The 104,650-nt window shown below is 51.9% G+C and overlaps 2 protein-coding genes and 2 long non-coding RNA genes across 4 annotated transcripts; 3 read left to right on the forward strand and 1 right to left on the reverse strand.

Moving 5' to 3' along the window:
* Positions 1 to 6,355: 6,355 nt before the first annotated feature.
* Positions 6,356 to 8,437, forward strand: LOC125179880 (uncharacterized). Its single transcript, XR_007157900.2, has 2 exons — positions 6,356 to 7,856; positions 8,239 to 8,437. It is a non-coding gene; the product is annotated as an uncharacterized lncRNA (long non-coding RNA).
* A 9,847-nt stretch (positions 8,438 to 18,284) lies between these two features.
* On the forward strand, positions 18,285 to 20,507 carry LOC136791053 (uncharacterized). The gene is made up of 2 exons (XR_010832212.1): positions 18,285 to 19,430; positions 20,299 to 20,507. It is a non-coding gene; the product is annotated as an uncharacterized lncRNA (long non-coding RNA).
* A 1,819-nt stretch (positions 20,508 to 22,326) lies between these two features.
* IGFBP2 (insulin like growth factor binding protein 2) lies at positions 22,327 to 77,205 on the forward strand. The gene is made up of 4 exons (XM_067000074.1): positions 22,327 to 22,859; positions 72,831 to 73,054; positions 74,202 to 74,342; positions 75,900 to 77,205. Exons 1-4 carry the CDS (start codon positions 22,433 to 22,435, stop codon positions 76,065 to 76,067), a joined length of 960 nt encoding a protein of 319 aa, XP_066856175.1. The 5' UTR covers positions 22,327 to 22,432; the 3' UTR covers positions 76,068 to 77,205.
* Positions 77,206 to 84,021: 6,816 nt separating this feature from the next.
* Positions 84,022 to 103,027, reverse strand: IGFBP5 (insulin like growth factor binding protein 5). The gene is made up of 4 exons (XM_048046987.2): positions 102,372 to 103,027; positions 85,352 to 85,578; positions 85,095 to 85,214; positions 84,022 to 84,731 (listed from the first exon to the last, which is right to left on the reverse strand). Exons 1-4 carry the CDS (start codon positions 102,700 to 102,702, stop codon positions 84,600 to 84,602), a joined length of 810 nt encoding a protein of 269 aa, XP_047902944.1. The 5' UTR covers positions 102,703 to 103,027; the 3' UTR covers positions 84,022 to 84,599.
* Between the last annotated feature and the right edge of the window lie 1,623 nt (positions 103,028 to 104,650).

The raw sequence follows: 104,650 nt of genomic DNA on the forward strand, positions 1-104,650 counted from the left end.
CCTCCCTCCACCCTTCTTGTTAGGCCTCTGTCATTCTTCTCCTGGGTTATCAGCTTGGCTTGGAAAATCTGGGGTCGTTTTTCTTTGCAATTAAGTCCATCTCCTGGCCACCTGTGCCTACCCCCTTGAAGATGAGCTGGCTGCAAGTTTTCTCATTCTTACACTTGTCCTTGAGCCTCCTTTTGCCCTGGGCCATCTGTTACCAGTGAACCTAAAGGGAAGGATGCAACCAAAGGCTCCCAAGCCTCTGTCAGTGTCAGGGCTGGCCAATGCCATGGGTTAAACCTTGCAGAAAATGAGGGCTGCAGCAACTCTGGGTGCACCAGCATTGTCTTGGAACTCATCTCTCCGAAGCATCAAAGACCCTAGACTTACCTCTTGGGATGTGCATGCCAGGAAGATATGTCGTGGCTCAAGCCTCATGGGAAGCAGCCGCTCCCTGTTGGGAAAACATCTGATATAGATGGCTAAGGATTTATCCTGAATTGGGGTGAAAATTTATTTACAAATCCCAAACAATGTCTCTAGCAGAGCTATGGGAATGTTGCTATAAAAGGCACGAAAGGCCCAGCTGTCTACGATTATTGTATTGTTGTTAATTTTTAACAATGAGGGTAATTACCCATTGGAACAGATTCCCCCTGGGATGTTTGCTGGTCTTGGGTATTTAAACTATGAGATCCTCAGAGCAGAGACGTGTCTAGGGCAAAGTGTACGTTCAACACCGAAAACCGCAGCGCCTTCAGCCATGGCTTGTGCAAATCTACTTTCAATTGCGCGGCAGCAGTCTGGGAGGGCGCGTGTGGCCAGACACGCTGTCTCAGTGGAGGGGTGTCAACTCCCGCTGGGGTGGCAGTAAGTCTTGGGAAAACCTGGAGAGCTGGGTAGCCCTGAGCGCCTGAAGTCTTTCTCAATTTCGTCAGGCTGGTATTTTACAGCAGCACGTCTTCAGACTGTTTCTAGCGAAGAACAATTAGTGTTTGTTTTAACAGAGATTGAGACTCTTAGGAAAGAGTTTCAACAGCTGAAGGATCAGCCCCTGGTCACCGAGGGCATTTTTCTTCCCCTCTCCCCTCCCCAATAGGCTGTGCAAGTACCTTCTCTTTCAGGAATTGGTTCGGAAGCAAACGGAGACATGCCACTAAATTATATCTCTGGGCAGAAAAGCAACACCAATCTGGTTAATTGATTTTGTAATGCAGGGGACGGACCCCCCCTTGCCCTGCGTGCAGTCACGCACAGACTCCCTGGCATCTAATTAATAACTTGCAGTTAAGCAGTGGCTACTTCCTTGCATCATTTCAACGCGGTTGCCAAGTGGAAAATTGAAAACCGAGAGAGAGCCAAAGAAACGACGACGACAACAACAACAACAACAAAGGTTTAAAGTTCTAGGAAATTTCACTATGTGAGGTCAAAATTCCTTGCGCGTTCAAGGGCTGTGCTGTTCGCTGGCAGGAGACTCTGGTTAAAACGGCAAGACCCTTTCTATGCAAAGCCCTGCTCTCCCAAAGCTGCTTCTCTTTGACTGGAGTTTCTCAGCCCTAAAATGCAAGTGTATTTGGGGAAGGGGAGGACGTGGAGAGAATGTGGGACTGGGTTCAAAGAGAAGTCCAAGGAGGGTTTTTCTCTTGCTTGAGGCTGTACGTGCTCTGCAGGATGGGGCAAGCAGGGAGGGATGGCAAAGCAGAGCTCCTAGAGCAGAGCCAGGAGGAGTGTGGGGTGACACAGCTAAGGGATTTGCAGAGCAGAGGGTATTCAAACATGGGCCTACAGCCAAGGGTGGCCTGGTCCTAATTTTTCTGGATATCGAGGAAAGCATTGGTCCATGAGCCTCTCTTCCCCATTTGCCTGTCAGCAGCTGGAGGCAAGGGGTGTGCTTGGCCTGTTCATGGCACAGAAGGGCTTTCCTCTGGGCTGAGGGTTTTTAGCACGGCCCTGTTAGAAAACAATAACAAGAATGTCTCGTGAGTTAGGTTTTCCACTCTTTTATGCTGCTAGCCCTGGGGAAGAAATGGGGCGTGCAGCGTTGTTGGCACAGCCAGAAGTACCGCAGCTATCAACAGCTGAACTGAGGACTTGGATTTTTATGTGTCTTTGTGCTTGAGGTTATGGGAGACGTGAGGGGAAGGGGCCCAAGGGAAGGCTGGTGTTCGGAGCATATGATGAGCTATTTCTGCTTTGCTTGCCTTTCCTCTGCCTTCTTTTCTCCATGGAGGAAGCCTGTGGAGGCTCGTGCTTCTAACTTTTCCCAGTAGTCTTTATGAGGTTGGCAGTTCCAGGATCTGTGTGGCTGGAGACTTGCAATTGTTTGAGGGATATAAGGCATATAAGGCATATAAGATCAGCAGTCTCAAAAACATGACCTATGAGCAAAGTCTGAAGGATCTGGAGAAGGAAGGGCGGTTTTTTTAAATATGCAAGAGGTTGCTGTAAGGAGAAGGGGTCTCATCAATTCCCTGTATCCAAGGCAGACTCGACACGATGTGATGGTTGAAACTGCAGCAAGGGAGATACAACTTAGGTGTTGGTTGGCCATACTTTGAGTCGGGGTTGGAGCAGACACCTGCAGAGGTCCTTTCCGGCTTCGGTTATTCTACAGTTCTGTGTTAGGAAACAACTTCCCAGCAGTGAGGATGGCCATGTAGTGGAGAAGTGAGGTGCTCAAATTGTCAGCTCTGGAAGTTTTTAAGCTGGAGGTGAGGCGAGCACTTGTCAGAAGTGGCTCTGGTAGAGCTGATGCTGTTTGGAGGTATGAAAGCGGACTGTCCTCCTGAGGTCTCTTCTGGTTTTGAAGAACAGCAGGTCCTACTTCTCTGCACTGAGCCCTGAGGGCATCAGGCTATGCATACTCCATTCCTGCTTGGAGGAACTTGAGATATACAGACACCTGACATCAGATAAGATAGGGAAACCTGTGAGGCTGAATGTTTTCATCAAGAAAAATGCCATTCCCCATGTTCACCCTCCTGGCTTGTGGATTTTCCAGAGAGGGAAGGAAGAAATTCTGTGGGTGACTCATGGCCTCCATCTAAAAGCCCCAATAACGCTGTGTTGAATCACTGAGCAAACACAGACAGAGCTGCAAACAATACCCAGAAATACCGGCCTCCTTCCTCTGCTCCCATTTCAGGGGCTTATTACTAAATCTAAACCAGGGGCTCTCAGCTCTTTTTAGGGAGGTATGTTTAACAGCATGCACATATCACCAGCCAGATCTCTTCCTCTTTGCCCTGAGTCTTTTCTATGTGAAGCGGTGATGGGGGGCCTGTAGCTTCTTGCAACTTCTTGCTTCTGTGGGATTCCCGTGGGCTGAGCGTGACTGAATGGCTGCAGTCCTGGGGATGAGAAATGCCTCACACCCCGCTGGCATCAAAAAGGGATTACTGCTCCCCTGCCTAATGCGTTTGTTTAGTGCCCATTCCATGAGGCTGCTTCTTGCGCTGTTTTCCTTGCAGGATATGACTCTGTGTGTGTAATTAGCCAAGAGACGTTAGCTTAATGACTTGTGCGTGTCTGAATTAGGCCCAGCCCCATCTCAGACTGCTGCCTTCTCCCTCACCTTTCTCCTGTCTGGAGATTTCTAATTCTCTCAGAGCCGCACAAACTGCTCTCTCATCCTCATCCCAAGGGGCTGGATGCAGACAGTGCCTCTTGCTGGTCCCCAGCCAAAGAAACCCTGCTATCACACATAATTATCTCCTTGACTCATCACGACTTTTATTGCCGCCACCTCCCCCCCCCCCCCCCCCCCTTTATTTTTACAAGTTTGATTTGCTCTTTCAAAGCTATTGTTTCCAGCCCTGTATTCCCAGTGGCTCCGGAGGACTGCAGTGTATCCATGCAGGCATTACTGGGGCGGGCTCTGTGGTCTGTTTTGTGCAAGAGTTCAGACTGAACGATCGTTTTGGTCTTTTCTGGCTGGTTTCTGAGCTGTGGGGTTAGGATGAGGGAGAGAAGTATCTGGCCAGTGGGCTGCACTGGTTGGGAAGCAGTGCTGGAGCAGTCCTTCACTGAAATGTAGGCCTCACTTTGAGGCCAAGGTCTTGATCACCTCAAGTTGTCCACAGCTGCTAGCTGAGGGGTGGCTCAGGTAAGGTGACATAGACACTGATCATTTGGTCTCCTGAGCAGTCCCGGTGCTAAGAGTTTTCAGGAGAGCAAGAGCAGATCTCACAGGGGAATGCCCATCCACTGTTCTTGACCACCGCTGAAGGAGAAACCAGCACATCTGTTGGTGAGTTGTGCTGACAGGTGATTCCTTCTGCTAAGCTGATTTCTAGGCTGAATTTGGCCATTTTCAGCTGCTATACCAGGGACTGCATTATGTCTCTCTCAGGAAGGCTCAAGATCTCCCTGTTTTTACCAGCTCTCTTCTCCACGAGCACACGTTGCCTCAGCCAAGTGACCCTGGGGTTGTGTCACTGACAGGCTGAGAGTCTCCCACACACCCTCAGACTTGAAGTTACATCTCTGAACCTGTCCTCCCTCCGTCTTTTGTTCTTAGTCATTTTCTTTCCTGTACACTCCAGCACCAGTTCCAAAACTCAGCCCCACAAACGTGTCTGCAAAGGGCGCTGATAAAAGCCAGGCTCCCCTTTCCCCATTCCTGGCTGGACTGGAGCTTGTGCTGACTCAGCTACTCAGCTTCGCCCCTGAGCACAAATGGATCAAGCTTCTAGAGCCATCAGCGTGGAAATGTTTGCAGTGGCCAGACCAGCACGACAACAGCTATGGAAAGAAAGGCAAGAAAATCCAGGTGTTTTGTGGGCTTGCCTGTGTAAAAGCATGGTCAGACAGCTCATCTGAGCTAGCCATTGTCTGCCTAATGCCACCTCTGGCCCTTCCCTTAAATGCGGGGGTAAGAAGGGTGATGAGTATTTTGGACGCCAATAAATCACTTTACCTTCATCACCTTTATCTGAGGTTTTGCAAAGTTCTGGCCTCGTGAGAGGTGTCACTGGGCCTACAGAAGTGGCAACACCCTCCACAGTTCCTCTTTCCATGCCCCTCTTCCCAAAGTTAAGGACACTGAAGTCACCATCTGCAGTTCAGTGAGGAGAGACCTGTACTTGCTCCCTTGAAGGGAGCAGAGGAAAGAAGGGCCATGGGGGAAGACTTGCTTCAAGGCTTTCTCTTTGGGCAGTTTGGGTATGCCAAGGAGCCAGCTGTGTTTCAGAAGGTGGTCTGAGATCCAGTCCGAAGCAACAGAAAGATAAATGACAAGTTCATATCTTTTATTTCCTCACCGATTTTCACTTCTAAGGTAGATTTGGTAAAGCAGCAGCTTCAGGCTTGACACCAGGAGGAACAATCTGAATTAATTTACCTATTCCTCTTTTAAAATCTCTAAGATCTACCAGTTTATTGTCATCCTGGGAAGCACTGTGACATTTCTCTTATTGCTGACTATATTGTTCCTATTAAAGAGTGTCAATCATTCAATGCAGCTAGATATAAATCAAATGCATTCCTTTCATTGATATAATTAGTGAACAGAAGGCGTGGGGGAATTGTAAAGCTGTTGAATTCTGCAAATTAAGGCCTTCAACAGCAGCAACAAATCCCTGACTATAACGAAAAGAGCAAAGACGTGTCAATCTTGTTTAGTCACCTGGTTAGAGGATGCAGGTTCCCTTACTGACAGTTTCAGAGTGTGACAGGGTAAGAATTTGAGATCCAGTAGCTCCTGTGGAACTGAACCCATATGAACTATCTCAACTGACATCCTTCTAAATTTCTCACAGGAATTGTTTATCTAAGATGAAAAAACCAGTTCTTTTTGTGAAATTGAGCATTTCAGCAAGGCACGTCTCTTTCTGATTATTTTTTTTCCTAGATTTTTTCATGGGAAAATGACAAAAAAAAAAAGAAACTCAAACAACAACACAAAAACAACCCACGGTTATTTATTTATTTATTTATTTATTTATTTTAACATAAATTTATAGGTCTTTGCTGAAAACTGTGGATGATTTGTTTCTTTATCCTAAACCTGAGAAATATATTCAAAGTAGGTCAATGAAAATAACATTTGTTTTATCAGGAAGAGCAACAACATTTTAATAATAATTCTTCCTGGCCAGCTTGGCTAATTGCTCATTAACCCCCTGTTAAAAGCCCTAGAGAGGAACATCATCTCTGCACTTAGGTGGCACCGAAGCCAGCTGCTTGGAAGGTCCCACTTGTATAGCTGGGTGATGGTGCCACAGCCGAGCTGGCCGGACTCCTTTAGCTGCACGCTCCGGTGATCGAGTCTTGGGGTTTTGGCCCCCGGGGGATTCCATTGCACCGTGTGCGACCCCAGTTTGTGCAAAGGCCCCGGTCCTTCTACAGCTCTAAGGGAAAGGAGGTGGGGAGGGCTGTCCTGGGAGACAGGCAGGGAAGCTGCCAGGAGCACGTGGAGCAAGGACTGGACTCTGGTCCTCAGCTGCTCCGTGCATCTTCCTCGCCCAGAGGGCATCAAGGGTCACCTCTGGGCACACCTCGCAGGGCCTGGTTTTCCCCAGGCACGTGGGCTTGGGTTCACTGCTGTTGGCTTTACTTGTGGGCTCTCCCTGACCCGTGGAGTGAACTATTCCCAATAAAAAAAAATGTAAACAAATCCCATGACAAGCACCTTTATGTCTTTTCCCCTTCCTGACCTTGAGGACAAAACTCCATTTGAGCCTATAGCCATCTTCAAATGGTTAAGACTGTGTCAAAAGCAGGGTTTATCCTTTTTGTTTGTTTGTTTTAATGGACAAAGCAGCCCAATCTCTCTGCCCTGAGAGCCTTACACTAAAGCTTCACAGGTGTCAGACAGGGCTGGCCGAGCCCTCGTTGTGCCTGGCCTCAGTGCTGCGACGGTGTTTTGGGCTGCCAGCGAAGGAGTGAGAAGGTCAGATGAACACAAATGCATCCGTTCACATGTAATTCCTCATCCCACAGACACCGGGGCCAGGTCACCCTGCTGCTGGTGGGTGTTCTCCACGGGGTTCAGTGGGATGGAAAGGGTAAAAGGGGTGCCCGGGCTGCACTGAGCCAGGGATAGAGGCCAGGCTGTCACATACACAGGTCTCCAGGGCTTTAACCTCCAGACCACAGCTCTCAGCTCCTTCTGAAAAAGGACAAAGCTGCTCAGCAAAACTGTGGAACTGGGAGGCTTGTGGGCTGAAATGAGTCCAAAAGACATATTAACAAGCATGAGAGGCCTGTGATGAAATAGCTAAGGTATTAATGCAGCCAGAGGCTGGTAATGAATACAAGAAATGCCCACGTTTACCCAAGAGGTCCCAAAGGTCTCTTTGCCCAGAACATTGTGATCCTTAAAGGAATATTTTAAAGTTACACTGCAGGATTAGGGCTCTAGGAACAAAATCTGAGCTGGTGTGGTCTCTTGGCTGCTCTGACCTCTTGGCTGATGAGACCCCATTATGAGCCTTGTGCTGTTTATTATCCTCTGAGGTTTATCACCCAGGGGCCACTCTGAGCCTTGTCAGATGTAGGTGCCCCCTGGCCCCTGTGGACTACATGAGTCTCTCACTGTGCCCTATGGATGTGATGGAGGTACCAAAGCACGATTCTCTTTTTTTCAGATGCGACTGTCATCTGGTGGGAGAGAGGATCAGATATAACTTGGTGATGTACAAAATGCCTTCCAGTACTCCCGTCTCTCCCCATCTCTCAGCTGCTGGATGAAATCCATGCATGCAAAGCATGGGCCAGCACAGGCTGAACTACGACCATCGTGTTTCACCTGCACTGCTTTTCCTTGGTGCTTTTCCATTATTTCTCTAGTGCTCAGCAGCCATGGAAATGACCCGTTGGTGCTGAGCAGAGCTGGGCTGCAAGGGGAAGATGTGAGCTGGAGGATGGTGAGTGCAGACGCTTGTTGAATGGCTGAGCACCCCTGGTTTCGGCTATGATACAAACACCATGGTGGTGAGAAAACCAAAACAGGCTTGATGGATCTTCCTCTAAAGTTAATTCCAAACTAGTGCCCATCTGGCCTGTTTTTTGGAGAGCCGAACCCAGCTTTTAGGAGTAACTCAATGAAGTCTTGCACTTTTTTGACCCATACAAGGGAAACAGTCCCATTCTTGGTGTGGGAAGGTCCTGTCTGCCCCTGAGGCTGCACCCACACTGCTCAACCCAGGGCTGGGTCTCCTTTAGCCTTTCTGTTCCTGAGTAATTGCTCTTTATTTATTTATTTATTTATTATTATTATTTTTAATATATCTCCTTTTTCCCATTCAGGTTGCCCCAATGAAGAAGAGTTGGTGAGAGGAGGCCTCACCTGGTACTGGACTGCTTGGCATGAAAACAACAATACACTGTTGTTATTTAGTGCACCTGATGTGATAGTCCTTAGAGCCGTTCTTTGCTTCAATCATTTACAAGCCCTGATTTTAGTCCAAAACAAGCTTCCTTGAAATAAAATAATCATTTTCCAGTCTTCCTGTAGAAGCCAAAAGTATTTTAAGTTGGCCTGGTCTGGCCTAAATACAAGGTGGGGAGGGGGTCGGTATGTTGGGGACATTTTAGTAATGAGAGGAAGAATGTGAAAGGAAGGATTAAACCCGGTGTTTTATGTGTATTCATTGAGTCAATTTATAAGGTGCCTTTTGCAAAATATCTTGAGCCCTGCATGAAAAACCACAAAGCAAAATATTTTAAAAATCTGGACGCAAAGCCAACATGTCCCAAAGTACAGCCAGGCAGCGGAGGAGAACCTGGCACCAGGCGAAGTTCTCTAACCACTGGGCACCAGCAGAAAGACATCCGTGGCTGTGGGGCAAGGTGAGCCACAAAGGGAAGGATCTGCTCCTGAAAGCCGGCCAGGAGGGTCTCTGTGGGCAGCCAGGTGGCAAGAGCAGGGCCCTATGTGAAGGACGGGGCGGCTCAGGCTGTCGTTTCTCCTCCAAGCTGTGCTGGGGTGAAGGACTCGCTGGAGATGGGATGACCCTGGCTGGGCTGGGAGGCCTGGAGGTGACCCGCTGCAAGCCCAGATGGTTCACAAGTGGTCTCCCGGGCAGGAGCTGCCCTGATGGAGGATGTGCCAGGGAGGACAACCGATGCCCCCTCTGCGCTGCATCTTACCCAGCACCGCTGCCTCTGGCCCGGTTTCAGCGAGAGGCCAATTAGCAGCCTGTTACAGTAATTTCACCTGGCCACGGCGCAGGCACAGCTGTTCGTGGCAAGGCGTGCGTTACGGGATTTTCTTGCTCGTAGTTGAAGGTCAGGGTTAGTGTTGACTCTGGCAGGCCGCGGCCCTGACGGCCTCTTCCAGCTGGATGCGCGGAGCCTCCCCCCGTGGCTCAGGGCTCGGGGCTCTGCTCAGCCCTGCCACAGGGCTGCCACGCAGCCTGGCCACGCTCCCCGACCCTTCGGGAAGCACACGGGACCCCGGCACGGCGAGGAGCACAGGCAGGACTGCGGTTAGGGAAAGCACTTGGCAGTCACAGGTGGCTGGGTGAACTCCGAAATGGCCTTCGGGTCAGGCACGTGACAAATATTCTGCTGAGGATTTGGCTGAGGTAAAGGCCTCAGGGCAAAGTTGCAGGGCCTTAATTACGTCCCTTTCTCGATGTTTTTTAAGGGTGACAAGGAACCGAAGAGGAGTAGGGAAGAAAAATGGCCGTGCTGAGAGCTTTAAACAACACGAGCCACATTTTTTAGCATCTGTAGCATAGTTAATTTCCTGATGCAGCATTTCTTCTGAAAACAGTTTGCTGTAATAAAAGTGAAGGAACACCTTGCCCGGGGGGACAGTGATAAATCTGCTGTACGCAAGGACATTAATCTGCTGTACCAGGGACCTGCTGTGGCTCAGCCTGGGGGACATGAGTGAGATCAAGCAGACATCGTGAACGGGGTGGGCTTCATCACTCCCTTCCCTACAGTCAACCGCTTGCCTCTCTTCCAACAAGGAGGAGAGCGAAATGCTTAGAAAACAAGAAAAACAGCTTGTAAAACTACAGCTGTTTGCAGTGAGGCCCCAGATAGGACCAGAGTCTGTTTTTAGCTCTTGTTTTTGTCAACCGACTGGAGCTCAAGCTGACAAAGTATCCACTTGGTTCTTTAGGACAATTGCTAAAAACAGCAAGGCTTCAGGCAATCTCTGCTGGGGAAAGGGGTTTGGGATAGGTGTCCCTTGGGAATGGTCCAGGCTCTTTTAGGTTGCCTTCCCAGTGGGAAGAAGATCTCTTTGAAGCCAGAGATACTCTACATGTGATCCATTTTACTGATGCATGATCTGCTTGTCCATCCATCTGTCCCAGTCTTGGAAGAGAGGTGGTGATAAGAATTATGAATCCCTGTCTTCGCTGGGATCCTGACTGAGAAGCACGGGGCAGTGGCACCCACATGGTGTGAGAAAGGCAGCACCACCTGGCTTTCTGTCGCCTGGCTTTCAGGTAATATTTAGAGACTGTCCTTGCCTTGAGGACTTTATTAGCCAAGAGCAGAGCTGATTTACAGCCTGATTTCTTTAGAAGCATTTGTGTGCCCAGAGCAGGGCGATACTTGTGTGGAAGATGTTAGACTAGGGGCTGATACTTGGCACTGCTGCAAAGCATTGCCGCAGGAGCTGGTTTGCATGCAGGAGGATTTGACCTTGAACTTTCTCCTGCAGTTCAAGCCAACATCCTCTACCCCCTAGGCCTGAAAAATGTTCCTCCCCCTTGTTTTAAAAATACATTTGTTATGTCTAATATCTCTGGCCAGAGCAGTGCTACAGACTTTTACCCGCAGAGCTATGTGGGTCAGGGGTGGGGGGTGATGTGATTTCTGAGTGGCTCTAGCTGGGCTCACTGAAGTCCCCAGTGCAGTTACACCAGCAGAGCTGTACTTCTCTGGGGACAGCTTACTGCGGTCACAGGGACGGTGGCTTTACTGTCCCAGTGTGCAGCACAGCCCTGAGAGGCTTCCTGGGCTCACACTAGGCTGTGGCAGCCTCAGGCTAGCTGTGACATCCACACTGCTTGTTTAAGAGTGGGTTTGAAAACTGGCTGAGATACCCAGAGCTTGGACCTGCTCTGGTTCAAAGGACCTGCCAAGGAGCTCAGGCTCTGGCTGTCTGTCCAGCACCGGAGCAGTGCCTCGGATCCACCCAGAGCATGTGAACCAAGCCTTGTATTTGAGCTGCGGGGCTCCAGACTTCATGCAGGGCACGTGTTCATGCCTGGCTGACATGGCTAGCAGATGATCCCATTTTGGGTACAAGCTTGGATCATGACCTCTGTGATCCTACGAGCTGGGGGTACAACCGGGCACTGAAGCCATGAGAGGGGATTTTGTGCACTTGTGCTCTCTGAGCTGGGTGCTGGGGCTGGAGTGTCTGGTCACCAGCTGGAGCATCTCAGCACCCAGCTCCTGCAGCTCCCTGCCCGTGGGATCAAGCGCCCAACCTCCTCCACCCTGCTGTCAGGTTTCACAGGGTGTGCCAGGTCCCTGCCAGGTGCCTGACTGAGCCATGGCACGCATCCCCATGCCAGTCTCAAGTGCCCCATCTCACCCGCTCCCTCCGTGGAGGATGATCTCTTGCAGCTCTTCCCAGTTCAAACCAATGCGGTAAACTGGTTTACCAAGTACTTCATGACATTCACCGTGCTTTTGCCCTTTTTTGAGTAATTACTGTGTCTGTTGGCAAAATGAGTGTTATGGCACCCTTTGTCCTCATGTGAGAGGTTACTGTCACACTGGAAGGGGAGCATCTACTTGCTTTTCAGGGAGAAAAGTAGGTGTAGGGGGCAACTGTGGCAATTTTGCAAGCAGCAATGTTGGGTATAGGAAGCCACATGGTCATGTCCTTTCTCAGCCACTCCAGGGTGGGTTTTCCAAAGAATTCCCAGCAGTGGGGGAATCTGCGAGGTGTCCTGAGAAAGAGAAAAGCTCCACCTGCCTGGGAGGGGGCAGGTGAAAGAGCAGGTGTCACAGTGCCACGTGAATCTTGCCATCAAACCTCTCCAGGTGCTTCTCATCACTGCTGGTTTTGCTGTGTCTGGAGAAGCTGATGTTTTCCCACAGGCCATCATTTAAACCTCGTGGGAGCTCTCGTGCGGGCTGCTGCTGTTGTGCGTGCACAGGAATCCTTGCTGGCTCCTGCGCAGCCCCATGCCCTGGCCTGTCCTGTGAAATTAAGAGATGCAGAAGCTATTCCTAGGAGATCTTTCGTGTCCCTGTTCTTCTGGGTAGGGCTGGCCCACGAAAACCATTGGGATGGGGGGTTGTTTCTGCAGTGGCTAAGTGGCTGGAAGAGTTTGAAAGCTGCATTATCTTCCCATCGCACCAGCAGTGCCCTTGTCGCTCCTCTGTTCGCCTTCCCCAGCAAAGGCATGTCCCCAGGGCACGGTACAGCATGGGACAGGCACCTGGGCAAGGCCAAACGCCCTGATGAAGGCGAGAGCTAGCTGAGAGCTGCTGCCCGTCTCTCCCTATGGCACTGTACTGAGCCACTGCAACGTGCCCTTAGTAGTGCTGCTCCAGTCAAACCCACCGTGGCTGGGAGCTCCACTGGCCCCATACTGATGCTGGGCTTCCCATCCTCTCTGGCACCTCCTGGTTATTCTGGTGTGAACACTGCCCTGCCTGCTGGAAGGCTGGCTTCTTGCTGGGCACCGTAGGAGGAAGCGGGGAGTACATGGCTGGGCTTTGCTAAGACGGCACTTTCATGCCCCTTCCACTGAGCCTCTCTCTGCTGGCATTGCCTGGCTTACATGGCATTAGAAAGCAGCCCTAAACTCCTTTAGGAAGATAGATCCCCAAATCTTGAGAACCTTGACTAGAAAAATCTTGTCTCATTTTGATGCTGTTGCATTCAGAGGGTTACAAGTGGCAAGACAAAGACGTTTCTTTTTTTTTTTTTTTTTTTTAACTTACCCTCCACAGCTTTCTACATCCATCGGAGTTTCTAGCTTCGCCATACCTTATGTGTTCAATTTTTCCCTACACCCTCGCCTTGCAGCTACCAGTGCATTGCAGCCCTGCAGAAAAGTGGTGCTGCGCGGTCCAGGAGCCGGCTTTAACCCGGGTGCTCTGGATGTTGGACCCGGCTCGCCGAGCCCCTGGCATCCGGCAGAGGGCAAGCGAGCTAAGAGAGCGATCCCGTCCCTGCAGCCCCTCCGGCGCTGCTCGCATCAGGCCCGCACCAGCAAACCCAGCAAACTGCCGGGAAACGTCCTTTGGGACCGTTTTGGGCTTCCAGCAGATGAGATCTGCTTATCCAAACTCTTTTTTTTCCCCCTCTCTACCCAGCTGCATCTTGTCATTTCTCCGGCCCAGTAACACCAGCGTTTATTCTTTGCTGTATTGCTGTACTGGCACAGTTTTATATTCAAACTTTTCGCTATTATCCACCCTTACAAGTGCGGTTAGATGCAGGAAGTATGTTTTTGTGTTATTTTTGTTTCTGATGAAGCATCTCTTTCTTGCCTCGTCCACTTTGGAGCACGAGGGCTTGGATCTTGAAGGCAGATTCCCTGGAAAAGCTGCAATTTCCCCAGGCTGCCAGCTATAAGAAGGAGCAGATCCACCCAAGGTGTGCACAAACATTGCTCAAACTGTTCCTGCTGCTCTTTTATAGCTGTAGTGCATCCCTACATGCAACTGTTACCTGTTACTGCTCCAGCTGGCAGGTATACGGTCCCATGTGCTGCAGGACAGGGGCCTAGCCCTGTGCCCTGCTTTCTGAGGATGTGCATTGCTCACTCTCATACCTGGCTGTGGGGATTCATCAGATTAACTAAATTAAACCAAACAAACAAACAAAAACCTGCAAGTTTGAAATAAAGCAGATATTTCTGGCTTTTGGGGAGGGGAGTGGTCTCTTTTTGTTCTCAGGACAAATTACTGGTGTGCATCTTCAAAGTGATTTAAAGCGTGGTTCAACTCTCAAAAGATGCTGTGGAAGAAGAGCACCGGTTGTTATGCATTTGCTTTCTCTAAAGGGTCAGAATTGGGCTGTACGTGCTGCAGGCTGGGAGAGTCGACAATGCCAGAGGAAACCGTGTACTCATCTGCTATTACATGCCTGTCGTGTCCAGACTCCTGGCTCTCTTAGGGGTTTTTGCAAAATCCCAATGCCTGCAATGAAGGTAAGTAGGTTTTACTCCATCTCACAGCTGTTCTAGTAGGTACAAAGAGAGTAACCCATCTATTGCCTAAGCTAAAGGCCACATTTGCTCTTGGCTGTTCCCATAGTCCTGTGCAGCCCCAGCACAGTGCTGCAAGGACAGACTGACCCACGGGACAGACAGACACCGGAGGAGGATGGAGCCAGCACAGAGCAAGAAAGCTGATTAGCTGGTTCTGGCTAGGTGGGTATCCCAAAAGCCAGGGTATTGCACAGGGTCTGGGGAGGTGGACTTGGAGCCTTTGTTTCAGAGCTGTGGGTGAAGGAGGAGAACCTGCATTTGCAGATGGCTCTTTACAAAAGGTCTCTTTTTAGTGGAATGGGTTTCATTTGGAGCCTGCGAGAGACAATAAACAGGAAGTCCCGCAATGACATTTTTATAGAGCTGCTTTGCAGAGCGGGGCTGCACTTAAAATCCAAATTTAGTTTATTTGAGTGGGAGCAGCCTCATTTTTAATGTCCGATCGCTTTCAAAGCAACGTGATGGAACTTGGCTCAGGCAGCTCTGATGTCCATGCAAACCCATGTTCGGGATCCTTCCTGGTATCTCCTCAAGAGCCCTTTAACCTTGCAATGGGCTACACCAGTGCGCGTCCTTTAGGACCTAAGCTGAGATGTTTTTGTGAAGGGTTAATTAGTGGGCTGTATTCTGCAGCAGAGATGACTTCATTTTAAGGTTTAAGTAGCTTTTGTACATCAGGCTAGTAAAATTTCCTTGGAAATAAACACAGAGCTATAAACCTAAAATTGTGCTCTACTGTGGAGTGAGACACCAGAATCTGAAATGAAAGGATACAAATTTTTCAGTTAATTACTAACATGTGACAGCAAGTGATGAGGAGAGGCTGAGGGCTGGATTTGTTCAACCTGAAGAAGACAGAGCCAGAGCTGATTGCTGTACTTGGGTCTCTCAAGGGAGGGTTCAGAGGGGATGGAGCAGGTTCCTTCTCAGAGAGGCACCACGAAAGGATGAGAAGCAACAGACACGGGCTGCTGCAAGGGAAGTTCTGACTAGGTATAAAGGGCATAATTCACAGGGAGAGTGGTTAATCCCACAGAGGCTGTGGGATCTCCATCCCCGGAGATACTCAAAACTGGACTGGACAAGGCTGTGGGCAACATTTTCCAGCTCTGAAGGGAACCTCTCTGGTGGTCTCCAGCGCAGCCCTCTACTTTGTACAGCACCTGCTTGGTTGTGGTGGGAGGCCTCAGGAGGTGCTGGTCGCAGGGCCACCAGGGGACCTCTCCTTGGTGTGGAAGGAGTCCACAGCCTTGGGCAGAGGGGACCCACCCTTGTTATTTCTGTCGTCACATTTTCTTTGGCAGGCTGGCAAGGAAGAGGCAAGCTCGTTAGCCCGGCTCCATGTGTGGAAGAGGAACCAGCAAGGTCCAGAGCTACGAGCCAGGAACAAGCAGAGGTGCTTGGGCAGAAGATCCCAGCAGGGGTCCTGCCTGTGGGCTGCATACTGCTGCTCGTGTATAAATGTATAAACGTGCCAAAGAAACGCAGAGACTGGCTGCCACAGGAGTGTCCTGCTGGGGGAACCCACCAGCCGGGCTCCAGGTCTCAGCAGGGCCGCACCAGCACGGGAGGTCTCACAGCTTTACCTCAGTGTGAGACCATCCAGCTCACCTCCTCCCACAGGTGGTGTGCTTTGAAGCACACCATCGAATCCCCTCAGCTGAGGTCCTGCGTCTCTGTGCCAGGGTCTTAGCTGAGCACCGTTATCAGTCGAGTGGCCGTGATGCTCACCAGGGGACGTTCATCCTTCCTGAGGAGCTCCCAGGCAGCTAACAGAAGCGCTTTCGCACAGGCCTGGTCCCTGCCTTTCTGCTGTGCTGTTGCTGAGGAGGGCCAGGGCTGTGTCTGGAGGCAGAAGGGCAGAGCTGGCGCTGCTCCAAGGTGCCCCATGAGTGGGAGCTGCCCCCGTCCCTGAGCAGAGGTGGGACAGGGCCTGCCTGAGGCCAGGGGAGCTGGGGGCCTGCAAGCGCTGCGTCCCCTGCTCCTGGCTGCATCTCCCCGTGTGCCAGCCCCGTCTCCAGAAGAGATTCAGACCTGAGAGAGGTGTGAACGCACTACCAGGGCACTGGGGAAGTTCTTGCTTTAGAAACAGATACGGGGCCGAAGGCAGCACGGCCCCGTGTGTTTCCTGGTCCAGGAACAGCTGCTGCTTCCCAACAGCCAGCAGACTGCAAGGGCGTGGGGTTTCCTTTGTGTTAGGGGTGAATTTTGGTGCACCTTCAAATATTTCCCTTGCCCTCGGAGAGCTCTGTGCTCTGGGTTGAGATCTGAATGGTCTGTCTTGTCCCCTGCCAATATGAGACTGTTCCCTGTATTTTTTCCAGTGCTTGTTTTATTCGTCCCATGAGGCAAATAAAATTACTTCCCCTAGGAGGCTTTGACACAGGCAGCTAGAGACCAGCAGCTGGAGTCTTTTCTTGCTACGTACTCGCACCACTCTTTCCTTTGCCTTCATCCTGTTCCATTGTAGCACTTTCCGTGGGCTTGTGTCAGCAATCCTGGCTCCTCACGGGGCTGCAGCCCCTTTCTGCTCCGCTCCCGCGTGCAGTGTTGTTACACAAAGCAGCATCGCAGCATGGTGCCGAGGAAAGAGCTGTTTTCTCTCCTGAGTAGATTCTCCAGAGTTGTTATTACTTTTCCAACAGCAAATACAAAGCAAGTGGAAATGTTGGCTGATGCTGCTAATAACATTCTTGAGCATCTACGTGTGCTTTGAAATGCTTTCACCCCACTGCCCTGCTCGAGGGGTACCAGACACAGGGGAAAGCCTGTCGACATAAACGTCAAAGGGATCTTTGGATTCTCAGATTCGTCAGATTTGATCTAAATCCTCATGGAGGAGAAGGAGCAGGCCGGGAGGCTCTGTGGCTGGCAGGTGTAAGCAATGTGGTGGCTCTCACACCACCGCAGGGTCCTTTAGCCACCCACTTCAGATAGAGATTTGATTAAAGTAGGAATATTTCTGCAGAGATGTGCTGCTACCTCTCATTGAGCTGAAAGATATTCCTTCCCCTCCCTCAGCTTCATCTCCTTCATCCTCACCAGGTCCTCTTTCAACAGCAATTAACCCAGTACCGGCTGAAGTCGGGGACACTGCCCACACAAATCCTTTCTGCTCTTGTTTTGTTGTCCCTGTAACCCGAGTCACGGTGCCTGACTGCCCTAGGTCAGTATTTAATCCTTTCTGCATCACCTCCTCCTGGCCAGCTGCTTGGTTTCAAGCTGCTTTTTACCCTTGAGACTAATGCTGGCATCTTGGAGGGATGCTTAGGGATGAGCGAGAGGTTCGGCTACTGGGGAACACCACGGCTTGGAGCCACCACCATGGCTCCATGCCCTCCCACGAACTTTAAGCCTGCTGATCTCTAATCAGTGCTACAGAAACCTAAACAAACGAGCCCAGGCCAAAGCATTCATAATTACTGGCTCAGGCTCACAGATAATGAGTTTAGGGCTGCTCTAAAGACATCTTAGATAGGCTCCATGTAAAGGGACTGGCCGATAATTGACCCTTCTGCTGACATCTGAACTCTGCCCAGGATGAGGCACCAGGGGAGAGCAGTTTGGGGAAGGGGGGGCCGTGGGGCCGACAGGACGCAGATGGGCTGCGCTTTGCTGTGGGCGTGTGGTGAACCCCAGCCCACGGTGCTCTGCAAACCTCTTCCCCTTCGCTCATGGCCAGTTTGCCAAATCTCTGGGGAGAAAGCGAGAGGCTGACCACTGAGCACCAGAGCACATCCCCGCAGCCTTCCTCCTCACCGCCTTCCCTTCCTCATCACCTGCCCCTCTCCTGGGCAGCTCTGGGAGGCAGGAGGCTTTTTGCAGCACTCGACAGAAAGTGCTTTGTGTCAGCCTCTTGAACGGGAGGCCTCCAAAAATACCAAGACTCTTTTTTTCTATTTTCCTCTTCTTATTTTTTTTTTCCTTACCCCTAGAGCTAAAAATGAGGGAGAGAAAAATGCAGGAGGACACATTGTTTTCTTTTTTCCCCCACCCAGCGCTGTAAAATACTTCTTAATGGTTGGGAGCAAGAGGATCTCCGGGCTGGGCCTCCACTTTGTGTTTGCGAGTTTATTTTTCTTAATTCATCCTTGACAAAGGACAGAGCCATAAAAGACCCGACCAGCACGTCTGTGGGAAAAAACTGCCCTGAAAAGGGTCGGAGGAATACTGTAGCATTTACAAACAATCCCGAGGGCTAAAGCCTCTGTGAGATGCGGCTTCAGTTATAACTTGCCTTTCTAGGAACAAGCCTACATCTGTTTGGCAATGCCATATTTTGTAGGGTAAAATAAACCCTTGAGAACAAACAGGCCAGCTTATGCACAGGGGTAGATGCCTGGGAACAGAGCTCACTTGTTAATCCTAAAACTGTCAGCAAAGACCCACTGGAGAAATTATAGCCGGCCATGGGCACTCAAGCTGTTTTCTCCTCGCCTCCCCCCACAAGCACAACAGCTGTAAAATCTTCTTTATTGTTCTCCTCCGGCTGAGGAGCTCGGAGGAGCTGTGAGGAGAGGTCTGTGGTGGGAGAACACGGGCAGCCTCTGCCCCGCCGCGCTTGCACCGGCGCCGCTGCACAAAGAAAGCGGCGGCGATAAAAAACCACGGGGCGGCCTCGGCACCTACGATGGAGGCTACGAAGAGGGAAGGCCGGCTGGTTCCCTCGTCGGAGCTGCGCGTTTCTTTCCCCGCAGGATTCTTACGTGCAAGGTCCTGCTGCAATTCGGGAAGCCCCTTCCCTCCCCCTCGGCTCTCTCCCTGCCCTTCCCTCGCCGGCTCCAAGCTCTCCCTGGGGAAAACCCATCTGTGCACCAGCAGCCGACAGCAGGGTGCTTATCGGGCATCTGCCCCTGCCAGGAGTTATTAATGGCACGCCAGCAAGCGCCCCAGCGAAACGGGCCTCGCAAGCATCAAGCGCCTGCTGAAGAAGCGGGTTTCAATCCTCCCTTGGGGAATGACCTGCCGGCCACCTAAAAAATGCAGGATCGGTTCACTTTATAATTAAGTTCAGGCCATCTCTTGTGCTTACACACACAGAAACCCAGATGTCAGCCTGGTACGAGGCAAAGTGCCGGGCTGCTTTTACAGCCCCAGCAGCACAGAGAGCACGAGGGCACAGCGCTTGCCACTGGAAGAAACCTACTTTGAATACTTGGAATATTTAACTGGCTGCAACAGATAATTAGCCAAACCCTCTTACGCCTCCAAATATAGATTCATTAGTCATATGAAAATATCTCATTGGAACCAAATGTGAGTCATTAGTGAAGTCAACGGCAGATCATAAAAAAGGTACGGAGAGCCCCCCCCCCCCCCCCCCCCCCCCCCCCGCGAGAAGTCGTGAGTGTGCAGCGAGAATAACTCGCTCCCTTGTCTATGGAACATCTGCTCTCAAATCCGTGCTAAAGGGAGGCTTTGAGGGGCTGCTGTGTGCTGTGCGTCCCATTTTCCCACCCTGAGATTTGTAGGAGTAACAAATGCAAAGTCTGTGCTGGTCTTTTCCTTTCTTTTCTTTTTTCTTTTCCTTTCTTTTCTTTTCTTTTCTTTTCTTTTCTTTTCTTTTCTTTTCTTTTCTTTTCTTTTCTTTTCTTTTCTTTTCTTTTCTTTTCTTTTCTTTTCTTTTCTTTTCTTTTCTTTTCTTTTCTTTTCTTTTCTTTTCTTTTCTTTTCTTTTCTTTTCTTTTCTTTTCTTTTCTTTTCTTTTCTTTTCTTTTCTTTTTTCTTTTCTTTTATTCTGTTCTCTCTTCTCTTCTCTTCTCTTCTCTTCTCTTCTCTTCTCTTCTCTTCTCTTCTCTTCTCTTCTCTTCTCTTCTCTTCTCTTCTCTTCTCTTCTCTTCTCTTCTCTTCTCTTCTCTTCTCTTCTCTTCTCTTCTCTTCTCTTCTCTCTTCTCTTCTCTTCTCTTTTCTCTTCTCTTCTCTTCTCTTCTCTTCTCTTCTCTTCTCTTCTCTTCTCTTCTCTTCTCTTCTCTTCTCTTCTCTTCTCTTCTCTTCTCTTCTCTTCTCTTCTCTTCTCTTCCTGTCTTTCTTTTTTCTTGGCTTTTAAAGGGACTTTCTTGAGTCACTCAGGCGAAAATTCTGGTTCTGTCATGCAAAAGGGGATTTTGTAACACGAAGTGATGAAGCAAAACAAAAATATCTTCATTATTTGCTTCTAATTTCAGGGCAATGTTTTTGTTGGCTTGGAGTTTTGGAGTCCCTTGCATTCCGAGCAGCGAGTGCTGCAACCAGATGCTGCTGCCGCGGGGACCCCAAAAGTGACCAGGTTCCTCCAGAAGTGACACCAGGATGGCTAAAATCACCACGAGGTGCAAAGATGCTGCTGTAGGATTTAACAAATAAAGCGAGCTGGCAGCTCTTTCATAACAACATAGCAGAAGCGTGATGGGTGGTCAGAGAAAGGGACCCTGCCTGATTAAACCCTTGTAAAACCTGAGTTATTTCTTGGGGAGTGGGATGGGAACGTGTGCTAGGTGCCGGGACGCACACCGTGGGTTTCGCAGCGTGCCAGATGCCGCAGACCGCCGTTCCTCTCTGGGCTCATGGCTCCCGCAAACAAATGTGTTATAAAACTCCAAGGCCATGAGTAATCCCGTGCCGAGCGTTGTGTTGCATGAGAGGCATCAGCAGCTGCACTTTGCGTTCTCCTTGATTTGAAAAGAAAAACCCAAACACCAGCAAACCTGCAGCAGAAAATGCTAACGCTAAGTGCCACAAAGCCGGCATTCCCGCGGGTGAGGGAGCTCCATCGCTCAGCGCCCGACTTTAACCATATAATCCCACGACGACGTTAACAGAGGTTTCCAGCTTCATTAGCCCGGTTGCGCTCCCTTGGCTTTGCTATTAACATTTTTAACTAATGAAGAAGTCAGTCACATCTGCGTGATACCCCGTGTACTGAAAAAGCTCTGGGTGTACCGAGCAATGGGGGCAGCAAGGAGGGGAGCGTGCTGGGGTTCAACGTGGGGATTTCACACCAAAACCCCAAACATAGGCAGCATCCTTTGCGCATCCCCAGGGAAGCACTGGGGAGGACAGCACGTAGGTGCAGGTTTTATCCCCATGGTGGGGCTTGGCCTGAAACACGTAGCTGGGTGCACGATGCGGCTGGGGGGCAGCGGGCTGAGGGTGAGCCCCTTTCCCATCTCTCTGGGGACAATTTCCAGCGGGATAACGCCCTTGATGCCTTCAGTGGGGGGGTGATCATCCCAGTTTGGGGGTGAGCATCCCAGTTTGGGGGTCTGCATCCCAGTTTGGGAGTGAGCATCCCAGTTTGGGGGCCAGCATCCCAGTCTCAGGGTGAGCATCCCAGTTTGGGGTGAGCATCCCAGTCTGGGGGTTGACATCCCAGTTTGGGAGTGAGCATCCCAATTTGGGGGTGAGCATCCCAGTTTGGGGGTCTGCATCCCAGTTTGGGGGTTAGCACATCAGTGGGGGGGGGGCAGCATTCCAGTCTGGGGATAAGCATCCCAGTTTGGGGTTGAGCATCCCAGTTTGGGGTTGAGCATCCCAGTCTGGGAGTCAGCATCCAAGTCTGGGGGTTAGCATCCCACTCTGGGGGCCAGCATCCCAGTCTGGGGTCAGCATGCCAGTCTGAGGGTCAGCATGCCAGTTTGGGGGTCAGCATGCCAGTTTGGGGGTGAGCATCCCAGTCTGGGGGCCAGCATCCCAGTCTGGGGGTCAGCATCTCAGTTTGGGGGTGACATCCCAACCTGAGGGTCAGCATCCCAGTCTGGGGATAAGCATCCCAGTTTGGGGTGAGCATCCCTATCTGGGGGTCGGCATCCCGGTTTGGGGGCGAGCACCTCAGCGGGGGGGTCAGCATCCCAGTTTGGGGGTCAGCATCCCAGTTTGGGGGGTGAGCATCCCACTCTGGGAGCCAGCATCCCAGTTTGGAGCCAGCATCCCAGTTTGGGGCCATCACCCCAGCCTGGAGGCCAGCACCCCACTCTGGGCTCCAGCACCCCATTCTGGGGCCAGCACCCCAGTCCGGGGCCCAGCTCCCCACTCCGCCTGCCCTCACCCCACGGGGGCTCCAGCCCCCCCCCCCTTCCCCCCAGCACCCCCCCCCCGCCCCCCAAAAGCCGTGCGCGCGGCTCCGCGGGCCGGCTCTAGGACCCTGCGCGTCCCCGCCGGCGCCCGGCCCCGCTCGGCCCCGCTCGGCTCCCCTCTCCTCCTCTCCCCTCTCTCCCCTCTCCCCTCGCCGCGCCGCGCCGGGCCGTGCCGAGCCGCGCCGCCGGGGGGCCGAGCGGCGTGCGTCCGTCCACCTGCCGGCCCCGCCGCGCCCTCAGTCCCGCCATGGCGCTCGGCGGGCTCGGTGGTGGCGGCGGCGGCGGCGGCGGCGGCGGCGGCGCGGCTCGGGCCCCGTGGCCGCGGCTGCTGCTGGCGGCGGCGGCGGCGGCGCTGGCGCTGGCGGGGCCGGCGCTGCCCGAGGTGCTGTTCCGCTGCCCGCCCTGCACGGCCGAGCGCCTGGCCGCCTGCCCCCCGGCTTCCCGGCCGCCCTGCCCGGAGCTGGTGAGGGAACCGGGTTGCGGCTGCTGCCCGGTGTGCGCCCGCTTGGAGGCCGAGGCGTGCGGCGTTTACACGCCGCGCTGCGCCGCCGGCTTGCGCTGCTACCCGGACCCCGGCGCCGAGCTGCCCCTGCAAGCCCTGGTGCAAGGGCAGGGCACCTGCGCCCGCCGCAGGGACGCCGCCGAGTACGGGGCCAGCGCCGAGCGGCCCGCAGGTGAGCCCCCGGAGCACCCCCCCCGGGACCTGGTGGGGCCGGGAAGGGCAAGGGGGGGGCCCCGCCGGGGAGAGGGGAGCCGGGGGAGGGCGGAGGGGTGAGGGGAAGGAGCCGGAGGGCATCCCCTGGAAGGGGGGGGGGGGTTGGGGTCGTAGCTAGCCCTGGGGGTGCAGAAAGGGGGGTGCGGGGGGGGTTCTTCTGTGTGGGGAGCCCGAGGGTGGTGGTGGTGGGGGGTAATAAAGCGGGGGGACCCGCTGGCAGCCAGGGCTGTGGGGGATGCCTAGGGGCCGGGGCGGAGGTTGGGGTTTCTATGGAGAAAAAAAGCCACCGTGGCGGATTTAGGGGGAAGCGTGGGGAGGCGCAGCTGAGGGGGAGCCCTTCGGGGAGCAGCGGGAGGTGGAGGTGCGCGTCTGGGCTTGGTGGGGGACTGAAGGCACCCCGAAGGGCGACCGATGCCCCCGAGGGACCGGACCACGCGCTGCCCGGTGCTGGGGGGGCTGCGTTGTGGGGACCCCCGGCCCCATGGCCGGCTGCCCAGCGGAGCCCACGGCAGAGGTTGGGGCCCTCTTTGCCCCCCCCCCAAGCCCGGGCACTGGGTGCCGGGGAGAAGCGGAGCATCCCGGAGGACGGGACGCTACAGGCTCCTGACCTGTTGCTGCGATTGCTGCGGGAGGCAGCTCTCCCGGGGATGCCGATGCACGGGTTGGGGAGCGCCTCGGCTCTCGCTGATCGAGGGGGAGAGACAGAGGGAGAAAGAAAAACCGGCGGCGCAGGGAGCTTTGCACGTCGCAAGCCGCTGCTTGGCTGCAGTGAGGGCGGCCGCCGCGGTCCCCGCTGCTGTCCCCCTCCTCTGCCCGGCTGCAGCGAGCCGGGAGCCCGGAGGACACGCGGATGTGAAGCCCTGCTCGGCTACAGAAATGGGGGTGTCAAGGGAGTGAATTTTACGCTCTCCAGAAGAAGCCAAGGGCATTTAGATTTAAGGAATCTGGCGCTGACTTCAGGCTTGTGCTTTTGGAAGAGGCTGGGGGGGGGGGGGGGGGAGTGGGGAGCACTGCAGAGATGGGTTAAGAGGTGATTTTCTGAGTTAACGCTGCTTTTTTGCTTTTATAGTCTTTTTTTTTTTTCCAGATTTTTTACATTACTTCACTGGATGTTTTGCTTGATTTTACTACCCTTACTCCTTTACAATGCATGTGATTTATTTGACCATATCTCTGTGTGTATGTAACGCGCACACACTCATATATAAATAGCGCAGTTTAAGAACACTTTAATGTATGTGGTGCTCTGTAATGTCCATAGGGGGTGAATAATAAAAATACTGGCACATCTTTAGCCAGCGTGATGTGAAACATGCAGCTGGAATATTCACAGTCGAGCACGTCTTGGCAGAGGAGCTTGGACATCCAGAAAAGGGTTTGCTCTCTTCAGATTACAAAACTTTTAACAGGTTGTTGTAGCCATTACAAAAGAAAAAGAAAAAAAAAAAAAAAGAAAACAACCCACAACAAAAACAAAACCCCGATCCGCCAGCTTCACTTGATGCTCTTCTGTTCAGGCTCACATCTCTGCTTCCATCTGCAGCATGCCTGCAAAATATATACCAGGGAGAGTTTGCTTTTCGTTCAAAGCAGTGACAGGGAAAGCAGTCTGGCACCCGAAGCGCAGGGATTGGAATTCCCTTTCAAATGCTGATGTCAAGCTTGTTTCACGAGTGCCCCGAGAGCAGGTTTTTGCCTGCAAAAGGCAGGTGTTGAGCCTTTTTTTTTTTTTTTTCCAAATGTGCTTAAAGGTATTTGCCCTTTTTCCCCTTTCCAGCTTGAAAAGGCTCCTTTGGCTGATTGAGGACTGGAATGCAGAGCTCGTGCTATTCCTAAATTAAGAGGTTGGCAAGTTTTTTTGTCCCTGATGAGAGGCAGAAGGATTGCCCAAATGAAACAAGGAATAAAACTCTGCAAATTCTCCTGCTGTGGCTCCAGCATTGTTTAGTCTTCCACTTAGGTCTGTAAAGCCAATCCTGAAATGGTTGTAGGCGGAAAGTAACATAAACCACCATGTAGCTAGGAAGCAGGGGATGTTGCTCATTGCACAAGAGGCTTTGGGTATTTTGAAGATGTTGGGAATGTTGGAACAAAATAGCAGCAGTCTGTGGAAATCAGGCTGAGAACCTCTACCTCCTCGGGGAGCCGGGGGCACGAACTCCCGCTGATGGAGGCAGCGAGATGGAGGCTCAGCACCTCCAGGGATCAGGGCCTCTGAAATAGTTTTGATGCCACTGGACCACACTGTTTTACAGTTTATTTCAGGTCATCGTGTAACAAACTTTACATGCTGCTGACTGAAGCCGCCTGCACACAGGACAGAGGGTTGTTATTGTGCGCGGAGCTCCCATGCCAGTCTCCAGTGTATTTATTTATTCCTTCAGCACGGCAGGGAGGTCTGAGCACCATTTTAAGGCTGAGTAACGGACTGGGCACGTGGAGCAGAGTGAGGACGGCCTGTACGTCATGTTAGCCCTCGTGTCCCTGTCCCCGATAGTCATCTTCTGGCTAAGCAGGTCTGGGGTGGCCCAAGACCCAAGAGGAGCTGGACACAGAGCCAGCTTTGAGAGGCGTTTCGGGTACCACGGGATACCCAGTCTCATGCTGCCGGCCCTGCAGAGAGCCAGCCCCAAGAAACAAGTCGGTGATTTTTCTGTCGGATCAGCGAGCTGACCTGGCCGAAGGCTCAGCGGGGTGCTGGTGCTGCTCCGGGGCAAACAGCGGGAGCTGTGCTGGGAGGTGGAGCAGGGCAGAGCTTTGCAGTGTCAGCGGATGGCCCAAAGTGTCTTGCCCGAGTTAGAGGATAGCTGAAGAACATCGGTTTTCTCCTAATGGAGACAATGTCCTAGGATTAAAACTCGTCTCTCAAAGAGTTTTGCAAAAGTGACCAGTTAAGGGATTTTTTACCCCTTTGGCAGTGTGGTTCAGGTGGCTTTGTAGTACTGTTTTACTGTGTTGTTGGGATATTTGTACTAATCGAGTGAGATGCCCCTCTGAACCCACTGCTGGCTACTAAGTTCTGCTTCAGAATCCCACTTTTTATCAAAACAAATGTGTTCTTCAGCCCGTGCTACTCAAGGCAACCTTTCCAAATGGAAGGAGAGCTGGGCGAAGACCATGGCCGCGGGCAAACTTGAATTTGCACGGCTGGTGCTGTCTCCTTCACCTGGTCAGGGACTGCCATGGAACAAAAACAGCGTCAAAACAGTTAACTGTTAGAAGAGCAGCTCGGTTTAACATCCAGCTAAAATCCTTATTTGGGTAGCCCCAAATGCCACACATCCTTCCTTATGGGTCAAATGTCAAAACCTCCATTTCCCCTTGGCAGGCAGCTGCTAAAAGACAGTTTAATGTATTGCTCCAAAACACAGAAGACTCTGAGGCTGGAGGTAGCATAATATAAGTGGAATTTTAACAGCAACTCGAAAACCATGCCAGCAATGCTATGACTACATTTTTCACATCCACTGAATTGCCAGGAAGACTTCTGCTTCTCTCCAGCTTTTCTAGGGAAACGAAGCATTTGTCATCATCTGCACGTGCGTGTGTGTGTGTCTGCCCTCCTGCCCCCACAGCTTCTGCCCCCTCAGTTGGTGTGACCAGGTCTGGCAGAGCCTCAGAGGCTGTGAATTTGCTGTGTTGCTAAAAGCAGGTGAGATGCAGAGGAGAGCCCTTCTGGGAGCATCCCCCTTGCTCCGCGCCAGGCGCCTTTTGGGGTGGAAGCGCACGGGCATGGGAGAAGTTCATGACGAGCGCTGCAACCAGGCGTTCAGCCTGGCTTGTGCAAGCTTGGGCGTTACGGGACATCAGAGAAAAGAGCTGCAAGAAGCCAGTCTGCTGTGTTAATATCCCCGCAGCCGCTGCTGCAGCTCTGCCCCGGCTAAACTGAAGGGCTGCGGAGCTCTTTGTTGTGGAAGAAGTTATTACAAGTGAAACGCAATTAATAACAGCTCTGAGGATGATAGGTGAATGAAAAAGCATACAGCTCGTCTGTCCTTGTTGCCTCTGGGGCTTTGCCAGTAGATGGACCAGGTTTCCAAGCTCTTCTGCAGCAGCTGTGTCTGGTCAAGGACTAACCCCATCAGGTCCTGGGCCGGTTGTCATCTTTAAGTATGAAGATAATAAATAACACCTTGTGGAGCAGCTTCTTGAAAATGATGCTCCCCCAAGGCCCAGGCCCACTGGCGTTTGCTGTGGTGGGGGTGATAGTGGTGTGAAAATGGGCTGGAGGGAAGGGGGAGTCTGGGAGGATTTCAAGGCTCTGGCCCAAAGGAGAAATGTGTTTTCATGCTGTCCCTTGGCAAATGATCTGTTTCCTTCTTGCCCTTTGCAGTTGTTTCCTTTCCTCTGGGTTTCAGGCTCATGCTCGCTGAGCGTGGTATTTGTCAAGGGAAGAGCGAGAAGCCCCGTCTGTGAGAAAGTCCATGCCGTTTGTTTTATCCACATCCAGGAATTGAGCCGAGATAAACAATTCAGGAGGCAAAGCAGCAAAAACTGGAATGCGAGAGGTGTATTTGTGTTTGGCTCTGGGCTAGACCTGGCTGCAGCATTAGCTGGGGTTGATGTGTCCGACCGATGAGCTGGTGGCATCGTTGCCCACAGACACAACCGGGTTTGGGAGGACAAGGTTTTGTCCAGTGGCCGGCAGCACTTCTGTGCCTGTTCTTCCAGGGCACGTGTTCAACACAAAGGGGCTAAGAGGAGCAGTAGTTGCCCTGAGGCCTGTGTGCATTTCTGCATGGTTTGGGCTACTCCAGCTTTTTGGGCATGGTTACAGCCCAGATCCCTACTGGGTCTCCGATTCCTTTGGGGAAGGTCTTTTGTTTGAGGCCAGCAGAGTAAGATGAAGGGCACGGTAACACGTGAAGATGCTTTTAAAGCATTTCTGTTAAACGAGGAGGACTGAGCTCAGGCGTGTACTGAGTTTCCAGATGTTCCTCCCTCTTCCACGGGAAGGTGCTGCCCAAATCAGCATGCGTGTAGCCGCTTTGGAAGGTGTCCTTTAACAGCACATATTGAACACATTGGGCTCTGCTTTCCATCATGGTGTTGCTGACTGTTTGCATCTGCCAGAGAGGCATGTGTGTCCTTAGTGGAAGACTGAGGCTTTACCAGATGGCATTAGTCTCGCTGAGAAAGCCACCTTAGTCCCTCGTGCCTGTTCCTTTGTGATGTGGCATGCAACACCATGATGGCTCACATGTGCAGAGAGGGCCAGGGGATTTGGAGGATAAAAATGGTGCATGTTCTGGGAGTGCACCTGGAAGAGAAGAGAGACCCAGGCTTTGGGTCTTGGCATGCCGTGCAGGTTTTTCTTGGCTGCCTTTCATCCCCGCCGAGCTGCTCTCACAGCAGTCATGCCCCGCTCCTTCCCTGTCCCAGGGCACATCCCTGTGCGCTGTCATGTGGGTCTTGGTCCTTGTCTGCTCCCTGAGCGGGCCGTGATGAGGCATTAACCAACAAAATCTTCACTTTTCTGGCAGGATGAGTATTCTGCTGGTTTAGCTCCCTGAATCCTTTCTGTATGGGATCAGCTGAGTACTGATGCAAGGGACATGGTAGGAGCCCAAGCTCTGGCCCTGGGGTACAGGAAAAGGGGGAGCAGGGCAACCCTTGGGGTCAGGATGTCCGCAGCTCCTCTAACTTGTGCTTGGAGTCTGTGTCCGTCCTGCTGGAGCTGTCCCACTGGGCACGGGGCAGCTTTGTGTAGGTGCTCGCTGGGGGGATGGCACCAGTGTGCCTGTGTGGGGCACCCGGCCGGTCCCCTTCTGGGCAGAGGGCATTCGAGCCCACATTTCCCTGCTGGCCCACAGCCATCCCGAGCTGAGGAGCTGTGGGGTTGGAGGGCAGAATGACGGCTGCAGGCGCTTAGTGAATCTAGCCCCACTTGTTTTCCTCCAGCCAAAAATCTAGATTGAACGTTCCATCCTCTCAAGGTTACCGCAAAGATAAACTGCCTTCAGCAGACCGAACCTCTGGCTGAAACATCTCTGCCCACCTTCAGCAGCCGCCACCAGCAAGCTGGGAGGCGTTTGACATTCGTGAGCTGGCCAAGTGTGCCCTCATTAAACACGCGAGCTGACATCTCATTACACGCGAGCGTGGCGCGGTGCTTATCCGGGGTGAGGGCTGAAGGGAAAAAGGGGTTAGAGCGTGCTTATTGCAGCCTTACAGCAGCTCAGCGTTTGACAGCCTGGGCTGCGTTGTTCTAACTGCAGAACTGTGTTGTAGCTGGTGTTCTGCCCTCCACGTATTTAGCTAGATAGCAGTGGGAAGATAAAAATCTCTTGCTGCGTCAGCTTGCGACAGAAAGAAATTGTTTTAGAAAGGAAAGGGTCAGTAATCACATGCCTTTCTTATGGTCTGGAATACGGAAAAACATCAGGTCACTTTTATAAGCCTTAATCTATCTTTTGACATTGCAGCTTTTATTCTGAAGAAAGCCGCACTGTGCCTCTTGGCTGGTAAGGGAACAAGTTCACTGCCTGGTGCTCTCTGTAGTCAAAGATCCCATTAATTCTGCCGGCCGCGAGGAACGATTTCTTGGTATTTCATTCTGGGCTGTAATTGAGAGTGACACAAAGCGCTGGTGGGAATTGGACTGTGTTGAAATCCGTGCTTTTCCTTACAATTTTCTGCAGATAGAACAGCTCAGGTGGTATGAGGGGATTTTTAATGCTCTGCCCTTGAAATTAATAATATCTCCACCACCTTACTGTCTGGAGGCGATTTTTGAGAGGAGTTGCTGTGCCTCCTTGCATCTTGTCCTTGTAGCCAGGTGATGCAGTGCACCTACAGCAGTGAAGTGCTGTTGCAATCACTTGCGTGACATCTTCTGTGGGAGAGTCCCAAAGCCCTACAATGCAGGGAAAATTCATTAAGCAATGCCTAGTACTTCTGATCGAGACCACAGCAAATTTCCCTGGAAGATCTTGGTTTTCAGACTTCAGTCAGGGCAGTATGTTCTCAGCTCCTCTGGTTAGTACTGAAAGACCCAGTCCACGCTAGTGGGCTTTTCTTGGCTTGGTGATCAGGTTTTCTGATAACCTTCCCATGTTTTCCCCTTGCTGTTTTAAAACTAGGAAGGGGTGGGCATCTGATGTCTGCGTCCCAGGAATGTTTGCTTTTCGGTCTTGGGGGGACTGGTGGGTGAAGTGAGTTGTGGAAAGAATTTTTGTGGTTTTTGGTGTCCTTTTCGGTGCCTCCAGTGAGGATGTGTGTGTCCTCCAGTGTGGCCTGTCTCCTGGAGGCAGAGCTCTGTATTTCAGAATTCCCAAATTTTGTTCTGAAGGGGAGCAGTACAGACCCTAAGTGGTCCCAGTGAAGGCAGAAGAGCAAAAGCAGAAAAACTGGCTGGAATTTGACTTTTTTTTTTTTAATCTTTTTTCTTTTTTTTTTTTTCATCTGGAAAATTGCTCGGGGGTGATTTTCTGTTTGAATTCGCGAGGGTTTGTCTGCGGCGCTGGGGGCGAGGTGCGCGGTTCAGCTGTGAGCTGAGCTGGAGGGAGGCGCGGGGTTTGCAGCCAGAGCAATGGCAGGCCTCCCACGCAGCCCATGTGGAAACGCTCGTCTCTCGGTGCGTTCGGCGAGCGGGCTGCTCGCCTCCATCTGCTGCCGTTTCATCTGGCACTTCAAAAGCAAGCAGAAACGGGGAGAGGAACTCAGGTTTCGCATGAGGAGGAGGAGCAGGAGGGGTGGCCGGAGTGGGGCCCTCGTCTTCCCTGCGCTGTTGGGCTCGTGGTGGGGCTGTGGCCCGTATCTGTGGACAGGCTGTGGAGCTGATGATATTGCGGTCAATCCGGCTCGGCAGCTGGGAGATGAACCTCGGTGGCTGGGTTGGGAGCTCCCTGAAGTGCCTTGGTTTGTGTCCTCTGGGTCTCGGCCACCAGAAGGGTAGGCCGTGTGGGTTGTAAGGTCAGGGTGGTTGGCCACAGTGGCATTTCTGTTGGCGGTGAGGCTAACCCAACAGCCCTGTGGCTTTCCACGGTGCTTTTCTGTTCCTTCTGGTCCTCCTCACTCGCCTTGCAGAGCCTTTGCCAAAGGTAAATTCCAGTTACCTGGGTGAATCGTGTCTTGTTTCTTGGGGACACTCGTCAGGGGTGCTGCAATTCGCCTTCCGCACAGCAGCTGCTTTGCTCTTCTAGCTTTGCAGTTGAACTAGTGAGAAGGAAATGCTGAGCGGTAACACTGCAATGAGTCTCACCACTGCTTTCTGAAGGTTGGAACAACTGCTCCAGCATCCATCTGAGGCTCTGGCAAGGCACCTCGTAGTCAGACTGGTCAAGGACAACGGTCCTGTGGTAGAACCTTCTCCCTGTCTGCCCTATGGAGCTCCAAGAGCCTTTTATTTCTGGCACAGTACTTACCACTAAGGGCCATGAGTTTAATACAGTCCTTGATGTGTAGAGGGTCCTCTCCCTTCATCTGAACATAATACGAACCAGATTGACGAAATGGCAGGGAAATCAGTGCTGTACCATCTTGATCCAACTGTGGTGTGAATGGTAAATCATCTGCCATGGTGGACACTGGGATCAGGAGGCCTGAAGCAACGCATTGACATAGTAGGGGACCTTCTCCTTTATCCATGGTGAGCAAACCTGCCTCCATGTCTTGTGCAGAGGTTGTTTGGGGAGGATTTTGTTTAAACTGTTAGAAATCCCACCAGTCTGTTATACAGGACATTTGAGGCAGAAAATCTGGGTTCCTGGTGGTGTTCAGGGAGCCTGGCCATTCTTGGGACTGGATGGTGGGACAACACCAGAGGTATTATTTGAGGCTAACCCTCTAACCCATCACTAAATTTAAAGAGCAGTCCAGAATTTTTGGGGAAAAAAAAGAGGCTATGGCAAAATGGTGCCTTCTTACACAATAGATTGGCTCCCTGTGGGTATACTGAGTCATTTTGTTGTTGTTGTTGATTTTAGTGACTGAAATAAGTTTATTCCATGCTTTTTTTCCTTGCCAGACCCCACAGACCCTGTCACCCCCAGCTCACAGGGAGCAAGACAGATTCCATTAATTCTTGTGCATTATTGAGGGATTTCGGTCGATGGGATTCTTGCCTGAAATTTCTCTGTGGAGGAGCCTGGCTTCCCACTGACTGCAGATGGGACCCAAAAACCTCAGGCTCCTAGCAGGCCCAGTGGAGCTGTAGGAATACATTTTTTAGTTTGTCCAGGAGAAATTCGGTACCCTGCTCCCTTCAGGGCACCTGTCATTGAGAGCATGACCAGGGCTGGGTGGGTGGAAGTGGTTGGTCTGCAGGGCTTTTAATGCCGTCAAACTGCTTGATTTTGGAGGTCTGGCAGGTCTCGACCTTTGTGCACATGACTGAGGCATGTCTGGTCTGGGGGCACCGGGAGGAATTTGGCACGGAGCCCTGTAAGGCAATGGTCCTATTTAGTAAAGCTCGGGCTGTGGGAGTCGGTGCGAGGAAATCACAACATCCGCTTGGGTTTCTGCAGTCTCTGTCCTGGGGGCCAGTCGAGTGTTGAAGGAGGCCACAGGAATCCTGCTCGTGACCACAGCCAGATTAATGGCTATTTTGGCAGCTTTTCAGGAGTGAGGAATTTGGCCACTTTCATAATAATGGCTAGAAATTCCACATGAATTAATTAGTTTTATTACAGGACATGTCCTTCCTGCTCCTCCAGGGCTGCCTGAAACACTGAACTCATTACTTGAAGAAATGAAAATAGTACTAAAAATAAGAACTGGTATCCCAAGCCTTTGTCAGGAAACGTGCAGAGTACACCGACATCCTCCACCAGACGTGCTTCTGAAGCTGTGGCTTTTGGCCAGATGAGATCTGAACCCAAGTTTTAGATCAATTGCAGCCACTAAAATGCCCCAGCCTGCTCTACAAGGGTGTCTTCTCTCAGCCTCTTGGCCCCTGCTCAGCTTACGCCATTCAAATAGGTTTTTTAATTACTCCTGCAGTTTCAGTTTTATGTAGCGTTCACATCTGACCCTTGGATTTTTACGGTGGAGGCCGTGCACCTTCAGCTGTCTCCCACCTCTGTGATGAGTTTCCATAGTGCTGTTCCTGCCTTGCAAGGACCCTATTTGTGTCTGTGGTAGGAAAGTGCTTGGAAACACCCATGGGAAAGGGTCCTCTGCGGCTGAGTTTTGGTCAAGGGAATGCCATCAAAATGACAGCACGTGACTTTGGAAAGAGCTACTCAAGAGTAGCCAGAATAACTGTGAACTAAGTAAATATTTTGGGAGCCCAGAGCTGATAACTTTCCCTTGCTTACGTTTGTGGGGAGTCTGTCTGTAAATACTTACCGCGTTTCACGTAGCTTTTTAAACAAATGTACTCAGTGGACTCAGTGTGCTCAGTTTTATTTGAACCTCTTTTTTAGAAGCACTGATGTCCTGAGATTTGCCTGTTGGTAAGGGGCAGGTGTGCAAAGTGAGCCCTGCTTGCCGGTCATTCCAGTGTTTGCTTTATGAATATTGCTTCAGATACTTGTGTATGGACAGGGGGTTCTCCATTTGAATCTAAAGGTGGAGCTGAGCAGCTCCACCTTTGTGGACCGGGGCTTGACTTGCTTGCTTTTTTTTTCTCCTGTTTTGGAGCTGAACATGGCAAAACTGACCAGGGAGGTGATCAGGTTCCGGCAGGTCCCACCGCACAGAAAGTGGCTTGGTTTGTGCTCAGGCCTCTTGGGAACTACGACTCTCATCCTACAGGGACTAAGGCCAGCTGAGCTGACAACGGGTTAATCACAAATCTTTCAGCTTTAACAAAATTTGCCTGTTAGAAAAGAGTAAAAAAATGATAATGCAGAGAGCTTTCTTCTAATCTCAGCTGGTTGGACAGCTTCCGACTTTCTAGTAATGATTGTTATTGATTTCAGTCCTTGCTTACCTCTGTTTTGTGTTTATTCTGTCTTTTTATCAGTCTGATTTCAAGGATTTGTTACCTTAACCCCTGGCCGTTGGGCTGGCCCTTCGTGTCCTGAAACAGACCTTTGCGAATTCAGACCGTGCTGAAAATGTTTGGGCAGTGCGGATATGACCTGGCAGCACACCAGGCTGGCCAAAAGTCCATCAGACCCATAATCCTGCCTTAGGTGGTGGCCAGTAAATTGGGAATTCATGGAAAGGGTGAGTATGGGGTGAGCCTTGCCTTGAGTTACCCTCCTGACTTCCAGCAGCGGGGCTTCAAGTGCTGGGGAAGCGAGCCAACCCTCAGCCGTGTACGTGACTGCTGTGTCTTGAGGCGTTGGGTAGGAAGATCTCCATGCATAAGACCAATCTGGAGTTGCTCTTACAAATCCAGTTTGCTACCTGCTGTCATCTCTCATCGCTTCGTGTGTCTGGGAGCAGCAGCCGCGGTGAGAAGGGAGGTCCCATCCAGGAGGTGTCCTTTCCCCTGGCGGTGATCTGCCCAGGCAGAGCCAAAATCTTCCAGCTGACATAAAATCTGTTCCCCTCTGAAATGCAGAGGCCCCCTATAAATATTTAACTGACTCTGCCTTTTTTTTTTCCCCTTTTTTTTCCCCAGTTCTTTTATTTTTTTTTTCCCTGCCCATGTGGGGATAGTTGCCTGAATGCATAACCTGTTCATGGCATCCCATGCTGAGGCTGCATTTTAGGCAGCTGAATTATGCATCTTGCTTGTGTCCCGTCATCACTACCCATGTTCAGGTCTGACATTGAGCTATGTGTTGAGTGTGTGAATGCTCCTGTGGGAGAATTTACAATCCACTCTGGACTGTCCACTGCCATAAAAAATTATATTTTCTGCAGTGAGCTCTTGCAGCTTTTCTCTCGAAGCAGTCCATTGTGGGTGCCATCAGATTTAGGAGATATTTTTAATGGGAGGAATTCCCCAGATTTCTCCATGAAAAAGCCGTTAATGATCTGCATGGCGGAAAGCATCTGCAATCGGCGGGGGCGAGGAAGGCGTCCCTGTGAGCGGGCAGCAGACTGGGCTGTGCCTTGGAAATCCCTGCAGCCGTGGGCTGAGCAGTGTCAGCAGCAGGAGCGGGGCAGGGCTGGGTTGGGCTGGGCTGGCCGCCTGACGCCGGGACCTGGGCTTGTTGTGCAAGGCTCGGAGCTTGCAGTTTGCCCTGCACGGGAGTTACCTCAAGCCGGTTGCACCCTTTTTCTCTCCAACCCTGCAGGCATGCACGGTGCCTGGAGGGCAAACAGCCACAGCCTGTGCCTCCAGGCAGTGCAAGAGGGATGGGGACATCAGGGACGAGGTGGTGTCCTGATCGGAGAGCTGGAATTTGGGCTGGGGGTGTTGGTTTTGTTGCAAGAGCATTGCCACGATAGCATGCGCAGTAGGATCACGGGCTGTCGCAGCCAAAAATGGAGCAAATGCGGGTTTTCCCATGGCGGCGGTGGTGAACGGCTGCACTTCAGAGCAGGGGAGCACTGGTCTCCTCATTGCTGAACCTGCACTAATGCGGTGCGGTGCTGCTGTCGTGCCCCGGCTTGTGGCGTGGCTGGGTTTGCTGTTTTGGGCTGGTGAGTCAGACCCCGGGCAGCCCTAGGCCAGAGCTGCAGGTTCGCCCTTTTTCCATGCATCTGTTCAGAGGCAGCCTGCTTTGCCCGGGCACCGAGCTGAGGAGCCTGACCTCCCCCCAAAACCCTGCCCTCACGCAGGGACCTCGGTGTGGGTTTAGACACCGAAGTTTGGGCAAACGCATTTTGTGGGGCCGCCTGGAGGACTCCTGTCTCTCCTGTGTAGAGGGATGTACCCGGGAAGCAGAAATAGCAAGTGACTAAATGTCACGGCTACGTTCCTGCTGTCGGAACAGAACTCCCTATTTTCTTTTGACGGCAAAAATTAACTTCCCCTTTCCCCTCCTGGAGCGGGCGAGCTGGCTGCCCGTGGCCGTGCCCTCGCTGCGGGTATGCAGGACGGCTCGGGTCAGCCTGAAAGGAAAATGCTCCCGCTGCGGGCTTTTCACTGCCTGGCTTCTTTCTGAAAAAAAAACGTGCAGGGCTTTTGCTGGCCCTAGTGCAGGGCTGTAGCTGGAATAGGGTACGGCGGCCTCGTTTTGGAGCTCGTCTCAGTTTTGGGCTGCTCTCATCCCTTCTGCATCCGCATTTCTTAGACTAAAACAGCCTGCGAGGTGCTCCGCTGCTGAACACTACAGAAACCACGGTGGTGCCACACATGGCATGTGCTGCCTAGTTTGAACATGCCGGGGTGAAGAAACCTCCGAAAACCTCCAATGCAAAATCCCCGGGGATTTTTTGGAATTTATTTTGATGATCTTTCCAACAGCAGAAACCTGGTCTTCTCTGGGTTGAGAGCCTGGTGGGTGAGCCAAAAACTTGGTCCCTGTTTGCAGAAGGCTTCTGGGGGCCCTCGGGGATCTCCTTGGTGCTGAGAGAGAAACACACCGTTATACCCATGCTGATCAACGTGTTCACCCCAATCCCCCCTTGCCTTCGTTGTTAGCTGCTGTTTTTGTCCCTACAGCCTTGTACATTCTTCCCATTGCATCTTTTTTTGGTCAGCAAGTTTATTTTCTTTCTGCTATAAAGTACTGTGCTCTCTTCTTCTCTCTGTGTTTCTGCCAGCCTCACGTTCTCCCCCTGCGCCCACTCTCGGGTTCACTTTGCATATTTTCACCCAGGTGCTGGCAGGCTCATTTGGACCCGTCTGGCTCGGTGGAGACCTGCTCAGACCTGCAGAGAGCACAGAGAGCAGCCGGCAGGGTCCGTCCCGGCAGGGTGGGAGGGTTGGGAGCAGAGAGCTGCGGCCGCACGCTTGGGAGCTGGGGAGGCGACAGCTCCGGGTCTGCAGTGTGGTGGGGTCCATGCGTTGGGTCCTGCCTTGGTGTGTGGTGGCTGGGGCTGATCATTTTAGTTTGGCTGACATAAAAGAAAAAAAAAAAACAAAAAAAAACACAAAAAACCACAAAGCTAGAAAAATAAGCTAAATCTCAGTTTTTATTCAAGTAACTTTGAGATATTGAGGTTACTCTTTGGGAGCCCAAAGGAACATTAAAAGCTTGCAAAGATGTCGAGGGAGACCAGAAGCAAAAAAAAAAAAAAAAAAAAAAGAGCTCCCATCTGAGCATTTTTAAAGAAAGGGAAGATCCTCCATACTTTCAAAAATGGCCCTAAATAGCCAACCACCAGCTTTCCCTTTGCCCGAGATGTAAACGCCGCCTGTCTTAGGTCCCCCATTCAAACTCTGTGGTCTTTCCAAATGATGATACTTGAGGTCATGGAAGTCCACCAAATCCAGTCTCCAGACCATGCACCTGAATGCTGTAGCCATTTGGTAGCTTTTATTTGTATTGTTTCTCCAGTTTTTGCTGAAATTGTGCCACAAGTGTACCTCCTCGGTGGAACTGCTGGTACTTAGGCTCCCTCCATCCCACCAGCCCTGATACTGACCATGGTCTTCTATTTCTTTTCCTTCTGAAAACACCAAAAAGAAGCCTCGTGTTTGACCTTAAGCAGACCTTTTTGACCTACCAAACAAAACAAAAGCCCAGAACGTTTTCTGTATGTCCAGTTTTATTTCCACTTTTCTTTCTTCCAGGTCATCAGCCAAGCCAAAAGACCCCATACAGATGCCACATATTTGCACAGTCCTGGTTTCTGTGCAAACTCAGAGTTGCTTTATAAAAATGTGTGCAAGCATTTTAACTACCTTGATTTTTTTTCTACTTGCATTTGGAGAGAGCATCTCCTTTTGTTGCAGCTGTACTGAGATGAGATGTTTTAGTCCTGGCTCTCCCCCTCCAAGAGCAGGGTAAGGAGAAGGCCATCAAAAGCTATGGAGAGGGCAGCATGATGGTGAACACCAGTGGGACTTGAACGTCATGTTCAAGCTGTGTGAGAAGGTTTTCCTGGGGCTGTCGTTGCCCCTCCGGATGGGTACACCTGTAGTCATCTCTTTTCTCTCCCTCCTACCAACTAAATGAGGGATTCCTGAAAGCCCATCCCAAAGCTGGGGCGGGTGGCTTGGCGCCACGTGCAAATCCTGCACCCGGGCTGCTCTTGCACCTCTGCCCATCCCCTTCCAGAGGCTGGGGGGCAACCCTGCACGGGAGCTGCCCCGGTTTGGGTTGGCAGGAGGGCCGCCGAGGCAGCGGCCCTGCATCTCCTCGCTCTTTATTCCTGTTACCTGGGGCACTGTCTGTCTCCTCAGCATGCAAATTACCCTCTGCTTTGCATCGCCTGTAATTCAAACCGGTGCAAATTGCTTTCCTCTGCTGCCGATATCCGTTTTCTGACCTAGCGTTTCTGCTGTCGTTGAGTTTTGGCCTTCACCCTTTCGGGGCTGGCACCCACTGAACCCGGCTGAGAAAGTGGCCCTTTGTGCCGAGCTCTTTGGAGGAACCGGGGAGCTTTGCCTTCCCCGCTGCGAGCCTTTTTGGCCGGCGAACGCCTGCCCTGTTCTGGTGGGGAGGGATTTCGGGGTGAGGGGGAGGTGAGAGCGCTCCTTGTGCTCGAAGAAAAATGATGAATGACTCTCTTGTGCTTCTGAACAAAACCAGGAAATCAGAGGGGGGGGGAGGGAGAAAAAAAAGCAAAAAAAAAGGAGGAAATGAGAAACAGTAAAGAGGCCTCCCCCGCCTTCATATAAGCAATCACTCCACAGCATCTGGAGCCCAGTAAAAGAGCCATTCCCAGGAGCTCAGGCACTCGCCAGCCACGCAGATCTCCTCTATGGGTCTTGCTCCGCTGCCTGCCCCGCGCCCACCGCCGCGGGCAGACCTGAGCTGCGTCTCTGTGGCCATCGGCACCGGGGATGCACGTGTCTGCCGGGGCTGGATCCGGCCCCAGGACACGGTTGCATTGCTGTCGGCGCAGCCAGAGCACCCGATACGGTGTTTATGCTGGCGGGCTGCCCTACGCCGGCGTCGCGTTACAGCGGTGCGGGCAATACGATACTCGATCCAGCCTGAAATCTGCTGGAGCCGAGTCGTCCCTCCCGCCCTCTGCCTCCAAAATGTTTTGGACACAGTGGATGTAGCAGGGGCGAGACCAGAGCGGGTCACCGTCCCATCACGCTTTGGATCTGGTTTAAGCATCCTCAAGCTGGAGTTAGCTCAGGTTGGGTTTCTCAGCGTGCTACCTGGTTAAATTGAGGTGGGCATATGCAACTGCAGTGCGGCTGGAGGTGGTGGTGTTCTGGCGTGAGCTGTCCCTGCCGCCTTGTGTGGCTGAGGAGAGTCATCGAATATACAGAATCGTCGAATATCCTGAGTTGGAAGGGACCCACAGGGATCATCGAGTTCAATTCCTGGTCTCCCTGCAGCGAGTGGTCCAGCAGAGCTCTGCAGCAGCTTGCCGAGAGGTAGCCCCGTGCGCTGAAGCACGCTGCCTTTCCGTGAGTCCCTTTGGAAGGAGACCCTTTGCTGTTTGTTAAAGCAGAAATGTGGTAGGGACCTCAGCAGATGAAACTTCTGCTTGGTGTAACCTCGCTGGTGCTGCAGGTGACTGGTTGTGGAACGGGCTGCCATGGGACAGCTGTCCCTGAGGGCGGCTTTAAAACGGCAGCGGCAGTTCCAGAAATAGAGACCCCACCAGGGAAGCTGCTCTCACCCCTTTCCAGCTGGAGACAATCTCGGCTGAAGCAGCTGAGCATCCTCACCATCCGGGCACAAGCACCAGCTGCTAATTTGGGTGTAGTTTTTATCCTTCTGTTGTCTCCATCAAGTCCCACCTGAATTTAAGCGTTAAATAGGGGGGTCAGAGGGTGTTAGCTTGTTTCTTTGTGGTGTGGAGGCTGCAGAAGAGCTCTTCCTTCCTTCTCTCCATGTGCAAGTCCGCTGGGTGTGTTTTACCGACTGTCATCCTCAGGTCTGGGGATTTTCGGTATTTGGGGCTCTGTTGGAGGTTTCTTTGCAGCAGCAGCAATGCAGGTGTTGTGGACGCTGTGCTGATGAACGCTTTCATTTCTGAAGCCCAATGTTTGTGTTTTCTGCCGGGATACAGCACAGCGCTTGCTCACCTGTTTGCGTGACCCCGTGTTCATTCTTACAAGCCTGGAGGGTACCGTGCACGTCTGAAAAATGTACTTGCTGTCCTGTGAGGGCATGGGGAGGGAAGGCTGCCTCTTGTGAAAAGGTCAGGCTGAATCACCACCCTGTGTATCTGCAGCTGCTTTCGAGGTCCCCTCTTAGCACCTCGTGAACCAGAAGGGATCCTGGTTCTGTTTCAGTCAGTGGGGCTTGGGCAGTGACCCCTGGGTCAGTTTTGGAGCAGCTCCGGAGCTGCACAAGTCTGGGGGCAGCAACCGAAGAGGCACCATCTGCAAGGTCTGAGCCGTGGGCCCCTTCCTCAGTGGGGTCCGTGGGCAGCCTGCGGGGGGACGGAGCCGCCCCAGCGCTTGTTGTGGCCTCTTTACCTGAGCTGGGCCGCGAAGATTTGGCAGCCACCCCTGGGTGAAGGGGCCTTGCACTCCGGCTGGTCCTGCAGGAACCGGCGTCATCTCAGCCTGGTGAGTTTACCTTCTCTGGACGTTGCTTAAGCAGAAACCCTGGGCTCGTTGGCGAGGTGATGGCCGTATTTTGGGCCTGAGCCCTTCAAATTAGCTGTGTCCTCTCAAAGGGAGAGAAATCCCCAGCCCTGTCTCCCTCAGGGAAAGCTCCTGAGGGATGCCTGCCTCCTCTGTGGTTTCCATAACACCACGTGGAGGCGTCTGCATCTCCTGATGTCTTACTAATTTACCAGTAATGACTTTTTGGAGTTATTTTTAACAGGTGCGTTGTGCAATTAATGGGCTTTTTATTGGTGGTAAACAAGCTGTGCGAGGCAGGGATGCTGCTGGGGCTTGACCAGCAGACTTGCTGCTGCTCCATGCTCTAGAAATGTTTTCTTTTTTTTTAACTCTGCACCTCCTAGCCCGATGTATGGAGAGCCCCAACCCATCTGTATGGGATCTGTTGCAGGACTGGGTCTTGCCCAATGCTGCCAGTTGCTGATGGGCTCTCCTGCGTCCCCACGGATCTCGCAGTGCTCTGTGTGTGCCTCCACCATCCAGGCTAACGCTGAGTGAAAAGTATCAAACTTCAGTGGCCAAGAAAAGAGTGCTGACCTATTTTGGACACTTATTTATATTCAAGTTGCTTCTCGCTGTCTCTGTGAAAAAGCTGTTGTGACTCCAGCGCTTTAAGTCTCCCCCTCCCATAGCTTTTGTTTCTCACAGGATATAATCTAGGACTAACATCTGTATTTTCCAGTAGTCAGAATAAATACCTTTTTAAATCTTTATTAAGTTTTCTGGATGAAGCAACACTTTTGCAAAGCTAACTTTGTTGTGTTGTTTCTCAAGCTTTACAGATTCTCTTAAAGTTTTTGCTGTAACCTAAAGCTTTCAGACCAAATTGGGGAAAAAGTTGAAAATGTCATTATTGGCTCTGGTAATGAGCCACACAGGAAAGTCATCTAATGTAGGGTCAACAGAAAAACTGTGGAAAGCTGTTTTTAGTTTTGTTCAACTAAGGTTTCCTTTAACTACACTTATTGTGTATCGTTTTGCTGAAATCTTGAAATCTTCTCTTGAAAGATCTTATTGATGAAAATGGTTTCTCCTGTCTCATTTTGACAGCTAAGCTATTCTCTAGCTTTTTATATGCTGTGGTTCGCAGTTAATTTCTGGTGCCTTTTAAATTGAAACTGTAGGGTTTGTCAAAACTGTATCACTGGAGTAATCGTGGAACTTGAACGGCTTGGTCAGTGCAGCTGTGTGCACTAACTGTGGCTGGATACTCGTCCTGCATATTTTGACCTAATTCCTTCTGTGAACTGTAGGAATATAGGTTAGACAACCAGCAAAAAAAAAAAAAAATGCTGCAGATGTCATCCATATGAATGATGGTTGTTTTAGTCCCTTGTATTTCATTATTTTCTATTTCAGTGTAGGAACTTAATGTATGTTTTTTCTTTAAGACCTGAAAGAGCAATGGTGAAAAATAAATAAATCTGGAAGTAGCTTGATTTATGGAAACTGCAAGCCCTTTGGCTTCACTAGCCAAGCTTGCAGTTTCACTGAACATACCAGCCTTACAGTTAACTAGCTGTGCCCTGAGTGCATCTACATGATGACCAACTCCAAAAAAGTCAATGGAAGCCTTTCCATCATCTGTGTCTGCAGTTGAATTTCACCCAAAGTGCATCTGTGAAAGATTAGCGAAGTTTCTTCATTATACAGTCATGGTACGTGGCTTTAATGTATGTGTTCCTGTTTCTGGAGTGTATGTTGTGAAATTAGTGAGATCACATGGACAGACAGACATGTATCTGTACACACATGCCAACTGAAGTGTCTCCCTGTATTGATGTGGCTGGGTTTGGGGTAGTCCCCTTGTGCCCTTGCAGGAGGGCTGGTGCCTTAGCAGTGGCTCCGTCAGCTCCCGAGGCTGATGGCTCTGTGGTTCCCATCAAATGGAGCTGCTCCTTGAGTGTGGCCAGGCTGCCAGTGTCCCTGCTCAGGTTTCCTTTGCGTCATTTATCAGGTCTGAGGCCGCAATTTTTCTATACTGGAAGCTCTTGAAGGTGTGATTTGTCTGTTTTTTCTTTGCTTGAGCCCACCAATTCAATCCTTTGTACTTCTGCTCAGTGGTCATCCTGGTGCTGATGGTGTTGCTTACATGCGTGTTGGCTCCACACTTTACCCTGATGACATCTTGGCTTGCAGGATTTACCAAAAGCCGCTAGCGAAAAGATCCGGAAATTCCAAATTATCAATTCCTTTGATTCAGGCTTGGACAGAAATCTGAGTGTTGGATGTTCTTCCCCTGTACTGCTGCCACCATATTTGTCTCCGAGCAGGAAGAATCTGATTAAATCACAGCACACCTCCACTAATGTGCAAGCGTGGCAGCTCCCTGAAGTTTCACATTAGCTGTATTTTTCATGTGGTGTGAGTAATCATGCTCACACATCCAGAGGGTTGAAGAAAGCAACGTGCAGGAATTGCTGTATATGCATTTCAAAACTCCCTGTGGAAGGCTGTTTAATTAGCTTTAATGAGCTGGCTGGTGTGCGTACACGTGTGTGTGTGTGTGCTTTCACCACTTCTGGCTAACAGGATCAGAGGCGCTTGTGTGCGTCGCAGGCGAACGGGATGAGTACGTGGGAGAGGTGTTTGTGCACTTGCAGACAGCAGGTCTGAGGCGGGCTTTACCTGTGTTCAACAAGTCTGTGCTGTAACAGACCTCCGTCGTGGAGGCGAAGCACCTGGAAGCCAGGTTTACTGTGGTTTCAGCCGCCTCGGTGCGGCGGGAGGGGAGCAGAGTCTCCTTGCTTGTCCCAAGAGCCGTCGGTGGCAGAGTTGCAGTAGGTCGCAGGTGACGTGTGCCACCGAGGTTTTAATTAGAGGGAAGATGAGCAGTCAGTGAGGCTGGGAGCTCGGTGCATGGGGCAGGTAACCACCACTGGCTTTGCACCTTGCTGCACCTCAGGTCTGCTCCCCCGCCTGATTTCCATTGCCGGAGTCAGCCCCGAGCTGGCTGCGTGCAATTTGGCTTCCTTGCAGGGGTGATGGCCGCGGGTCGGTGCTCAGCTTCCAGGAAGGACCAGGCTGGGTAGAGAGCCATGCCGAGAGGGTGGCCATTTTAATGAGGGATTTCTTTGTGCTTTTTTTTAATTAACCTTTGTTTTCTGTCAAGAAAGCTGTCCCGAGGCACGACTTAGCAAGGCAAACATGCCTGGACAAAGGGAGCATTAAGCCTGCACAGAGGGAGGGGAGAGGGTTACACCTCTAATTACTTTGTGTGCCTGTAATTTTTTTCCCCTCTGGTGACTGATGGGTCATGAAAGGACTTGCCGGGGCTGGTGTGTGATTCACTGGGGCAGAGCACGTTCCCGGCTGATGCTGAGGGCTGTCTGGGTGCCCAGGGCAGGCAATGCCATCGCGCGGGTGTTGCTCACGCCTGAGTCAGCGCTTGTGCTGGGGATTGGGCTGTGGGAAGGAGATGGTCCTGAGCTGCCTTCAGGTGTCCCTTCCCCTAAACAGGGACACAAGCGGGGACAGTGAGTTTGGGGCTCCCCCACCTTCCCAATGGGCAGCAGTCTCCAAACTGCTTGACCTGCCATCCCGTCCCATCTTCTGGTCCTCACATCTACTCGTGGAGCTCAGGGTAGGCATCTGTGCCCTCCTGAACCAAATGGGGTCAGAGGTTGGCCAGGAGGGGAGTTAGGGCTCATGGTGTTCATGTGGGGAAGCAAGAAAAAGGAGGAAGGGGAACTGGGGCAGGAGTGGAGGTAGGTAGAAAATAACCGGTTGTGGGGTCGGAGTCCTGGGGCAAGGAGGAGAAGCTGGGGCTGCCCAGGAGAGGGGAAGGACCTGCAGAGTAGTCTGCGGACCTGGCCTCGAGGCCACCGGGTTCGGAGGGCTTGGCAGGGAGCTGGGGATCTGCATTTTAGGCAAACGGTGTGATGTGGAATTCAAGGAGCTCCAAACTCAGTGGGGTTGGCTCCTAAAGAGCCCACTGAAGGGAATAACATTTTGTCAGCCTGATTTCGGCAAAGCTTTTGAATCCATTGACCTGCTCTGGGCCAGTGGGGTGGTGCTGAGGTCTGATCCCTTCCTCCCGGAAAGTTTGGTGGAAATCCCTGGTCAGGTAGAGGAGGGAGGCCCTGTTAGTGCCTGCTTGGAGGGACAGGCTGCAGTGTGGGCTCAACTACCCTGTGAGACATCAGAACATCCACAGGGGTGCTAGTGACCAGGATGAGTTGTGCTATTTCTGCCGTGGCTGGCTATCCTTTTGGGAAACAACACACTTGCTGCACCAGAAAAAGTTCAGGGGTGGCCTCCACCCCCTTCCTCTCACACCTGATTTCCTTCTCAAACCAGGTAAAATGCTCAGGCTCCCCCTGTGCCCCCCTGGGGATTTGCTGCCCTTAAGGAGGTTTTTTTCCTTTTTTTGTCTGTTGCTGGGAGGATGCTGTCAGCATTTTGGCAAGGTTTGGGGTGGCTGCTGGTACTGCACGGTGTTGGGACCCTCCTGTGCGCTGATGTTCCAGGTTTCCTTCCTATAACTTGAGGCTTCCACAGGTTTTGTGGATGCCACTCTGTAACTTGAGTCGATCCTGCTGCTGTGACTCTCTCCCCTGCTTTTCGCTTCATTTCACCAATTTTTCTTTCTTGCTGGGAGATGATCCCACATTCTAATAAATCTCACTTCATGTTTTAGAGAAAATATTTGTCAGCAGATTTTCCCTCCTCCCCTATGAATATCTTGCATTGTTTTCATTAATTTGTCTCCAGCAGAAGGGAATGAGTGTCTCTTGCCGTTTTGAACAAATTCCTCGCCCAGCCAGTGTGGGGAAATCTGTCTCCAGTGTCACCCGTTTGGCAGGGGAGAGCTGTGGGAACCGAAGTATGGAAGCTCAGTTGCATCCTACAGATTGCAACAGGGCTATAGGGAGGTCTTTTTTAAGGAGAGGGGAAAAAAAAATCCAACCAAACCTGTCTGGGGGTCCTTTCATTAAGCAGAGCCGAGGGACTGCAGCAAACTACCTCTTTTACAGGAATCCCTTTTGGCTTGAAAGGAATTATTCAGGCAGTTACGCAATCCATGTTGCATTTTCAATTTGTCACAGTTTTTTCCCCTACCCCCACTTTGTCCACCGGCCCAAGCAGGCTCCTGCTGGGTCCCTCCACTGACCGATGTGCGTTAAAAAAAGCCCTGACACGTATGTACAGTCCCGATCCGGCAGCCCTCGTGCACTGGGATCTCTGCTTGGAGCAAGTGTCTGCGGCACGGATGCAGGTCGAGAGTCCCTCCCAGTGTAAGGTTACCCCCGCCAGGAGGGAGAGCCATCATTTTTCAGCACGAATTCTTTCCTGAAAGGCTGCGGTTGCCTGGTGTCTCGGCTTCCCTCTGTGGATCCGTGTGGGAAAGCCGCTAGCATTTCTCAGCTGTTTGCATTCCTTGCAGGAGGAAACCTCAGAGGCTGAGGTCTGTGGTCCTTTGGAGTCGTAACCTGAACGTGGCCGCAGAGCAAAGGTACTGGGGAAAGCTCAGGACCTTTGCTGCAGTAACGCTGGCTCCGATGGGCGATGGCTGAGCTTGGTGTTTTATCTTACTCGAACGGTTTCAGACGCCGGATGGAGTGGTTTACTTGCACTGCTGTAGCACTGTCCTGGAAAAAATGATTTCTCCTGGCCACGCTGCGCTGCTGGGGGAGCACCTGATGGCCATTGTCCCTCCTCGTGCTCCTCCAAGAGGAGAGCAGGGTTTGAGCTGCAGGCGATGCCTGTCAGCATGGGCAGTGCCCGCACGCATGCAGGCTGATTCATGGCGGTGATGCAAAACAGCTGAACTGCCAGGGGATGGGGCAACAGGGATTTTTCGTCCTGCTCCTCCCATTCAGTACTTTGCAAGGATCGGTGGAGGGAATGGTAGGTAATAAAGCTAGCTGTTGCCATTCATGGAAGTGTTTTCCTCTCCCTCCCTAAAAGCTCAAGGAGGGAAAATAATAAAATTTGGTTTGTCCTTTTTGTTTTCAGGGTGTTCCATCTTTGGAGATGCACCAAGGTGGTGGCACATGGAGGCCTCAGAGGGGTGCACGCTTCCTGGGGCTGTGGTCGGGAGTCAGAACTAAAAAGAAAACAGAAGAAAGCCAACTAAACCTTTCCCCAGACTGCTTTTGCTTCTCTCTTTGTAGCAGCTTGGGCCTTGAATACGACACCCCCCACCTTTCCCCATGCCTCTTACTAATTCCTCCTGCTGCAACAAGTGCTTGAGCCCCAGCTGCTGAGCAGCAGCCCTGGGCTGTGGTTCAGCCCCCGCCCCTCCCTGGGGCTGTGGACGTGCTGGTGCCTGCATCCCTGTGCTGTGTCCTCCAGCCTGACGCAGCTTTTTCCTTTCTTGCTCGTTTTTGAGGGGGTTTGGGCTGGGGATGGGATGTGTTTTTCTTAGGTATGTGAGCCTTGACAATGTTCCTTAAATTGTTCTGACCCGAGGAGAACAAATCTTGCAAGAGTACTTGAGTTGTGAACTAGTTTGGTCTCTTGGGTGACACATTACGGGGACAAATATTGCTCCTTGCAAACAAGGTTAGTAGGAGTCAGGCGGTGTCTCACCTGGAGAAGGTGCACCTGAATTCCTCCTTTGTGCTGAGCTAGCCCATACCCCAGCCAGTGGCAGGGTCTCACTGACCTGCTGTATTTAAATTGGGTCCTAAAGCTTTTTTTTTCCAAAAGTCAGTTCAACCTTACTTCTTCCTGCTCGATCCAGCCTTATCCCTGGAATTCCTGCACGAGAGGTGCTGGGGTCCTGGAGAGGTGGGAACAGCCCCTGGATGGTGTTTTTGGTTTAAAAAAAAAAACAAAAAAAAAAAAAAAAAACATTTGTGTGCTGGGCTGTTGATCTTTGCCCCTTCCTCAGGATGCTGCCCCATCAGCATCTGCCTGTGCTGGGACAACATCTCCTTGCTATCGCTGCGGCTGGCTGCAGGCAGTGAGCAAGCCTTGTCCCCAGGCTTTGTGAGGTGAGCAGCCGCCTTTCTGCTTCCCCAGGGCAGTACTTGTGGTTGCCCTGCTTGTGTGTGCATGAGGTTTTGCAGAGCTGGGCGCGCTGTGCCTGTTCTTTGCCTCTCCCCCACCCCTTAAAACCCCCAAGTTTCATGTTTTTGATCCCATGCTGTCTGCTCGCCGTCACGTGCATGCACGCTTTGTGCATCCTGAGCACTCAGTGTCTGATTACAGTTGAAGAGCAAATCCTTCCCTGTGAATGTCTCTGTTCTGCCGTGCCATTTTAAATCTATAAGGAGGGCATGTGAGCAACGAAGTGCAAACGTGATCATGGTTTAGCTCTTGTACTCAGCAAAGACTTCTATTTCTTGTTTTAAAGCAGCGTACTGGCTGTCCCATTTTGAGCCTGGCTTTCTTCCAAATGAGCCTTGTGTGCGGGCACGTGTGGATTATCCTCGTCTCTATGGCTACCCTGAAAACTTTTGAACCAGAACATTCACTGGAGGGATTGAGCTCCAAGATACTGGTTTCCTACAGCTTTTGGGAAAACAGTTGCTGGGTGGTGGGACTGCACCTTGTACGTGTCTCCTGATGGGCTGTAGCCAAAACTTAGCCGGTATCAGGTATTGGAGAACCAACAATCTCTTGAGCACAGTCTCAGGAAAGAGCTACAGTAGGAAAGACAAAACAGAAAACCCTAAAAAGTCAAGCTTTGTTAGATCAGTCACTCTGGTGTATTAATGTTAATTAGGTCATTTTACTAATTACCTGTTCATCTGTATATAAGGGGCAATCGATGGCTTGCTGATGTTTCCCAGCTGGAAACTGTAGAGCATGAGAAATGTAGACCTTATAAGTCACATGTGGGCAAGAGGGGTTTGATTATCACCTCCAAGAGCTCTTGTTTGCTGAGATTTTAAATCATTTTGGCAATCCCTAAGGTTTCATGTGGGATGGAAAAGTGTTCTTTCAGGGTTAAATATGTGCTTTTTAAGAGAGAATTAGTGTGTGTAAGCTATTCACTGGTGTATGCTTGCTAAGAGCTGCTGTCAACATCTTGAGAAGATAACAAGTAACAGCAGTTACAAATATCATCATCATTATTAGTATTATGTTTTGGCTTTTTTCAGGCATCTCCCCAGTTGGGGATTTAAAGATGTTTCTAATTAGTCAGCATTTCTAACTGTGAGAGATGACTTGCTGAGACTCCCGTTGCAGGGATCTCTGCCTTCAGGGTGCTCTGGAGCTCGTTCCTGGGTGAGCACCATCTCTGCTCCCCTCCTGAAGGCCATGCCCTCAACGGTGAGGGCGAGGAGCTGAAGTGGGGGACTGGAAGTGGAGTTATGTTATTTGTGGTCCACACAAATGGGATAACACAAATCCCATTTCCTGTGGATGTCAGGTCTCTTAGATGGGAGACCTTCATTGGAGACTCACTGGCTTGTCTCATGCTATTGGATGGACTTGGAAAATAGTTTTTATTTCTCTGCCTTGTCCAGCCACAGTGGCACGTGGATGCTGCTCAGAAACAGGAGTTTTTCCAGCCCCACCTTGACTCTAAGCTCCTCTGTGCCAGGTTGGATAATGCTCGGGAATGAAAGATTTGGTGGTAAGTCAATGTACAGCTTCTTATCAGTCTTTCTAGACTGACTGTGGGAGTCAGGTCTTCTAAAAAACAGAAATAGCCATGTTTTTTCAGCCTGGTTTTTAAACAAACAAGTGGTGACATTCCCCATGTTTCAGTCATTCCATTGCATGCCCGGTGTAATAATCTTTGAAGCCAGTTGAACTATTTGTTGTTCATTTTGTGAAAATTGGCAGAGATGAGACCCTTTTTAATACTTTGAATTTGACGTCAAAGGACTGCATGGGAAGCATTCCTCTGTGCCAGCCCCCTGGACTGCTGGCCTCCTTGGTTCTGCTCTCTGGAGGACACACCAGTACATTGTCATTTTGGGCAGGGGAGCTGCCAAAACTGGCTTTGTTTTTTTTTTACCCCCCGTGAGTATTCTGGGAAAGATCTGGATATTTTAATGCAATTGTTCCTTTCTGCCTTCTCAAACCTTTTCTTTCCTCTTCTGAGAGCTGTTGCTGCTGCCTGAGTCCAGTTCCCTTTCTTAAGGCACTTGTTGATCATGCAGCTCAGCACAACCCTCGTCTTCAGAGTAAGGTGTTAAAGAAACTTCTCTGGCTCCTGGAGGGTCTTCCAGGTGGGAATCATCAGTACGCAATGGGTTTGGGAGGCTGCTTATTTGTCACAAGAGCAGAAGGAAGGACAAGGTCACAAATTAACCTTGTTCCTGGAAAAGGGAATGTGAAGGCTTGTTCCCAGATGTGAAAACCTGGGGGGAATCAAAGAAAACAGGGAAGAGGGGAAAGAGTGTCCTTAGCTGAAATGAGAGCTGCTGTTGCTCAAAACAGGGGGTGAAATAAGTTTAGATATAATTGAAGTTGCAGCTTAAGCGGTGGAGACAAGGCAACAGAAACGTAGAGGTAGCTGCCTTTGGACATCTATCTGTACGTGAACAAACAGCTGTCCCAGGAAGAAATTCATTTGCCCTGGGAAGAAATTAGGCTGGATGAGAACTGGTCAGGACAGGTTTACTTAAGTTCAAGGGATTGCATCATGTGGTTGCAACCTCTTTTTTTTCCCTCCCCGTAGGCCATCTGGGGATTTCCTGGCTGATCCTGTTCATGCTCTTTTCCCTGGGCACTTGAGATCTCTGATAGGTGCTTGTGAACAGCTGTGGTGGAATAGCATAGACCTAGCCGAGCTCATTAAAGGAAAAGGAGTTCAGAGCAACTAAGGTGATTTGGAGGCATTAATCAGTGCCTTCAGTGGAAGATGGGGGTTGTTTTTCATTGTGGTGGCCTCTTGAAGGCATGATGGATCTAGTGAGGTAGGTGGATGGCTGCTATCTTCATGGAAGCAATGAAATAAGATTCTCCATTGCCCTTGGCAAGAGTCCTTTGCCCTGCTGCATTGCTTCAGCAAGACACTCATCTTCCAGTCATTAGTCATCTTTGTGTTATTTCATTTTGTGGAAGAGATTGTAACCAGCTGAGGAGGTGGGGCAACAAGAGCGATCAGGCTGCCTTTCCGTACCACTGTATTGTTCCTTCGTCTCTGCCTTGTCCTCCTTCCAAACCCGTGGCCATCGAGACCGTACAATGGAGAGCAGGCAAGAGCATTCCTTATGGTGAGAGGAGCAGCCAGTCCGGGCTTGCGCAAGTTGAGTTGCCTCACCCAGGGATTACGCTATCCATTGTGGAAAAAACAAGGGCTGGAGTCGGGAGCACGGGACTCGATTCCTAGCGCAGCCACCGACGCCTGCATGATCTTGAACAGATGACCCTCGGTTGCTCCAGCTTGCCTGTCTGCTCTATTGTAAGCCCCGAGACAGCACAGTGTTGTTTTCGGCGTGCTTCAAAGTCTTGGTGCATTCGAGGAGAGCGAAGGCTCTGGGCTTGGAGGCCTTTTCCATAACACGGCCCTTGAGTCAGCCGGGCCCCTGGGGGTTTGGCAGGAGCAGGTGGACTTGAGGAGGCCAGTTTCAGGACGTGAACCTGAAGGATCCTTATTAGCTAATCCAGCCATGAGGCAATGAGATAAGGGAAGAGCTGAGTATCCCTAGAGGCCTGGCTGTTTTTCTTCTTTGATGAAGAAGGCTTTGGGAGACAAGATTATCTCTAAATGGGTTTGTTCAGCAAATTATACGCTGGGACCCCGTTGTCCTGAGGGGACCTCAGGTCAAAGTGGTCATCTTCAGTGATGATAACAGTATTTGACTGGCTCACCTGACTCAGAGGTAGAATGAGATTTATCGCTTCTAGGAGGTGGAGTCTGACCTTCACTCCTAGGGTCTTAAGGTTCTTGCAGGATCAAACCTCGGTCTCTGAAGCTGCTCACCACCTGGGAGCAACTTTCTCCCCACGAGTGTAAAGAGCTGATTATTGCCTGACTTTTCTTAAGGGCAAGTTGGAGACTACTGTTACCTCTTATGTGCCTAGGCTCACGTACATTTTGGCACGTACGCCCCTTTGATATGAGAGACAACTGGGTTGGGAAAATGCAAATCACTTTTTGCAAAATTGCTGAATCTCCTTGCATGGGAGGAAGAGGCGCACCCAAATTTTTCCTGAAAGTCCTGAGTTTGAGGAGTGCCTAACCTCAGCCACATCCAATAATCACAGTGCCTGGTGCCAAGCAAGAACAATTTTTCAGCAGGTAATGAGGTGATACCGTGAGGTGTGTTTGGTGCTGCAGGTGGGCAGAGGCAGCTGCCTCTCCTGGGGTTTTGCATGGGGTCAGCTTTGCTTAATCTGCATTGCCTGAGATAAAAAGCAAGTCAGACACGCAGCTCAGTGTTAATGCCTGGGGTTGTCTCGGTTTGGGCAGCTGCAGTGTGTGAGGCTTCTTGTGAAGAGGCAATCCTCGGAGTGAGGCAGGTGAGGTAATTGCCGCAGTTCTTTTCCTCTCAGGTTTCACAAAGCAGCTCCAGCTTTTGCAGGGCTGATGGGGGGGGAAAAAAAAAGAGGTTTCTTTCTCTCCTTTTTATCCAACCTGTATGTTTGGAGAGAAGAGGCCAAAAAAAATAAAAGGAATTGTTTATATGGTACTAAAAAGCACAGTATCGGAGCAAGGGACTTGAAGCTAAATATCTGGTGTGGCTATGTGGCTGTCCTTGCCATAGTTGCAAGGACTTCCTTGTATCTGCTGGCTTGATCTTAGCAGTCATTCTGTCAAGGATGGGAATTTTATGATCCCTTTTTTGTAGTGTGGGATAGAGTGACTTCCTCAAGGTCTCGTGGGGGGGGGGGGGGGGGGCAAGATAGGAGGGCTTGAATCCAGTTCTCTTGACTCCCAGCTTGTGAACTTGGCCCCAAAACTGTTTATGGGACCTTCATGATGTCAGGATTGACTCCCCTGAAGTCAGCTATATTGCATCAGTGTAAACTACCTTAAGCAGACTGTGGCTGGAGCTGTGTTAGCTGCTTCCAAGGACTTTACTGTGAAACACAGCACATACAAAAATTGGAATGGGAGCAGAAACAAAGGCAGTACTGAAAGCAAAGCTCTTTGGTCTTGTCATCGGTAACAAAGTGGGCACTGGGAATCCCTTGTCTACCAGAATTCATTTTTGTCTTAGTCTAATTCATCCTTTTATTTGCATTTTGCCTTTTTTGTGTAACGTTAGTTTTGATGAAGAAACATGCCGGAGCTTGTGACTTCCGTGACAAATCCATTCACAGCCCCTCACAACTTGCCTGACTTTTGCTCAAACAGATTGAAGGCGGACACAAGTAGCGAAGATGTAAATTATCTAACAGTTTTCAGCGAAGGGCTTTTGTGGTGGTGATTTCGTCTGGTCATGTGTGACTCCCCCCCCCCCCCATTTAATACTATCCTCAGAAAGGAGCAGGGCCTGTGATGAGGAGTCAGGGGTCCCAGAGTGAGTGACACCAGCATGTAGACCGTGTGGACTGGAAGTGTTGTGGTCCTGGCCATAGTAGTCTAAAGGCATGCAGTGCAAGCGTTGCGTGCGGCCCTGCTCGTAGTCTTCCATCAGCACCCGCTTTAGGCTACTTGTGGGAGACCGGGCTGAGTGGGTCTGTGGTCTGAACTGGTACAACTGTGCCCGTGACGGCCTGACCGTTTTTGGAGAAACATCCTGGTGATAGGACCACTTGGAGGTATTCACGAAATACCTAGGGAGATGGCAGTTCATTTAAGCACCTTGGGAAATAGCCATGGGAGGGTAGATAAAGAGCTGCGGCCTGTGAAATGAGGCGTAGCAGAGGTGGTATGGATAGACCTTTGTAATGTTACTAGAAAGATAAATGTTTCCAAAATAACATTGCTGTGAGAGCTTAGGTATGTATCTTTATATCTAGGAATACACATTGGCAAACACATTGTATTAATAAGGTAAAACAGATATTCCTGGATGTAATAGCCTGGATTTTTTCATTAAATAGTAACAGCACCGGCAAATGGAGGTGCTATTTTAGGTTTTGTTTTGGTAACTAGTGTTGATGTTACAGAAGGGCCTTGTTGTACAGAGGAATCTTGGACTTAGTGCTCATAAAATGGATTCCTTTTTAAATTAAATGGAAGCCTAAACAAAAGTAGGTCTGGAACTAGGATACTTGTCTCTGAAAGGGCAAACTTTGAAAAATGAAAAAATCTGGCTGGTGAAGTCATCTGGGCAGGGAAGCATGGGAACTTGAGTGTGGAGGACGCAGAGCCTTCCTGTAGTTCAGAGGTGTGGAAACTCTCTGGACCAGGGATCCCAAGGAAAAGGGGAGAACTTGGTAGGAAAGGGCTCCAGGCTGAGGCTAGTGAATAGCCACCTTAAAAAGGATAGTTGGGACCGAGCAGAGTGTCTGTAAGGAATGGAAAAAAAGACTAATCGGCGAAAAAGCAATGTCTTAGAGGTCAGGAGGGGTAGGGATAAAATGAGAATTGCCAAAAGTCAAGCTGCGTTAGGCCTGGCAAAGGAAATTAAAACAAATAGCAACAGGTTTCTCAGCTATATAAATAAAAAGACTTGAATCCGCTGTGCAGTGAAGACCAACTGGAGATTAAAGATGATCTAGGTATGGCTCCAACATGAACCAACCATTGCCTCAGTTTTCAGTACAGTCGGAGGGGATGAGGACATGGAAACGTTAAAAACTGATGGGAAAAACAGAAATCAAAGGGCTAGCTTGATTGAAATTGGTAGGAGAGCAGAGGCCAGGAACTTTTTATAAAGGGACAGATGCAAAAAAATTGCTGCGTCATGAGTACAAATTCGTAGGTCATGGTGTAAGTGGCAGACAAGGACCCAATATTTAGGCTCCCCAAAGGCGGGGGAGTGAGTCAAATATAGAGCTGTTAATCAGACAGATCAGATTAATGGGTGACTGATCTTGTAACAGATCTGGAAGAAAGAGTAATGAAGGACTTGAAGGTAAGTGCTGAGCAGATGGAGTGCCCTGGGAGCTAAGCAGAGGCAGATCGTGCCAGGCTGAGCCAATACTTCAGTAACTGATGCTTCATTTAAAAATAAAAAGAGCATTGCAATGTGTCAGGTCTGAGTGATCTCTAGGAGAGCAGTAGATCCAAATGTGCATGAGATAGTCCTTAAAATGGAGCCAGTGGGAGTCAGTTTGGGAAGTGGTGGGTGAGGGAGTGACAGAAGCTTGTGAGGGGATGGTGGGGCTTGGCTGCAGGGCTGCTGGCTGCAGGGGACCCCAGGGGTAAGGCTTCAGGTGGACCTGGCAGCGTGGGTTTGCAGTGAAGGCCCTGGTGCAAACGGTAAAGTATGAAGGCCTTGACTGCTTGGTTGCGCTGAATTGGGATTGTTGTCACGGAAAGAGAAAGTTCAGGACAACTCTTCAGGGTAAGTGATCTGGAGGGGTGACAAGGTCCAAAATGCGATAAAATGCAATCGCACAGAGTGCTGAGGTGTGCAGTAAAAGACTAGACCAGAGACTGATGAACAGGACATGTGTTAGCGGGATCTGTCAGTAGATAAGTAAGACCAGAGCATTTTAATTGATTCCAGGGTGAGGGTGGACAGTCACTCGGGTTCTGGTTTGCCAAACCCAGTCTCACCCAAATCTGTAGAGAAGCCTCCTGTGGGGCGAGGGAAGTGTTAACCCCTCTGAAGGCAGCTGGCGAGCCCTTGGCTGCAGTCATGAGCTTGAAAAAAGAATGGCTGTGGGCCGGCGCAGGTGCACGGAAGAGCTCCAGGGGAGCCAGAGCATGTGCAATGGGGAGGGCTTGGCTGCTCCCTCATGATATGGGAGGAAAACAACGATGGGGAGAGAAAAGAGCACAGCGAGCTAGAGAGGAGTGCTGGCATGAGGACAGCATGCCATAACTCGGCCCTAATGATATCCCCTGTCTCAAACTTCTGCTGGCTGGAACGCTCTTCTTCTAGGACATCTTCTCCAGCTGGCACCGCAAGGGCAGGGCAGCGGCTTTCCTGTTCCCACATTGGGAGGTACCACGTGGCTGATGGCACAGACAGATCCCCGGTGCCTTGGGACACCTCTGCACCGACACTAGGGAGGATTTTTTTTCCCTTAAACAAGACACAGTTATTTTAGTTCTCTTGCGTTCTCCTTAGTTTTGCAGCGCACAGGGAAATGTGGTGCTGACCTTGCCATGCTAACGCTCCTCCGGCTTGGCAAAAGGAGCTTTTGTCGGGGAGAGGGGGTTGATAAAGATCAATATTTATCCACCAAATGCAAAATAAAATCGCTCACAGAATTTAGGGTCTGGTTCAAAGTACAGTTGGATCTACACTAAAGCAATGTTCCTGTTTTGCAAGAAGTTGCTGTACTGAATTTTGAAAGGAAATGGAAATGCAGAGACTTTTTCTGCCTTTTTCAATACTGTTTTCTGGGTGCAGGACTCCTATTTTCTTTTTTTTTAAAAGATTTTTTTTCTAATAGTAGCAAACCAAGCAGTGTGACATAGTCTGACCTAAAGCAAGTTTCCATGTATGTATGTATTTACTGAGATTTTATTGCTCAGCATTTCAGGATGACAGAAGTGTACTATGTGTTTGTTTTCTGTAGGCTCTAGGGTTTGCCCTGTAGCAAACCCAAATCACTCCAGCTTTGGGGGAAACAGAAATGAGGAAATCTGTACTTTGTGCCCTTAAACCGTCAAAGAAACGGGACTTAGGGAATGGAGAAATTGCAAGTGCTCAGCAAGAGGAATATTTGCAGTGGGGAAAGGAGGGAAGATTTTCTAAACAAAGCTCTTGTACAATGCCAAAAACTAGATAATGTGGTAAGGTTTAGGAAGCCTTGATAGTGAATTAGTTGCTCGAGAGGAGTTATTGGGTACATCCTTGGAGGTCCCCAGCCCCCAGCAGGGGAAAGGATAGCTGGCATCTCTGATACTTTAATTGCAAATGAAATAAAAGCTGGCAGGAAAGAAGTTGAGATGCATCACATGCCTCGAAGGCTTCCTGAAGGCTCTTCCCCAGCTTATAGCGGTCCTCTGTAGATCGCTTTGGAATGATTTATTCCTGTGACTCAGTGAGGGTTAGATTTTAGGCATTTGCTTTTCCCTACCTCTGAGCTCCCCCAGTGTGGCTCTTCTGCCTTTGGGGTAAAGGAGCAAGATGCACTTCAGACTATTTATGGCTCATTCTACAGTTTCATTCTGGGAACATCCCAGGGAAGCTGATGGCTGTTTTGGAGCCAAATATTCATCAGCCTTCTGCCATTTTCCAGTTAATTTGCCTGCATGACTTCTCTGATAACTTCTCACACTTTCCACCACCTGATGCTCTATTAAGAGCTTGTTCCTTTGTCTGTTTCTGGGGCTGTTGTGTTGTATCAGCACTGCCTCGCTTCCTGTCTGATTTAAGGATTTATGCTAACCTCATCAGCTGTGGCAATGGATCAAGGCCACTTGTGAGGAATCTGCATCTGGAGACCTCCATCCCATGCCCTGCTCCACGGTAGCAGGTCTGATCTGAGCACTGTCCTTTTCTTCCATGGAGTTACTCAGTTCAGGGGTCAGCCCATGCAACGTCAGGTCTTTCTTGTGGATGCATCCAGCTCTGGTACTCTCGGGTGCATTTTCTACAGCCTTAAAGCTTGAAGAAATGTCCTTGAAAATCTTGAAAACTTGAAAATGAATGACAACAGGAGAGGCCACCACAACCCTCCTGTAAATGGTGCCAGTGACTAATTAGCTGTATTGTCCAGGTATGTCTCATCCAGTAAATAGTTTTCATCTCAGTAACAGTTGTGTATTTGCAAGAGTCATTAATTTCTTTCTAGTCTTTATATACTTAATTATAGGAGAACTAAAATTTTCCCTGGTTGCTTTTTTATCCTCTGACCAATTTTTTTAATCCTCTGACCAATTTATCCTGCTTTTATCAGTGGTGCTCCATTATAATTGCACTTTAGGCATGAATAAGCTCGTGAAGAGTTTTCTCTATGGGTTTTATTCACTTTTGCTTTTATTATTGGTTAGCAGTTTCCATTATTCTCTCCTGTTACTCTCCCTTAAGTATTTATGCTGCCTGACTAATTTATGTAATATTTTGTGGACGTCAAGAGGCAGAGTCTTACCCCACTGATCTCAAGTCTTCCCGTGCATCTCCAGAGAGGCTGTGGGCACTGGGAGCAGTGATGATGCAGCTTTACGGGAGGTGACCCAAACACTGGAGGTGCTGGAGGCATTTTGCTGCTTTGGAGCTCTTTAGGATTGGAAGATGCTCCGCATTTCTTCCTCAGAGAGAGGTGAGGCATACCTGCTGCTGGTACTTGATGTGGAGAGAGTGGAAGCACTCTGATAATTCACTTGCCGTGTCCAAAAGAGATGCGTTACGCAGCTTGATCTGTATGTAACGTGTGCATGGAAACAGCAGCCATGGCTAGTGATTCACCGAGCCCTTGTTCTTCGTGTGCTGGGCGATGAGACCCAGGGTGGAGGCCCCAGTTTGTTCCTGGTGAAACTGGACCTGCCAGCTCTGCTGCCGTTGGTAACAAATCCCAGCTCTAAATGCTCTCCCCCCGCAGAATTTGCATTACTGCTGCTGCAGGTGTGAAATGCCACCAGCCGTTCCTCACGGACTCCAAAACCTTCCCTCCAGGGCTGCCTGCTTGCTGCTCTTCCAGGCACATTTCCGAAGTGGTGCAGGAGGGAGATGCGGCGATGAGGGAGGGAGCCTCCACCTCGGCTGTCACAGCTTTGGGGTGTCTCTGGTTTGTAAGAACTTGATGTTGAACAGTCCCATACCTGCGTAGGGACCAACTCCGTGAAGCTGGTAAAAAAAAAAAGGTCATCCTGAGGATTTTTCTTACCCTGTACTCAAGAGGAAGAGACCAAAATGCAAACATGATGCTTGCGAGCACATATGGCCCAGGCTGTCCATCTTGAGGACTGTTCAGTGAAAACTCGGTTTGTCCGTTTGCCAAGAGCAACACGTTTTCCCTTTAACCCTCGGCAAGCCTTCCAGCTTCAGCCTGGCCGTGATCATCGCTGTTTATTTGGTGAGGCAAAGCATGGCCCTGGCAGAGGAGAATCGGCAGAGAGGCCATGGCTGTGCTTTGGGACTTGGGGACAGGCAGGGATGGGGCGAGGGAGAAAGCAGTTAAGAAAAAAGCGAGTGTTTTGGTGCAGAACTAGAAAGTGGGATTTGTAATGTTTGCAGTGGTAAATAGCTAGTTAATTAATGCCAGATCGTCTGTTGGATGTTGTCTTAATTGCTTCAGCCTGTGCCAGACACTGATATCCTTGAAACCTGAAAAATCCCATTAGAAGGTGCTTTCGTTGGGGCCCAGCCAAGGTGCTTTGCAGGCTTTTGAGGAAGAGCAGCCCGTGACAAGGATGGGTGCTGATGGGTTGGGGTTGTCAGGGCAGCGATGGGATGGCCCTGGAAGGGTGTCCTGAAATATTGGGCTGTCCTGCAGAGATCATCGGGAGCTTGCGATAAATCCCTCGTGAGCTCGCTCCGGGGCGGTGTCCCAGCTCTCAAATTAGGCAGCAGTAAGAACTGCTGCTGCTGCTGTTTTCCATGTGCTTTGGCTTTGTTCCTGTGCCCTTGGCTTGTGCCAAAGCCTTCTGTACTTGTGAAAAGGCCGGGCATTTTTCTTTCTCTTTAAAGAAGAGGTGTCCTGGCTCCCAGCCCCTTGGGAGGGCTACGGTTGATTTCAGAGGTGCGAGAGAGACCTGTGTGACACGCAGCAGGTGCCCATTGCTTTCTGAAGGTCACCTCCTGATGAAGGGGTCTTCAGAACCCGTTTCAGCAATGTGAAGACCTGTCCCTGGGTGTTTGGGTCTTTCTGTTGGCTTGTCCTTGTGGGCTGAGAGCGTGCTGTAAGGTCGCGAATAGTGGGAGGAACAAGGAGGTCACTGCTTTTGTTTCATCGAGCATCCCATGAAAAAGATCAGGCAGCGTGTCCAGGGGATCAAATGTTCTTGGTATAAATGGCTCCTGAAAGGAAGTAGAGAAACACATAGACGATGGGAGGCTACGAAATACGAAGATCCATGTATGGCCTCTGGCTTGGGAAGTCCCCAAACCATCGATTTTTTAAATTTTTTTCAGAAGCAGAGGAAAGGATCAGTCCTTATGTTCCCCCCACCATCTGCTGCTGACCGCAGCTGTAGCTGCTGGTGGTGAGCACACCGGTGCCTTGGCAGGGAGACACGGAGAGCAGCCATGTGCTGGGGCCTTAAGCAAGCTGTGTGCAGCTGAAGAGGTGTGCACGGACAGCCTCGGTCGTGGTCAGCTTGTGCTAGGCCTTGGGACCTGCTCGGTGTCTGTAGAAGGAGCAGCCCCAGCCGTGCTCCCTCTCTCACCGATGAGCATCGCTGCAGCCTCCCCGCTCTGCCATGCTCTGTTGAAGGGGGTTCAGTGCTGGGCTGTCTGAAAACCCTGTCTCATGGCACTCGTGGGCCCTGGGCCGAGGAGAAGCAGTCTGGTGGCAGATCTTTGCTTTTTATGTACTGTAGTGTCTGAATCCTGCTCTTCCCTGTCTTTAGAAGACAGGGTGTCCTTGTGCAGATGACTTGGTTTGGCCTTTCCATGGGTAGTGCTCAGCAGGATTCACCTGGAAAGCAAAAGAGGGATTTTCTGTTGAGAAAGATGTCCTTGTTTTGTCTGCATGAGCCTTGATGGGTGAAGGGAAGGGGATGGGAGGAGAGGTTTAGAAGTCGTAACTTGCTCGTATCTTCCTCCCAAGGAGCCCAGAAGAACTCCAGAACATGGGTCCGTTTTACGCTCCGGTGCATCCAAGTAACACTCAAGCACACAGCAACACCCACACCGGGATAGCAAGTGCAGAGCTTAATTACCTTGCGACCCCCTTTAGCTCTCCTATTCAGTTGTTTATTTTCCTGGTCCTGAAGTCTTGTTGGACTGGGGCAGGAAGGACCAGAGGAGCTCGTTCAGCTGCTGCTAACATGCCTTGCTTTTTGCTTGCTTCAGGGGGTGGCTTTTGTGCTTAGACATCTGAGAAAAGATAGCAGGCAGCAGGGATAAAAGACGATTGAACTCAGTACCGCAGCACGAAATCAAACTGGAACGTGGCATTGGGAAGGCTGGCAGTGCTTTTAATATCTTACTCTGGCAGGACGGGGAGCAGGCCAGGAGGACACGGACGCCTGCTTCAACCAGGGGAGCTGAAAGCTGGAGCTTACAGGGAGAGATCAGCGGTGCTGGCTGAACAGGGCTCCGGGTGGGTGGTTGGGAGGGAGGACAAGCAGCTGATGGTTGGAGGGATGTGCTGGGGGATGTGACTGGGGCAGTGTCAGAGCCAGGGTTCAGAGACACGGCTGGTACCTGCCCGCGCCAGACGCATGGTGGCCAGAAAGCCGTGGAAAGATGCTGGGCACAGGTCCCTGGGAGGATGCCACTGCCCAGCGGTGGTGCCCCGATTCCTTCCTGCAGGAGGGCCCAGCCGTGCTCTTCTTCTGGGAAGCATCTGGGGTGGCTTAGTGGGAGAATTGCCAGCTTTGCAGCCAGCACTCATCTCTGTTCCCAGCCCCTGCGTGCCTGGCCGCTGCTCCTCAGCGGCAGAAGCCAGCGTCTTCCAGCACAGGAGCTGGCAAAGGGGCACGAAGGACCTTTGCGCTTCCTGGAAAGGATTTCAAGCACCCCATGTATTGGATGCAGGCTTCCTGAGCTGGCCTTTTCTGCTGTTCAGGCCACCTGGAAGGATGTGCCTGAGGAGGCTCACAGCGTAATTGTTTGTGAGCGGTAGCTGGCAGCGGTGCAGCCTGAGCTGCATGGATGGAGAGGGATGTGGGGGCCGTGTTTTGATTCTGCTTTTCCTGTTTGTTGTAACTTGGCAGAGGCAAAGTTTTGGAGGTGGCAGGGGCAGCAAGACCTTTTTCTTTTTTCTTTTCTCCATGGCTTATACTGTAACACCTCCCGCCAATTTTTTCCAGGGCGGAGGAACGCTATGGGGAGATTGCATCAAGGCTCCATGGTGTTGAAGTATGTACACCAGGATATTAGGGATGGGGTTTGTCGTGCTGGGGGGAGGCTTCACTGAAAGCAGCCCCAGCAATGTGAGTGACTGCAACAGGGCTTTTTGTTCCTGTTTCAGGTGGGATTTCTGTGGGGAGAAAAATTTAAAAAGTAAAAACAGAAAACAAATGTCCCAAGCGCTCTCCTCAAGGCCTGTTCAGAAAATGGAGATAAAAGCAGCAATAAAGTCAAGTGCTCAATCAAACCAGATGTACGTGCTCTAAAGCACTAACAGATGTGGCAACAGTGGCTCCGATGAAGTGGAGCTTTATGGACTGAGCACGGTGGAGGCGGATGTGTGCGCCCGTGCTTTCTGATGGGGAGCGGCGCGGTGATTTGGGTTTTGGAGCTGCTGAAAGCCCTTGGTGGGTGCTGGGGGGCTGAGGGGTTAATGACAGCACACTGGGGCATTTGAGCTAATGACAGCCTCTCACCTCGCTGCTCCCCAGAGGCTGCAGTGCCCCCCCTTGGTGTGCTCTTTCCCCAAGCCCTGTGCCGGGGGAGTTGCATGCCTTTGAATGACTGCCACATTTTCCCCCCCAAATTTGGGGATGGAGCAGGAAGTAAGAGGGTGTTTTAGGCTGTAAGGAGATGAATGAAGGGCAGGTAGGACTTGTTCACGTGCTGTGTAATACCTGCAATGCAAGGCAGTGAGCAACACCCGCTGCTGAGCAGCCGTCTGGGTTTTGGGGTGTTTGTGTGGGGGGAAGCGACTCATCTGGTCCATGCTTAGACCATGTGCAGGGTTGGTTTGGAGAGGGCCTTAAACATCGCTATGGCAGAAGCTAGCTGAAGCTGTCTGGCATTTTGAGGTAAACGGAGAACGTCCATCCGTCTTGAAGCCAGAGGATCGCCTAGCATTTTCTTGTGGAAGCTCAGTGTTTTACCTATTCGGTGTGTTAACACAGACGTGGATGGCTTGCCATCAGTGGGGTACCACCCATACAAATAGCTTGTCCCCTGAAAGGGCTCTTTGCCACAAGTCTGGGTATTTTCCAAGCCTACTTCTCCTGTAGGCAGTAGTCAGATCCTTTCAGCATCAACTGATGGGAAGGCTGCGGTGGAGCTGAGCAGGATTGCAGGGTGAGGGGTGCTGCCTGGATCAGGTGCACAGCAAACGTGCCGGGGCGCTTGGTGCTGAGCACGCAGGCTGGATGTGTGCAGGATAACGTCTGGGGCTCTGTGAGCAGCACGCTGACCGCTGCACGTCAGAGCTTCCCTTCCGGTGGTCCAGCTGTTTTATCACATCTGTCTCCATCGCTGTTCTGTGGTAGTCTGCATTTTAGGTGTCGGGATGCCTCCCTCCTCCTTGAGAACGCAGCTGACTGATCTTCCCCTTTCTTTTCTTCCTTCCTTGACCGCAGTTTTATGACTCTCTCTTCCTGCCTCTTGCTCAGCGGGAGTCTGCGTACTCCTGAGGTTGGAGCTTGGGCAACTTCATGGGTGGCCCAAAATACAGCATCGTTTGGAAACGGAGCGAGATCCAGCCCCCTTCCCTTACAAAGGCAGGAGACCAAAGCAGTGACACAGCAGAGCGATGTGATGCCTTGCGCTTATTCCTCCCACCTGTGTGGGAGGAAACTTCCCCTTCTGAAAGCCAAATGACATTGATCTGCTCACGCTGTAGGCTTTGAAGGCTGGAAGTCAATGAAGGACCGTAAAGGCAACAAGCATGCGCGTGGCCATCGTGTGCCATAAGCTGCTATTACAGATCAGGTGACCTGCAGTAAATTGCTGCCTTCTGGTAGCGTGTCTGTGAGTCTGAGCCCTTTGTCAAATTCCTGCGTGTCTCCGGGTGTCATTCAGCAGTGGGACAAATCGGCAACTCTTTATTTTGGCAGAGCTCCTGTTTGTTTGAACAGTGGTTTCCCATCAGTGAGGACTTCATGCCTAAAGAGTGGCAGTTGCCTGGTTTCTGTAAATGATAAATACATGATCAAGATCAGGGTCAATCCACCTTGTGGCGTTCTTTACTGCAAGGGTAAAATTTAGCTCTGTTCCTACCTGGGAGAAGCATAAAACAAGGGTTAAGGAAATCCAGCAAAGTGACTGCCAGACAGAATGAAATATTGTTCCAGGAACTCCATCTGAGATGAACAAAGTGTTTTGACGTGACCTGAAATAATTGCGAAGTTGTTGTGTTTGGTCATCAAATGAGGAAAAAGCCACGATCTGAACACCTCGACCTGGGGCTTAAATGTGGGGTTTGACAAGCCTGTGGTGGCCCCCACGAGGAGGGGAGGCTAATGTCTGAGAGTGCCAGAGACAGCTGGGAGCTGCTGGTGGGCAGAAGAGCCTTGCGACTAAAATATGACAGATGCTGCCTTTCTACCTACAATTCAGCGCTCCGCTTTTATTTGGAGGCAGTTGTGCTTTGCCTCTGGGGAATGCAGGTTCCTGGGGAAAAATCCAACGTAGGGTTGGCTTTGAGAGCTGGTGTTCAGCCAGGGGGTTGCATGGGGACAGTAAGTCCGGCAGACCTCGAGGTGACACTGGTGGTAATTGCAGCTGGGGTCTGGCAGGGTTTCTGAGGAGAAGGTAGAAAGGAATTACCATAATAATAGCGTGTTTTGAAAAGGCAGACTTTGAGGAAATGCGCAATGAGATTTGGGTGGGTGGTGAGGGGAGCCCTGGACCGAGCCGCTGTCTGGAAAACTGACTGTGGAAAAGTGAGATGTTATTTAAAAACTAGTAATACAAATGGCTGAAGTTCATTCCATTTGCATGCAATAGTCATAATAACTAGAGAAGCCAATGTGGCTGAGAAGGGAGTGGAGCTGCACCGGAGATAGACGAGAGATGGCTCTGGCAGGCAGGGTGGGGCACTGCTCTGACCTTTTGAGGTTTGTATTTTTTTCATTTGTTTTTCTTCCTGATTTTCAAGCTTTTCTACCTTTCTGCAGAGCGGAAGGTCAGATTTCTGGCACCCCTGCGCGTAGCCTTCCCAGAAAGCACATGGGAATGCTGTTGTAGGTTCCTCTGGGCGTACGCTGTCCAGAGCTGTTTCTGCACTAGCCGTTGCTCTTGGTGGGAGCTGTTGTTGGGCACCAAAGGGCACAATTGGGTTTCCAGTGTCAGAGGACACCTTTCTGTTGAACTAAGCCATCCCTGAGGAGTTGGAACAGGTGGAGGGCACTGCCTGCAGAGGGAGTGCTTTTGAGGCCAGAAATGAGCACTGGACCACCTGCCAAACCTCTATGAGAAGGACCCAAAAGTTTCACTTGGCCACCTCCATTTGGAAGAGGATGCCTTGTATTTGGTTAAAGCACCCTATCCAAGAGGCGTGCTACATGTGTTGGAAGACCCTGGTGGGCAGATATGAGCAATTCATCTGGTAGCATCTCTTTCCTTGGTGCCTGTCTCCAGCTACCTGGTGCCTACTTGTTGCTGCCTGAAGCTAGAAAGGTAATCGTCTCAAAATGGGACAAGTCTGAATGAGTCCTGTATGTTACATTCTCTCCCTCACATTTTTGGGGAGAGAAAAGCTCAGAGTAAGTTTGGGTTGTTCACGATTGTGTGTCCACCAGATCATTAGCCCATCATCCCTTCCCAAGCCCCCAGGGCGTCTCTTCTTCCTTCTGGCCAAGCTGCAGAGCTTCACACCTGGGAATTGCCCTCATTAGGACTTGAAGCTTCTGTGACTGCCAGCAGCTGTTCTCCTGCAGTAAAGAGAGGTGCAGCATCCTGCTGCCAAACCGAGGTCACTTAGATAATAATTAACTTGGGGGCACCATCACGTAGGCTGCAGAGAGGAGTGCTCATGTTGTCCAGATTGTGTGAAGCAAAAACCTCATTGGGCTTGGGCTCAGCTGATCCTGTGTTTCCTAACAAACTGGGAAAATAAAGGAAATCTGAACACAGCAGTGAAGCCTCTAGGAGGTAAATAGGGTGGTTTTGCGGTCTTATTTCATTGTGGAAATTCATAGGAACTGAGGATTTAGGGGCTGAGCTTATAATGGAAGTTGGTGCAGGCTTGTTAGGGTGGCCGAGGCACTGAAGACCACAGGGATACTTGCAAGTGACAGGGGATGGAAGGCAGAGACTTGGCCTGGTGATGTTAAGAGCTCAGTTCATTCAGGCAGAAGCCCCTAATGACTAAGAAGTAGCTACCCTAGGGATTTTACAGGCAAGGTCAAGGTCAAACAGGGAAGCTGCAGTGCAATTAATTGAAGCTTAAAATGTTTTTGAGTTAATTCACTTGGTTCTGCTGGGAAGATTGCAGCTTTGTGGAGGGCTAATCAGAGAAGTGTGTTGAAAGGGCTGAGATACGGCTCGTTAACAAGGGGGAATGCTTTTATGGTGGCAGGGAGCTCGGAGAGCCTCACTCAGCAAAACCTTTCAAACATATTAACGTTTCTTCCCCTTAGCCAGCTGCCTTCACACGTGTTGAAATTGTGCATGTGCTGCTGAACAGGAGCCTTGGAAAACATCAAAACGTGGTATTTGCCACTTTTGGGACCAGTGTCTTAGCAGCATCCTGGGAAAACAGCGAGTGAATTCCCCCTGTACCGCAGGATGGAGATGGGCAAGTCAGCTCACCCTAGGTGTCTCACTGTGTGGCAAAGGTAGGGAGAAAACCACTGTCATCGGCCGTGAGCTGAGACCCTCCGGTTCTTCTGCCTTGGCATTTAGGTGTCTGGGGCATCTCGGCTGTAAGCACCTTTGAGGATGATGATTGCAGCTCTGCAGTTCCACGCTTGTGAGAAGAAGTGGAGGAGAGAAAAATGGGATTGCGAGTGGACATTGGGTGAATGAGAGGACTGGAGAAGCATTTTTTTGAGCGACCCTAACAGCGTTTTCCCTTATCATTCTTAGCACAAAGCAGACGACTGGCATGGGAGAGAGCAGGATGTCACAAACAACATTTGTGGGCTGGCTGTTGGCAGGAGGAGGGCCGGAGCAGACCTTCCCCAGTGGTGGTTTGTGCTCTGCTGGGCCCACACAGCAGGCTGGTGATGTGCTACATAGCCCATCAGCTGAATCAGTTGGAAAGAAAGCTAAGAAAACAAACCTTGCTATTTCATCTCTCTTCAGCCTGGCTGCACGTTTCCATGAAATGGTGGAAACTTACTATTTTTGAGAATTCGGGTTCCCGTTTGAGATTTAGTTGGCATTTGCTGACGTGTTTGTAGATATATTGGGAGGTGGAGGAGGACTAATAGGCAGTCATGCAAACACATGCACATGCAGAAACACCTAGGGGCAGGCTGTGTTATTGCACAAGTCCTGTATCCTTGGGAAACCAGTCTACAAACATGATTTAAAAAAAAAAAAAAAACACAAAAAACAATTTGAAATAAAGCCCAGGGGAAGGGACATTTCAGTCCCTCTTCTTCCTCATCTGCGATCAGTTCTGTCTCAGCATTGCTTTGGTGCTTGCTCCGGTGTGCTGGAGGAGTCTGGGTGTGATGGGGCGCCTGCATGCCGCAGGGCACTGTGCACTAGGTGTGTATTTTTTTTCCTCAGCTTTGGACCCAGAGGGCTGAAGGAGGGAAAGCTGTTCCTTGCAGCCACCAAGAACCAGCAGAGAAAAGAGTTAAGTGACTGCTGGAGGCTGCGCTGTCCTGAGTCAATGTCCTGGCACTTTGCAGGAGCATAAAGCATTTCCTGCGAGACAGCTGAGCCAAAGGAAGGCACTGGGTGCCCCTTGGATCACCCCTCGGTGCTAGCAGCTCGGGGCAGGGACAGGAGCTTGTGAAGCAAGCCCTGGGCAGGACATAGCGTTCCCTTCTGCGAGAGATGGAGTGAAAAGATCGGATGGCAAAAAAATAAAGGGAGTTCGGAGAGCCCCAGGGGAGCTCTGGGTGCTTTGCGGACAGCTTATAGTGGAGGTAAAGCCATCTCTTGTAGGACAAAGTGGGAATTTCCTCTTTCACCTCACCGTTAGTGAGCACCTTGGCAGAGTGAAATAACCCCAGGGATGGAGAGATGCTCCAAGCTGATCTCTGCCTCTCAGCTCTGTGTCCTGCAGAGGCCCACCTTTCTGAGGGGTTTTGGAGACCGGCCCTTCTGAAAGCTGGGTGGCGTGGGCACCCCTGGTTGCTCTCCTCTGCAGCCAACTGAAGTGCGTAAGTGCCGGCTCTGCAGGGCTGGATGAGGCTTAGTGCAACAGGCCGCGGGGCTGGGGAGAGGGAACCAGGAGGGAGGTATTTAGGTGGGGTTCCTGTAGTCAAACCCGAAACAGGGGATTCCTCCCATCTAGGTCTGATGGCTGTTAAACCAAACCTGGTCTGGATGTGTCCTTTGGCTCAGGAAGCTCCTGAGCTGCTCATTGTTGGGGGGACATCTGGGGAGGGATTGCTCCATAACTGTGCTGTTTCTTCTTCCCTGCGCATCCACAGGTGGTCTCTGTGAGCGATGTCCTGGGGTGGGAAGGCTTCTTTTCTGCCCTACATCCCTTCTGCCTCCCTTCTCCTACATTGCCCATTACTTGCACTCCCTCTGTGGCATTTTCCAGTCATTTTTTTTTTTGAGTGCAAAGAGTGAAACTTGAGCGGCTGCTTGGGTTTATTCTGCCTCTGGAGAGTCACATCCAGCCTGGCTCACTTATGTGTGGGGCTGGGCCGTGCACCGGTGCCCCAAAATCCCCCTCCCCTGTCAGCTGAGCCCTGCTGGATGCTGTGCCACTGCGGCGCTTCGTATTCTGGCAGCAGTAGTGACAGACGTGGGTCCTTTTGGGGTTAGGGTGGGCCAGAGGCCTGGGGGGGACTTTGTTCTTGGCAGCTCCTGCCGCAAGGAAATTGCAACGCCGATATAATCCCTGCTGGCAAACGTTTCCTGAGGTATCCGAGCTCCAGGTCAACAACACCCACACCAGAGCTATTGCACAGGAACCTTTGCCCAGAGCTCTCCTAGAACTGCTTTGCACTTTGCAGAGGGATGAAGCAGAGGTCACTGGGGCTGCAGTCAGGGTTTGTCTGCTCCTTCCCCACCTTCCTGCGAGTCATTCCCTGGCTGTGGTGCATGGTAAGGGTCAGGCTTACAGGCTCTGTCTGCTCTCAGGCTGTGCAGGACAAGGGCTGGGCTCCTGGCAGCTGAGATGGGAAGCAGAACTCCTTAAAGTCTGTCTGTCTGTGTCCCAGGAAGAACACTTCCATCTCCAGGGTCATTAATGGTCTGTAAAGCTCTTTCTCTTCAGATGGAGAGGGATGGCTGCGGCAGGGAGATGCGAGCCCGGGGAGCATCCAGGCCATCAGGCTGAGGGGGCTGTGAGCAGGGTGTTGAAGGCTACTTGGACAAAACTTTCTGTGGATTTCAGACCACAGTCAGCACTTGGATGCTGTGTAAACACCCTGGATGGATAAGCGAATGCATGTGAAACTTCTGAGCAAGCTGTTGGGGGAGGACAGCAACTGCAGAGGGAGGGCGGCGCTGGCGAGGGTGATGTGGTCCTTGGCATGGCACCTGCTCCCCGCCATGCAGCAGTGATCGTGGCCGGCTGGGTCCTGTCCCACAGCCCACGTACGCTTCAAGGCTCTCCAAAGGGATGAAGATGTGCCTTTCACGTCAGGCAGCTGCTTGTCTGTGCATGGGGCTTCTTTCTCCGTTCTTCTCAGGAACCAGCAGGTCCTTTTTAAGCCCCTCTGTTCCTCCACCGTCTCGGTGGGAGTACCTGGAGATCTTGAATCAGATTCCTGAAAATTTTAGTGCTGGAAATTAGTAGCCGCTTCTGAAAATGTTGGCGAGGCTGCGTGGCTGGCTACAGACATTAGCTGATGGCCTTTTGGATAAGCTTCCTCCTCAGCCAAGTCCTCGCCCCATTGAAGCCAATGGGAATTTTCCTTGAAAAAAGCCATAAGGAAATCATTTTCTTGGCGTGGAGAGAGGTGTTTCATGGGCTCCGTGTCGGTGTTCAGGAGAACTTGGGCTATCTGCTTTGATTCCTGCCTCACCGCTCCCGCCCTGCGCGGCGTGCTCTACCTTTTGATCCAAAATAGCACAGGAGATGTTTTCCACATGCCATAGGAAAAGGGAAGAGCTATAAAACATAATTGTTTTGGAGTTCGGCACCACTCTGTTCACGGATATATTTAGCGCAAATTGAAATTGGTCAGCACAAGGGCGTCTGCCAGGATGACAAATGGATTAGGCCTGTGTATCTTAGGCGATCTCATGCCTGCCCATCCCATGCTGGTGGGGTCGGCGGGTGGCTGAATTGGTTCATAGATAGTCATAAGCAAGCACGTATAACTCGCTTCTCTTGGCTATTTGGCTGTAAAAAGCATTGTTTGGCTCTTCGTTCTCCCAGCCTTGAGGCTCAATGTCTCATGCACTTGCCATGGCAGCCAGGCCCCTCTTAGATCTTTGAAACGAGGCCTACCAAAGCTGGGCCTCATTTCATGAAGGAAAGGTGGGCCCAGTCTCCTGTCCTGTCGCCTTCCCCAGCTGCTGGGAAGGGGAGATGTCCTGGTTGTTGGCTTGCATGAAGTTGCAAGAAATGGGGAGGACAAAATGGGAGGCACTTCTTGATTTCGATTTAGCCGTCTCTGAAAGCCTCAGCCCAGGAGGACTCCTCCTAAGGAGCAGCACAGGCTTTGAGAGAGGGAAAAGCTGTGCTGGGGGCTCTGGAGTCTGCCCAAGGTGGATCAACCCATCTCAGCGGCGTGGAGGAAAACTCACAGTTGATAGCAGCTGGACCTTTCTGGCCTTGGCTCCAGGTTTGTTCCTGTGAGGGTGCTCGAGGAGCCAAGACCAACCTCTCCCGTCCCTGGGTGTGTTCGTGCACATGGGCTTGCACGCTCTGCTCCCATCAGGGGTTTTCTTTGGGCTGACATTTGTTAGCGTTGGAAAGTGAGAAAAATGAGCGAAAATATTATCAGAAGCAGGTTTTGTGAATGAATCAGCCGACAAGAGGCTTACCAGCTTGCCTTGATTTACTAGAGCAGTGCTTATTTGGGCAGATGTCTATATATTTTAGTTGGAGGGATGAAGGAGCGAGAGCTGATCAGGGAAGGCACTGCGTTCAGCACGCTGCTTCTCGGTCCCTGTGCACCATCGGTTTTCTGAATGGAGCAGGGGACCGCAACGTGTCCAAAACACTGCCTTGCTGCTGCTCTTCTTGTGGTGTTGGTCACTTCGTGGGGTCACCGAGGAGTGGACAAAAGACATTGGAAGGCTGAAAACCTCCTAAGCAGCTTGTTGCGAGTCAGCGCCTGGCAGGCCTTGCCCATCTTCTGCACGGTGCTTTTTCATTTGATCCTGTCTGAAGGGCGGCCTCATGGCCTTCTCTTCTCGCTATGTGTTTCTAATTAATGGGGAGACTGGTGGATAAACAGAAGATTCTTGCTCAAAATGTTCCTTGCCCTGCTCCTCGGATGATAGCCAAGGCAGCAATCGCCAGGCAGCAGCCCAGACTTTGAGCTCGCCCATCTGGCTATCAAGCCTCATCCAAATTCTTGTCTGGAACCAGTATTGAGGAAAGTCGTGGACTTTGCCAGATTGGTTTTGCCCCATGTTTGCTTTTCAGTCACTACCTAAGCAGCTAAAAACCTGCAAACCAAACACATTCAGTATTTCTGGGAAGTGGGACGATCCCAGTACTGGGAGATCTGGGGCCAAAATTGGGAGGAAGTTCAAAAGGATATTGGACAAATCCATGAAGGATGGGTCCACTGGTGGCTTTTTAAATCCTTTTTTAAATCCTTTTAAATGCCGTCTCCAGCACAGAAGGGCTGTTGCTGCTGCTCTCCAGCACAGATTGGGAATAGTCCTTCTGACACATGTCCCCAAGCAGATGCTGGCGGTCTGTTGTGGATGGGATGTTGGGGTTGGTCTGTCATCCAGCCTTCTTGGGCTGTTCTTCTGCCATCAGTCTGTAGGCAGCTGCACATTTACTGAGTAATTGTAGACAAAACTTTTCTTGCAATTTCCCTTGTGGGACCCTGGGGTCATAACACCGGTGGAAAAGAGCTTGGGAAGCTGTGGTAGAAATAAAACACTTCCTATTATGATTTTGCACTCTGTCAAGATGGTACAGTTACGTCCTGTCAAAACATGATGCACCTTCTAAAAGGAAGGAAATGTTAAAATTTTTAAGTGCTCTGCCTGCTTGGTCTTCCAAAAAGCAGGGCAGGACCATAAATTAAGCCTTGTTACATGGACTAAAGTATTGTGTGCCCTGTCATTCACAGTTTAATGTGACTTTATACAAGCGTCTGGGGTGCTGGAAAGCTGAAATCAGAGGCGTCAGAGACAGTCTGGACTGTTTTGCTGATGCTTGGAGGCTGGGTGCTACGGTTCTCCTTGGTATGCTATGAAACTTGGTGCTCGTCACCACTGTAGGACCAAAAGGGCCTGGTCTGTCACTGCCATAGTACTTGCCAAGCTGCTGAAGAGCTCTTATATGCAGACGCATATTAACTTGGGTTGTTGCAATGAGAAGGTGGCGTGCGTACATATGTTGAATCATAATTTGGGCTGGAAAGGACCTCTGGAAGTCTTGGTCCAAGCCCCTGCTCAGAGCAGGGCTAGCTCAAATGTTAAATCCAGCTTCAGTGTTAGATGTTGTTGCTCAGGTTTCTCTGTATCTCAGCCAGGTCAGACCACGAGTACTGCCAGGCACCAAGGAGGAGACCGAGCTGTCACCTGCTGGAGCAAATGGGATGATTAGAGATCTGTCTCCACTGCAAAGTCCAAAGGGACTGCGGCATTGCCATCATTGTGTCCTACTTTGGCAAGGATTGCCTACAGAAACAGTGCCCGGCAAAGTGGGAAAATGCACAAAGCAGAGAACGGAGGAGGTGGGAAAAGCCTGGTGTTTATCCCAGCTTTTCTGCTAAGAGATTTGAAATGGCTGAATTAAGTAGGGCTGAATTAGGTAGGGGTCTTGTGGCTTGCAGCAGTGGCAGAGTCAGGCCCAGGACGTTTGGGATGGTTCTGCTGTGAGAAGTGGCCAAACACAGAAGTAGGTAGGCTGCGTGCTAGCAGCTGGGTGAGTAATGCACCATATGACAATGTGAAAGACGATACGGCAAGGACAATCACTGAAATGGCAGGATCTCTGAGGGAAATTAGGGTGGCCATAAAAAAGAGGAAAGGTATTTTTGAAAGCAGTCCTGAGAATTTATTTTAGCACATTAATATTGAGCAAGTATTCCTGGAGATACTCTGGGGGATGATAGATGGACTCAAGGTATTGTTACTAATCACTGTGGTTTTTAAGTTTTGGAGCTGAAGTACACTTGGCATCACTAACTCAACTGGACTTCTGATGGGAAAATTACATTCTTCGGGAAGTAATTTAGAAGGTCAAAGAAAAACCAGAAAGAACTTCTCCAGCAGCAGCGATTTCCCCTGCTCTCTAAACTGTCTTTTCGTGTGGTAATAACTCCAGAATGAAAGGATCTATTCTCACCTTCCAGATGAAAGGGCTAACGCAATTTGAAATTTTTGCATGCAAAGATTTTATGGCTTGGTAACTGTCCATGCTTGAAAGCGATCCAGGATGGGATGAACATGTGAGAGAGTGCCTGGCTGAGCTTGACCCTTTCCTTCTCTGCCCTCTCTCCTACAGACAATGGCGATGACCGGTCCGAGAGCATCCTTGCCGAGAATCACGTGGATGGCACCCCAGGGATCCTGAGCGGAGCTGGGGGCAGGAAACCCATGAAAACGGGCATGAAGGAGCTGGCGGTTATGAGGGAGAAGGTGAATGAGCAGCAGCGGCAGATGGGCAAAGTGGGCAAGCCCCATCACAACCACGAGGACTCGAAGAAGTCGCGGATGCCGACGGGCAGGGTGAGAGGAGGGAGCGTGTGAGGGGGAGGTGGGGGCATGGGGATCTAACAGGGGCTCGCAGGGGGAGATGCTGAACGCGAAAGTGACATTTGCAGCTGCCTTTTAAAGAAAGAAAGAGAGAAAAAGAGAGGGGGGGAAAAAAAGAAAGAAAAGCAAACGTTTGTTTTGGCCTGAAGCTGGGGTTGAACACGCCATCTGATGAACTTTGATGTGCTGGCGAGGAGGCGTTATTTTCATTGCAGCTTCACCTTCTGACAGCAGGGCTGGAGAAGGGGGGTCCCGCTGGCTCAGCACCAGCCCCTGCAGGGGCGTGAGCATGCCCTTTGCGTGCAGCCTGGCTTTTGCACGCCCTTTTTCCCTAAGCAGCCCCCAGGGATTTATGGTGGGGGGTTCTGCCTGCTGCAGGACAGCCTCAGTGCGGGTTGAGGGGGGCCCCCGAGAGTGTGTTGTGGGGCTGTCATGCAGCAGGACAGTGCCCAGTGTCCTGTTCTTGTCCGGCTGCCCTCCGGTTCTTGGCCATGGTTTCCCTCTAGTGGGCAGCTTGGTCAAGGCAACTAGGTGGCATAGGGCTGGAAAGCCACCCTAAAAGGTCTGTAATACTTCTCTATAAACATAAGACATTTATATATGGGGAATACAGGGGCAGAGAGGAGCTTTAAGAGCCCTTTTCTCCAAGGAAAAGGCATGTTCATGGCCCAGTCTCCCCAGTGTGCACTCCCTGTGCTACACAAGATAGAACTCGCTCCTGTAGCCCTTGGGTCAAATTTAGCTTAAGTGGGTGATTTCTGTGGGACAGACATGGCTCCACGGCATGGTGGGGGTATCATCGTTTTAGAGAGTCCCCATGCTGTTACCGCTTCTGGGAGGGTGGGGGGAACAACATAAAGCAGAACCAGGCAGGTGCAGACTTGCCCTGGCTAACACCAGGTGCAACTTAACGGAGCTGCCTCAGCTGGGAGCCCAGGCTCAGGGCTGCTGTGGAAGCATCTCCGAGGCTTTTCCATTGTGCCTTCAAGGCCTGCAATCAGGTGTTGGGTTGGCTCTTGGCCACGTGAAGATTTGGGGATAAGATGCTGTGAATGGTCGCGTTACACGGATTTGGGATTACATGGATTATTTGTCTTTCTGTTTTCTCGGCTCTTTTCAGACCCCTTGTCAGCAGGAGCTGGATCAGGTCCTGGAACGCATCTCCACCATGCGGCTGCCGGATGAGCGAGGTCCCCTGGAGCACCTCTACTCCCTCCACATCCCCAACTGCGACAAGCATGGCTTGTACAATCTCAAGCAGGCAAGTGGGGAGAGCTGGAGCCCTAGGTCCAGCTGTGCTCCTAGTGGCATCCCTCTGCTCAGCACCGCATAGAAATCCTCCTTTGCTCCTGGGGTAGGGAGCAGGTCCCAGGGGCCCTGGAAGATGGGCTGGGGCAGCTCTGTAATATACTGTGGTGCCACAAAGCCTCTGGGAGCCTGATTCAGAGCCAGATGTTTGATGTCTGCAGTGTGAGGAACAGTCACAGACTCTAGGAGAGCATCAGATGCTGCAGGAGAGTCTGCAGACAGGAGAAAGCTCTCTTTGGCAGCAAAACACCAGCTGGTCCAGGGCTGGCCTGCATCAGTGGTACCTATATGCAAGCACCCCTTCTGGCTATGTGGAGCTGATCCCTTGGAGGGATCAAATGGCCTGCTGTTTTCATGGCTAAGCCTTTTTAAGGACTACTTCCAACCCTTGATCAGGAACACTATTTTTTTAAAAGCATTAGAAAAGGGCAGGATGCTTTGAGATAATCTTCCTCTGTCCCTTCTCTTTCTGCAGTATGCAGATGTTACACATTGTCCCTTCTTTTTCTGTAGCTATGGTGTCAAAAACCTGGTCTGGTTGAGGGCAAACAGGGCAAGCATGAGTCTGTTCTCAGTTTTTTCTCCATCTAGTTTCTAGATCTGAGTGTCAGCTCCTTTTCCTTTGCTGGGAATTGGATGCCAACAAAAGCATTCCTGGCTGCTCCCACCTCCTGTGGGCTAGAATGAGATGGAGGGTGCCTGGGTGCGCACTCATGCTGGGGGCTGCTTTTTCTACCTCTTTTCCTGCTTTTTATTCCCCTGAACAAGGCTGTGTTTTGACCTCAGTCCAGCTGCAGAAAATGGCTGGAATTCAGCTTTGCAGAGTGCATGCAGAGCCTGGCCTGCTGGATTCACCTCTGCTGTGGGAGCTTTATTCCTGCTGTGCCTTGTTCAGGGATGTGTCCCTTGGGGATGGAGGGATGAGCGCCAGGTACCAGGTGCTGCAGCCCTGCCAGTGTAAGGGGTGGGTGATAGCTGTTAGGGCAAGAAATTTTGCTCTAACCAGAGCATGCTTTGGCGGACAGAGTCCAGGTCCAGGTGCACTGTGGTCCCTGCCTCCGTACGGGGACAGATTGGGACCCTGTTCCCAAACATGGTTGAGTCTGTCCATGGGGCCTAGCTGTTACATTTAGCCCAATTGCAGGCAATATGAAGCTTATGGAGGCCCTCTGTCAGTATATTTAATCCCTCTTTCCCTGGGGAATTACTGACTCTGGGGGTGCTTTCATCCATGGCTGAAAGCAGGGGATGCATCTGGGGGGTGTTTGTCCTCGTAGTTCGCTGAAATCAGCTCGTTGGTCCCGAGCATGGTCTGGGGAAGAGGTCCAGCCCTCAGCCAGGTCACCAGAGCAGCAATGCTGCTGCAGCACAGACCTAGCACAGCACCCCTAAATCTTGCTTAAATCCAAACCATCTGCGCTGAATTTCCAGAGGAGCTACAGGGGTGATGGGGGGTGGTCTTCTCCATGTATTTCTTCAGCTGACGCCTGCCCCATCCCTCTCCCTGCAGTGCAAGATGTCGGTGAACGGGCAGCGTGGCGAGTGCTGGTGCGTGGACCCCATCCACGGGAAGGTGATCCAGGGTGCGCCCACCATCCGTGGGGACCCCGAGTGCCACCTCTTCTACACAGCCCACGAGCAGGAGGACCGGGGAGCACACGCCCTGCGGAGCCAGTAGACGGACGTGATCCTGCTCGCCGTGGCCCTGGTGCTGGATTTGTACATGGTTTTCAGCGCGTCTCTTTAGGCTCTGGAAGAGACCAGGGTTGGGTCCCACGTTCTGCCCTCCTGCTGCCCGGCTCCTGGGGAGGGAAGGGACGAGGGGAGGGGAAGGGCGGTGGGGGGGGGTTGCAAGGAGAAGGGACTGCTTTCCTATAGTCTTTTGCCCAATGTCAGCCAGAGAACCGGTCTTTTTTGCTCCTCGCCCCGTGGCCCTGCCCTCCCTGCTGCTTTGCGGCACCTTCCGCAGGCAAAACCCTTTGCCATGGAGGGGAGGGGGAAAAAACAAAATAATAAAAAAAAAATAAAATAAAATCCCACTTCCCCCTCCATCCCTCCCTCCCCCGAGACCAAAGACTGTAAATACTGCTTCTCGTGTCCTGTTGGTCCTGGCGCGGGATGCGGTGTGGGAGGGAGGGAAGGAGGAAAGCCCCCCTTCCCAGCTGGAACATGCCAGTGCAATGGGGATGCGTCCCCCAAGGGGGCATCACCAGTGGATAGAAACAAGACAGTCCCCCCAAAACCACCCCTAGCTGCAGCCAGCCCTGCTGGTCCAGGAGGATGGGGCCTCTGGGTGACTGCAGAGCTGAACGCTTGGTTTTCCGAGGGGTTTGGAGGGCTGTTGCCCAGTATTTCTTAGGGTCGGCTTAAGCTGAGGGAGCTAAAGTGAACTTTCCGGGGCTGGGTGGAAGGATGCCTGTGTAGATTTAGGATAACCAGCCAGGGAGTGTCTCTCTTTCTCTTCTTTCTTTCTTTCTAGATAGGAAAAACTCATCTAAAACCTGCACTCCCAGCAGCTGCTCTTGTCCCTCCATTTTCGCTTGGGACAGGAGTGAGCATTTGCTATTCAGCACACACTTTTTTTTTTGTAAGTACAGTATATATCATGCTTTGTAAAGGCCAGGACACACACGCACCCGTCTGCCCACGTACACGTTTGTATAGGTTAAAGCCAAGCAATTGCAGGCACTCTGAGAGGTTTTGCACTGGACATGCCGCTCTGAGGACCGATGTGTCTCTGCCGTTACTTCACCTGTTGATTTCTTTCTGTACAGAACACACCGACGCTGAGAATAAATAACTTCCCCGTCGCCTAAGCAAGGAGATTTTATTTTTTTCCTCCCCTTTTTAATATGGCTACCCTTTGCAAAGCAATTGCAAACATCCTTCTCCTTACATTAAAAGCAAGCAAATTGTCTTAGAGCTTTTTGCAGGACCTTGGGCAGGGCTGGGGTGGGCATTGCTAACAGAGGGGTTGAGGGGCTGGTGCTGTCACTGCGCTGTCTTTGGAGCTTCTGGAGAAACACCACAGTGGAGTCCTCCTGCTGATATCCCTCATCTGGGGGCTTGAAGCTGGGTAAGGAAAAGCAAAAAGCCCCAAGCTTTGCAGGAAAGGGAGCACTGGGATTTGTTGCTGTTTTTTTCTTCCTTCCTGTCCCTATGTTTCACATCTGAAGTGGAAAGAGCATGGATGGTCTGTGTATATTAAACCCCTTGTGTCCTTGCGGGAGCTTGGAAGTATCAGTGGAGGAGAAGAGGAAAAGACCTTGGGGCTGTGGTGGGAAAGCGATGGAGATATGTGTGAGAGGGAGCAAGAACGTATGAGGGAGGAACGCACCTGCATGCAAAGCCAAGTAACTGTAAAAATGATGCTACCTGTTTTCTGTTAACAGCCAAGGGTGTTCTGCTTTTTCATGTAAACCTTGTGCATGCTGGCTCTCAGCTGCAGTTTGTACTTTTTGTTTTGTTTAGGAGTCAGGAAGTTTTCTTTTGTTTTTCTTTTCTCTTTTGGAAAAGCTGAGCTGCATAAAGTTGGAATAAATTAAATGGGATGCCAGAAAACTGTCATCTTCCCCCCCCCCCCCCTTCCCCACTCCCCTCTATTAATAGAGCATGTTTTCTTGCCTGCGGCATCACACACAAATTTGGGCCTGTTTAGCTTTTGCCCTGGGGGTGTTGTAAATGCTGGGCCCAACAAGTGACACTGGGATTTTGGCTTTCATCCTTACTGGTCCCAGTTGTATGAGCAGGGAAGAGCTGGTGTCACCCCCATCTCCCCCCTCTGGTCCTGCTGCATGCGGTGGTTTTTTGTGGTTCTGCAAAATGCAACCGTGCCTTCGAGTCCTCTCAAGTCAGCATCTGGCCAGCACATGTGCGGAGACCGTTTCCCTGCCTGATGGCAGCCAGGTTTGGTGGAAAAGGGTGGGTGGTTTTGTCACACTTGGTTTGGTGGGGAGGGGGTAGCGTGAGCACCCTGACCAGCCTCATGCTCGCAGAGCTCCGCGGGAGGGTCCCTCTGCCCAGTGCGGGCACCGCTTTGGGGTCTTGGCAGATATTTGGCCAAAGACTGTAAGGGTGAGGGAGCTCTGCTCCTCCCGGCTTTCCCAGCCGCAGTGTTTTAGTTGGTGCTTGTGTCTGACCGTGCTGTTGGTTAGCCAGCAGATGGACCTGTTCTCCATGGATCATCCAGGTCTTGATGGTTTTGGTCTCCTCTGCCTGCTGCGTGAAGAGTTTCTGGGCTGGGCAGAGCGCTGCTTGGAGAAAACTCCCCTGGCCAAAGCACAGCGCTTGGGACACCACCACAAAACACAGAATAACAACAAACCATGCTATATTCAGTTAAAATTGCAGCACTGAGGGCAAGGCCCCATGTGGCTGGGGTTAACCAGGGGCCTTGTGAGGAACGTGCTGTGGGCGGGCCTGGTGGGCCTTGCCCCTGCTGGGCCTGGGGTGCGCGGCCAGCCTTTGTCCCCAGAGGGATTTCGGCAGCCAAATCCTGTGTTTAGCTGGGCAGCTTGGGGGGGAGCACCCAGAAAAGGCATGGGGTGGGGGGGCAGGCAGAGCACCCTGCCCAAAGAGGGCTGGGGGAGGTGGCAAAGGAGCCCAGAGCCCAGCCATGCCTGGGGCTGCCGTCCCGTGCAGGGGCTGGGGGTGGCTTTGTACCTGGACTGAGAGCCGGGAGGGGAGAGGAGCCCTCAGCCCAGCACTGGTGGCTACTTGCAAAGGGGCAGAGGGTCTGCTGTACGGCAAGGGGAGCAAAGAGCTGCTGGTTAGATTTCCCCAGCCTTGTGACACGTCCTCAAGGGTGTGCGTGTGTGCATGCACGTTTCTGCTGGCTGTCACAGCTGGGGTCTGGGCTTTGGGGCTTCTTCTTGCCCAGCTTTGTGTGTTTTGGGTGATGGGGTGGGAGGTTGGGTTGCAAGGACAGAGCCAGCAGCACTTAGGTATCAGGGGAAGCCCCGCGGGGCCTGGTGTGCACACAAAGCTGTCTGCACTGGCAAACTGCAGTCCTAGTACAGCATACATTATACACTAGGATAATGCAAATAATATTTAATGTAAGCAACATAATGAGACAGTACGCGTAGCTATAGCTATTCTCTACATCTGCCCATAGCCATAGCCTGGCCGTAGGAGTATGAATTGCTGGCCTGTGAGCTGGGGGGGGTAGTACCCTCACTTTTGGGGTGGAAAGCCCGCTTTCAGTGCCTGCACGCCTGCCAGCTGCAGCAGCAGCGCCTCCCTGCCCAGCAGCACGAGCAGCTCAGGCAGCGCAAGCAGCACAGGCAGGCTCAGCGCGCCGCCTGGTGCCGGCTGCCTCCTGCAGTGTGGGGTGACCCCACAGCCTGGTTTGGCCCCCCAGGGGCTTTGGGGTGAGCAGGAGGCAGAGCCAGCCCCGCGTGGTGTAGATAAGGATGGGGAGGACGTGTTTTGGCACGCCACTGGCAACTTACAGTCCTCATTTGGGGAAGAAGGGGACGTTTTTGTGTCCTGCCCTTCTGTGGGCACGTGGGGCGATGCTGGCAGCTGGGGTGGATGGAGGGCATAGGGCGGGTGTGTGGGAGGATGATGGGTGGTGTGGGTGGAGGGGAGGCTGGATCTGGGGATCTGGCATTGGTAAGGACAGCGGTGGTGGGAAGGGGCACTGAGAGCTACCCTGAGGTCTCTGAAGACCACGTCCTGGCTGGGCTAGGCTGCTCTGCAGGGATGGGCTGGGGATGCTCCTGCATGCCGAGGTGTTGGGGCAGGACTTCCCCTCGCCCGTGGCGTTTTGAGGCTCAAACACTGCGGCCCAAACTGTGGATCTGTTTGGGGTAGCAGCTGGGAGCTCAGCATCACCGGCACCAATCTCTCTCCCCAAATAACCTGGCAGAACCTGCTCAAAGCTCAACCTCGCGATTTTACTGCTGCCGTAGCAGATTGCTCTGGAGTCTAAAGCTCTCCTCAACCCTTGCCACCACGCCGGCCCTGCCCTGGACCTCCCGCAGCACCCTGCGGGGCTGGCTGAGCCTCCCCGGGCACAGCGTGCTGAGGGCAGGGCCGGCACACAGACGCTCCACGAGGGTCAGGCACAAGCTAACTGAATGCATAACTTTATTAAATAAATGCTTTGTCATGAGAAAAGACAAAGATCAAAGAGTAACATAAATTATAAGTTGAATAAATAGTATACAGCAATCTTCACTTTTTAATAAAATGTGAGATTTTTTTTTTTTAAGTACAAAATGCTAAACAGAGCATTAAGCTCTTCTTCCATTGTCAGTTTTTCACAAACTGCTTTTTTTTTTTTTTCCCACCAGTAAGATTATGAGTATTTCTTGTTTACTGGAAAAAAAAAAAAACAACAAAAACAAAACAAAACGAAACAACAGAGCTACCGTATGTATGTAAAGCTATAAAAAGCTACCGTAAAATGTGTAGTGAGTATTGCTTAAAGATTAAAAAAAAAAAAAAAAAAAAGACCAGGCAGGAAACTCGGAATCTGGTGTGTGAACTAGTGTGGGTGACGGTGGGTGACGTGCGTGGTGACGTCTGTCCCAGTGGCAGTGGCGGGCGGCTGGCGGGGCTGGGGACAGGGCACGGTGCGCAGGGCTCCTCGCCAGGGCCAGGACAGCGGTCTGGAAGCGAGGTGAGCTGTCTGTTGTTAAATATACAATGCTCCGTTTGGGAAAAAAAATCAGTAACAACAACACAAAAAAAAAAAAAGGAAAGAAAACAACAACAAAGTTTTCATGGGGAAAGGGGAGAAAAAGAGAAGGAGGAAGAGAGAGAGGGAGCAGAGAAATAGTGCAAAATGCTCTTGTACTAGTGGTTTTCGAAGGCCACTGCAGTACAGACAAGGGGTAACCCAGCTGCTGAACATCTCCCCTGGGAGATGTGGTCCAAGGGCTGTCCTCACCCCTGCTCCAGCCTTTTCCTCTCACCCTGCGGCCGCTGGTGCGTGAAATGGCCGGCACCTCCCCGTGCGCCTCGGTCCCCATGCCGCTCGCCTGGCTCCCACATCCACCCCTTCTGGTTTTCCCACCCCAAAGGCAAAGCGGGTCCCTCCACCTGCCCGCTGAGAACGGCAGCACTTCGTCACCGCCCGATGGATTTTTGGAGCTCGTGGGGCCACAGCTGGGACCCACTTTGTATGGGGAGGACAGGGAGTCCTCCTCCGTCCCCCTCCCAGTGTCATGGTGGTGGCTGCATCATAAGGCCACCACCAGGCTGGTCTGTGTCCCCTGGGAGCTGAGTTCTCCGAAAGAGACATCCCGTGGGGAGCTGCCATCCCTCTGCCCGCTCCCATCCTGCCTGTCCCTGGGCAGCACGGCTCCTTTCTCTGCAGCCAAAGGCTTTCAAGTTTTGGGAAATCAAACAACAAAACAAACAAAATGAACAAAAACAAAAAAGCAAGAACGAGAGGGAGGAGGGAGGGAGGGAGGGGGGGCACTGGGGAAGGTGGTACTGGCCTATAACAGTTGGGAAGTTTTGCATGGGGACTGGCAAGTGGAGGAGACGGGAGACAGCGGTGACGGTGCCTGTGGCCCTGGGGGTTGGCACGGGCTCCCCCTCCATCCTGCCACCCCTCCACCCCCCCGCTTCACCATCCTGTTCACCCCCTCCATCCTGCTCAATCCAACCCTGCTCCATCAGCCCCACAGAGCCAAGGGGGCCCTCCCCAGCCCCAGCTCCCCTCCAGCACCACGGGGGTTGCCTAACTCCTGCTTTTCTTTTTCTTTTTCATGGACGGAAAGAGATCTGCATTTGGTGCCCCTCCTCACCCCCCCGTTCCCCCCTTCTTTTCAGCAAAGGAAGGCACTCCACCCCCAGCTCCAAACGTGCCCCACTGGGTCTCCGTGGAAGTCTATTGGCAAAACTTGGGGGCCAGCCAGTCCTGCCCACATTAGGGCAAAGCATCCTTGCAGGATGCCTGGTTGTGGTGGTGGTGGGGATGCCGTCCCCCGGGACGCTATGAAGGCACCCAACCAGTGACGGAGAGGAGCCTTCACCAGAGCTGGTGCTGAGTCCCTCCTATCCTGGCCCCACTGGTGCTTGGGCCCCCTCTTCCTCCCTGTCCAGCCCCAAGAGTCTCAGACCAGCTTTGGGGGATGCATTGGCTGCATCCTCCCCCAAAGACTGGCCGCATCCTTTGGATGGCTCCAGGTGCGTGTTTTGAGTGCCGGGGCTGCAATGCCCAGACCCCACAGCTCCTTCTCCTCCCCTTTGCTGCAGGATTTCCCAGCGCAGCAGTCGCGGAGACCCTTGTCATGGGGAAATGAGTCCCAAAATCCAATGTGGAAAATTAAAAAAAAAAAAAAAAGGAAAAAAAAAAAAGGACACAACGAAATAGTCAGGAAGGCAGCTGACAGCTGTCCAAGCATGCCTGAGGCAGTGGGTCTCCATTTCGCGGTGGCCTCTGTCACTGAATGAGGACATGGTTCCTGGGTGAAGTGTGAGGACCTGTTGCAGGATCTCACTGCAGGATGGGGAGATGGTGGAGGGAGTCAGCCATGGCAGGCATGAGCAGTGTCCTCAGTGTGAAAGGATGGAGACTGGTGTTTTCCTAACCCTGGGAAAGGCTATAAACCAGCCTTAACAAAAACCCAAGATGAAATAAAGTCTTTTTCCCCCCTGGAGCAAACTATTTTTTTTTTGGCTGTGAAAACAAAATAATTAAAAAAATAATTAAAAAAATCTCCATAGTTGGTCTTCGCTGTGGCAGCAAAGGGTGGTGAAGGGTTTTGTCCCCGGTCCCCTGTCCCCATGTATGCCTGCTTCGCTCTGGGGAGTGGTGGAGCATCTGCAGAGCTGGCTCGGACGCAGCCCTTGGTGTTGGTGGGGCCTCGGGGCACCTCCGTAGCTCTGCTCCCTGTTCGGTCCAGCAGCTCTCCCCTTGCTTGCAGTGAAGCCTTCAAATTGCAGGTTTCCAGGCACGTTTTGCAAGGAGAAGTCATGTCTGTGTGCACGCACACAGCAAATGCTTCCACACACGGATGGGTGACGTTTGGAGTCTCACTCGTCCAAAACTCGGATTTCTGACCTCCCGGTCAAGAGGAACTGCACTGAGAAGGATATGTCTCCCTTCTGGAGTGTTTCTTTTTGAAGTCCACGAATATTGCGGGGGATATTCGTGCCGTTGCAGGAGCTTGTGTGTCCCTCCCCGGTACATCTCCAGGTGCGCAGCAGTCCCGCTCCTCCTCTTCCTCCTCCTCCTCTTCCTCCCAGAATGGTTCAAATCTGCCTGGATCGGGGCGGTCGTTTGGGACGGAGATCAGATTGACTCGAGTGCATCCCGGCGATGCAGGGAGGAAACTCCAGAAGAACGGAGCAAGGAGTGGAGACGCTGGTGGCCGCAAGCTTTTCTCTCCAGACCCTTTAGAAAATGACTAGCTAATCCAGAAAGAATTAAAAAAAAAATAATGAAAAATTCACCCCGCCCACAACCCCAATTAGAAAATCACCAACTCGGAGAGCTTCCTACGTTGGCGTGGGCTCTGCTCAGCAGCAGGGGGGCGCGGGTGGTGCAGGGAGAGGTGCGGGATGGCAGAGCGGCCGAAGCTGGCTTGTCTCTGGCTCTGTCCTTTCCTTGCTGAGTCCTTGCTGTCAAAACGCTGCTGTAGATTCCGAGTCCTCAGTTTCTTCAGGGTTTGTTTTTCTCTTTTCTTCTTTCTTTTCATCTTTCTTTTCTTTTCCATTTTCGTTTTCTTTCTTTTCAATTTCTTCTTTTCTTTTCTTTTCTTTTCTTTTCTTTTCTTTTCTTTTCTTTTCTTTTCTTTTCTTTTCTTTTCTTTTCTTTTCTTTTCTTTTCTTTTCTTTTCTTTTCTTTTCTTTTCTTTTCTTTTCTTTTCTTTTCTTTTCTTTTCTTTTCTTTTCTTTTCTTTTCTTTTCTTTTCTTTTCTTTTCTTTTCTTTTCTTTTCTTTTCTTTTCTTTTCTTTTCTTTTCTTTTTTCTTCTTTTCTTTTCCCTTTTTCTTCTTTTTTTTTTTCCTGCTTTTCTTATTCCTTGTCCTTTCTTAACTTCTCTTTTTTCTTTTCATTCTCCTTTTCCTTATCCCTTATTTATATTTTTATTTTCTGTGCCTTTCTTTCTCTTTTTTCTTTTCCTCTCTTTTTTTTTCTTCTTACATGAGATGAAAGGAATCGGAGTCCCGGGGTGCGGGGAGGTGTGGAGGGGAGGGTGGGAGGGAGCCTGGGTGGGTGGTGATGGGGCGGAGGGAGGGGATGCGACTTCACTCCACGTTGCTGCTGTCAAACGCGTGACACTGCAGGTCTCCGCTCAGGTAGTCAGTCCCCGGCAGCTTCATGCCGTATTTGTCCACGCACCAACACAGCCCACGCTTCCGGCCTCGGGAGGGCTTGCACTGGGGAGACACCGAAGGGCAAAGATCAGGAGCTTGTCACCAGCCTCCTGGAGCCTCCTGAGCTGAGGCTCAGCCCTGCGCTTTGCCGCTTTTACCCCAGCACCTCCATCCCCACTGCTCTCCCAGCCCAGAGCTCTCCTTTTCCTTCTCCCCTCCCAGCTGCTTCAGGATGCTCAGCTCAGGCTGGACCATGCTCAGAGCCACCAACAAGGCCACCGAGCACCAACCATGCCCGGAGAGGCTCCCAGCAGCTTCCCCACCAGCCTGGTGGAGGAAAAAAAACCTCCATCTGTTCCACCTGGGATGGAGGGCAGGGAAAAGCCTCCCGGGTGAGGGGCATCCCTGCCTCCACAGGGCTCTTACCTGCTTCCTTTTGTAGAAGCCCTTTCGGTCGCAGTTGGGGAGGTGGACGGCACGGGGGACCATCCGCTGGCTGCTCTTCAGCTCCTGCAGGGAGGCCTCCATGTGCCTGCGGCAAGGGCCCTGCGAGGAGAAAACGGAGTACGTCAGGTGGGGAGCACCCTGCGGCGAGCCTTGAGCTGCGAATGTCCCCAGGTTCCCTCCCCCCGTACCCCCTCCCGTGGTCACCAAGCCCTCCCACCGAAAGGGACGGCACCCACCAGCTCAAACTCTTGCCGGAGCTCGGGGATGACGACGCGGGGATGTGCCGTGTTCTCCGCCATGCCCACAAACTTGGCCAGGGTCAGCTTCTTCCGGCGGTCCTTCTTCAGAGCCTCGGCTTTGAGCTCGGAGAGGCGCCCGTGCTTGGGCCGGTAGGCCTTGGGCGGGTAGGTCTCCTCTGTCATCTCCGACGTGGTCGGCTCCTCATGTTCACGGGACTCCCGTTCTGGAGGGGGAAGGACACCGGACCATCAGGTCTCCAGCGGCTGACTGGGGATTGCTTGTTTGACCCCAGAGGACATCTTTGCACTGGGTAGGAAGGGCACGAAGGACCAAAGAAGGGCCATGGAAACGTATCTGTCCTCCAGGTCCCTTCTGGGAATGCCCCAGGTCTCGCTCCTGGTATAACCCTCAAGGGGCCAGCAGGAAGAAGAGGCTTTAGCAGAGCTACAGCCCAGCTGTGTGAGGTGAGAGCAGCCCTCGTGCCCAAGGATGTTCTCCCCGAAAACACTTCTCCAGCTCCTGCCTACAGCCCTGGCTTTATCCTACTGTGTGGGACTTGTGGCTTTTGTGTGGCCCCAGGAAGGTGTCTGTGAGCACGGAGCGGCTGGGGGTCGCCACCGTTTGCAGGGCGTCAGAGGAGAGAGACTGGTGGGAGGGTGATCCCACACCCAGACAGGGCCAGAGGGGACACAAAACGTGGCAGAGAAGACTCTCTTCAGCAATGGCAGGAGGATTAAGCGACAAACTCCCATCCCTCCCCACCTTGCAGGTACAAGAGCAAAAGCCAGGTATGCTCAAAGACGAGATGACGCCAAGGCCCAGGACTATCACACAGCAAAGCCGCCACGTGGCTGGGTAGACGCTTTGGCCACGATGCTGAACACCGACAGGCGCTGCGATCACCAAAGGTCCTCAGCCTGCAGCCACGCTCATGGGGCTCACCCAGCCCTGATCCCCTGGCAAAGCCTGTGGCAATGCCTCAGAGCAGTGCTGCCTGACTACAGCTGCCACCAGTGGCTCCGCAGGCAAGGGAGGAGCACATTTAGGCTCTGCCCATGGCCCTGTGCACCGCCTCGCATCGCCCCAGCGTGACCCGCACAGGCAGGATGCAGTCAGGAGCCCTTGCACGGTTATATATAGGAGAGCTGGTGACAGGCTAAACTTAGCTGACTTGTGACCTTTAGTGCAGCCACCAGAGTGAAAAAGGGCTATTTCTGGACTAAATTTGAATACGGTTTAGCTCCTGAGGTTGCTGGTCTCCCAGCCCCTGGTTCCCAGGGGACCGGTGCTGATGCCGCCAGATTTGTGCTGGGGCCAGCAGGCAGGCATGGGAGAAGCCACCACAGCAGGAGGACAAGTACCAGGGGGGCTGAAACAAGGCAGACAGGAGCGTCCCTGCAGACGGCTTTGCCCCACCAGGTTGCAGAGTGGTGCGCAGGGGACACCCGGCAGGGGACGCCCGCTTGGGGATTGATGGCAACACCATCCTGGCACATGCAGTGGGTGGCCCTAGAAGTAGCAGAGGGGACAGGCTGGTCACTAGGTCCCCACTTTCAAAAGCTGCTAACAAAAGCTGCTAAGTTTTCCATGGACACATTTATTTAAACAATCCTCCTTCCCTTTTTTTCCTCCTTCCACGAGAACAGAGCTGGATCAGCATCCCAGACTCAGCACCCTCCTAACTTCCAGAAGCCACATAAATGACTCCATGCATCATCCCTGGGACTTGCACGTCTCTCCAAGACGGGATCCTCTTGCCGTTTTGCCCTGTGACACTCATGTGCCTGTATTTTCGCCTTGCTGCTGGATTCAAAGTCACTCCTCTATTATAAGAGGATGGTGGACATGGGATAGGGAAGAGATTGATTACATCGGGAATGTACGGGGTGCAGTAGAAGTTCATGCTTTGCCACAAGATGCTGCTGCAATCCAAGGTCTGAAAGCAGACCAGAGACAACTGCAGTGAACAAGTCCTTCCACAGCCCCGACACTGCTGCCACCTCTGTCCTTTGAGCCCCCTCTGGCACCGACTGCTGGGGCATCTCCTTGGGCTGCCCTATAGCAGCTACAGGAGGGGAGCATTCACACCCTGCCCTAACACGACAGCATGCAGCTCATTACCTATGTAATAACAAATGAGAGAGGCGCAGCTACCTGGGCAGCCCTAAAAAAAAAAAACAAAAACAAAAACCAACAACAAACAAACAGGACACGGCAGCGAGGATCCAGAAAAACAGCACAGCGTGTCCAGTCCCCCGGACTCGTGGTGCAATGGGTGTTTGCAGCGGCTCAGTCCGCTCATATGGCCAGCAACTCGAGCCTGTGCAAACACCTTGTTCCTCCGCTTCCTGCAGGCTGCCAGCAAGCCAGGGCAGGCTGCGAGCCAGGGCCCAACGCGGAGCCCTTTCGGCGAGGGCAGGTGGGAAGCACAGGAGCACGATGCTCTGCAGAGGGAGCCAAGGACTGGTGGGTACTGAAAGCTGCCCGGAGGCAGGGGGAGCTGCCCTTCGCCCTCCCTGACACGCACAGGCCCACGCTCAGCAGCAACGCGCGGAGGGCTGGCCGCGGTGGGACACCTCGGGGTGGGCCGAGGGACCGGCTGCTGCAGGAGGAGGAAGGGTTGGGGCTACGCAGCCTTGTCCCGGCTGTTGTATTGCGATGCCCAGCCAGCCACGGAGGCAGCCACAGTGCCTGGTTTAGATCTTGATCTTCTGGTGAGAACTCCATGGATCCCTTTCCTCCACCCTCTGGTGATTTTTAGCCTAATTTCCTACAGCGAGGAGGCTGAAGCAGTCCCTGCTCATGCACCTGTGACTCTAACTTGACTCTAACGAGCCAGTTTAGACAAAGGGAAGGGCAGAGGTCTCTGACATACGAACTACTGACGAGCTCTGGGCAGGTGGTGAGGGACCATCATGGTACCAACGCGAGGGGACGGGCAGAGCCACAGCAGCAGCACCAGCTGCCCCCAGTCCTCACCTTCTCCCCCAGCCATCTCACCCCCATCAACCGGCAGCCACCCCATGCAGCCGGGACCGTGTCAGCATCTCCAAAGCCCCCACACCCATCCTCACCCACCAGCTCATTCCTCAGCCTCCATCTGCCACCCGCGGCTGGCTCGTGGCAGGCAGCACTGGCACCGCTGCGTGTCTGCTCCCAAGGAGACGCTGGCGGGAGGAACGCCCAATTTCCCCGAATGAGCCCTAATTGTGCCTGTCTGAGACTCAGGAAGGAGGCTGGAGTATCTCCTCCCTCGCTGTCAGGATCTGGCCCGATGCACAGCCCATTCCCGCCTACAGTCAGAGCCAACTCCCATCCGCCTTGCCAACCTGGTGCTTGGGTTTCAGGCAGGCGGCTGTTTGCAGAGGCAGAGCATCCAAAATCTCCCAATTTCAGCCCCGGGCACAGGGCACGGCCAACGGGCAGCAGGAGGTGGGTGAGTCTCACATTGCCACCCCTTCTCCCCACAACTGGAGAGACGTCAGCTTCTCAGCAGATGTTCCAGACCCGATGGCCACACAGAAGAGTGACATTGGTGGTCAAGCTGAGGATGGCGGCTAGCCGAGAGGTGGGACTTGGGCTGTAGGAATCTCAAGAGGCTGGAGACCCTATGGCCAAGGCAGGAGACTGAACTCGACTCAGAGCCACCCCATGACTTCATTTCTGGTCCTGGCACTGTGGTGTCCATGGGGGACCCAGGGAAAGACTGGAGAGCACCTGGAGACCAGCTCGCAGGTCCCCAACACCAGTCGTGCCAGCAGATACTGTCCTAATTTATGCAGGCTCCCATCAGCCCTGGGAGGCAGAAAATACCCTTAGCTGGGTGTGGGCTGTCCCCTGCCCCAGGGGATGAGGGCTTAATGCTGGAGCTGGCTGGGATGAGCTCCCTAGCAGGTCCTTCCCTCCAGGAGCCATTTCCACCCTGCCAGTATAAAGCAAAATACCAGCGACAGGGAAACCACAAATTTCTCCCGCTGTCCTCGACAGTCACCGCGCAGAACAGCCTGTGCACCTCCCTGCACCTGGCCCCAAACCCAGCCCACGTGCTTTCGTGCTCCGGAGGCTTTTGGGCACCGCACAGGGTGCGCGCGTGTGCACGTGGGTGTGTGGGAACGACACCTCCCCGCTCGCTCGCGTTGCAGGAAGCGTTTTCCAAATGACTGGGAGGCTTGAATTTTCGTAACAAATTTCCATCGGTTTCTGGCAGAGAGGTAGGAAAAGTACCTATTTGCTGCTGCTAATGATCCGTGCTCGTTACATCCACAGACCGCTGCTACAGGACTTGCTGTCCTGTTCAAAAACCGGAAAAAAAAAGCCATGTGCACCTCAGGAGAACAAGCACAACCACTGCCTCTGATCTTGCTCAACAGCCTGCTTGATTATTATCATGATGATCATTATTTACAGCATGAGCACTAACATAATACACCGTTTGAGCAGGAAGGTGTTAGGGAAAGACATAACGGGGACCCTTAGTTAAACCTCTAGCATGGGAATGACAGCAAATGTCACTGGTGGAGAGCTTGGGAAGTCGCTCAGTCCTTCTGCCCCCAGACTGGGCCCTCTGAGGGGCTCATTGTGAGATGGGAATTAAGGCTTGCATTACCCAGGGCTGAAACATGGCTTCTTACACCACGGAGGATTTACCCCCAGGACAGAGTGCCACCTCCCAGTGTTCCCGTGAAGGGAAGAGCTTCATCATGCATGACCCCACACCCTGCTTTTCGAATGGGATTTGGGTCTCTGGTGGCAGCTGTCTTTCAAGGATCCTGGTTTCTGTCCCACCACTGCATACAACAACGTAGTGTTTTCTGAATTTGGCTGGGTGATCTTTGACACCCTGGCCTTTCTTTCTGGAAAACGTTCTGGGATCGGGCATCTACACAGGCAATGCTGGAGCTGGAAAAGGGAAAATGTATGGGAAAGGCTGGGGGACAGAGGAAGGGCTTTTTCTGCAGTTCCCATTGATAGGAACCACAAAGCACTAATCAGGACCAGATCCAGACACTCCCTCCTGGCTTCACCCATAACATCTCCCTGGCACAGACAGCTGCAGCCTCCTCCCTATTGCACCTCCACAATCTGACGAGCCCCACATTGGTGTCTTACATCTTCCTGCTGGATTTTGTACGCACATGCAGGCAAAGGCAACGCTGAAGTCAGTGCCTGTCTTCTGCTGCCCTGCACCTGCCAGAGTGCCTTTCTTTTTCCTCCCCATCCTTTTTTGCTACCGGTTCTTGCTGGGCAGCATGAAGCAGCTGCCTGTGGCTGGGAGAGGAGGAACGTCAGTGCTGCCCCTGAAAATAGCTGTAGCACTTGCAGCTCATGTTAGAGATGTACCTATTTTTCTTCAGATTGGGTCTTATGCAGCAAGTCTGGGCTTAGGGCTCTGCCTAGGAAAAAAAAAAAAAATCTGTGCATTTGCCCCTCTTGTTCCCACTCCAGAGGAGGGGACATGCCTGACCCTCACCGAAACCTCCTGGGACAGGCAGGCAAGTTCCTCCCCAGCCTGCACTTGCACCTGCGACCATGTCAGGAAAGTAAAACTCCCTCCCTGCTGGTCAGCACACGGGGACAGTGTTTGCATTCCCGACAGGCAGGCAGGGACCGGGAGGGTCATCTCAGCTCGCGCCCTTTGGCAGCTGGAGAGCACAACTGAGCAAAAGCATTCCTGAGCTCCCCAGGGGCTGCGAGGATCAGCCCATTCACTGCCCTAACAAAGAAAAGCTCGCTTACATTCCCATTGCAGGCACAACCCCCAGCGTGACGGCAAATGACCCCCAACCCCGCCGGAGTGGGCACGGAGCCGGCTGCGGCGTGATGCCCGGGACTGGGGTCAGTGCCGCGGACCACCGCCCCGGTGAAGTCAGGCGCTGATGTCAGGCATCCGCGGCGGCCGTCCAGCCTCAGGAGGAGCAGCAGCCAGGGCCAGGGCCGCAGGCTGCAGCCGGTCCCTCTGCTAGCCCGGGGCGTTGGCTACGGGAGAGCCAGCTGCGAGGCGCCATGGACTTTCGACGAACTTTTGTGCTTTGGTGGGGATTCAGCGGTGGGCCGGCGCGGGAGCGCGCTGGTGATGCTCGCAGGCGACGAGAGACTGGGAGGAGGCACCACACACTGAGATGGGCTGGAAAGCAGCAGCCCTGCTTGGAAGGGACAACCTCTGCTGATGGCCACCTCGCCTCCCCCAAATCCCCAAAATGCGCAACAGGCATTTACGATGGACCTAACACGGAGGATTTGGGATGGCTAAACTCCATGTCTAGGTCACTGTGGAGATACTGCACCCTCCAAACTGCAACCAGCCCCGTCATTTGGCTTAGATGTTGATTTTAGAGTGGAAGGACATATCTCTGGAGACCCCAGTCTCTTTTCCTGTGACTCCTGTGGTCTCACATAGGCTGAAGCTAAGAAAGGTAAATCCCACCACCTCTTCAGTACTGGTCTCCCTGTAGCCTGTGACGTAGCTGTCATGGGAAGCCGTGCCAAACTGCCTTACATACACAGGTGCACTGGTAAGAAAACCCAGACTCTATTTCCTTCACTGGGAATTTGCCCAACAGTTGTCACAATAAGCAAATTGCCTTTGTGATTTGCAGAGTGCTGCAAGGAAGTCTTGAGCAGTTAAAGCACTGTGAAGTGCCCACAAAAAAATCCACTCTGCCCCACCATGCCCAGTCCCCTACCCAGGATAAAAGAAACGAGTCTAAACAATCCACAGACCACAGCCCAAAAGCCACAGGAGCTTTTGGAAAAAGAGTTCTGGGATACCCCAGTACCTTAAATCCCTATGACAGCATGGTGAATGTTTCTGGAACCTCACTCTCTTGTCCCACAGAGACAATTTTTAAGAGAAGGCCACGGACTGATGGGACCAAGCTCAGGGAAGAGATGGAAAAGCAGCCAAAGAGCTACAAGTGCTCAAACCTAGGCTAAGACTTATCTCCATTTTATCAAGCTGAGACTCAGCAGGGTGCTTAGGAGCTGCTCAGGAACACCTGAAGAACCATGGAGAGTGAAGACAGATGGCAAAAAGATGTTCTGTGCTGAGGCCTTTGTCTCTTAAGTTAGTGTTTGGACTTTGCTGAAGTAGTCTGGAAGACCAGCTCTTTCTCAGGAGATTAATGTCTCCTCAGCAGAAACCTGTGGATGCAGATTCTGCTGCATCAGCCAGGGCTCACCTGCAGAGCGTGAATATCAGGTGCTTGGGCTGCCCCCAGGTTCACATATGATGCATGAGAAAGGGAGATCATTGTCCTGATGACCTTGCGTCTTCACACAAAGCTGGATGGGGGAGAAATGCAGCTCAGCATGTGGGAAGGAGCTCTCAAGGGAACCAACTCATGTTTAGGTCTGCTGCGGAAGTACAGGGCCTATCTGTAGGAATGAATCTCTGGGTCAGCACCGCTTCTCCGCACTGCCAGCAAATGCTGTGGAGGTGGGAGAGGTAAAGTTATGGGAGCTGGAACCATAGCTGTGTGCCAAATGATACTTTCCTAAGCTGGCGTTCCTTACTGCAGCCACAGAATAAAACTACCTCGGAGCAACTCTCCAGAACAAAGAGAAAATCAGGTTTAGATACGGGTAGCACCATGACAAAATCTCCTTCCCTAAGTGCTGCTAGCTGTTAGTTCATCAGGCTCCAAGCGTCCATGCTGTGCTGGAGGAGCCAGGCCTTGGCCAGGCTTGGGGTTCCCGGCAAAAACCATTTCTGGTGAGATGGAACCCAAGAAACCTAACCAGTAAAAGAGCTAGGAAACTTCTGGGTCTCTCCCTTGTATTAAAAATGAACAAATATCCATCCATCTCAATGAAATGATGATGATGTGCCCCATCTTGCAAAATTGCAGGCACTCTGTTTCTAGATAGCTGCTTGGATCACCCTGACATTTCCTGAACAGTTATCTTCCAGGGAACTGAACTGGCAAGTGGAGAGGAAGGAAGTATTTCAGGATTAGATTTACATCAAGAAGCCCCTGTAGCTGATGCACTGATGATAGGAAGATAAAACATATTTCCTTCACATCATCTGGAGACTACAGATGTTCCCCATTCCATATGCTGAAGCTGCAGAAGAAGCTGAGAGCTGAATTGAAGAACAACTCAGAGAAATGTAAATAAATCAACTTTCAATATCATAGTGACCAAGACATATTTTTCCTTCCTGAAAAGGATGAAATCATTCAGTCTTTCTTAGTCTTGCATGTTTTCCAACAAATCCACCCTAGTGGCAGATTCCACTGGTTCTAGTAAAGGCATCAAAAAAGCTACCGTGCTGCCAACTAAGAGCAGAAAAGAACAAAGAAGGAAACCCAGGGAAGAAGACTGCCTGACTGTCTCTGTCTAACTGACGGTACAAATGAGGAAAATTTGGAGTAGCTCCTGACAGACATTATTGAATCGTTTACTGACAGTTTCTCTATGAGGTTTAGCTGTGGCAAAAAGAAAGGAAGCCCCTCATGGAAAACAAACATGCTTTCATGTCTTCTCAATGAAAACAAAAGGGTCTGAACTGCTCATCTGGCTACCAGCTGAGAAGAGATAACCTGAAAAGCGTCTGCTATTAGGGTTTTCTTCCAACCCATCACACCTCCTTACTTCCTAAGGACATAGTGAGACTTTTTTTCAGGTCATCTCTTCTCAGGGTTTTGAATTTGTTTGTTTCACACTGAGCAGAGCTCTTAACAACTGGGAACGGAGCCTGGGAGAGGCTGGTCACGCTGGAGAGCAGTGGTCTCCATCACAAGATCCATCCCCTCTTATGGTAACGATGGTCTCTGTCAGACCCAACAGCAACCAATATCTGAAAGGGCCAAGAAAGCCAAACCTTTTTCTTCCCTCTAGAAAGAGATGAAAGCACATCAGGTGGAGTCTGGAGATGCACCTGTGTCAGGTGCTGAACAAGAACTGGCCAAACACCACAAATATTTCACACGTACAGCTGTGACTGCAACCTCCAGCCTAGCCTGGATTAATTTCTAGGCCTTCGGCCTGACTTTCACAGCTCTGCCTTAAACCAGATGGAAAAGATCTGTGAGATCATCCATTGCTCATCTCTGTGTCAGCACCAGATGACACATCGTCACATGCACTGTCCAGCCTAACTTTTACAAGCTCGCAGTGATGAGATTTCCACCTCTGCCCTCAGGCCTCCCTTCTGCTTTCTCAGTGGCTCCTTCTGTCAGAAAGTAGAGTAGGCCTGGGTAGGCCCAGCCGTTTCTTAATCCCTCAGTCCACTTAAGCAGTACCACATAAAAGTACCAGAAGTTTAATGTTCACACTCTGACAATATTGTTAAGCAGAAACTTGCCCAAGCCTGATCTGAAACACTGGCTCTAGTCTCTTCTAGCCATTTCCCCCCCTACACTGCACTGGGGCATACACCGCCTGATTCCCTTTGGTCCAGCAGGATGTAAAGATGCTTTGAAATGTTAAAAAGCATCAACAGTCCCTTTACGCAGCAAAACGTACAGACCTCCATTTTGGGGTCTGAAACTCCAAGAAAAACAATGGATCGCTCTTTGCAACAGGTCCTGAGCCTTTCCAGAATTAATTCCCTGTTGCATTTCACTGTTTTTTTCCACAACCTCAAGCTGCCCCTGTTGCTACAAAACAAAATAACTGAACACTGAAATGCTTATGAAATGATGCAGTAAAATTTCACCCATTTCTGCCATTTCTTCAGGAAAGCTGAAGCCACAAATGAAAGTGACTGACACAGCCAAATATATGTCTTTTATGACTAGCACACCGTAATGAGACTTTCTAGTAAAACTTTTTTCCTCTTTTCCTGCATCTCATTTAAATTAAAAAGTGAAAGCCAGGTTCCATGGTTGTTCACTGTCTTAATTACTAGATTTTCATCATTAGTCCAATGCATAACATCTGATTTCTTAAGCACGAATAATGAAGGGGTCTGTTGATTTAATTGTTTTCAGAGGACAAATCCCAACTGAATTTGGAAAAAGAAAATATTTCTATTGGTTTTCTACAAAAAAAGAAATATGACTATTAGTCAACTTTGCCCCTAAAGTTACTTTAAGATACATTCCCTCTCTTGTTTAGCTGGGGGATCATTTCCTTAAGTATCTGACAGGATTACCTTCTTGCCCTTAAATAGCAACCAGACCAGCAATCTCCATCAACATAACAATTATCTCCATCAGTGAACCAGCTGTGTCCATCCAACAAGCAAACAAACCAAACTCTGCAATAACAGCCCTCAAGGCAGGCAGCTGCTAAGTGCTTTCCAATCCTACTGAAGCCAACAGCATCTCTGGGCTTTCCGCCTCACAGTCCTTCGAGGACTGAATTAGCTGGCCCGCAAGGAGGGGATTAGGTGCCTGAAGGCCTATGGTGCTCTGGGTCTCAATCCCTGGAGAAAAGGCACTCAGCACCTTTCAGGATCAAGACCTGCCTGGTTAATAGGGAGTGATGTGCAGCCGAGGGAGGCTTGGACCTTCCTTCAGGCTGTAGCATGAGGCAGGTGTGGTGTCCCAGCCAGAAGCTGGCAGCTCTGTGACATGGACTGATGGGCAGTTCACACACTTATCCTGGAAACATCATAAGCAGACAACAGATCCACCAGAACATGCTGAGAAATGGCTTCCTTGAGAGCAAATTTGCCCACATCAAACCATAGAGAGTCCCAAACTTCTGCAAACACATTACGCTGGCTCCTGCTGGGATTAACTGCGAACCGGTGGATTGACATAAACACTAAGGGGTCCCCTTAGATCACTAGCATCAAAGAGCCACTTCAAAAACAACATCTTGCTGAGAGTTGCCTTGGCTACACAGCTGAAGGAATAGAAAGAGAGCGTCTGGTGGGGGAGCGGAGGGGAGAGGACAGGGGATTTCACTCCTTCATCACCAGATGCGACACGACCCTTCCCGGACGGGCTGACACACGGAGCATGACCCATGCCTGGCCTTCTCCAGTGGCATCCTGGGGCCCGGGAGCATGGCACGGCTGCCACGCTGCTCTGCAACATACAGCCCTGGGGACACCCAGCTTGGAGGCTTTCTCCAGCCTGACAGGTTACCTGCCCTCCCCTCCTTGCAGCAGAGCATCCTCATACTTTTTGCTACACTTATCCTGAGGATAAATGGATGATACCAATCTTCTACCTGTTAAAAAACTCCTTACAAATGACTAGGTGGTTATTATGAAGGCTGCCAAGGAGTTCACCCAGGCCAAACCCTCTGGATCATCTCTGACCTCTGCGTGCACCATGTCTTCAGGTCCTGCTGCTTCCTCCTTCTCAGGTTATTTCTCCTGTCTTCAGCTTGCCACATCACCAAAAGGCCACCTTTTCTCAGTTCATGTCCTTTTTCCCACTTCCCCAAAGGCCACGTGCTGCTGCCTTGGCAAAGAGAAGCTTGCAGACTCCCGGCCATGTCCGTGCCCTTGGCTCCATCTCCACCAGGCCCCACTGCCCCCTGCACGGATCCTCCAGCCCTGTCGAGGGGCAGGAGGTGGCTGCACTGCCCTCAGCAAGCCACAGCCTGTCCACACCTTCGCTGAGGAGTCTCCAGTTGCTCAGGCTCTCGGGGTATTTAACATAGACTTCATCCATCCCGAAAGCACAACCCACGTCCAAACACGGCGTGTGAGCTCAGATCCACGCAGCTGGCTGGGGGGACTATCTGGCCTCTATCTCCTCCCTTACCTCCCGTTGTTTGATATGCTCACCTGCTGCATCTCATCTCTCAGCCCTCGGCGGGAGGAACAGGTAGGTTGCTCTCTGTACGCCGATATCTGATCTTTATGGCCAAATACCCCATGTGCCAGTCGTAAGCAGAACCGGAGCAATTTATGCGTGCTGCCTGGAAACCGTTCTGCCCCCAGAGACAAAAATGCTTTGTGAGTGTGTTTCCACACACTAAATGTTTGTGCAGGCATGTGTGGGTGTGTGAACATGGGTACACGTGTGTGTATGCTCACAGGGATATCTTCCCTACACGTAACAACCCTGCTGCTCAGCAGCCCACGTAGAGGGGCAGGTGTGCTCCAGCCAAATCCCACTTTCGTTTATGTCCGCCCCTGAATGTGCACTACTTTGCTGAGGAAAAAAATACAGGCAGGATCTGCCATACTGTGGATCATTTTATCTGCCCTGTGCGTTGGCACAGGTGAAACGAGCTACGACAGTTCTCAGCAGCTTGTCCTGCCCCTTCCCTGTGCTCCCAGGCTTCCCAGTTTGGGTGAGGAGCACTGGGAGCCACCACTGCTAAATCAGCTCTTGCTGCTGCTCCTTGCGTCGAGGATGGGCACTCGCAACCGGGGAGCAGGCGAAGTTGCTCAGTGCAGCGAGCAAAGCTCGCAGCCGACGTTAGGAGGAAGCAGAGCACCGTGCTGTGCTCGCAGGCACAGCCGCTCGCTGCCTCTCCTCCTCCCTGCCCTACCAACACGCGTGTGCCAAACGTGTGCCGGGCACAGGATGCTGGTGCTCGAGCACTGATGGGAGGAGGCACGCGGCCTCCCTCCAGCATCCCTCGTATCTGCGGAGGCTGCCATGTAAGGCCAGCACCAGTGCTGCAGGCGGTGGTACAGCTCCAGGCGGGCTCGCTGGGAGCGGGTCCAGGCTGACAGACGTGCGCGGGAGCTTGGAGCCGCTCCATCACTCGCGCACGCACGCACGCACGCATGCACGCACAAAGCCACGTCTTTGCTCCGGTGAACTCTGCTGGCACCAGGCAGGAATTTCATTTGGATCAACTACTTAATATTCTTGCTCCTTCCTTAGAAACCAGGCTGCTGAAAAGTCTTTCCAGCCAAGGCCCCTCCTTTCCTGTTTGAACCACCCCATCCCTCCCTCCCCCGTACACGCACACCGCAGAAACCCAGCTTTCTTGCTGGCACCTGATGGATTTCACCTTCTCTCTCTCTCTCTTTTTTTTTTTTTTTTAATATATTGTTCTTGTTGCTGAAACTTCAGATCAAAAGAAAACTGGGGTTTTTCCTGTTTCGGATAGGAGGCTTTGCAGGCCTGTTGATACTAGCTTTTGCCTTGACAGCTCGGGAGCTGCTCTGCACAAAAGACCCGGTGCTCAGCACCGCACGGCTCCTTCCCCAAGCCCACAGCTGCTGCTGCGTGTCCCCAAAACCCCGCGCCCGCATCCTGCATCGCTGGGCGGGGAGGGGAAGAGCACTGGAAGGAGAAGCAGGGTGGGGGGGAACGTGTTGGGGCGGGATGAAGGACTGCACCCAACAGGAGCCGCAGGAAACCTGGGCTCCACAGCTCTCCTCCGCCGCCTGCTTCCAGCTGACGCAGCAAAGACGATTTTCTTAGCGCTAATTCTGCGCACCCCCCTCCCTTCCCCTCCTGGTTATCGTTGGCGCACGGTTTCGTGGGGAAACTTGCCAAGTCTCGCTCGCTTTCTAGAAAGAGAGAAGGAACGAGAGAGGAGAAGGAAATATTTGACAACCTTTGTTTTTCCACGAGCTGTTTCAGGGCGGCGGGCTGCGATCTGTGCCCCGCGCTCCCCGGCGCTCGGCCTGACCTTGCTGTGTCAGCAGGAGGAAGTCTGGCGGGAGCACGGGGCAGCGAAAATGGAAAGACGCGGTGTGTTTCAAACAAAACTTAAACAAAACAGAGAAAACCCAGAATCCTGAAGCTTGTGCCATAAATGAAGCTCATTCATGTTTTTTTTTTTTTTTTTTTTTTTTTTTTTTTAACCAGGAATGTCAATTACAGCAGCGGTGTTTGGCTTTCGGTAAAGGACGGTGTCTGACTGTTGTGCCAGCAAGGACTACAGGGACCATCCTGTCACTACCTACACATCAGCCTACTTAAAACGAGCCTTACCAAAGCCCTTTAATCCCACATTTGCTTTCATTTCCGACCTCTTCGCCAGCCAGGAGCACATCCTGTGCAGGAGCCCTAGCGTTTCTCAGCACTGCCGTGCCCAGCTTACAGAAGAGGAAACTGAGGCACGGTGCCCAGGAGCATCCTGTCCCCACGCGAAACATCTGGTCTGCAGCACAGCCAAGCCCGGCCTCCCAGCGCCGAGCTCCTGCAATATTCTTGCTGCCTTTCCACCTCGGCTATAAGGAGGAAAGCATCTGTGATTTTCAGCTCAGCCAGCACAAGTGCAGAAATAGATAGAAATGCAGTTTGATCTGGTCCTCGCCACTGTCCCAGAGTTGATTTCGCAGAGTGCTGATTCTTTCCCAGCGGTTCGCAGCTCAGGGCCAATTTTGGTCATTGATAGATCGGAGGGCCAGGCCAGCTTCCCCAGCACACAGTCCCTGCGCTGCTGGCCAAACTGGCAGAGGCCAGAAAGTTCAAGTCAAACTTCATTTCTTTCCTTGCCCCGTTGCTTAGTAACACGCCTATGAAAATATACTTTGTTCTCACACACTACCAGTTGAATGCCAAGAGCGTTTTTTCCCTCTCCCATCCTCAGGAATTCTTGATTTATTTTTTATTTCTTTTTCTTTTTTTTTTTTTTTTCAATCATGCAAAGCTCGGGAGAAGCCTGCTGGTCTGTTGCGGCTTCCTGCAGAAGCCTTCCCCGCCAGGGCTCACCTCCCACCTGCAAACAAAACCCACTGAAAAGAGCCCCCCTGCGGCGCTCGGGGAGCCCGAACGGCAACTGCAGGTGGTGCCGGGGGTTGCTTTTGCAACAAACCTGCAGCCTCTTCCCTATTCCTCTCCTTGTTCACTCAAAGGGTGCTCCCCATCCCAAGCTAACCAAAAGCAGCGACGTTACGAGGCGACCAGCCAGAGTTTGCAAGCAGAGCACCTGCTAAAGGACCAGGCTCCTTGGGCAGAGCGAGGCAGGCGGAAGGAAAGGAGGCTCACACCGGGAGCCAAGACACAAAGCTTTCTGGGGTGCCTTCGGTTCGCGCGAGGCGCCCTGCCTATGGGTGCAAGGCTCAGCCCCACTCTCGCAGCTGCTGCTGCCTTTTGCCTGCATGGCTTCACCTCCTGGCCACACCGCCTGCCTCCCGAACACACACGCACACGCGCAGGGTAAATAAACACGGCGGATGACGCGCTCGGGGATACTTCGCATAGCTCGGCCGTCAGCGGCTTCGTGCACGGCTTCCTGGGCTCCCGCACGGGGCAGCAGCTCCCGGCTTCCCCCTCTGCTCCCCACGCACCCCACGCACCTCCCCTCCCGGCCCTCACCCCATCCAGCTCCCTTGCAGAAGGCCCAGCTCTGTTTTGCTGTTTCTGGCCACTTTTAGGGGAGGGCCGGACAGTTTTGGTCATTTGGAGGGGGGAAAGTTATACGTCAATGTATATACGTGCCCACAGAAATTGGTTTTGCTCTGAAGGATGGAGCGCGACAGCATGACCGCTGCCTGCAAGCAGCAAAGGGGAAAAATAATAAAAGCACCAGGATTTATTAGGTGCTGGAAAGGAGAAACGGATTCCCATTGCGCCGGTATAAGCAGGAGCTTGCTAACAAGCTAAAATGACATTTTCCTGAACCAAAAAAAAAAGGGGGGGGGGGGAGCTTGGTTCTGTTTTCTTTCTTTTTTTTTTTTTTTCCAAAGTGCTTTCCTAGGTCCCCTGGACTCGCAGACCCCCCCCCCTGCCTCCCCTGCATGCCATGGCAGAAGGACAGAAGCTTTTGGAGGAGCAGAGGGGACCTGTCCCTGTCCCAGCCGCAGGACCCAGAAGTGGGAGTTAACCGAGCGGCCAAGCGAAGGAGCGCTTTCTGCCGTGCTTTTGTCACGTGCAAGGTGCAAGCAGTTCAGAAGCTTGGCTTAGCGCTGCTGCTACCGCGCCAGCCCTCGTGCTGGCTTTTAATGCCTTCTGTCTGACCGTCAGCGACACCGCCGCTCGTTTCTGCATCCACAGCCTCCCTGCTCCTAATGCACCTGCTCTCCTCACCTCCCAGCGCTAAAACCCGTTGCCCAACAAAGAGGTCCAGCAGCAGGCAGCCAGGAGGGGCAGGCGGCCGCAGCCACAAGAAGGAGGGAGGCTGAGCGATAAACCCGGGGGGAGCTGAGGGTTTTGGGGATGGGGCAGGTGCCCTGCCCAGAAGGACCCTTTTATCTCAAGTGCAGAGCCCAGCTTGAGCCCCAGAGCAAAGCGGAGAGAAAGGGGGTCCTGGAGAGGGCGAGGATGGGGATGCAGGAGAGATGTAAAGGATGCAACTGGAGAAGGACCGCGATGCAGCTGGGACCAGGAACAAGTTTCTGGGAGGTGGGGGAAGAAAACTTCTCTGCCGGGGATGGGACAACCCAGTGGGGATGGATGGGGGGGTGTGAGATGATGCAACGGGAGGTTCAACCGGGGCGCGGATGGGAAGAAGGACTGGAGAGGCGGTGGGGGGCACGGGTGGGCAGCTGAGGGAATGGAAGGGCAGCCGCAGAGATGGCAAAGCAGCTGGGCAGGTGGAAGGGCAGCTGGAAAAGCGGGAAAGCAATAGGGGGGTGGCAGAGCAGCCAGGGGAAGTGGTGGCGGTGGAGAAGCAGCTGGAAAGACGGGGGCTTGGAAAAGCAGGGGGTGGAGGGGCAGGGAGAGGAAGGAAGGGGGAAATAGCCGGAAGGATGGAAAAGCAGCCGGGGTGGGTGCGTGCGTGAGGGAGAAGTCAGGTGGAAAGACGGAAAAGTAGCTGGGAAGATGGACAAGCAGCTGGTGGTGGCGGAGGGGAATGGAAGAGCAGCCGGAAAGGCTGAAAAGCGAACGGGGGGAGGGGAAACGGAAGAGCAGCCGGGGACGGAAAAGCGGGGCCGAAAGATGGAAAAGCAGCCGGCGGGGAGGAAAAGCAAGCGGGGGCGCGGAAGAGCACCTGGACCGCTGCAAAACGCAGCCGGCGAGCTGGGGGAGCGGGGACAGGGAAAAAAAAAGAGCCCGGGGGGAGTGGGGGGGGGTGGGGGGGGAGAGGAAAAGCAAGCGGAGAGCTGGGGGGGGGGAGGCGGCAAGGCGGAAAAAGCAGGCGGCGGGGCAGGGAAACGCACCCGGGACCGGGGGATTAAAAAAAAAAAATAAATAAATAAAAAAGACGGAAAGGAGGAAAGGGAGCGAAGGAGGCGGCCGGCCGCGGGGCACTCACCGGCCTTGGCTTGCTCGCGGTAGCTCTTCTCGCTCAGGCAGACGGCGGTGCCGTGGAGCAGGGCGTGCAGCGGCTTCTCCTCGCCCTGCCGGGGGAGGCAGCGGAGCCCCCGGGCGCAGCGCTCGGTGTAGACGCCGCAGGGCTGCCCGGCGGGCAGGGCGCAGGTGAGGCAGCAGCCGCAGCCCGGCTCCTTCACCAGCTCGCAGCCCAGGGGAGGCGGAGGGCAGAGGGACAGCGCCTTGCCGTCGCAAGGCTCGCACTGCACGAAGGAGCCCAGGCACCGCGACAGCCCCGGGCAGGCGCCCAGCAGCACCAGGAGCCGCAGCAGCATCGCGCCGGGGGGATGCTGCGGGACGGGGAGCGGGGGCGGGCGGAGCTCGCTTACCCGCTCGGGCCCCCTCCGGGGGGCTCGGAGGTGGTGGTGGGGGGGGTGTTGTGGGGTCGGGGGGGGAGCGGAGAAAATCGGCGAATTCAAAAAAGAAAAAGGGCGGAAAGCGCAGCCCCCGCTTGCCGGCGCCCCAGGCTTAGGGGGGTTATTGGCGGGGTGCGGGAGCCTCCCGCTTTGCTTTTGGCTGCGGGAGGGGGGGGGGGCGGCTAGGTTTGCTTTGGGGCTTTTTGTCTTTCTTGCTTTTTCTCCTCCTGCCGGCTTTTTTTTTTTTTTCCTTTTCTTTTCCTTTTCTTTTTTTTTTTTTTTCGCCTCGAAAGGGGGGATTCTCACCGCGATCTGCGGGAGCGCAAAAAAGAGAGGGGGGTGGGAAAGGGAGAGGGGAGGGGGGGGGGGGGAAAGGGAGAGAAGCGTGCGGGGGCTGCACGGGGGGCTGCAGCCCACAGGTTGCGGGGGGAGCCGGGGGAGGGGGTGGGGGGGGGACGGCGACTTCACGCACTCACTCACACGCACACGCACACTCTTCCCAAAGGGCTGGGAGGAGGCAGGTTGGGAAGGGAGCAAAGTTCCTTGAAAACCAGTGTCCTGCTCTTATTGCATCAAAGCAGCCAGGAGAAAAATAGTAATAATAATAAAAAATAATAATTAATAATAATAAAAAAAGAAAGCCCCGCAGGAGAAGGAAGGGGGGATGCAAAGCTCCCCTTCCCTCCCCCTTTCTTCTGCAGGAGGAGAAAAAGTCTCTCCCGACGCAGCGAGCTGCTGGGAAGCTTGGTATGAAGCAAAGTTGTGTTTCGATCGGCTCTGTTCAACCTCCCGCTTTCCTCTTCCAAGATTTGCAAAGGCAAAAAAAAAAATAAAAAATAATAAAACAGTGGGAAAAAAAAGCCCCCCAAAAAGGCAAAAAATAAAAAGAAAAGGCAAAAAAAAAAAAAAAAAAAAGTTTTCTGCAAAATTAGAGTGGTTGCTTGCAAAGTCTGCAGAGGAGCGGTAAAAACGGGGGGGAAGGAAGGGGGAAAAAAAAATGAGAAAAGAGGAAAAAAAAAAAAATCCACTTTGTAGATCTCCCAACACTTTTCCCCTGGAGAAGTTTCTAAAGAGACTGAATACTGCAGAACAGGCTGTCTTTTAAATAGACTGCCCCTGGCTGCCTGCCAGCCCCTAGCTGCAATTTGAGATCCCAATGACACCTCAGCTTGACTGGGTGCCAGCAGCCAGGGCCCTATCAGTGCACACTCGAGCCGGTGGGGGTGGGGTGCGCAGCTTCTGACTTCTGGGCTTCAAACCCCGGGCAGTGATCAAGGATAATATTATGAGGAGAGACAAGGGGAGGAGGAGGGGGAAGGGGAAGGCGAGGATGGGGAGGGGAAAGACAGGGGAAGAGAAGGAAAAAAAAAAAAAAAAAGAAAGAAAAAAGTTGAGATCTTCACGGTTTAAAAAAAAAAATTAAAAAAAAAAGGATAGAAGGAGAAAAGTGGTTGCAATTGGGTTGCGAGGCAGTTTGGGCTGCGGGGAGCCCGGGAGGGAGAGGTCAGGGTGCTGAGTTTGGGGAGGGAAGAGGGGGGTGCATTAGTAGGGCCTGATCCTGCTGCTCTCAGTCTCGCTTGGGGTGGAGACCCCCGTGCCCTGCCCGGGTGGCTGAGGACCCTCGGCGAGGGGGGAGCGGGTGCGTGCACCCCACCATCAGCTCCAAAGGTGAGATTGGCAGGGAGATGGCTGGGTGGGTGCCAGGGAGCTGCTCTCGCCCACCCTGCTCCCAGGAGGAGCCTTTGTGTGTGTGGCGTGCCCAGCTCTCCTCTCCCACCCGCCCCAGCCTGGGCGAGGGGTGAAAAGGCAGGGGGGGCTTTTCCCAGTGCCAGGCTGTGCCCCTGACACCCCCAAACAGCAAGGGTTA

Source organism: Anser cygnoides, chromosome 6, assembly GCF_040182565.1.
Source record: "Anser cygnoides isolate HZ-2024a breed goose chromosome 6, Taihu_goose_T2T_genome, whole genome shotgun sequence".
Lineage (NCBI taxonomy): Eukaryota > Metazoa > Chordata > Aves > Anseriformes > Anatidae > Anser > Anser cygnoides.

Coding starts and splice junctions, on each gene's coding strand:
- IGFBP2 (XM_067000074.1), top strand. CDS start 22,433: ATGGCGCTCGGCGGGCTCGGTGGTGGCGGCGGCGGCGGCGGCGGCGGC. Junction 73,055..74,201: donor CGCGGATGCCGACGGGCAGG/GTGAGAGGAGGG, acceptor GGCTCTTTTCAG/ACCCCTTGTCAGCAGGAGCT. Junction 74,343..75,899: donor GCTTGTACAATCTCAAGCAG/GCAAGTGGGGAG, acceptor CTCTCCCTGCAG/TGCAAGATGTCGGTGAACGG.
- IGFBP5 (XM_048046987.2), bottom strand. CDS start 102,702: ATGCTGCTGCGGCTCCTGGTGCTGCTGGGCGCCTGCCCGGGGCTGTCG. Junction 85,579..102,371: donor CCGCGAGCAAGCCAAGGCCG/GTGAGTGCCCCG, acceptor TTCCCCCTCCAG/AACGGGAGTCCCGTGAACAT. Junction 85,215..85,351: donor TCCGGCAAGAGTTTGAGCTG/GTGGGTGCCGTC, acceptor TTCTCCTCGCAG/GGCCCTTGCCGCAGGCACAT.